Below are 143,355 nucleotides of genomic sequence, written 5' to 3'. Positions count from 1 at the left end.
AGATGACCCAAATACGCCGAGCAGCAGACTGGCTGACCCTGATCCAAAAGTAGTCTTTAGTTAAACCAAAACGTACTGAGGTCTCCTGAAACGTCACTTTTTTTTTCTTTTAACATAGTTTTATACTTAAAAAGGAAAGAAAAACGACAGCAGCATAGCTGCCATCACTTCAATCAGCTGGGATAAAACTAAAAAAACCAACAATTTTAATGATTCACATCAGCTGAAACATGAAATCTGCACAGATGAAACAACTCGGAAGAAAGGGTAGTAAGACTGTAAGAATGAAAGAAACAAATAAACGGTGTGTTTTATGGGGTACTTTTCTGAAAGGAAAAGTTAACTAAACACACGTGTGACAAAACTACTTTGTGTGTATGTGTGTGTGTGTGTGTGTGTGACAGAGCTGCTGTCTTCTCAGACTAGTTATACTCCTGACCTCTATTCTGAAAAGGCCTCTGTTCTCTGATCAATGCTTTTCTGCTGCTGCTCGCCCTTCTTTCTTTCTCCAAAGGCATCATCTTGCCGCTTGTGTGTAAATGATTCTTTACAATGTTGTCCTAAATTATTCTGTTTAGCCTTTTTTTTTTTAAAGTTTAGCCACACACCAAACTCTAATTTCAAGTTGCGTAACAAACTTTGAACAAGCTTTCGTTTTGTTAGGCACAACCCCTTTAAAAGCAGCCATCCGTATTGATAATGTGTACTCCCCATACATTTTCCTTTCATTTTAAACATCTGTTTTGGTTATTTTAACCTAACTTATAAGTTTTGTATAAACTGTGTGCAAAAAATCTTGTCTTTTGTCATTAATTAATTTCCTTATTTCTAACCAAAAGACGGTGCTTTTAACTCAAGAGTGTCATTTCCTGAAATTACCACTGCTGAGCACAGTCATACCAGCACTTCTTACCTATCAAGTGACTGAAGCTTGAAGTGAAATTCTTTCGGTTTCTTTTGAATCTTACAGGTGTTTATAGTGTGGCTTTGGTGGCAACATGTCAGAACAGACGTTAAACGTTTTTTCATGACTTCCTGAAAACCTCCCACACTCTTTCTCGCCTTTCTGCACTACAGGGTGAAGGTGCTAATTTTTTTGCATGATAGTATCAAAGAATGAAGACTGATCAAGTACAGCGCAAGTCTCTAAAGAATTCATTGAAAGTTTTGTTTTTTCCACCACTTCCTTCACTAGTTATGTTTGCTCTTTCTTTCATTTGGTCATGCAAATGTAAATTAAAGCCAAAAAAAATGCAACATACACGCAAAATAAAGAAATAGTCACAGTTCATTCCAACGGCAGTCTCAAAAGTCAGATAAAAATGCTTAGTCATCTGTTCAGTGTGTTGGACCGCAGGCTTATCTCTCTGACATGATGGGTCACAGCTCAGATAACCTAAAACAAAGAAAACGGTCAAACTTAAGTGGCTCCACATGGTCTGATGAAACCCAGCAAGCGGGATACTTCTATGCCTCTGTAATAACCATTGAAGTGATCATAGGGATTATGCTTCTCATTTTTCCCATCAATTACATTGTGTTTGGTCTTTATTGTGTCTGCTCTTAAACTCCCATTCCATCTTTTGATACATTTTCAAAGGGTTCACAGTTTTTTATTATTTTTTTTTTTTATGATGATGCGTTTTTTTAGCCAAAATCGAAAAACCTGTGTCGTTTTCAAGGACATAGTTTCTGCAGAGTGGCAGGAAGTCATTATTTACCTGTAACTCCCATCATCCCGCTGTTCAAACTCGGTAGTTTCCCATTGCAACAAAAATGGTGAGATATATTGGAGCTATCCAGCCGCTCAGTTTTAGACCAGATGCCAGCTCAGACGAGGAAAACAAAGACAAACATGGATCTGTTTGTTTGCCTGCCGATTGTAGTTTGCACCTCGCAAGTACGATATTTTTTAAACAGTATTTTTTTTTGTCTGCTCCAGATTCACAAAAAATGAAAGAATAAAGAAATACTCCGACATCCGGTTTTAATCTGAATTTTCTTTATATTTTTTCTCCTCCATCATAAGAAAAATGCTACAAGAACATGTTAAAAACACAAACACACACAAAATAAAAATTTCATGGGAGTGGCTCTTTAAAAACTGACATTTGAAGGCATTTCTCAACTTTTAATCTTTGAAAAGAACTAAACGAATTCCAGTCTTTATCTAGTTGAAACAAAAAATGAACTAAATACATTTAGCTGTGACATTTCACGTAGAGCCGGCCTGACATTATCACGGAGCGTGAATCAGCACTGTTATACCTTTAAATGACCCCTCCCTTCTCTGCTGCCTTTACTATCTGCGTTTGCGCGCCGGCGCTCATTGGCTGATAATCGGTCAACAACAGGGTCAGAGGGACACCCCGGGACACCGGACACGCGGGGCAGCATGTTTACAGCCACGCTCACCCAGAATTAGTTCCTCAAGACGATTCGCCCGTTTTATTTATTTATTTATTTCCCCCTCTCCGTCTGGAGACATTATCTCGTCCCGACGATGCTTCTGTGCCGCGCGGGCAGGCTGTCGTGTGCGGCTTTGGGTCCGGCTCGGACGGCTCCGGGCTTTCTCCTGCTACACGGACCGGGACACGTCACTAGTCTGACAGCGCCCGTGGGCCGCCACCTCCACCGGTGCCGGTTCTTGTGCGGGTCCGTCGTGGAAACCCGAGCGCACCCGAACAGGCAAAAAGCAGAGCTGAAGTGGGGCACGCGGCTCGGTTTTGTAACCGCTGAGTGGAGACCGCTGAACCGAGCACGCACTGAGGCTGCGCGCCTGTCTGGGGGGGAATTTGACAGAGGACGCGCCACGGGGGGGCTGTTCACAGGTAACTGGGGGGTGTTTTGTCGACGTCCCTTCACAACCAGCATGCAGAGCAGATCCTCGTCCACGAAGCAGAGCGCGGAGCCGCTCGACAGCAGCAAAGTAAGTGCAGCCGTCAGAGTCCTCCAAAACCCGGAGCTAAAAAGCTCCACAGCATTAGCCCGCATTTCAGCGCTGTTGTTATACAACACACGCGGGCGGTGCGCGCGCGCGCCAGCACAGATGCTGGTTGCTCCATAGGACATAATAGTCATCATTGAATGTGAATCATTGAGGTCACAAATAAACTCCCAGCTGGAAAAGTTCTACTTTAACCGAAGCACGTGGTTGTTGGTGGTGGATAAACACAAGGGTGAAAGGGCAGGAGGGTAAACATGTGGGCAGCAGGGGCGGTTCTGGGGCCTCAGCTTTAGGGGGACCCAGGAGCTTGTGAGAGCTATACTTTCCCTTTCCCACAAGTCAGGGGTCTGCAACCTTTAACACCAAGACTTCTTTTGGTCCAGCTTCTTACTGACCAGAACCCAGCGAGAACCACAAAGGTCTTAGATATAGCTTTAAACATAAAAAATAATTGAATTATAAAAGTTGTATTTTTTTCTTTTTAAGATTTCTAGTTTTATTTAAGACTGCAGTACATACAAGTTCCTTTCAAAATAAAAGACACCCTGTGTCAAATAAGATCCTCTTGCTGCTGCAGTCAAATATGACATTTTCTGCCACTAGTTCGTTTTCATCATTTGACTCCTTTTTAAAAATATTTTGTAGAAAATCTATACATTTAAATGCAGTTGTATATAGTACTCTAAGAACTTTTCCTCTAAACAGCAACTGGACACTGTTGTCCAGCATAAGGTACTATTTAAGTTTACTCAAATAACCCAGCATTCTGATGGTGAATTTAAACCCTTTCACTTTGCTCAGTTATCTGACATCATCATTTAAATCATTACCATCTATCCTCAAAGCCAAAGAGCCACAAGGTTGCAGACCCCTGCACTACGTTGTCCCTCTGTTTCTTTAACCTATTGATCAAAAAGATAAAGTCTCAAAGACCTTATTTAGTTCTTAATTGAATTTAAACCAGCAACTAAAGGTCAGCTAATAAAAAGAATGTATACTATCATTCATGGACAATGATAATTGCATTAAAGTCCCACTCTGATCACCTTTTGATCTATTTTGAAAGCATTCCCAGTGGTCTTTTAATTAGGACTATGCCATTTTTAGCCAAAATCGAAAAAGGTTGTATCGTTTTCTAGGACATAGTTTCTGCAAAACAGCAGTAGTTCATTAGAAGTTCACCTCTAAGTTGTGGACAGGACAGCTGGTGCAGAGTAAGCCTGCCCCCACTTCTCGTCATCTACTGTATCTGTATACACTCTCTCCCCCCTAGCTTACAGCCCCTCACACCCCAACCAAACATTAGCGGTGCAACAGAAATGGTGAGCAATATTGGAGCTATGCAGCCCCGCAGTTTAGATCCAGATATCGGCTCAGATGAGGAAAACGAAGACATACATGGACCTATTTGTCTACAATCTTTCAGAATAGGACAAAGCAGGGGTTTGTGGGGTGCCTTTCATATAATATAATCTTTTTCTGGCGGTATCTTTTGTCTGCTTCTGATTGACAACAATTTGAATAAAGAAATACTCAGAAATGCAATTTCAGCTTAATTTTCTTTATATTCTGGTATGTCCTCCTTCATGAGAAAATGCCACAGGAACATGCTAAAAGCACAATTGTAATTGGAGTTGGTCTTTAACATTAAACTCAAGCAACTTAACTGTGTAATGAAGGCAACCTTTATGAGCAAATACCCAATGAGAAACCCCAATAAACACTATTTTTACTTCAAATTCACTTGTTAGGTTTAGGTACATGTGATTTCACGGTGCAGAGGTAGAGTTTTCAACCTCTGATCAGAAGGTCGCAGGTCTGCTTCCACCCTGCCTGCTCATGAGTAAAAGTTTCCTTGGGATAGACCCTGAACCCCAAATTGCTCCTGCTGGTTATAATCACATTTTCAGAAGTCTCTTGACTTAGGGGTGCTTAAACTCTCCCATGATACACAGCATACTAGTATATTTCTCATCTGTGGAAAATCTGACACATTACTTAATTGTATTAAAGTGTAAAAACACATAAATTACAGAATGACATAATGTCTGACAGGCAGCAGCAAAGCTAACAAAAAGTCAAGGCTACTCTTAGGATGAAGGGTTGGAGATGTATTTGTTCAGTCAACATTTTTAGCTCATTAAAAAAAAGTTAACTTCTGAAAGTGTCAGCAGAACATTACTAATGACGATCATTAAAAGTATTATCGCTCACTGTTTGACACACTTACCCATAACAACACCACCCTCCTGTGTGAGCTGTACTTTGCTGCTGTAGATGATTAACCTTAACAGCCTCTACAAGAAAAACTAAAACCTTGTCTTCATGTTTTCATGCCTAAAGAGCAGTATGTTGAAGCAGATCGGACTTAAATGTTTAGCAAATGTAAAGTCTTTGTTAAAACACCTTATTATTTTAAATCAGTCTACTTCTTATGCTGAATTGACACATGATGCAATTCGGGGATCTGCTGCCTCTCTTTTGACTCCCGTCAAATTTACTGCTCAACTGCCAACGTTTTTGAGCGATTGTTGAGCGAGTAGCTTGGGCTTAAATGTTTCAGAGAGCTCTACAGAGGCACCGGCCGCTATGACGGCACCTGCTCTCTGTCTGCCGGGGCAGCCAACCGCCTGCAGGCCAGCATAGTGAGCACCTCAGGGTCTGAATTCCTGAGGAGCCTTATTGAGAGGTTATTGTTTTGCGAAGGTGGGGTACATCCTAGACAGGTCCTCAGGCTGTGCATTGACTTAACATTGAAACTCGACACCCCTGATGCCCCAATTGTGTCCAGTGTGAATGCACCTTTAAACCAAAACAATGCCTTAGTCACAACTGCCCTTTAGGGCGGATACGGGCTGTATGTGGGCGAAAAATGGGCAAACCTGTGTAGGGCACAGAGTTGGCCCGCACAAAATCTTAAGATTGTAGACCACTTAGTTAACACCTACAGCAAAAACGTTCATCCACATTATTGGCTACGGGTATACTGCAGGTGACAAGTCATACAGAACACTTAAACAACACATAAGGGTAGGTAAGGATGCAGTAGGTGAGATGCAGATGAGTTGTACGTTTTCTTTTTAACTCCCTGCGCACTGTGCAGGAAGCCCGTTAGTGTAGAAATTAGAAAATTAGACAGAGTGTAGTTTGTGTGGGTATCCCACAGGCATCTTAAAGCAGCTAAATCCCCTGCACATCCCGTGTGCATGCAGCATTTGTGCTGGAGTGTGGGGTAAGGGCTCTGTACCACAGCATCACCCAAACGTGCGTGTCCTTACAAATACTTCACGATACATGTACCACAAGCAGGCTAATGGTGCGGTCCATTTTCATGACCTTCCCTAAGGTGGCAGAACAAGCCACAACGGAACCTCAAGACACACCTGTACTCCCTGAAAAGTTCAACAAACTCACAATTTTTTAAAAGTAACGACAATTAACCAGTTTATTGCAACGGACAGCTTGTGCTTCAGTCTAACTTCCTATTTGCTTCAGTCACTGGCCTGGTGTGTGGGAGTGGCCATTTCACCATTTCCCTCCTGCTCTGTGTCTGTTTGTGTACATAATGAGTAAGGCTTTGTCTCAGCCTGCATGCTTCTGTGACTTGGCATGTGTTTTAATGGCTCTGAAAAGCTGGTATCTGACACAGCAGTCCCACTGTCCCCCTCCCATACAGTCCCGCTGGCACGACTCCCATCAGCTGCACCGCTCACACGACCCTCCCACAGGGCTGCCCGCCTTCACTTTGAGTTTGGCCTGTCTTCCTTCCAAAAGCAAAGGCCTGCCCCGTCACCCACTCTGGACCCTTCTATTGTCTATTGATGGCAACTCTGCGAATGTTGTGGCCAAGGCTGCGGCTCCAGGAGGCTTTGGCCAAAACGAAGCAAGACAAATGGAAGCCAAGAAAAAGGATCCGTTTTTTTCTTTAGCATCATTTCTCTTCCCCCATTTAATGGCCTGACTCCGTTCCCACAAAGGAGACAATCAGCCGTGTCAGTACAGCAAAAAAACCAAAAAAGAAGCCCTGATGACTAACCGTTATTTGAGCTGTCTCAACTGGCATCATACTGGTAATATTACATAAACACAAAACAAGTTATAAAATACAATAGATGATGGCTAAACTAAACTAAAATGGGCATCCTTGCCCTTAAACCCTCCTTCTCAATATGGAAAAAGTCCTAAAAAAAAACGATTCTGGGGAAAAAAAAGAAGAAACCACAGGAATGTCCACATCAAGGGTGTGCACATTGTAATATTTATCAAATCCTAATGTTTCATACATGATTATCTAACACATGAACGGAAAACAAATGTATTTTCTGTAAACACTAGGGCCGCACGATAGAAGGAAAACACGCGATTTGTTATATTAGTGATTAATATTGCGATGATGATATAACTTGCAATACATGAACAAAAAACAAAACGACTAAATACATCATTTCCATCTCACTGCAGCAGTTTAATTTAAAGAAGAGTCAACAGAAATGATACTCCAAATGACCCTCGTCTACATAGGAGGCGGGCATCTAACATAAAAAGGCTCTTTCCGATTGGTCAAATGCATAAAGGGATCTAATTGGTTCGTTAAATACTTCAAGCTGCCAGAAGATTGTTGTAGCACATTTAAGGTTTATTGCATATTTGGCCGACATTTGCTATATGCGTATTTCACAGTTTGATATCGTGATAATGACATATTTGCGATTTATTGTGCAGGTCTAGTAAACACAAATAAATTATTTTTGAGCACTAACTTCTAAATGTAAGTAAAAAAAACAAGTAAAGTTAATTGTTTATAAAGAGTTTTGTTAAGCATAAAATGTAAAAGTTGTCTGGATGGTGTCGCTGCAGTTCGTAAAAGGACTGCAATCAGTGAGCTGTTTTGGTTCTGTAAACATACCATCAATAGTTTTAGGCTAAAAATGTCCCTCAGGTTTTTCCTGTTTGCTCCGAGGCAGATTAGTTCCTGGTCATGGAGGTTAAAGTAGAGCTTTAGAGCTGCTCAATGTGTGATTACTAGATGACAACTTGCCAAATTATTTACAGCATTTCGATGACAATTGTTTGACCTCAGTTTTAAAAACAAACTGCAGACTTTTCTAAGAAAGCTTAACCTGAAAAAGTTTGAACAATCATTGCCATCAACGTAGAAGTTCTGGATCTTTTGTTTTGAGCGCGCCTGACAGGTTGGCTTTAAAAATTGATTAAGAGGTTGTTAGTAAAAAAAAGCAAAATCAATTTTTTAATCAATAAATCAATTTTACTTGTAGTAATTTCTCTAAATTTCCAGGTAAAAACAGCTTTTCTGTTAGTTTTTATTATAAGAATCCATATTTTCTCACGAAAGTGCTACTTTTGTTTAGTTATGTTTTATTAATTATCAAACAAAATCAATTTTAGATGGAACTCTGATAGATTCATACATTTTCAATCCAATTGTATTCAAACTAAATTGTGTTCTTATGAAGCTAAATCAAATGATGCAGTAGTTCTACAATAAAATGCAGCTTCAAATTCTATCAAGGCAGCAAATTCTTCTTTCTCTTTCGGCTTTTCCCATCAGGGGTCGCCACAGCGAATCATCCTTTTCCACCTCACTCTATCATGAACATCTTCTACCCTAACGTTAGCCAACTTCATGTCCTCTGTTAAGACATCCATGTATCTCCTCTTTGGCGTCCTCTTGCCCTCCTGCCAGGCAGCTCCATCTCCAACATCCTTCTACCAATATATCCACTATCCCTCCTCTGAACATGTCCAAACCATCTCAGTCTGGCTTCTCTGACTTTGTCGCTAACACAGGCAACATGAGCCGTCCCTCTGATGTACTCGTTCCTTATCCTGTCTAACCTGGTCACTCCTAAGGAGAACCTCAACATCTTCATCTCTGCTACCTCCATCTCAGCCTCTTGTCTCTGTCTCACTGCTACCGTCTCTAACCCATAGAGCAGAGCTGGTCTCACCACTGTCTTGTACACCTTTCCTTTGAGTCTTGCTGGCACTTTTCTGTCACACAACACTCCTGACACTTTCCTCCAACCGCTCCAACCTGCCTGCACTCGCCTTTTCACCTCTTTTCCACAATCCCCATCACACTGAACTGTTGACCCCAAGTACTTAAAATCCTGCACCTTCTTCACCTCAGTCCCCTGTAACCTAACGCTTCTACCTTGATCCCTCTCGTTCAGACACATGTATTCTGTCTTACTACGACTGACCTTCATACCTCTTCTTTCCAGAGCAAACCTCCACCTCTCTAGCTGTTCCTCCACCTGCTCTCTACTCTCACTGCAAATTACAATGTCATCCGCAAACATCATTGTCCAGGGAGATTCCTGTCTTACCTCGTCTGTCAGCCTGTCCATCAGCATAGCAAACAAAAAAGGACTCAAAGCTGATCCTTGGTGTAGTCCCACCTCCACCTTGAACTCCTCTGTCTGACCTACAGCACATCTCACCACCGTCATACTTCTCTCATACATGTCCTGAACTACTCTGACATACTTCTCTGCCACTCCAGACGACCTCATACAGTACCACAGCTCCTCCCTCGGCACCCTGTCATACGCCTTCTCTAAATCTACGAACACACAATGCAGCTCCTTCTGACCTTCTCTGTACTTTTCCATCAACATTCTCAAAGCAAAAATGGCATCAGTGGTGCTCTTACGGGGCATGAAACCATACTGCTGCTCACAGATCTCCACCTTCTTCCTAAGCCTGGCTTCCACTACTCTTTCCCACAGCTTCATTGTGTGGCTCATCAACTTTATTCCTCTATAGTTGCTGCAGTTCTGCATGTCACCCTTGTTTTTAAAGATCGGGACCAGAACGCTTCTCCTCCATTCCTCAGGCATCTTCTCACTCTCTAAAATCCTATTGAACAACCTTGTTAGAAATTCCACTGCTGCCTCTCCTAAGCACTTCCATACCTCCACAGGAACGTCATCAGGACCAACGGCCTTTCCGCTCTTCATCCTTTTCAGAGCCTTCCTAACCTCATCCTTTCCAATCTCTGCTACTTCCTGCTCCACAACAACCACATCTTCCTCCCTTCTTTCCCTGTCATTTTCCTCGTTCATCAGCTCCTCAAAATACTCCTTCCATCTTTTCTGTACACTCTCCTGGGTTGTTAGCACCTTTCCATCTCTGTCCTTAATCACCCTTATCTGTTGCACGTCCTTCCCATCTCTGTCTCTCTGTCTGGCTAGCCTGTACAAGTCCTTCTCTCCTTCCTTTGTGTCTAACCTGTCATAAAGCTCATCGTAAGCTTTCTGTTTGGCCTTTGCCACCTCTCTCTTCACTCTACGCTGCGCTTCCTTGTACTCCTGTCTACCTTCCTCAGTCCTTTCTACATCCCACTTCCTTTTAGCCAACCTCTTCCTCTGGACGCATTCCTGTACTTCCTCATTCCACCACCAAGTCTCTTTACCGTCTTTCCTCTTTCCAGATGACACACCTAGCACCTTCCTACCTGTTTCCCTGATAATCTCTGCTGTAGTTTCCCAGTCCTCTGGAAGCTCATCCTGACCACCCAGGACCTGCCTCAACTTCTGCCTAAATTCCTCACAAGTTTCTTCATTCTGTAGCTTCCACCACTTGGTCTTCTTTTCTGTTTTCCCTATCTTCTTCTTCCTGACCTCCAGAGTCATCTTACACACCACCATGCGGTGCTGTCTGGCTACACTCTCTCCTACCACCACTTTGCAGTCATTAACCTCTCTCAAATAACCTCGTCTACATAGGATGTAGTCCACCTGAGTACTCCTACCTCCACTTCTGTATGTCACTCTATGTTCCTCTTTCTTCTGGAAGTAAGTGTTGACTACAGCCATTTCCATCCTCTTCGCAAAGTCCACCACCATCTGTCCCTCCAGATTCCTTTCCTTCACACCAAACCTGCCCATCACCTCCTCATCACCTCTGTTGCCCTCACCAACATGCCCATTAAAGTCTGCTCCAATAACAACTCTCTCTCCTCTGGGAAAACTCTCTATGACCTCATCCAACTCACTCCAGAATCTCTCCTTCACTTCTAACTCACAGCCAACCTGTGGCGCATACCCACTGACTACATTCACCATCACCCCTTCAATTTCTAACTTTAGGCTCATCATCCTGTCTGAGACTCTTTTCACTTCTAGAACACTGTTTACAAACTCCCCCTTCAGAATCACTCCTACCCCGTTTCTCTTCCCATCAACACCATGATAGAACAGTTTGTATCCTCCTCCAATACTACGTGCCTTGCTGCCCTTCCACCTTGTCTCCTGCACACACAGTACATCTACCTTCCTTCTCTCCGTCATGTCTGCCAGCTCTCTGCCTTTCCCTCTCATTGTGCCAACGTTAAGAGTCCCTATTCTCAAACCTATGTTCCTGCCTTTTCCCTTCTCTCTCTGGCCACGGACCCTTCTGCCTCCCCTCTTTCTTCCACCAACAGTAGTCAAATTTCCACCGACACCCTGTAGGTTAACAGCATCGGTGGCGGTCGTTGTTAACCCGGGCCTCGACCGATCCGGTATGTCTAAAGTGTTGTGGATGATTCGCATGGTTATTTTGGCAATTTTTACGCCGGATGCCCTTCCTGACGCAACCCTCTCTATTTATCCGGGCTTGGGACCGGCACAGAAGTTACTGGCTTGCAACCCCTGTGGCTAGATTATCAAGGCAGCAAATTATCATCTAAAATTTGGACTGTACTCTTATTGTCTTCATCTTTACACACGGTTTGTTGCAGAAACAACACATTTTTGTTAATATCTGTTTTCAGCTGTCTCCATCAGTTCTCTGTTACCGTCTGTGTTCCCTCATTTGCTTCAGACATTCTCTCAAGCGACCTGCCTCTTTGTCGTACGGCTGCAGTGTGTGGTGCGTGTTCACTTTCTGCAGTGAAGGGTCAGCAGACCACACAAACACCAAACCTGTGTGTTTGTGTTCTTATGAGAGGCTCTGTGTGTGCATGGAGGACTGTGACTGGCTTCTTTTATGAGCGAGTCAGGGTGAGTGAAAACGGGAATTAGCTAAACCATAGAAGTCACTTTTAATCAGCTGACTGGTGATCCATGAAGAGTAGAAGGTCAGAAAAGGGTAGAATTTGTTTACCAACATTAATAACCCACAATCTCTGCACACTTCATAAACCTACACGCAGCTGAGCTGCAATAGACATCAGCTGTTCAGCGTTCAGGACATTTTTGGCAACAGAATATTTTGCAACACATTTTTTGTCACAATATTTTCTTCTACACATTTTTTTGTTCTTTTTTCCTATAGAAAGACACGTCTACCTCAACCCCCGAGAAGAGTCCAGAGGAGATGCCAGAGTCTGAGGAGCCAAAACCTAACAAGACCCAGCAGCTTAAGAAGGTTTTCAAGGAGTATGGAGCCGTGGGAGTTTCCTTTCACATTGGAATGTCACTAATGTCTCTGGGAATGTTTTACCTCCTTGTATCAAGGTAGCATTTGTCCACGTGCAAACTACTAATCTGAAATCTGAATCTGAAATCTGAAATATATTATATATATATATATATATATATATATATATATATATATATATATATATATATATATATATATATATATATATATATATATATATATATAATTACAATTTTTTGGATTTTGAAATTCATTTTGCATACTTTCAAAACCTTTCAGTCTGGGATTCCCAGACAAAACATGGTTTACTATGTGAAATTTGTTCAAAAAGTACATTTTTACTCCAAGATGATTAAATCTAATGCATTTAGGTCTCTTGAAACAACTAAAAATGGTTTTAATTTGAAATGGAATCTGTGTTGACTTCCCATAGCCGGGTCCTTCCTCACATAAGGTCTGCTGTACAGTTATATTTATATTTTTAAGATAATCTGACACTTTTAGGTAACTTTAAGCACAGAAATTCACAGACATAATATGAAATTAGAAATAGTAATAAAAAGAAGATGATCTTCGTCATTACATTCCATTCAGAGAAGTAAATCTTTTTTGTGCAGGACAAGGTTTGTATTTCTATTAAGAAGATGAAATGGTGGATAGTTTAAGTTGCTATAGTTCCTGGCTTATTGTGGAGACATAGTTGATATTTTATGTTAAAACATAGGACAAACCTCACTGCCTTTGCCTGAAAACCTTAAATATGATGTATTTTAGCTTCTTTTTTTTTAAATCCTGGCAATGCTATATTTATTGTAAAGCAATGCTTCTCAGAATGCTGATGAACAAAACCACAGTACTCCTGTTTTTAGCCATATGTCTTAAAATTAATACTAAAATCTGAAATGTTCATTCATAAGAAAAAGAAGATAGTTCAGATGGAAAAAAAAAGAAAAAAAGTTTAAAAATGTCTGTTTTTAATAGCAGAGAAACACGAGAAAAGTTACCTCTTTTATTCACAAACTATTAACTCAAAATGCACATTTTCTACAGTTATTTCTAAGTATTTGAAGAAAAACAACTTGCATTCATGAAACTTTTCTTCTGTCCTTAGAAACTGTAAAACAAAGTCAAACCTGAAGGAAAATGTGACTGAAGTTAATGTGACTGAATTGAAGTCTCTTTTCATTTCCCACACTTTGATTGACGGTATAAAGGCCAAGCGGCTCACCGTGCCCTTGGCTTACATCCAGCAGTCCCCTCTGTGCTGCTGCATACCACACAGTCTTGGCAGTTTCCTCCTATAGCTGATAATGATTCTTGGACTGAACGCTGCATGTGCAGCCAGTAACCATCGAGTATTATGGTTGTGCGACCGTGGAGCTTAGGGCATGTGGCCAGCTTGAACTTATGTGTGCTGAGAAAACAGCTGTCGGGGTGTAAATGGGTAATTATATTGAACCGGTTTAAGTTTGTGTTGTGCAGTGGAGCTGTTAATGTGGGAGCAAGACTGTTATTGACTGAAACAAATCTACTATTAGAGCTTTCCTTGTTATTTATTTCCCTGTACGGATGACTAAGCAATGCTAATAGATTTGTTAACACAGCTCCTCCTGGTGGACATTGAGAGAATTACAATTAACTGCTAAATAAATATTCTATTTTTTTTATTAAATCATATTTTTGAACTAATTTCATTATAAAAGCATCTAAAAAAATGTAAGAGAACCGTATATGTTAACTATGTGCTAATCTCTTTCTTTGCTCTCTAGCGGGATCGACATGGCCGCCATTCTGTGTAAAGTGGGCTTCAGCGAGGCTGTGGTTCAGTCCAAAATGGCGGCCGGAACCAGCACTTTTGTCCTGGCCTACGCCATCCACAAGCTCTTCGCCCCTGTTCGCATCAGCATCACTCTGGTGTCGGTGCCTCTCATCGTGCGCTACCTCAGAAAGACTGGACTCTTTAAACCACCCACACCCGCGCCCTGATGACTCCCCTCCGCCCTCCGGCTGCCTCATTAGGCATCCTGAAGGGCCCCTTATAAAACCCTTGTATATATTCTTACCTGTTTGTTTTCTGCTGGGTACATTTCATCAGTTAGTGCTTATTTGTGAATCCAGGGAAATACTTCAACATTAGCAGACAATTTTTTTTGTGAGGTTAAAATCTAAGGTATAATGGGATAAGCTTAAAACATTTATTTGGTCCCTTCTTACATTTTAAGGAGAGAGAAATAACACTAATCCTTAGAATGAATATGCATTCATATTCAGGGATTTTATGTCTCAGTTGTGAGCCTTTTTGGCGGCTGTCAGGGGTTTTGAAAAAGAGTGCTGTCTGCCTCAGCTGTTCTTTCTCCTGACATTTTTTCTCTCTGTTTCCCTTCTGATGCTCTTCTGCATTTTTTAATGTTCTTCCAAATCATTGCATCATTTGAAATGTGAGGAAAGGGTTCTTTGATATAAATTTATTTTACTGCTAACTTTCCGTCAACAGTCTTGTTGTTCCTGAATCTTTTATTTATTTGTGATTTTCTTTGTCCAGTTGTCACCTCACTGTTTTCATTGGTAAGTATTAAACAATGGAGCAGATGAATGCAGACTCAACAGTTCATTCTTAAGGCAAAAATGTCCTTTTCTACCCCTGGTTTGTGCTGTATGGCCTCCGTTGGTTCAGACCAACTGTTATTGATGTGGTATTCAGACTCAACATGCTGATAAATTACTGCTACTGCCCTGCTTTGCTTAAAATACAAATTGTGTTTTGTATTTTTTGTAAGATCATGGAATAGAACATCAGTATATTAAGCATGGTTGCTATAGATTTTAATGTTTAAATACAGAAGAAAGGTGTTACACTAAAAAGTGACATAACAAGGATTATCTGACAAATGTTTTGTGGGGGGGAAGTTGAAGGTTAGTTTAGGTCCGTCTAGAGGTAACACAAAAACACCAACTGATGTATAAAAAATAGGAATGGAGCCACGGCTGACACCTTAATGCTCAGCTGCAACACGGATCTGTCTATAATGCAGCCTTCTGCGCAGCTGTAGAGAACAACATGAACGGGCCAGTTACAGCTTCTGCATCTGTTCTTCAATTTTATTCCGTTAATAAATCTGTTTTAGAAAAGTTTTTAGACAATAAAATTTGCTAAAATAATACCACCCTTATTTTCCACCACTTTACCCACTCTAACCTCAAGGCTTGGCTCAGAAAACCCTGAAGGCGTCGCAGGAGACCCGTCTGCTTAAGGAGAGGGAAGCTGGCATCAGCAAAATAGTAAAACAGCAGCCTCCATGTTGGAGAAAGATCACACTAAAGACCGACTGGATAAAGGAAAAGAAAAGAAATAGTCTTACTGATCAAAAATAAAGTCGTTACATTCTCTGCAGCCCTCAGGCTGTTTAACCCTTGTGCTATCCTAGGCTCTTTAACATTGGGAGTTGGGTCATCTAGACCCACTAGACAGTGCTCTGAACCTTTTTTCTTCAATGATTTGTGATCTTCACTGGTGTTCATGGATTACATGAAATCTTTCCACCTTTATCCGCCTTTGTCATTGTAGGAATAACATGTCAAAGTAAGGGTGGGGTCATCTGGACCCCATAAGATACCACTAGGGTTAAGAGGCTGATGGCATAGAAGGTGCTGGAATAACACCTCACCTTAGGTTTTAACTCATTGAGCACGCAAAAGACCATGGCTGGAGGACCTCATGGAAAACGAAGGTTTGTAAGAGAATCAAAAAGGAATAAAACATTAAAAACCTAAATTGTCCTTGAAATCTGTCTTAAAACACAAAGAACCAAAGAAGAGATTCCACTCCACCTCATCAACATGATTGGCTGAATACCCCTTGTGCTATCCTATGCATTTTAACATTGAGAGTTGGGTCATCTAGACAGTGCGCTGAACCTTTTTTCTTCAATGATTTGTGATCTTCACTGGTGTCCATGGATTACATGAAATCTTTCCACCTTTATCCACCTTCGTCATGGTAGGGAGAACACGTTAATGTAAGGGAGGGGTCATCTAAGATAGCACAAGGGTTAATGCAGTAACTGAAGGTTTTAACCCTTGTGCTATCCTATGGGGTCCAGATGACCTGATCCTTACATTGACGTGTTATGGTTGGATGGTTAAAAACCATTACAGTGAGGTTCAGATGTAATAAAAATCTATAAGGGCGGGGCCTGTCCACGCACACACCCAAATGCCACAAACATACCTGTTGGCTCCAAAAATGTTCACCTGTCAACATGTACACAATACAAAAATGTTCCTATATGCATACCTATACATTCAAGCCAACTAGTGTAAAATATTTCATTCAATCACGCAAAGTATTAGTGCAAAGGTGAGCTAACACCTGTGCTCGAGTGAGTGTTTATGTTCTTCTAGAATGGATGATGGAATGTAGAAAGAAGGAGGGAGAGCGGCCAGTCATCCCCACATCAAAACCCCCGCCCCAGCGGCAACCAGAACCCCCCAACACCCGCACGGCAGCGGATAGAGAGCAACCCCCCCCCGGGCGATCACATCCGCCACCCAGGCCAGGGCCAACAGGACCACCATGGGGCCCCCAGAGTCAGAGAGCAGGGAGGCATGGGGGGACAAAGAGTGCAAGCTCCAGCTTAACCAGGAGAGCAGCCCCCCTGCCGCGCTGGGACCACGACCCAGAAGAGCGCCCACAGCCCCAGACGAGCACCTTATCACCACCCAGGAGTTCTGGTCATCCCCAACCCCAGGTACGAGTCAGGACCCCCCAAGGGAGACCCGCCCCGCGCTCCAGATAGCTACCCACCCGGCCCACGGTTGGTCCAGGAGCGAGCGAGACAGGGGCCAGCCGTCCCCGCCCAGGAGGAGGAGACCCAGGAGAAGAGGGGATCCACAGGAAATATTGTAAACATGGCCCGACCGGGCTCGCCCACAGTTGGAAATTTGGCGAGGTCCAGCGCTCAGGGGCAAGGACCAGAACCCACACCACAGGGACTCGGACACCCCCAGGCTCAGATTTAATGTGATCCCTGGCTCTTGGTCTTGCCAGAGAGATCAGGGATCCCTCTCCTTGCGTGGAAAGTCGGCCGCCAGGCCAAAGAACCCAGTACCCAGGGAACACGGCCGCTGTTGCCAAGGGCCCAGTACCCCCAACCAGGGGCCCGAGGTCCCACCTTCCTTGTGAATTGGATGTGTGTGTGTTTGTGAGGGTGTGTGTGTGCATGTATGTGTGTTTGCATTGGAATGTATATTTTGAGGGTTAAAGGGTGTGTGTACTAAGGGGGTGCAGTTAAAATGGCGGGTAGAGTACTGAGGGGACATCTGCTGATTATAAAACCTCTAGTTTCATTTAGTCGAGCTGCAAATGTTTCATCATCACAGTTGTGAAGGTTGATGCTTATTCTTTTAATCCTTGTTCTATCTTAGATGACTCCACCCTTACATTGACGTGTTCTCCCTACCATGACAAAGGTGGATAAAGGTGAAGAGGATTTAATGTAATCCATGGACACCAGTGAAGATCGCAAATCATTGAAGAAAAAATGTTCAGCGCACTGTCTATTGGGTCTAGATGACCCAACTCCCAATGTTAAAGTGCCAAGGACAGCAGAAGGGTTGTGCAAAAATGAAAATTCAGAACTGCTTTTGTCTGGGATTAATAACTTAAATAATTTCACCATTATAAACAGGGATAATTGGAACATTACCCCTTGACGCCAATTGGTGAAAATAAGCACCAAACCATTAATATTACGGTAACTTTATTTAGCATTTACGTAAAAGAAAAAAAAAACACACAGTAAGTTAATCTTTTTTTCATAGCTGGAAATAAATTCAGGCATCAAGGGGTTAATTTAATTTCTTTCCTACATAAAAAAAGTCACTTTTTCTTCTCTTTTTTTGTATATGTAAAGTATTTCATATATATGCTTCATGGGATAATTGGGGACTCTAACTTGTTCCTTGGTGAGTGTGTGTGTGTGTGTGTGTGTGGCCCTGCAACAAGCTATTGACCTGGGATAGGCCACAGCAGCCTCAAATTCAGCGGGTTCAGGAAATGAATGGATTGTTTTTTCCTAATTTTTAGGTATAATACAAAAAAAATGTAGATTACCTGTGAATTACCTGCAATTCCCATGTTTGAACACATCGAGGAGCTCCTGAACTACAAATCCATTTCTGTTTAACCTTCTTTTCTCTGGTGGGACCATGCTGTACAGTTCCCATCCTTCATCAGATTATTCCTACTTATATTCTGGGCCACTTTTATATTTACAGCAGCGCAGAAGCATCCCACGTGTTTTTTATATTTTATTTTTTTTAAATGAAAGGTTTTGTGTAACAGCTAGGATCAGACTGAACACAAACTGAACACTTGAATTTGATCCTTTCCTGTTAAGGGTCAGTGTGGTTTTGCCTTTACATAAAAGCTGCACATTATCAGAGCAGACTACACACCATCGCTGCTCTCTTTGCCTCTTTTCCGGGATGCTTGAATGTGCCAGAAATCCACAGTGGTTTTGAAAAGTAGGAGCTTTGACAGCACTCTGACACAACTTCTACAAACCAAAACGCACACACACGTGCACACAGACATACACAGAAGAAATGAGAAGCCGAGCCCTCATTAGCCATGATGAGGACAGGGAACTGCCACTGCCTCTCTATCCCCTCCATGTCCCCCATGGCTAGGAACAAATTGGTGACAGCGCTTCCAGCCACTCTGTCGGGCTACCTGCAATGTGCTGGACTTGCTCCTCTCTCCTTGCTGCTGTGCATCGTATATTAGAGTGTGTGCATGTCAGGAAAGCAAGACACCCAAGAGAACTGTTGGCTGGAAGATCAACTCTTTAGTTGCGCTTCCTGTCACCTGTTCCTGTGCCCCAAAAACTGAGTCATTAGGAGTGATCACTTTGTCTGCAACGGCTCTGAACTTTGAAGGTGCAAATCCCTGCCTCAGCTCCTGACTCGTGCACCTTTTCTTAGAGTCAGAAACACAGTGAGTGTTACCACTGCCTCGGCAGCACACAATGAATCCATTAAGGTGGTATATTCGAGCCCAGGGTGCCTTCCTGACACGGAAGATGGGCATATGGCTGCTCCAAAGTGCTTATGTATGCAGCGACATCTAAACATATGGGAACGTGCCTATCCCCTGCCTGTCTCGTGCACACGCTCAAACCTACTTCTTGTCAAGCCAGCTTTTTTTTTCTTTCCTTTCACCTTTTATTTAATTTCTTCATTCTTATTATGCCTTCCCAGCCCCTCCATCTATTTCTGCACTTGCTCATTATCTCTCCTTATTACTTTGCCTCTGCTGCCTCCCCATCTCCTGACCTGTTCGGTAAACTTGTTAGCCCTTCAGAGTGTCAGCGTCTAGACGCACCCACAGGCACCCATTCCGTCAGCCTCTCAGGTTCAAAGATATCCTGTGAATTTATCCACAGACGGAGCTGGAGTAAAGTTTCACAGAGCACGCAGACCCCCACATAAACACACATCTGCTTTTCCTCACTATACTTTCTTAACATCACAACCCTCTACCCCTTTTTTTGGCCACTTATCATTTTCTCCCACCGTCGCCTGCACGGGTTATCCTGTGTCTTTTTTTTCTCTAACTCTCGCATCTTCCCATCTTGGAGATAAGTTTAGCAGATGCACCTGATAGCAGCACCATCCTGAAGCACCTGTCAGCTGTCTGCCTTCATCACGGCTCCTTTGCTGCCATTGAGGCCACAGGGAAGAAAACCTGGAGACAGTCGCAAACTATCAACATCTGCATCTTATTATTTTAAACACCGGTGCCAGTCAGTTTCCACCAGAGATGTGTGCATTTATTAATTTAAATATATATTTGCGCACGCTTTCATGTTGCTCCTCAGGATTTGGAAGCTCAGCTGTTAAATGTTTGCAATTATAATTGCGAAGAGACAGCGGCAGAGAGTTTATCTGGTCTGTGACAGAGAGGAAGAGGAGGGAGAGGAGGCAGCAGGCAGAAGTTGTCAAAATATATTTGGCAGTTCAGATTATGTTGCTGACTGTTACTGAAACCTACTTACTGCCTGTCAGTCGTGGAAACAGCAGCTCGGTCATTCACCCTCAGCTTTGTTAAAGCCTCACTTCAGAGCAGCAGAGGAAGAATGCAGGAAATGATGCTCTGATGTTCCATCTTTCCTCAGATAGACTCTCTTGCTTGCGTTTCATGGATTTGCATTAAACTCACAGTAAAAATTAGACATGAAATATGGAATGTGAACATTTAAAATACTTGTCCATTTGAAAGGCAAACTGAAACCCCAACAGATTTTTTTCCCGAGTTCCCCTTAAATGGCAAAAAGAGAAGGCTGAATCAAGTACAAGTCAATTTATGAGTCAAATAAATACTTTTAGCCACTCATGCAATTTTATTAAGATAAAAAATTAAAGCTCTTCACAAAAATAATGTGATGTGAAGTTACATATGCATTCTTAATTTGTTGGTGTGTTAAAATTAGATAAAGTTTTATGTCTTAGTGTGAGAATGTGTGATGCTGATTGAGAAGTTAAAGAACAACTCTAATGAAAAATGTGTTTTTGGTGTTTTATCATGTCCTTGTGTCATTTTTATAATGATGCAGGCCATATGCTAAGAAAATAAACCTCAAAATTGCATTTCAGAAGCAGATTAAATAAAATACAGTTAAAAAAAGCTTGTATCAGTGACTTACGTGCTACAATCTGCGGTTTGCAAGCTCCCCGCTCCTCTCCATTCTGATGCATCCACATGTAGACAAATGGATACAAGTAAGTCTTTATTTTCCTCGTCTGAGCTGACATCTGGTTCAAAACTGTATGACTGGATAGCTCTAATAATACTCGCTATTTTTGTTGCACCGTTAAAGTAAGGTTGTGGTTATGAGGGGCGGTAAGCTAGTGGGAGAGAGTGTAAACACATAGATGAAGGGAAATGGGGGTGGGCTTACTCCACGCCAACAGTCTTGCCCACAACTTATAGGTGAATTTCCAATGAACTACTGCTGCTCTGCAGAAACTATGTCCTAGAAAACGACAGATGTTTTTGGCTCAAAACGGCATCATCATTATTACAAGTCCACTGGGAATGCTTTTAAAATAAATCAAAAATGAATCTGAGTGGGACTTTAAGTGTTAAATATATATAAAATAAGCATGTTTTAGTCTGAGAATGTGTGATGCTGGCCGGACGTGCCTCACAGAGGTCAGGTCCACTAACAGAGTCTTGGGGACGTCCTGATCCTACACAGTACCATGGCGGTTCCTGCTTGGCTCCTCTGAACCGAGATCCAGATGTTGTTTCTTGGATTTGCTGAAGCCACTCTTCCAGTTTGTTTACAACTGCTCCAAGTGCTCCTAATTACCACGGGGACCACTATTGCCTTCATGCACTGCATTGTTTCCACCTCCTTCATCAATCTGCCACATTTCCTATGCTTATCTTATTCATTTCAGTATTGCAAAGACTTGGGTTTGCTACATCAGCATAACTTTCCACAGCTATCTGCATTTCACTGCAATGTCTGGTTGGTTGGATATCAGCACCTCATATCTGAGAGTCTAACAGAATCATTTAATGATTTATTTGAACAAAATCTGGCTTCCACTTTTACCATGGTCTTGGGACTTCCATCCCATACCTAAATAGATGTTTCTGTGGAACATTCCAGCCACTTACAGTGGTTACCACAGTTTATGCATGCCTTTGCTGTCAGTCTGTCACAGCTGCTGTTATGTGCTGTAATATCTCATAAGGGCTTTTTGACCCTTGTGCTGTCTTAGATGACCCCACCCTTACATTGACGTGTTCTCCCTACCATGACAAAGGTGGATAAAGGTGGAAAGATTTCATGTAATCCATGGACACCAGTGAAGATCACAAATCATTGAAGAAAAAAAGTTCAGAGCACTGTCTAGTGGGTCTAGACCAGTGTTTTTCAACCAGTGTGCCGCGGCACACTAGTGTGCCGTGGGAGGTGGTCAAGTGTGCCGTGGGAAATTGCCCTCATTACCTGATTTAACAACATTTTCCATCTCCAGGATTTCAGCTCTTTGTTCATCCAAACAGGCCCTGATAAAACACTTAGAAATTAGCTATATGAAAGATCATAAAATATTTTTTTTTCTTTGTGTTTATTTGATTCTATTAAAAACATTTTGATAAGAATGACTGGTACCGCGATTTGGCTGCAGCTAAAGCCGTTTGCGGCAAAGTCCCGCCCCTTTAACTGTCTCCGCCAATCATTCTTGGATTCTTAATCACATGTCATCAGTCTGACCAATCAGAAGTGGTTAACATCTTCACTTCCTTGGTCTGAATTCTGCTGATAAAGTCGCTCAGTTCTAACAAAAATACCAGCTAAAGCTCGTATTTAGCGGTGTAACTTTCCACAGAATCCGGTGTCAGACCGTGGAACAAGTGAACAAAACAATGAAGCTCGGAGACGCTGGTCTTTCTGCGTTCGGCGGATAATTAACTACATCTCCCATGATGCATTGGGTTAAAAATGACAGCGTGAGCGTCTTGGCGCACAACGAGTCTCTCTTCTTAACGTCTTGAAACAGCGAACACAAATCAAAAAGTTTTTAAATCTTCTAACTTAGCTTTTATTACATTTATTAGAAAAAACAGCTGCAACTTACAGCTTTTAGTGCCACAATTATCACAAAAATGCATGTGAGATCATGGAGGGACTGTGGATCAATACAGACTGTTTTTATCCTTTTTTTTCCTCTTTTTTTTTTGAATACTGGTGTGCCGCGGGATTTTTATCAAGGTTAAAGTGTGCCGTCGCTCAAAAAAGGTTGAAAAACACTGGTCTAGACAATCCCAACGTTAAAGTGCCTAGGATAGCACAAGGGTTAAAACAATCTGCACTAATAATTCTGTCTGGTGAGGGAGATCCCAGTCTTTATTGATCTTGTACTCAGGGCCTTTTCCTGTGCAGCCATGGTCAGTCCTCCATGATCAATTTTCAAATTAGGGCCTTCTGTATTTTGAAAAATTACGCTATCCATATGTCACTACCAAAATCGGAGTCCCTGATTGGCTAAAATGCAACCTGTTTTAACTTTCAATGCATTTTCTATGGAGCAATGGAGCAATAGAGCCCAAAAATGCTCATAGAAACTTGCATAGCGATTTGTCAAAAGGAACGTTTCGAATGTAGAAGCCCGAAATGCACTCTTACATGTGTTCACATCAACCTGTCATTAGAAGTGTCAGATTAAAAGTGTTTACAGAGGGTGGAGTGAACGTAGCTTCAGTCTTGTCACAATGCTTGGTTCCATCCATGTCCTTGGTTGCGCCATTACTCATTATTTTCTTTAACGTTTTCCATGCACAGTGTGTGCTAGTATCTGACTGGGGAGGTTCAGGCCTGCTGAATATTAGCGGGGATGAGGCTTCCTTGATAAATAACATATTTATAGGTGACTTCAATTGGTTTAAAGCTGGCCTCCACGGCTGTCTTTCGGCTTCATTTAGTTATGATGAGGGAATTCTGCCCACGTTTTAGGACTGAGGCATAGTGTCACAATCCATGTGCTACGTCCATGTCGTCTGTCCGTCCTTAGAGTCACAAGGGACTGCTCTGTTGACAAGAAACTGTTGCTTTGATTCCACTATTCTCAACAAATCATGCCAGGGTATCCTGGCTCCAGACCCTGGTCCTCAAGAGGTGCATTCAGGTCAAGAAATTGAGTTTCATCAAGCGTCAGTGTTGACATGGATGTCATTTAGTACCAACTGCTGCCTTAGTCCTGTGGTGATGACTAAAGATTGACGAAACCATTATAGGCTTGTCCATCCATTTTAAACTCAGGTTTGTCACAGCAAAGACCCTCTTATTACAATCAATCAGAAGATTGCTTTCACGACAATTTTACACTCACAGCCTGAATATAAACATAACCGCTGTATTTATTCAGAAACCTCCCTCCAACAGTCACTTCTGTGTTTTGAAAACAACCAGCATAGCAACTTGAACATAGTAAATGGTCAAAATTTCCAGCAACATTGACAAAAGTAATGGAAAATGTCAAAATATTTGATCAGAACCAAATCAAGTGTGTGACCTTGAGTGTGTGCTGGTTCTTTCACCGACTGCAGCAGATCAAATGGGTCAATAGTTTTACAAGCAAAATGTGTAATTTAAGTTGTCAACATGAATACTAAAATCCCCCACCATCAATGTTTAAAGTCTATCAAAATGACATTTGATAGACTGTACCACATTTGAACCGTACCGTAATGATAAACAACCAGTAAACCTGTCTGCTCTATGCTGCTTCATGGTCTTACCCCCCTTCCCCTCCTATTATCACCCTCCTACCCCCCCCCCTCTCTCTAACGTCCCTCTCTCTTTTTACCCTCTTTCCTTTTCCGTCCGGTCCAACACCAAAGATTTTCAAACATGATTGCAATTAATAAAGTTTAGCCTCAATTACAAAAGGGGTTTATTCAGACATACCTTTGGTTTGTCTGAAGATTAATAACCTCTCTTGTTAAAATAAAATATGTCCAACACAAGAGGCCCTCAGCTCTCATCTGTTTGCCTAGCTGTTGGACAGGACAAGTTAAAAAAAAAAGAAATGACACAAAGCAGCTCAGAGAGGTGGTCCAGAAAATGACCAGGAGGGATTGGATGCATGTAAAAATCAGCAATAATTACTTTGGTTTGCTCTTTAACTCAAAACATAGATACTAAAAAAAGTCAAATATCCCACATAGCAACACTTTCCACTGGAATGAATCTTTAAATATAGACCTACACCCCCAGCTTTCAGATTGGAAAACAATAAAAAGTCTGGAGGCTCTGATTTAATGAGAACAGGTGAGCTCCTGCTACCGTTCAAGCATGTTCCAAATTCAATTCATTTCAATTCAATTTCATTTGTATAGCCCAAATTCACAAAAGTCGTCTCAATGGGCTTCGTACCGGTAATTGTAAGGTAAAAATACAATCAAAAAGGATCATAAATGCATAGAATTCAATAGGATAATACTAAACTTTAACTAAACAGACTATATTAAACTGGTATCCCTGCCCTTAGACCCTCCTTCATGGTAAGGAAAAACTTCTAAAAAAAACAGATTCCGGGAAAAACAAAGAAACCTCAGGGGTGTCCACATGAAGGAGGGATCCTCCCCAAGGACGGACAGGCGATGTACCAGAACTCATAGGGAAGAATTAACTTATCTAACTCTACAATTACATGTTTAAAGTCCAGCAAATGATCTTCATCCAGATGAAAATGGGGGACGGCTGGGGGTGCAAGACGAGCCGGAGACAGGATCCACAGCCAGGTGTAGGAGCAGTAGTAGAGGCAAGCCAGAGACGAGGTACACGGTCAGGTACAGGAGCACGGATGAGCCAACTGGAATCTGGAAGCACTGGGACAGTACATGAATCGCACTGCACCAAACAGAGGCGTGGAGAACTAAATGATAAATAAATTATCAAGAATAGAGGAGAGAAGGAGAGTAGAAGTAGGCGAGACAGAACCTCAGTGCACCATAGTTACCCTAGCTTCAAACTTCTAGCAGCCTACTAACAACTTTATTGTTATTGTTGAGTTTAATTTTTTTATTTAATGGTAAGGTAAATATTCTCTGAATACTAGCTAGTCTGACAATAAGCCTGTCTAAAGAGGAATGTTTCAAGTCTAACTTTGAATGTGGAAACTGAGTCGGCCTCTCTTACATGAGCTGGAAACGTATTTCATAAAACAGGGGCTTGGTGGCTAAACGTTCTACCTCCAACTGTGCTTTTACTAATTCTCGGAACCACAAGCAGTCCTGCATTGTGCGAACTAAGTGTCCTGTTTGGTTGGTAAGGCACTATGAGGTCTGCAATGTAGGACAGGGCCAGTCCATGCAAGGCCTTATAGGTTAACAAGAGGATCTTGAACTTGATTCTAGAATCAACTGGGAGCCAGGAGTGATGTGATCTCTTCTGCTAGTTCCTGCTAACAATCTAGCTGCTGCGTTCTGAAAAAACTGGAGACTTCTTAAGGAACTCTTAGGACACGCTGCTAAGAAAAGAGTTACAGTAATCCAGCCTAGATGTAACAAATGCATGGATGAGTTTTTCTGCATCACTCTTAGAAAGTATATTTCTGATCTCAGCAATATTCCGCAGGTGAAAAAAGGCAGTTCTACACGCTTGAGATATGTGAGCCTTAAATGATAAATCCTGGTCAAATAAAACCCCAAGGTTTCTAACTGTGGAATTGGGGGCTATACTTATGCCATCCAAATGAATCATTAAATGCATCAAATTCTGATTTTGGGCAGTGATGAGTGAATTGACATGGCTAGCTTTGAATGACACTGATAATGGAAAACCAACTCAGGTGTCTTGTGGTAGAGTGTCCAGCATGATACTGAAAGGTTCAAATTTGCAATCAAGTCAGACGAAGACTCTACAAATGGGACCCAAAGCCTCCCTGCCTTGCACTCAGCATTAAGGGGTTAGATTGAGGGGTTGAACCACCAAATGGTTTCCGTGTGTAGTTGTGTGAAAACTAATAGGACTTAGACCTATCTTTACAGTAGATATTCGGAAGTTGTTGAACAATTATCACAGACTTATAGTGGTGTTTTATCTTCATTGGGTCTTGCTTTGTGCTGGGAGCGAAAATATGAGTTGGTATCCTTGAAACCTTTAGTCTAAACATGTTAGCAGAATTTGTTTTTGATTCGTTCATGTATGATCCATCTGACCTGAATAGTTGTCCTCTGTTCTGAAAAAGGACAGTATCAAAGTTTTCCATTCTACTGAAGGCCATTTGTCAAAAGCCCACAAACTCCTGAATCTCTCATTCCGCCTTCTTGCTGGGGTAAGGGGCCACTGATAAACACCTCATCATCTCCAGAGGTTTCTTCAGAACCTTTAACTATTGTTTTCAGATGAGATTGGCCCTGACTTGCATAACAATTTTTTCTATCATTCGGGGTTCAGTTAGGATTTTTGGAAGTCATTCTCTCAGCTTAGAGGCTGTGTCCTTGGGAAAAAATTTTATTTACAGATTTAAAGGCCAAATCATCCAGAATTCAAGTTTCAGCCCCAGTTAGATTACGTCATGACACGTTCACTGTCATGTTTACTCTCAAGAGAAGTGAAAAACTTAATCCCTTAGGGTAAAGCCGGCCAGATTGTAGCATCCGAGATGACGAGATGGGCTGCAGTCACTCTTTGACCTCCTTTTCTCCGGGGATCTTTTGATTTGCACCGAGAAAGTTCTACAGTGAAATCACCGATTTATGGTGGGTCAGAAAACCCTCCTGTGTCCTCTTTGCAGAACATCAGTGTGTTTTTGTAAAGAAAAAATCAGGGGGGTTGGGTGGTGTCAGATCATTTTATTCCCAATTTATTTTTGGGACATTCATTCTTGATTCAATTGTTGTGATCGTCTGGAAAAGTTTGAGAACGTCTTCCGGAGAACAGTAAAGTACTGAGTCGCTAAAAATAGCGACTCAGTATAATCAGTAAGTTTTTCTTTTTATAAAGTAAGAGCAAAAACTAAATGAACAAAAATTCAACACAGTCTGAGTTTAAAACTCTGGTCAGGCGATGAAAACTTTGCAAAACAGCTGAACAGGAATTAAGATAAAGAAAGAAAAGCGTCAAATGCAGAAGAGACGGAGCGGGGAGAGATGCATTTACATTCCTCAGAAGACCATTTCTAATGTTTACGTTCTGACATTACTTGATTCTCTCCAGTTAAATCTATATAATTATGCATAGTTACCATGTCGTACTTTTGCCATTATTGCATATTTTCACAAATATTATTTTTTAATTTTCTGCATTAACAACAAAGGATGAAATGCTGTCATCTCCTCATAGCCAACAAACCATCACATTTTTGCTTTTTCACTGAGCTTAACCCTTGTGCTATCCTAGGCACTTTAACGTTGGGAGTTGGGTCATCTAGACCCACTAGACAGTGCTCTGAACCTTTTTTCTTCAATGATTTGTGATCTTCACTGGTGTCCATGGATTACATGAAATCGTTCCACCTTTATCCACCTTTGTCATGGTAGGGATAACACATCAATGTAAGGGTGGGGTCATCTAAGATAGCACAAGGGTTAATGAAAAGCTACCATAGGTTGTAAATTGAATCGGTTAGTTCAAAAGGGGCCCAAGTCCAAGAGGTTTGTTTTTCCATGAAATGATTGTAATTGCATATAGCTTAAAGGGAGGCTACACCAAATGATTAATACTTTACCCAGATTTAGCACCAGTTCATAGCTTACAAATGCTATAATATGAAGCACCTCACTTTTATAAATTTCAGAGGACCAGCAAACTAAAGTCTCTGGACTTGGGCCCTTCTTGAATTTAGGAGGGGCGCTGCCAAATTGGATAACTAGTGCTGCCATCTATGGGATAAAGCTAAACCCATGCAAGAGAGGTCCAAGTCATGGAATTTTGCACGTAACCCTTGTGCTATCCTAGGCACTTTGACATTGGGAGTTGGGTCATTTAGACCCACTAGACAGTGCTCTGAACCTTTTTTCTTCAATGATTTGTGATCTTCACTGGTGTCCATGGATTACATGAAATCTTTCCACCTTCATCCACCTTTGTCATGGTAGGGAGAACACGTCAGGTAACCCCACCCTTACGTCCCTTACATTAAGATAGCACAAGGGTTCATGCATTTTAAATGTCAAGCACAGTCAATACATTACAACAGACTTGGGACTTTTTTGCACATAATCAGATAGCTCTTCCCTTGAAGACCATAGAACTTATAATATCTCTATTTTGAAAAACTGTGGACTTGGGTCCTTTTTGAACTAACCAATTCAATTCCATTGCAAAAACTATGAATCTATCAAGTGTAAAGGTAATAGATAAAGTTTTACCTTCCTCAGCCTGACTTCTACATCACCAATCATCTTGGAATAACTTTGGCGCTTCATTCAAACAAACTTAAGTATCAGGGCATAATCAGTCATAGTCACCGTTAGTGGTCAATACATACATACATACATAAATAAATAAATAAATAAATAAATAAATAAATAAATAAATAAATAAATAAATAAATAAATAAATAAATAAATAAATAAATAAATAAATAAAACTACAATATGCATAGACTTAGTGGTAAACAATTTCAAAGTTGCCATTACTTGTTGGAATCACTTTACCTCCAGGCGCTTCCTAATGGCTACAGCTCATAAATCCTTCCTAAACGATTCATCCTAGAATGATTCCTACAGCCCGAACTGTCTGCTCAGTGGAGGGCGCTCATGGATCAAACCATTAGCAGGGAACCAGGCTGGGGGCTGGGACAAGCAGAAGGCAAAAAGCTCAATCCCCAAATCATCACCCCCCTCCCCGACACTTTCTCCACTAACCAAGTGCAAGGCGAACAGACAGAGAATTTCTTTCAATTAGCCCAAGCTTGCCAGTCCAATAAATTTTAGTTTGTTCTTTAAGACATAAGAGCCCTGTTGCATGTCCTCCTGAAATGAAGACTAATGGTGTATTGTGGAGCTGCTGAGTGCTTGATTTCTTGCCTCTACACCATCGCCATTCGCCGCTCCACACCCCCACCTTGCCCGTCCTTTTCTCTTCACCAAAGTAGTGCTGACCAGGCACAACACAAATCCTTAATACATTTATTCAACACCTGCACTCATTCAGTTTTAAACATTATTCCTGAGGAGTTAGGCAAAGTCATTCATCTCAGCCTGACAACAGCTCTGAGCTTTGCTTATCGTTCAGTCTCTGTCTTCTGAACGGATGCTGGTGAACGGACTCATATCCACCTGTACTGTTGAAAGGGCGGATAAGTTTGCAAGTGACAGAAAATGAAGAAGTGCAGCCAGGATGGAGGTAGGACCAAGCCAAGTGCATGCACTCTACAGGCCACACAAGTGTACACATGGTCAAAGTTTCATACATGTTTAGTGGCATGTTTAGTGGGGGGTGCCTTGGCCTCTCTGATTCACATGCTAAACTTAAAGCACCCATGCAGAAGCGTTTGCTCTGCCACTACATTTTTTATAACAAAGATGTTAATTATTGCAGCCCTGTCATGTCTGCTCAAACTGTGTTAATGAACACCACAGTAGCTGTTGCTGCATTTTTTTAAAGGCTCAGCAGAAACCATAAAGACGCTAAATGCATTGAAAAGATCTTTTTGTCTTGTTATTTTTTGGTTTTTAATGAGCAAACCCTGTGCAGCATCTGAAAACGTGCCAGCTTCACCAGAAGAAGAATTCAGCAAATCCTCATCAGTTCCAGCACAGTTCCATGTTGGTTTATGAGCAGCTTTAAAGTTGCTTGCCCACCTGTTGCAGCTTCCTGCTGCCAAGCAGACGGAACAGGGATGCCAGAAGAAGTGGTGGTGTGAGTCAGGGGTGAAATTCTGAGCATTTAACATTTTTGTCGAGCTTTAATTAGAATAATTGGCTTGAAAAAAGTAATAAAAACATAAAAATTCAAGCAGTGAGATGTTTTTTTAATATCTACTATCTAAATTGCAAAAGTTATTTTACTTAAAAGTCACACAGGGGAGTAAAAAAGTATTTTAAATTATAAAAATTAGGATGGGGCCCAGGGGAAGACCAAGGACATACTGGAGAGATTCGTCTCTCGGCTGGCCTGGGAACGCCTGGGGGTCCCCTAAGAGGAGCTGGGGGAAGTGGCTGGGGATAGGGAAGCTTAGACTGCTGACCCCGTGACCCGGTCCGGGTTGAGAGGAAGAAGATGGAGGGATGGATGAAAAATTACATTACAGATGTAGTTTTAATAGTCAGATGGAGACCACACTGTAGGGGGGCAGAGGGTTGTGTTTGAGTTGTTGATCGAGCAGATGTGTGGATTTTCGTCCAGACGTCAGACTAGAGAGGAAATCCAACTCCAAAGTTTTTGAACAAGAACAACACAGACTCATTTTCTATTCAGGATGCATACATATGTGATCTAGAGGGTGTTTAATCCTGATTTTGTCATAAGATTGTTGGTCCAGCCCGACAATCCAGTGTGTTCACTCCAAGGGTCTTAGAGCTTGTATGTAAAACATGTGATTCAATTCAATTCAATTCAATTTTATTTATATAGCCGAAATTCACAACAACAATTGTCTCAATGGGCTTCGTACCGGTAATTGTAAGGTAATTCCTGTCATTAATGGAACAGACAATAAAAAAAAAAAGAGTTCAGTCAAACTATAAAGTTTAGTGTTGTGTATCTCTCCCTCTCACACGATTTGATACGTATCTCAAGACATCATCCACAAATCCATTCACAAAAGATTCAACGAACTTTGTGGTGATATACAGTCCAAGTCTTTGACGTGAATCAGGGGTGTTCAAAGTTTTTGAAAAGAGGCTCAGATTTGGTGAGGTGAAATTGTGTGAGGGTCAACCATTTGGCCTGAATTCTTTGAACTATTTTATTAACATTAAATGGAAACAAACTATTTAATGAATATTTTACTACAGTGTCATACTTTTAATTTTTTTGACATAGAAAACAAATAAACGTAATTACTCTTCCACCAAAAATACTGTCAGTTTGTCCATTTTTACACCACTCATTCCCAGTTAGTTGGACGTAGTTAGCATGTCTTGTCTGGTAGTCCCTATTGATATTGAACTTCTTGAGAACAGCCTCAGTCTCTTGACATATTGGGCAGACATAGTTGTTTTATATTTCGCTGGAAAAAAAAGCCAATTTCCACCTGTCCTGGAAGTGGTGGCCCTCAATGAGCTAGAGAGGCAAAGTAAGGTCTCATGACAGGGTTGCCACAGGTTTACTACGACTTAGAATTTAATTTATCCAACCACACAGTGTGAGAAAAAAAAGGCTTTTTTCCAAATATTGACTTTATGAAAGAAGCCAGTGAGCTGGTTTGGACCATGAGCCAGACTTTGGACATGTCTAAGTCAAATATATACAATCTAAATATACAAATTATTCATTTCAAACTAAAAAAGGAAAATGGCGTTCAAAACTTTTTGTTTTTCTTTTTTTTGAACTTTTTTTTAAGCAACAAAAACAAAATGTGTTTGACATAATAGCTACAAACATAAAAACCTGGCCTTTGGGGTCTTTTTGACTGTTTTGTTCTCTAGGGTTAAAAAAATGGTCATTTTTATTTATTCGGGTATTGTTTTCGGTGCTATGAAGGAAAATGATGTCATTAGCGCTCTTGCCTTGCAGCAAAAAGGCCCGTGGTTCAAGTCCCGGCTGAAACAGAAATTCAATGGGGGACTTTTCTGTGTGGAGTGTGTGTATGCGTGGGTTTTCTCCGGTGACTCCGGCTTCCTCCCACCGTCCAAAAACATGCTTCATATAGGTTCATTGGTTACTCTACATTGTCCCTAGGTGTGAACGTGAGAGTGCAGGGGTGTGTGATTGTGGCCCTTGGACAAACTGGCGACCTGTCCATGATGTCCCCAGCCTTTGCTCATAAGTCGCTGGGATAGGCTCTGGCAACCCCATGGGATAAAAGAGATAAAACGGATTAGAAGATGAATAAATGAATGAATGAATGAATGAATGAATGAATGAATGAATGAATGGATGAATGAATGAATGAATGAATGAATGTTTAGTCCACGCAACACACATCCCTCGCTGTGGTTCACCTGCAGCCTTAACAATTGACCCGACTTGGTGGAAGCAAGCTTGTGATTGGACGTCTTTTTGTTTGCATCACATGCGCATAAGACGGTAAAGACAGTTGAGAGCAGAACAGGAAGAGAAACTGACAAAGTTAGCCAGAAATAAATTATTTACTTTCTGATCGATTTTATAGCCAACATTATCCTGTGGGTTGTCAATCAATACTACTGTTCTTTGATATATATATATTTTTTATACTTATGTGTTTCCTTTAGATCCCTTATAACATCTGAAGTAATGCTTCTAACAACAGATCATTTTTGTACATTTACAATGAAGCATGTATCCTTAGGCTGAAACTAATTGATGAGTAAATAAACTAAGTTGCTTTGACACTGAAAAAATGTCAGAAAGTGTAGTGCGGGGCAAAAAAACATGGATTTTTCATTTCTCTCCATGGACAACAACACTGGTGGGACAAGGCTGTACAGCTTTTAAACCAAAGGTCAGAGGTGTACATCTTACCGCTGACAGAATGGAACAAAGATGTACAACACAGGTTAAACACAGTTCAGTACTGGAATGAAGCCACATGACTTGTAATAAAAGGTTGATAAGCCTGAAGAGATGGAGAGCAACAAGAGCAGAAGAAGTGGAAACAGTGAGAAGTGGAAAATTCACACAGACAAGGAAAAAAACAGAAAATATAAATTATACATAAAAAAAGAAACATCTAGTTGAAATTTTATTGTATATATGTGCTTTGAGGGCATGGAAATGAGAGCCCTGTGTTCAAAGCCATCAATACAACACTGCAAAAAACCATGCATTTCCCTCTACTTCCCGAAGATTCCCAATCAGATCTTATGCCTCCCTGCAGGCGTTTATGCCAGCCACAAATTGTGTGACTGCCAGGCTGACAAACAGGCAATCAGTCAGAGTGGAGGGAAAAAAATAATAATACAACCTCTCACACTCCGCCTCCAATCACAATGGCTCTTTTAATAAGCCTGTGAAAAAAGAGCAAGTAATCCTTTGTAATGATTTCATTAAACGCCCTCATCACACCTGGAGATAATTCCATTATGATTGTGTCAGTAAAATTAGATTTTCATCAAGACCTGCAGACAGGGAAGGAAAAGCCATTATTCCCCACACATTCGGTGATGACATTGCCTACAATATTATAATATTAGGCTATTTGGCAGAATCTATGATGCTTATGTCCCTCTGTTAACTGGTGGGGAGTTTTTTGAAGAACAAAACCCAAACCCTACTGTGTAAGAAAATGTTTTGAGCTTTTTAAGTCATATGAGAAAAATAAACCACTTTTATCATCTTAGAACCGAATGCACTAAAGTCTGTCAATGTGAAGTAAAAAAAAAAAAAAACCAGAGAGAATCCGCACTTATTCTCTGTAATTTGCATTTTGACTTGTCTTTTTCACCTGTGATTAGAGGAGATTTTTGCCTTTAAAACAGGTGTTAAACTCGTGCCGGAGCTGAAATCTCACACAACCTCCTCCCTGTGAAGTGATTTAAAAAAAAGAGGGCAGTGATACGTTTCTATATTTAAAGTTGTGTGTATTTTGCAGCTGTGTTTCAGTGCAAGAAGTTGCTCCTGTACAAAGATGTACAGAATAAAATGGAGGGAAATCATTCATGTTGCTGGTAAGCTTCAAATTTATAAATGCTTTGATCCAAGTTTTCATGCTAAAACATAAGGGTCAGTACAAGACAAATCTCATTATGAACCTCTTACTTTCATATGTTCTCACTCATACATTCTAACTTTCCCTTCCATATACTCACTCTCAACAAGACAATCTTCCTCTAAGCAGTGAGTGATTTACAATAAAGCCATATTGACTTATTTTGAATAAATAACCAATAAGAAGAGACCTGATCTTGGTGGGATGAGCAAACTCTGGCACTGTTTCAGACGAGAAAGGTACCAAAAAACCAAAGACATCTAGTGCAATGTGTCCTTGCAGATGCTTTCAAATATGATAAAACTGGCTTCTTCCAGGTATTGATAGGCTAAAAGGGATAAAATGGAGCATTATACAATACTTCCTATGTGGAACTCTCTGTTTTCTTTGTTGGGTCTTGGTGAGTCCTGTGCTGTAAATGTAAGTTCTCAAAGCACAGATGAAAAACAGTTCTAAAAGATCATGATCTGTGACAAAAAGCCACATTTTATCCTGGATTTAGACATCTTGGTTACCAGGTTGTGTCATTATTTAGGGATAGGGATGAAAATGTGTTTCCAGAATTACAATGGAAGGAGAACTTCAAAGGGCTGATGACTGAGGAAAATGTTGGAAAGCACAGAGAAGAGGAAGTGGCTTTTGTGCAGCAGGAAGATCAGTAAGGATGAGCAAAGATAATCCTTACTCATCTTTGCTCATCCTTACTGACACTAGAGCAGTGTTTTTCAACCAGTGTGCCGCGGCACACTAGTGTGCCGTGGGAGATGGTCAAGTGTGCCGTGTGAAATTGCCCTCATTAACTGATCTAAAAACATTTCCCATCTCCAGGATTTCAGCTCTGTGTTCATCCAAACAGGCCCTGATAAAACACTGAGGAGTTAGGAATATAAAAGATCGTAAAATACTTTTTCTTTGCGTTTATTTTATTTTATTAAAGACATTTTGATAAGAATGACGGCAGCGCGATTCAGCTGCAGCTCCGGCTGTATTTAGGAAAAGTCCCGCCCCTTTACCTGTCTCCACCAATCATTCTTGAAGGCTTAATCACATGTCATCAGTCTGCCCAATCAGAAGTGGTTAAAGTCTTCACTTCCTTGTCTCGATTTAGCTCGTAAAGTCGCTCAGTTCTAACAAAAATACCAGCTAAAGGTCGTCTTTAGCGCTGTAGCTTTCCACAGAATCCGGTATCAGACCGTGGAACAAGAGAACAAAACCATGAAGCTCCGAAAAGCAATCTCCGGCCGTTTTTATGCACTACATCTCCCATGATGCATTGGGTTGTGAGAGTGACAGCGTAAACGGAGTTCTGTTGTTAAACGTCTTGAAAACAACGAACACACTTCAAACTTTTTTTAAATCTTCTAACTTAACTTTTATTGCATCTTTTAGAAAAACACCTGCAGCTTCCAGCTTTTTCTGCAATAATTATCTCAAAAATGCATGTGAGATTGCGGAGGGGCTGTAGATCAATACAGACTATGAGTTTCTCCTTTTTTTTTCATTTTTGGATGCTGGTGTGCCGCGGGATTTTTTTTAAGATTAAAGTGTGCCGCGGCTCAGAAAAGGTTGAAAAACACTGGTCTAGAGGATGTAGAGTAAAAAAGGCAGTTGGTCCTGACAGCTCCTGTGGAGGTATGGAAGTGTTCAGGGGATGTGGAAATAGAGATTCTGGGTGGGCTCTTTATCAAGATACTAGAGAAAGAGAGGGTGCCTATAGAATGAGGGAAAAAGTCTTCTGTTGAGTATTTTTAAGAACAATGGAGGAGTGCAGAGTTGTGGAAGCTACAGAGGAAAACAGGTGATGAGTCACACAAGGAAATTATGAGAAAGAGTAGTGGAAGCTAAACTTAAGGTCAGAAATGAGCATTTGTGAGCAAAAGTATGGTTTCATGCCAAATCAAATCAAATCAAATCAAACTTTATTTATAAAGCACTTTTCATATAAAAATATAACACAAAGTGCTTTACATTAAAACAACAAAATATAAAAACAAGCAAGCATTAATAAATAAAGAAAGAAAGAAAGAAAGAAAGAAAGAAAGAAAGAAAGAAAGAGAACCTTAAATGCAATATTTGCCTTGAGTGTGCTTCTGGAGCAGAACCATGATTGTGTCTTTAGATCTAGAGAAAGACCGTGACAGAGTACAGAGAGACGAACTATGGAGTGACAGTGAACAACATTGGAGTTGTTCAGGACATGTATGAGAGCAGGAAGACAGTGGTGACATGAACTGTAGGTGTTACAGAGGAAATTCGAGGAGGAGGAGGTGTATGGAGTTAATTTAGTCTCAATAATCAGAAGTGGACACTAACTGTTTCACAAATAACACACACTCTGATTCACAAATATATATTTATGTAAACTTGTAATATAAATTCAGAAATCTACATGGTGTGTTTCACAAATACACACAAACTGGAATATAAGCTCACAGATCATACGAATTACAGAATGTGTATTTACTGATCGCCTCTCAATTGAGAATCCCTCTGAATTTGTGTGGTGAATATTGAGCCTCTTCTAACGTGCCATGTCAACGAATGTCGTCATTGGCTAATGAATCTGTCAATCAAATTCATCAGCCAACCAGGCGTGTTTGCTTTCAGCCATTTGTATAAATCTGTGTATTATTCCTTTATCTGTTTTTCAAACTAAAATCAACAATGAAAAAAAAAGACTGCTTAAGTTAATTTTTAAGTTCCGGGTGAGAAAAGAAAAACAGAAAAACAAATATCGGATTTTATTTTTATTTTCACATTTACGTGTATTTATTTACAGTCACCTGGAAGTTGTTTAGTGGATGTCTGAGCTGAAGCAAGGCAGGCTAAGCTAAGTGATTTCAGTAAAGTTAAAGATATTCTTATGATAAACGTTCAAATGTGACAGCAAGTTTCTTTATCATTTTTGTATATACAGTACACAGAGAGTAAAGTAAAAAATGCATTTCAAAAGAAAAAAAGATCTATTTTTTAGTGAGAAAAGATCTCTTTGAGCTGTTAATGTAGACACGCCTGCCAAGGGACCATCAAGAAAGTGCAAGTTTCAAAAAAAGACCATTCTGTAAAAATCAATAATCTCACAAAAACGAATAAATGTCTACATTTATATGAGCTGGTAATGAAAACTCGTCAGCATATTAATGCTGCAATAAATATTGTGTGAGAAAATCCAGCTTTATTTTAGTTTATTGTTTATATATTTTCAAATTTTGATAGAGAAATGAATCCTGATAAAGGTGCTCAATAGCTCTAAAGATACTGAAGCTATTGTCACCAAACTTTCTATGCTGACTAATCATATTTGGTGACAATGGCTTCAGTATATTCAGAGCTATTGAGCACCTTTATCTCTACTTTATGAAATAGATATAACTGGTGCAACAAATTTGGGGCTCAAAAAAGAAACAAGTGGTTACATTCGTGTAAGTTGTCTGAACAAGAGAGCCGCCTTTCTTTTTAGTATTCATGTCACATCCATTTTTAAAAATGCATCACAGCAATCTCAGTCCTCGTGGAACCACATTTAGGCAAACAAAGCCTTGACCACCATCCAACCTCTGTGGTGGAGATAGAAGGAAGCAGCTCCTCCAGTCACAAAAATAACACAGGAGCCTTCACTACTTCTCCATTAGAAGAGAGAATCTGCCTTTTATTTGCCATTTATGTTCTTGCGATTTCTGTGACAGTGGCCGATGAAACATGCTTGACTCTGAACATAATTTTGTCAGGTTTTTTTTTATACCTACTTGAAACAGATTGTGTTGTTTTTTATGCTTTTAGTCACACATGGCTATTAGCTGAAATGCCTTCTGCTTTTAAATCAACTCTTGTCTCCACCTTCTGCTCAAGGAAATGAGAAATAACAGTGTAACTATGACTTTCTTTCTCATGCACCCTTAGAAGCTAAAACGAGATCATGCACAGATGGATAATTCCCAACAGATGTCATACTCTTCACTCCTTTTCTGCTTTGCACAATTTTTGGCCAAGACTTCTATTAAAAAAGTTGATCTTTTGTGGTTAAAGAAACAAATCTCACGCTGTTACTTCTACAGCTCCAGTAGTGTTTTTTTTCTGCTTCGGTTCTTGTGTTTTCTGTGTTGACAAATCTATGAAGACTGCCAGGCACAAATAATAGTCTGTTCCTGAAAAGATGATTTCTGTTCTACAGAAACAAACTTTTTAAGCTGCTTTTTACAAGAATAAACGGGGTTGCTATGCCTGTTTTTTAAAGACCCACTCTGATGAACTTTGCAGTTTTTAACATGTATTTGTTGCATTTATTCTCGTGATGGAAGACATTTATAAAGGAAATTCTGAGTATTTTCAATTCAAGTTCATGGGGATTTAAAAAGCACACTACAAAAAGCAGTTGGAAAAAGCTTGTAGGTGTGACGTAGGCGCTACAACCGGCAGGCAACAAGCTCCCTGCTCCTCTCAATTCTGATGCATCTACTTATAGACGACTAGATCTGACTACATGGCATCAGGCTCAAAACCATATGGCTGGACAACTCCAATATTACTTGTCATTTTTGTTTCACAGTAATGCTAAGTTATGCTGTAAGCTTGTGGAAGCTCTAGATTGCCAACAGATAGGTGATGGTATTTGGGGTCAAGCTGACTCTGCACCAGTCCCGCCCACAACCCAGAGGTAAATTTCTAATGAAATACTGCAGAAACTATGTCCTAGATTACACAGGTTTTTGATTTTGGATAAAATAATAATAATCGTCATTAAAAGACCACTGGGAATGCTTAGATAAAATAGATAGAAACAGATAAATAGATTAAATAAAAGGATCAGAGTGGATATTTATCTTAAGTCAACGTACTTGGATCAGTATTAGTTTCCCATCCATCTATTCATTTTCTAAACCCACTCAATCTTTTTTGGAGTCACTATGATGCTGGAACTTATCCATGCCTCTGCAGGGTGAAGGTGCGGTACACCCTGGACAGTTCACCAGTCCGTCACAGGGCCTTACTTTTCCACATTTTGATTTTTCTTATGCAGATATGACTAATGCATGTTTTATCAGTGTTCTCGTGTTTCGTGTTTGTTTATTTTAAGACTAAACCTCACATTTTTCACGTTTTCTGAAGCAGGCTGTGAATGAATTTTTGTGCACTGAATGCCACTAAAAGGGTTGCACTTCACACGTGTGCACTATCCCTTACCACACAGATGCAGAAATCTCTGGGCTTTTTTTTTCACTTAATGTTCTTTTTCAGACACACCATTGCATCATTAAAGGGTGGGGTCAGGACTTGGGACAGGCGGATCATAATTTCCACAAAGAAAATCTCTCAGAAGCCCCCTTTCCACTGAGCTTCTAAAAAAAGAGATTTGAATATTGCTTTCTGTCTCACCTTTCAAACAATTGCTCTGCAAGCTCATCTGAAGAACAATGGAGCAGAAAAACGAGCGAGCGCATATTGACTTTTGCTCTCACCACTTTCATCTTAATGCTTCCCAAACCTCTAACCTTGAGCAGCTCTCCATCCCCATCAGCTATCAATCTCTTATCCTGGGTGAATAATGACACCCATTACATTTGTCAGGTGGTTTACAAAAATTGGATTCATTTTATTTACAGGGATCAGGTAAAACATACAGAACATACAGAAAATACAGCAGCAGGAAAGCGTCACAGCATAAATCACTTTCAAAGATTTAAAAATGTGTTTGCATTACAAACACTGGTGAGCCCAAATAAAAAGGTTCTTTATTTTATGGACTGAATGCACATATTTTGTTTACATCAGCAGAATTACAACCATCAAGACAATAAAGATACACACAAAAACTGAAAAGAAAATCTTGAAAGCAGAAAATATGAAAGAGCCTACTATAAAGGTACCATACTGCATCAATTAAGAATAAACTCTTTAAAAAAGGAAAGTCTTGGACTTTAAAGCAGAGAAACTGTCACGGTTTACATGGCAGATCACAGCAGCTTCAATCGCGATGATGCTCGGGTCCAAAACTGAAACCCAGAAGTAGACTTTGTACAATAAAAAAGGAAGATAAAACATGAGAAATTCAGAATAAAGTAAGTTATCTTTGACATATATATAAGTGACCTACTAAATTTCATCAATAAGGCCATGCATAGCTTATCTATGCTCAGTCTGTAGGTCTTTCAGCCAGTGATCTGCAACCTTTAATGCTAAAAGAGCCATTTGGTCCAGTTTCCCATTAACCAAAACCCAGTGAAAACCACAAAGTCGCAGTTTAGAAAAAATATACTTTATTTACGTGACCTTTTATGTATAAAATGTTTATTTGAAATTCTTACAATAATTGAATTGAATTTACAGTGGCCCTGAAGTGCAAATAATTGTCATTGTGAAAATTTTTATTTTACTTACTTACAAAATTTACTTATTTTACTTTTGACAGCAGCACATTCAAGTTCCCTTCAACATAAAATACATCATGTGAAAATCTGAGAAAGTCAAATCAAACCTGATGTTTTCTACATTTATGACAAGTGCTTTTTTTAAATAGCGACTCGTCGCATTTCGGGCAGATACTCTGCAGAATTACAGGTTACTCCCCTAGGGCGGGTCAGTCAATTAACTCACCTGCTTAGCGTCCTATTTAAGTCAGGTGAACAATTGTTCATTCTATCTTACCTTCAGCGCTCATTCTTCGCCCCTCCCTCCTCCCCGGCTTCCACCTGTGGGCTCCGTTACGGGGGTTTTTGTTACCCGAAAGTGTAAGGAAAAAGAATTATCTCAAGGAATTGAACGGAGCCTTATGCCAAACCGAAGTTGTGAATCTAATTGTGAATGCCAACCAAAAGATGTGAAAATCTAAAGATGTTGTGAAATAAATATTCTTCTGCAAGAGTTGTCTGACTGAAATCCTTTTTATTCTTTTACTGTTGACAATAAACATTTTGAACTTAGACGCAGAATACAATTTTTGAAATAAAATTATGTGCGTGTTAAACCACTAATAATAAACCACACTTACAATATATTTTTTTGTTACCCAACACGTACAAATTGTAAATTTATAAATGATATTATATAAATGATATAACTTATTAACTAAAAAGAATTAACTACAAATTGTTTAAATATTGTTATTGCTTGCATTCTTCTTAAAGCCAAAAAGCAACAGTGGAGGCATGAAGGAGACGCAAATGGCTCCAGAAGAACATTTTAAAGGAAATTTTAGCTTGGATCAGTACTCTGCATAGAAAAAAAAAGATCTGACACCAACAACTATGCGACATTCAAAGTCACTTAAATCACCTTTCTTCCCCATTCTGATGCTCGGTTTGAACTGTAGCAGGTTGTCTTGACCATGTGTACATACCTAAATGCATTGAGTTGCTGTCATGTGATTGGCTGATAAGAAAAAAGCAGTTGGACAGGAATGTCCAACAAAGTGTCCAGTGAGTGTTTGACACTGAATGATCAATACTTTGAAAGGGGAGAGGCTTGATTTAAAAAACATTACGTGTTTATTGTGTTTAAATAGAGCCTAATTATTGTCACATTCAAATTTTAATTGCGTTATTATTAACAATTTATAATTCAGTATTTTTGAATGACTCATTAATTTGTTAGTACTTTTTTCACTTGTTATTTTTAACTTAACATTTTGACTACAACTTTCAGTACTATATTATTTTGAAGTAAAAGTAGTCTGACTTGTTTTTTTTCTTCACCTGCGTCTGGTTCACCCATACATACTGCTCTCTTTTTGACTTTTTGGCATCTGGGGTGCAGGAATTCAAAAATTCCTATTTCTCTCTGGACCAAAGTGTTTAGCTGGATAAACAAGTAAGGTGACGGACATAAACATGGACGTAAGTGCTGCTACTTTGTCACGTCTGTAAAGCATGATAAATGGAGTGGAGCACAACAATTGTCTCTTGTAAAAAAATCCTAAAGTCTGTACTTTTGGATTTTAATTACATTAGCCTGCTGTTAAAGAACCCGAAAGGTCTGCAGCTGCAGCATCAGTGTCTAATCAATTGCCATTATGAACCAGTGACAAAGTCGACCGGAGGGATGTGTTTGATTTTGCAATCTCCTCTTCATGCTGCAAAAAAAAAAAACAACAGCACTTAACAACTGCTGAGTTGTGATTTTAAAGTTTTAGAGTAATGATTCCCCTCATTAAAAAGGCATTTTATTAATTATTCGAAGACCCCGGCACAATGGCTGCATTGAGGGTGTGAGTCTCAGTACAAGCTGTATTGATGTTGTGTAACAAAGCACTTTAGGACACAGAGAACATAGTGAGCCTCAGTGGAAACATACAGTGTCCTCAACAGATGTGATTATGAGGATTAGGGCTTTCCCTGACCCTCGCCATTAATCCACCGGGAGGCAGGCGGACTAACAACAGGTCTCTTTGCTCTTGTTGACAAACTGTACTTCAGTGAACAAATATCTCTAGATCTGCAGAGACCTTCTGTCACATGGACAGTGCCAGACTGTAGTGGTGAGTTTTTTTGTCTAATTTTTTTTTTTTTTGGGAAAGCATTTTTTGGATGAAAAATAAAGATGATTAAGACCATCATCCACCATGCCAAGAAACATCCAGGGGTAGGTTACATCCAACCTATGCATTTACCAACTTATATAAAAAACAACAACATCATTTTGTTTGATTAAATGTATTTCATTTTATCATTCTTATATAAGAAACATCTCTCAGAAGTCTTTTCTGCAGTGTAATTTGCATTTTTACTTTTTCCCTTAACTTTGAAAGCTAATTTTTCCAACGGAAAGTAAATTCTTAAGTGCTTAAAATTCAAATAAGGCATAGTGAAGTTAGATACAGTGATCTTGAGTCACACCAGTGACCATACTGTACTTATCTGTGGTTTGAAGGCAGAACTTTTGTGATATAGGGTGTTAACGTTGGGGTGAAATATTCAAATTGTGTAAAAGTAAAGAGCAACAAATGAAAATGAAAGTTTGGGCACTTAAATCTTTGATAATTAATACCTGAAGTATGCAGATGTTTTTCAAAAAGGCATCACAATATAATTTTCCCTTAAAGTCTTACTTAAATGACCAAAATGTTAATGGTCCACATTCATGAACAAGCAGGGTTTGCTTTGCCAAAAAATGTAATAGAGACAGCAACAGGGACTGCAAAAATATTTCTTATATTGGGCAGACAGGATGGAGAAAAGTGAATTAATCCCTCGTGTAACTTAGTCTTAAAATTTCAGCACCAGAAAGTGGACAGCTCCTAATCCACTTGTCTTCATTTTTTTATATTTCACATTCCATCCAATCTTTTTCTCTACTTCCAGTTCAGGGTCACAGAGATGCTTGAGCGTACCCAGCATCTCTGTGACCCTGATCTGGAATTGATGAGTAAAAAGGCAGCGTTCGCCCTGGACACCTCGACCATGAAATTTCCTGTCATTTTGTATATGTGCACATATATTATTTTGTACTTTTTGTGTTTTACTAATAGAAGCTGAAATGATAAAAAGCTGTAATCAATAAAACGGATGAAAATATTACATTGTTGGGCTGTCAGACTCTAGATGAAACCAGTAAACTAACTTCCTGTCAGCATGTTAAAATATTTCAAGAGAAACAATGACAGAAATATGTGATTTTCTAATACAAGCAGAATCTACAATGAGAACACAGTTCTGTAATGAGTTTGTGTTTCTGAGGGGATTCAACGTGTCTCTGAGGGACATTTATTTGCAAGTTTTGAGGTTGTAAACATCAAAGTTAGTGCTAGATATGTTCTCATCAACAAGGCGGCGAGTGGTGGCGCAATCAGACAGTAGACAGATGTCTAGATACAGCTGAGTAGAAACATCCTTCAGTTCAACCTGATCAAACTGTCAGCTCTCTAAAGCTTGACTGCATATGTGTGGGCTGAGAACAGCTGTTCACCAGTAGTGTGACTCCCCCTCTGCCTCATCCGGAATATCTCATGGTAAAGTAGATAAAAAAAAATGATGGGAGTGTGGTGTTGATGAACAGATATTGTGTGGTTTGAGTATTTTTGCACCAAAGCTGTAGGTGTTGCAGACAACACATCACATTGTCCCTCTGCCCCATTAGTGCAGCTCCTTTTATATTAGTCCCTGTTGTCACCATGTATATTCTCAATAGAATCTGCGCACACATACAGCCATTAATAATTGTAAGGGAGGTAGGCATGTTAAGTTGTGTGTTTGCTGAGGTGATGCGCATGAACACACAAACAGCAGCTCCTTCTTTAGCGGCGTCCTTGCCCGTTCAACCCACGCTGACAGACAGTAGACTCACGCACGGCCTGAGTCTCATGCATATGGAAGAGGTGGTGGAAAGGAGAAGCAGCAATGACGGCTTTTTGTGTGTATGTGTTTGTAAGTGTGTGTGCTGTCATGGACAGTCCTTGATAGAACATTATTACAATATTGGTTTTCTTCTTGCTCCTCTTTTCTACTCTTTAGTTAATCCCTCAGTTTTTCTTCGTAACTCTTGGAATCACAGGGGCCACTCTCTACCTGGTTCGACTAGCAAGAGGGCCTCACGTAACGTAAGTCACTCTGATACCGCTCTGTGATAAACATGTTCAAAGCTTTGATTATTGTATTTTTTGGTGTGTAAGTCACATTACTTTGCATTGTTTGGCAACTTATCTTTAGATGCAGTTTATAGTTAGAAAATATGGCAGTTTTGAATCGGTTAGTTCAAAAGGGGCCCAAGTCCAAGAGGTTTGTTTTTCCAGGAAATGATTTGACTTGATTTGAAAATGACTTTTTCACTGAGCTTAACCCTTGTGCTATCCTAGGCACTTTAACGTTTGGAGTTGGGTCATCTAGACCCACTAGACAGTGCTCTGAACCTTTTTTCTTCAATGATTTGTGATCTTCACTGGTGTCCATGGATTACATGAAATCGTTCCACCTTTATCCACCTTTGTCATGGTAGGGAGAACACGTCAAAGTAAGGGTGGGGTCATCTAAGATAGCACAAGGGTTAATGAAAAGCTACCATAGGTTGTAAATTGAATCGGTTAGTTCAAAAGGGGCCCAAGTCCAAGAGGTTTGTTTTTCCATGAAATGATTTTAATTGCATATAGCTTAAAGGGAGGCTACACCACATGATTAATACTTTACCCAGATTTAGGACCAGTTCATAGCTTACAAATGCTATAATATGAAGCACCTCACTTTTATAAATTTCAGAGGACCAGCAAACTAAAGTCTCTGGACTTGGGCCCTTCTTGAATTAAAGAGGGGCACTGCCATATTGGATAACTAGTGCTGCCATCTATGGGATAAAGCAAAACCCATGCAAGAGAGGCCCAAGTCCAGGAATTTTGCACTTAATGCATTTTAAATGTCAAGCATAGTCAATACATTACAATGGACTTGGGACTTTTTTGAACATAATCAAATAACTTTTCCCTTGAAGACCATAGAACATATAATATCTCTATTTTGAAAAATTGTGGACTTGGGCCCCTTTTGAATTAACCAATTCAATTTATTCTTGTATAGAATGTCTTTATCTTTCCCAAACAAACAAACAGATTTACGGAGAGATTCAGGGCGGATGTCAGTCATTTACCAATGAACATAGAGTGTTGAAATAGTATCACACTTTTGAAACCTTAGAGAAATGGTGGTGCAGTAGCAAATCCTTCTACTATCAGGTAAGAAACAACCTCCTAGTTCAAACTTAGACACATATTGCCGAATCTGAATTCGGCTTCTCCTATACCCCTCCAATTGTAGGGGCATTCGGAGGGGTAGGGTTTTCCAAAATGTAAGTAAGAACTTTTTATTAAAGCATGACCTTTTCAAAGTTAGAAAACCAATGTTGATATGTATTTCCGAGTGATAGCAGCTCTGCGCTAACATTCTGTAGCTGACCGGCGACTATTGATTACATCGAGTGGGAGTAACGTTCGAATTTGAAGACACTATTTTTCCATAACTCTCCATTTAGATGGATATATGTAGGGGGTAAGGGAAGAATTTGGATTCGGCCATATAGTTTTGATTCTTTGATCAAGCTAATAATTCAGTTTCCACACTTGCTAATAGAGCAATAACCTTAAAAAATGACAAAAGTTATTCTGTGATACTTCCTTCTACCTACTGTAATTTCATAGGTCACAGGAACCAAAAAAAGAAGACTTTTTTTTGTATAAGTTGCACTGGAGTATAAGACGTACTTTTGGGAGAAAAGTGGGATGCTTCTGAACAGCTCCACCAAGCCCAACATAATGCTGCAATCACAGTGAACAGGATTCTCGTGTCGAATTTGTGTCCGCAGCCTCTTTTTCGACATGCGTCAAAAAGCATAAACGCTACATGGAAGCACTGCCTGTCTCATTTACAATGCATGGGAGACATGGATGACGTTGAGAGATCACCTTTATTTATTTTGAAGAAAGAGCTCTACGAAAGTAAGAACGTCTCCATGTTTGGGTTCATAAGAACGTTCAGTCTTTTTTTTTTTTTTCAGTGGCAAAAGTTACTTTCTAAACTAAAGAGCTGTGTCTGCATAACGGCACTTTCCGCTTTACTTCCGTTTCTCTTTAACCCTTGTGCTCTCCTAGGCACTTTGGCATTGGGAGTTGGGTCATCAAGACCCACAAGACAGTGCCCTGAACCTTTTTTCTTCTATGATTTGTGAACCTCACTGGTGTCCATGGATTACATGAAATCTTTCCACATTTATCCACCTTTGTCATGATAGGGAGAATACGTCAATGTAAGGGTGGGGTCATCTAAGATAGCACAAGGGTTAACCCAGTTTGATCACTTGCTGTCCTGCATTAGTCTGGGGAGGGAAAAATAAAAACAAGAACATGTCACAACATGAACACAAATGTCTTGTTGCAAACAAGAAAAATATTTGAATGTGAAGAATCAGATTCCACGTATGTTTTGGATGGCACTGCTTCTGCATTACTGTCAGTAGCTAAACTGATACACACACCTACAGTATTCTGGCTGTTAATGATAAACAACCACTCAAGGGCAACTGGGGAACTATATGTATGTATATATTAGCCTATTTGGGTTTTAAAAAGCCCACTAATAAGTCACTTCTAAGTCTTAGTCACACCCCGTCCTAACTATGAAAAAAAAAACATGACTTATACTCTGGAAATTATGGTAACTATTCTTTGGAACCTCAGATCTTTTTTCTTGACAATTTCTTTAGCCTCACTGCCATTGTCACAGCTTTTCACTCCTATTAAGAAACATCATGACACAAATGGACGGGTCTCTCTTGACAGAAGGCCACATCAAATTTGTATAAACCAACTTCAAAAATTTTGGAATATAAAGCAGGAGCATTGCTTTTTTTAAGTATGTGGGTAAATATTTAAATGTTCATTGTGAAAGATGAAATTAGCAACCACAATTTCTGATACGAAGCAAACCATTGTTAAAACGAATCGTTATTAACACAGTCTTCATCCTTATATTTCTCCTTCCTTCACTTATACAACTTTCTTTTGTTTCTCTGCAAACCTTTGCACACTTACAGATTCTGGGACAAAAAGAACAATCCCGAGCCCTGGACCAGACTTGATCCAACCTACCAGTACAAGGTGACAACTCTTGTAAACAGAGCCAAGCATGGCATGACCGCTAACTCCAGCCATGTTTATCAGAAAACTACTCTATACATGTTATGAAGAGGAAAGGATGTCTTGAAGTTGAGTCTTTGGATCTGGATATGTTTTGGTTTCAAAAACATGTGAAGGCAGATGAGACCAGAAGTTTTATTCAACCAAAATTGTTGAAGCAATAACAAAAAATTACATGAAAAAATAAATAAATAAAAAATAAAAAAATAAATAAAAGAAACAGCTGGGATCCAAACAGACATGGAAGCTTTTTAGAGGAATGAAAGTTTTCCTGAAGATTTTGGATCTGGGGCACTTAGCAATGAAATAAAAGTTGGAGACAAAAGGTCAAAACTTGGGATGTTTAATTCTTGATGACAAGGCAAAGGTCTGGTATCAAAATTCCACCCAAGTACAAACAATAATTATGAGGAGAAAGACAAGACTGATGGAAGCGAAGAGGTGGAAAGGTGATGAATTTAATGGCACGCAAATAAAAATGCATACCTGCTATACGTCTTTATTCTTTTTAGAACCTAAAAGAACATTATGACAATATGTTGTTGCACAAAGGGGAGGAATCCGTCCATCATGGAGTCCAGAAGACAGAGTTTAATATAAGCAAAGCTGATTCAAATGAATTTCTTCATCTTTTCATAGTTTGTAGCTGTCAACACGGACTACAAGAGCCTAAAGAAAGACGGACCAGATTTCTAAAGATCCCCCATGCAACTTCAGAGGCACAGAGTGTGGCAGGACCTTCAGCTCTGACGCCATGGACATCAGACCTTCTCCTGGACACTTCCTGTGCCACCTTGGCTTTGATACAGCAGCTCCCAAAATAATTTAAGGAACAATTAAAGAGCATACATAAAAGGCAGTCAGTCTAAATTCTATTAGTTTTGTTTGCTTTTATTGGTAAGAGCCTTTAAAGATACATTTAAATTTGCCATTGATTGATACATGCATTTTGCATCGAGAAAGCTCATATTTTTATTAAATTCATTTAAACAGTGATGGTTATTTGTAATGAAGCTTAATTACACAGACTAAGAATAGAAATGTTTATTTCCTATTAATTGGATGATTACTGTAATTTGTTGGAAGCCTAATACTATTTAGCACATTCAAGAAGGCATTGAATGCATGTTTGGTGCATGGTGTTCACAAAAGCATGGAGGGGATTCTTCTTCTTTTTCTTTTTCTACTATTTGCTAGCACATGCCTGCCATGTACAGTTAGAGAAGGCTTGGTCAAAAATGTTGATGCGGTGCAAATCTTGCCCCTGGCTTTTTGTTATGTGAATAACTTGGTGTCATATAATTCCGGTAGAGCACAAACCGCAAATAATAATCAGCATGATCCATTTTCAAATTGTTGGCACTTCTGTGAGTTACAAGGGACGCCATCGATATGTCACTTATAAATCCAAGTCCCTGATTGGTTAAAGTCCGACCTGCTTTAACTTGCAATGCGCCTTCAATGGAAATATGTTTGGTACATGGCGCCTGAAAGCAACCGTGGAAACTTGCATAGCTACGCATGAACCCAAGAATTTTTAATGCAGAAGCCCAACTTGCAGAGAGCGGTGTGAACGTAGCTCCTGATTCAAATTCTTAGAAAATTTGAATATTGAAAAAAGTTAAAAATTAAAATGTTTCATTTTGATCATCAAAATTTTTCTGGGTCAGTTTGAGTAGAACATGCCAAACAATCAAGAGGAAAACCACAGGCTTCATGGTGTAACCCTTGTGCTATCCTAGGCACTTTAACGTTGGGAGTTGGGTCATCTAGACCCACTAGACAGTGCGCTGAACCTTTTTTCTCCAGTGATTTGTGAATCTCACTGGTGTCTATTGATTACATGAAATCTTTCCACCTTTATCCACCTTTGTCATGGTAGGGAGAACACGTCAATGTAAGGGTGGGGACATCTAAGATAGCACAAGGGTTAAAAAATGAAGGTACATTGGTGTCTTGCAAAAGAAGCTGGCTGTTCACAGAGTGCTGTATCTGAGATATCCACTTTCTAAATATTGTATTAGTACTCTACCTGAAAAAGCTTTGTCTACTTCATTTCTTGTTTTTTTTTTGTACATTTCTTTAGATACTGAGATTCATATTTTTTCAAAAACACACAGTAAAATGGGCGGTGCTGCACAGGTCAAAACCCCTATGGCATTATTGGGGAAAAACAAAAAACCTTACACTGTAAAAAAAAATGGTGTAACATCTGTTATTCCTTTAAACCTCACTTTACAGTAAGTCTTATAGCAATTTAGATTTAATCTTTTTAATGTTAAGTACAATAAACAAACATGTTGCCCATCAACTGCAAACATTTTGGGGAACTAAAAAGGGAACATCAGTGCTGGATTTGATATGTTTTTGCCAATAGTGCAAGTACTTTTCTCTGCAATATTAATTGCCATTTTGAGTTTTTGGTAGTAAGAAAAAAAAAACCTTATTTACAAAGATAATCACTTTCGAAACCTTTCATTGCTGTCACACATGAACACAAGCTGTAAGATGAAGCTGGAGATGAAATGAGACCGAAATAGAAATCCATCATGACAAAAGGATGTTGTTATGCAGGTCAGAGAAGACTTTTAAGCCTGTTTTTAGTTCCCAGCTCTGGAAGGATGCAATTCAAAAAGTGAGACAGAGAGGACATGAAGAAATCATTTCTGTTGGACTGTGAAGACAAAAACATTGTTTTCAATCAGGTGAGCTGCATAGAAATGACACTCAGCATTACTTTGTACAAATCTGCCTCATGCTGCTTTAATTCCCCCATCTGGGGGCATCCTTAAATATTTGCATGTGTGGCTTAGTCATCTCTGGACACCAGACAATAGAAGATCCTGTTCTAGTGGTAGAAAAACTGTCTTAATGTTGGGCCAACGCTGTGATACTAGATAGAGATGAACTACATACATCAATCTACATTCTCTAACTAGGGCATGATCACAAGGTCACAACCACCGACTGTATATGAGAGCTGGATTAAGTGAGTATGATGTATCGGTCTGAGTCATGCTTGTTGGAAAGCCATTACCCCTCCCACTTGAAAGTGGGCTTGGTAGAATCTGTCAATCAAAGATGTGAAACATTCAACAGGAGACCACATGCTTTAATTGAAGCATCTGATTGGCCAGTTTAGAACTTGAATAAATTGCAACAAAGGAAAAAAATATGAAAAAAAGGGATGAGAATGATAATTCTGAAAAACAGAATAACTGAATAATAGCTGTTTATTTCTCAATAGAAGTCTATGATTTTGGCTTATTGGAGCCAGCGGGTACTTCCTGTTTGGAACCCCAAGGGGGAGGGGCTACTCAGTCCAGTTATTATATATAGTCAATGGTCGCAAAGCACAGAGGGTAGACAGATGTCAACTGCTTTCTGAGTCATTGTTATCATGCTTCATAATATTGTGAAACTTAAGGGACAAATGAAGCTCAGCACCCAACATGTCCTTTATTTATAAACTAATGGAGGTGCTCACTCTGGATTGGGTGCATTGATGTCTGCTTTACAGAGGGATGCAAAGGAAAATGCCCAGCAGGCATGCTGCAATAGACACAGACCACAAACATCGACCTCAACACACGGCAGACCACAGCTTTGCTCCGACTGGCCTGGAGGCAGACTGTTCAAAATAGCCTTTTCCAGGGTGAAGAGTTTCTCTGCTGGTAATCACAGAAAAAGAGACAAATAAGAAGGTAGAGCCAGATCGTTTTGGCAGTTTGGAGGAAAAACATTCCAAAAATGACCAGTTGGACGGGACAGAGTACAGTGAGAGGCCTTTTGAGGTCCACTCAGCTGTAAGTCAAAAAACAGTAATTTAAGCTCTAGCAAAATCAAAACAACCGATTTTTAAAACTCACCTCCTTTGCTGTTGTCATGAGTAGAAAATAAAGTCATTGACCACAAAACGTACAAAGTCTAACTTTTTAAATTAGAAGTCAATACAACTCGGTTGCCTAGACACCTGTTTTTAAGTGTTTTTTTTTTAAGTAATTTGAACCTCCAGGTTTGCGCCAAAGTCAATAAAAGCAGGTAGAAAGTAAAACAAAAAACATATAAGAAAACAATGGAGGTCATTTATAGGTTGGTAAGTGAAGTGTCCTTCCATGTGATTGAGGCTTTTTCCACTTTTCCTCTAACAAAATGACATTATGAAACCCGAGAGTTTATTTGTGAGAGGAGTGGAAGAAGATGTCCTGTTTCTTGGTTACATCCTCTCCGATCAGCAAGAGCAGATATTTTTAGATGAGGATTAATTTTAATGGGTGAGATAAGAAGTTGTGGGTGGAGGAGGGACGAATAAATAAGTAGGACATGCCACAAAACAGGAGGCAACGGTGGGGGCATTAGCTCGGTGTTGTTGTGAGGCCCTGGGCAGATCCATTGATGTCGTGCAGAAAGTTGGGCCTTTCATCCTTTAGTGTGTTTTCCCGGAGCTGGAAAGTTAAAATAAAAGCGCAAACTAAAGTCTGTCCAAATCCATTCTTGGGTCTTTGGGGGTTAGTTTCTGGGCCTGGTGGTGCTTTCACTCATTCTTTAGTTCTGCATCTGACAAGAGTCATTGTGATTCAAGATATGAAAAAACAAACAACAACAAAAAAAAAGTAGTGTATCAGTATCATACTAAGCTGTACTGTGATACATATCATCATTAAAGACCCAATGAAAATAGTGGTTTTAAAATGTTTTTGTGGGATTTTTGTGATGATGGAGGAATCATCGTGAATCAGGAGCAGACAAAAAAAGTGTAAAGAAAAAGAGCTTCTTTGTGACATAGAAAATACGCTGGGTGGGCCCCAAGCTCCCTGCTTCGCTCCATTCTGATCTAGTCGTCTAACAAGTGGATGCATCTTAATCTGGCATCTGGCTCAAAACTGTATGGTTGGACAGCTCCAATATTGCTCGCCATTTTTGTTTTAACTGTAATGTTAAGTTAACCCTTGTGCTATCTTAGATGACCCACCCTTGCATTGACGTGTTCTCCCTGAAATGACAAAGGTGGATAAAGGAGGAAAGATTTCATGTAATCCACAGACACCAGTGAGGATCACAAATCATTGAAGAAAAAAGGTTCAGTGCACTGTCTAGTGGGTTTAGATGACCCAACTCCCGATGTTATCCCTTTAACTACCCCACCAAGAAAAAAGCTATCAAAAAATTATTTGTTTGCATTTCTTATTGCTTTAGGTAAGTAATGACCACAATCTGTTTAGTTTTTTTTAACTGACCTTTTAGTTTTTTAAATAATGTCCTCTACCAAACGGTTGAGATGTCCTTTAATGGTAAAAGTGCAAAATTTCATACAGATATAACAAATATTTGAAAAAATCATGTAAACCAATTCATTTAGACATTATTAATACTAAATATTAAGGGCATTTGTCTCCATTCTTTTTATCATGCCTCAAACTTTGAACTTTTTAAAACAAAGCAAATTTTGACCTATATTTCCTAGAAGTTGTTTGACACTACAACGATTTTGGATATTGACTCACTTTTGATGGTATTTCATAAATAGATTCTTGGTTTGGAATGAAACACAGAAAAAATTATATTTCTGACATTTTCTCCCAGCTTGTCAGAAGAAGAGGCGCTGTACCATGTTGTCGTAGTGCACACTGTTGTTTTGGTCGTGATGGTCTTGGTGTGTCGCCTTTCCACATCTGTGGTAGAGAGCTCAATGATAGTCAGCCAACTTTGGTTGCTTGCTTGTTGATCTTATTTAAACTGTGTGCAACAGCCAGGCAGAACCTTTTGAGTAACACTGTTTTTTGCTTCAGTAGGTCCCTCTTGTAGACCAGCCATGAATTAGTGACACACAAGTCAATGATGTATCCAAACAGGGGACTGTACCGTCACCTAGATTTAATTGTACAGGTCTTGTACAGGTGCACCAGCATATCAAAGAGATCTATTTAGCTTTGTAGATTTGTATCATAAGCAATATGCTCAATCATTTCATCAGTGAAAAGCATTTTTAAGTATTGGAAGGGTGTGTGTACATCCTCAGGAGGCTCAAATCTTGATTCTGGAACCTTGAATTCCTCAATGTCCTCATGCTTCCATATTCTTCTTATGGTTTTGCTTGGGTTAGAGGGGGATATTGAGTCAGGAGAATAGCCTGTCTCCTCCAACAGAATTGGAGGAGACAGGCTATTCTTGGTGGGGTAGAATGGCGTGTGTTTGCTTTTTCAGTTCTTCTTATGAGGTGGCAGTGTAGGTGATCTGCTGGTTGAAAGAGATTCTTCTTCATCCAGGGATTCAAAAGAACTGTCACCAATGCCCTTTGCATGTGTGGATTGATAATCAGGATCCTCTGTTGGGTCATCATCACTGTCATACAGATCTGCATCTGATTCATGTGGACTTTGTCGTGGTCTAGCACTGTAGAATGTTTTATTGTCTATCTACTAGTTGTAGAACAAAAGAAAATGATAGAAAACTTTTGTAAATGTTAATATTATTATTGCAGCTTTTTTTGTTTAGTTTTAAATGAATTGTTGTAATAGTCTTGATTTTTTTATTTATTTACACACCAGCTGATATAAACTCAAAAATAGACAAAACTATACAGTATTATGTATTTTAAATGATTATTTATGATGTGTTAATGAATATTTCTTTAGTAATGGATGATTTAGAAGGTTGTTTTAACTGATTTTATGACAAACAGTCCCTTTATTTAACATTGGCTTGATTTTGCTACTTATACCATAAAGTGACAAATCAACCGTTTGGTAGAGCATGTTTTTAAAAAATTATTACAAACAGAAATTTGTTTATTTTTGTTTATCTAAGAACATATTTCTGTTGATTAACGCCTTTACTAGTAATACCAAGTAAGAAAAATATTCCTACCTTTCAAATTTTCATAAAAAGGAAGAAAATGTGTATGATCATTTTCAAGTTGTGACTTGCTTGTCAGTCAAAGACGTTGGGCAAGTAACCACTGACTGACACAGTGCCATCTGTTGGTTTTTTTAGCTTTGCATGCTTCTACCAATTGGTTGAGATGGCTAAATCAGTTTGAATTAAGTTAGAAACTTCTCTAATAAAAATATGGTGACTCAAAGTTTGCTCAACCGTTTTGTTGACCAGGCAGTTAAAGGGTTAAAGTGCCTAGGATAGCACAAGGGTGAAGGGTGTAAACAGAGAGCTCTCAGTAACAGGGACTGGAAGGGGGTGTTGGGATTGCTTCACGCCAAAGACCCACCCACAACTCAGAGTTGAATTTCAAATGAACTACTTCCGCTCTGCAGTCACTATTCCTTAGAAAACCACTTAAAAACTGCATAATCATAATTAAAAGACCACTGGTGATGTTTTTACAATGTTATAACAGATGACCAACTTTAAGTTGAGTCAAATTTTTGCTTTCATGTCACAGTAATGTCCTTTTTTAATAAACACATTTAATAAAAAATAATATAGATAGCAACATTAGAAAAAAAAATGTGAGCATATTAGAAATAAAGTAACCTGGAGTTTGTGAAAGGAGGAGATTATGCTGCATAAGCAGTTCTGTTCCTAGAATATCTTATTGCTCCAAGAGTAGTTTTCAAAGAATGGGAGGTAAAAAAAAACACAAGGAAAAAAAATCTGTCAAAAGCAGCTGACTGCAGGGGGAGAGAAAAAAAATCAACATATGAATTCTGACTGAATAAAAAAAGTAACAAAATGACGCCAAAATTAGGTGTAAAGTTCCTTCAAATAACTCTTGGACCCAAATGCATTTCTTTCGTTAAAAAAACTTTGTGTTTACTTTACACGTAGATATGCCACAACAACTGATGAAGACAACTCTGAAATGATCAGGCTTGTTTGCTATAGTTGACTCAGCCATGTTTTAACAGCTTGAGAGCCAAACGGGTAAATCTTAATCTGTTATCACATTTTGATAGTTGCTTTCAGTTTTAGGGTCTCCGTCTTTGTGAAAGTTTAGGTAACTTAGATCACAAGTGAATCTGGAATACAAAACTGATTTCAGGCCAGAAAGTGTGAATAAAAAGCTGCTGCTTGTTTTAGTATAGATAGCTGTAGATGCAGCAGGGGCGGGATTAGGAGAGAAATCAGGATTATTGCAGGGAAAACCCACAAATCCTTAAATTCTATGAAGAACACTATCGTTCTATTATGATAATTACAGCATTTGAGTGAAAATTGAATTTCTAGATATGGATCATAGCTAAATCTGGACAGTCCACCCCCTTCTCTCTTGTATTGAGATTTTTTTTTAACACGGCCATGTCAGTTTCTGTCCAATTTCATTAGTACAAGCGATCAAATGACAAGTTACATTCATGCATATTGTATCTACACTTGCATAACGTCACAGAGATGTGATGAGCTGAAGATACACTTCTAATTAATTGCTGACAATGTCATTTATCCTTCTTCCCATTACGCCGACATGATTTATCGTCTGATCTGCTGCCAAGGGGAATTCGTTTGATCATCTTTTCATTTCGACTCTGCATGCTTTTACAACAGCAGAGGGCAGATCAGAGGGAAATTCAAGCCTGTGATAGATGACCAACATTATGGGGAAATGTAGCAGATGGGTAATACTGTGTACGATTATGACAATTACCTCTGAAGAGTGCTTTTTCATAGCACTTTTTCTGGCTTATAATGCTATTCATATTAAAGAGGGATTGTAAAATCCTCTCTCCTGTTTAAATTGTGTTGTTTAGAAGATGAACTAAAAAAATGGAGTATTTCAGATTAATTAAATCATTTGTTATCGTGTTTTAATTTTTTCTAAGCAACGTCATATTTTTTTTAGTCTTGAAGGTAATTACATTTTGAAATTACCATGTAAATACTGTTTTATGTTGGCTTTTTCCATGAGTATAAACTAAAAGTGTTGTCTTCTTAGACAAATAAGGGACTACTACCAATTTATTTTGAGAAATAGAGCATAAGATATGCTCCACATGATGGTGTTTGGCAGCTTTTTTAGCTTGTGTGGACCAGTTATGCTTTAGGATTATTTTATCACGGATCCATCAAAACAAAAAATAAGTCATTTATATGTTAATGAAAAAAAACTTTTCATATTTTAAATTTGTGGTTTGTTTGTCAAATGTGATGCATATAAGAAATCCTCAGAGCTTCTGTGCAAGTAATCAACTTTTATTAGAACAGTTAAAATAAAAGTAATTTCAAACTCTGTAAACTTTAGTTCAAAACTGCTTCCGTGTGCAATCACAGATCTTTTCACAGATGATAAAGGCAGTAAATTAAATAAAACTACAGCAAATACTGTGTTTTGGCAAAACCATGTTTGCCAAATAATGGTTAGGAAAATTATTGTGAAAACAACTAAAAAAAAAAGAGTTTTTGCTTGTGGTTTGTGCTTTGTAACATGTCACAGACTGATATGCTATCTTCAAGATATTGGCAGAAAAAAAAGAGAAACTGAACTCTTCATTTGAAATCAGAAAAGATGAAGTATAAATGTTTGTTTTTTTTGCATAACAAATCAGCAAGAAATATGTCAGTTACTAAAAAATACACAGAAAAATTAACACTTTTTGTGGAAATACTAAAAGTAGCAGGACATATTAAAAGGTGATAATTTGGTAGTTCCATTAGAATACCAACTTTTTGCAAAATACAAAGTTTCATAGAAGAATTTTCTGAAAGAAATTAATTACAGGAAATGTATGGAGTTATTTTTGAGCCTTTATACCAAGTGCAACACTCACTTTTTTAGCGTAAAACTTGAAATATCTAGTGTGGTCAAAAAAATAATTTGGACTTGAAACAGAAAAACAGACGTCTGTGATTGGCTGGCTTGGGTGGCACATTTGTAACGCGGTGTTCTGCTTTGTTTCGAGTGCAGAAGAGAGAGAATTTAGTTTGGATTGCACATATTTTTAAGTTTCAAGTGCAAACTTTTTGAGCACCCAAAATTTTTAATGTTTTACACTGAAAATAGTGAGGGATGCGCTGGAATAATAGCACAAAATATCCCTCCATAGAAATGTACCTATGGAGATTTGTGATGCAATATGACACTATCCCACATAAATTTAGATTAAAGTCAAGTTTGAAGTTCTAAACAATCTGAGAACAAACTGTAGTGTTATTTTATCAATCTGTACCATGTAAAATATATTTATTAGTTTATGTTTTGTATAGTCTTACTCTGAATGTTCTACTGTAGAAAGAATTGGCTCAAGTTCTTTCCAAATAAAAGCTCTTTTTACAAAAATAGTTTGAGTGGATATTTAAAAACCAGAACCCCTCCAACACTGACTGACTGTCGTTCTTCACTTCATGAAGCCTCTTTTCTGAATGGCTTCAAAACCAAAAAGAAAAAAGAAAAAAGAAAAAGGGGGATGGGAAACATACACGGGATGTTAGTTAAGACTCTTTACTGAATAAGACTGATATTTTACACTAACAAGGTGTTGGTCTCTGCTTGAACTGAGATGTTTGCTTTTTTCCCCTCAGTAGAACGGTGTGAAGATGGCTGGAAAAGATCAAAAACTGCTCATCTTCCTTTAATTATGTATTTACCTCATGATGCTAACTGTATGCAGAGATACTCTGATAGTGATAGAAAGTAAAAAAAAAAGGCTAAAAACGTCAGCAGAATGAACAGCATTTTTTTCTGATGGTGTTTCTTCGTGCCTGTCTACCAACTGTCAACCCCTTCAAATCAAGACTCCGCATGTGCTCGTCTAATGGTCGTGAAAGCCCGGCATGGGGAACGGCCTGGCGAAGGCTTCAACCCGGAGTCGCAGGTCTGCAATACGAGCCACCGTCTCTGGATCCTGAAGGAGGAAGCTCTTGAAATCTTGAAGCTTTCCTGCAGTTGAAAAACCACAATGAAACTTTTCATCCAAGGTCATTTCAGGCTATTTTAGGTAGAAAAAAAAAAAGCTGCAGCTACAACTGTCTCCTTCTTCAAAGCAGACTCACCAGTCTTCTTCTTGACATCCAAAGCGATTTTGAAACCCTCATCTAGAAACTCCACCACTTGAACAAAATCATCTTCTTTGAACTGTCGGGAGGTCAGAGCCGGAGCGCCTAAGACCAAGAAAATACAACATTCACGTCGCTGGATACCCAAAAAAAAAAGACTTTTAAAAATAAACATTAGTGAATATCATCGCTATGAAGATGAAGAAGTGAAGTGCAGCAGAGCGCTGCGGTGCAGGTAAGAGTCTTGCCTTAGGACAAAGACGAAGGCTGCTGCTTTAAATTTGGCTCTTGAACTTCCTGACAGATGATTAAAAAGCCAAACATGTTGAATAAATAACAAACTGCTTGTGGCTTAATTTGTAGCGGACCATTTCAATGTGCAGAGCTATGAAGAAGTGAAAAAGAAATCGTATGCAAAGAAGAAGACAAAAGAGAATCCAAAACTCTGAACAGCAAAGTGGGAAGATCCATATCTGTCAGATTATTTCCAGATTACCGTGCGCACGTGTCAAGTCCATTCAGCAATAAGCTGCTCCTTACCGAGCCGGAGGCCCCCGGGGGTCAGGGCGCTTTTGTCCCCTGGGCAGGTGTTTTTGTTGGCAGTAATGGATGCCAGCTCCAGCACCCTCTCAGCCCGGGCCCCATCAATGCCTTTGGGCCGCAGGTCCACCAGAACCAGATGATTGTCTGTCCCACCTGGAATATTCAACATTTAAATCAATGAAATCCATTCTAAATGAGGGAAAGGGAGGGGCAAAGAGGTATGTCAGTCATCTATTGTGCAAGTTATCCTACTCAAAAGACTAGAAGGCATGTAATGCTCATCATAGATTTATCAGGAAATCACATAGTTTGACTTTTAAGGTATTTCTTTGTATAGCGGTTCAGAAAATATGCATTTGGTCAATCAATACTTTCTAATGCAACTCTAATTTGCAATGACAGAGGTCAAAGGTTTCCTGGATTCACACTGTAGCTGCTATTTTGGTCAATGCTTCCGTGCAGATCTTTTCAAGAGCTGTGATGCTTTGGGGCTGTTGCTGGGCAACAAGGACTTTTAACGTCCTTTACAGATTCTCTATTGGATTGAAGTCCAGAGAACAGGGCTAGACCATTACATAACCCAGAACTGCTTTTTACATAGCCACTCTTTTGTTGTGTTTGGGATCATTGCCATTTTAGGAGATCCGGCCACATTTCCTCCTCAAAGCTCTCGCTGATGGAAGGAGGTTTTTGACCAAACTCTCATCATACATGGCCCCAGTCATCATTTCATTCGTACAGATCAGTTGTTCGGCCCCCTTTGCAGAAAAACTAACCCCTGTGCTTCAAAGTGGGTTTGGTGCTTTTGGGATGAAACTCAGTATTCAGTATCCTGTGGCCCAAGCTCTATGAAGGCCATTGACCAGATCCTATTATGTTCTGGTCTGTTTTCTCCCCGATCTCAAGATCATTTGCTCTCCACCAGGTTGAGATCTATCATGGAGCTCCAGGTGGAAGGAGATCGTCAATGATCTTGTATTTCTAATACCGGTAATTGCTCCAACAATTGATCTCTTCTCTCCAAACGGCTCGCTTATCAAAGATTGGTTTGTCCCAGTCTTGTTCAGGTTTTCAATCTTGTCCCTTGTGACCTTTGACAGCTCTTTGGTCTCGATGAGGAGGTTATAGTCTGACCATTTAAGGGCGTAGACAGAACATCGGTTCAAACATGTGACATTAATACAGGTAATCAGTGGATGATGAAAGAACTTCTAAAAGAAGAAGTAACAGGTCTGTGAGGAATAGAATTGTTGCTTGTTTATAGGAGGTGAATCCTTATATTTTGCACCTTCATACTTTTTTCCTTAAAAAGAAGAATGATGTAAACATACGAGGCAAATCTGATAACGTTAATAATAATTAGTTAACACCCCTCACATCTACAGCAGATCACGTAAGTCTATTGTAACCGAGGTGAATATAATCATGAAAAAATGTGTTTAAATTCTTTTTTGTTGTTTAAATAAAACACAAATAGTAGTAGGAAGTACAAACTGCAGAGTCTGTATATTTTAGAGCATCTTTTGAAGGCTATACATCAAAAAAGAGCTGATAGCTGCATATTTAGTGTTTAACAGGATTCAAATATATGCTTACCTCACAAAGATACCACTTTCATCACATTTATATTGTTGACTGACAAGCAAACAGTGTGTGCATTAGGGTCTGCAGCACATCATGAATTTGAATGAAACTCTCCTGTAAGTGAGTTTTTGAACATTTCATTTGAACTTTTATTCGTTTTTTTCTCTGCAGTGAATCCACCACCCGCTCTAATTAAAAACTGGGTAAAGATGCATAAATGTATGAAAAAAGGTGGATTACCTGAAACAAGTGTGTAGCCTTTGTTAAGAAGAGCGTCAGCCATGGCCCTGGCGTTCTTCAGTACTTGAACGATATACTCCCTGAACATGGGAGACTGAGCCTGCAGACGGTAATGAAAGACTGTTGAGCGCTTTTATTAGCAGAACAAGAACTAATGAAAATGTTAAGATCCCTTATTAGTACCCAACACCAACACGCTTCCATTACAACATAAAAAACACAAACTGCTGCACAAGCAACCCGTTTTTTATCAGAAAATATCAAGGCAGGGTGCTAAGCCATTATCTTTGCGGTGCAGCTGAGCTGACCTGTCTGAGGGCTACGGCCACACCAGCGATGGCGTGGTTATGAGGTCCGCCCTGCAGGGAGGGGAAAACGGAGAAGTTGACCCTGTCCTCCAGGTCGTACAGGATTTCCTTCCCTTTCTTGTTCACTGAGCGCACCCCTTTGCGGTAGAAGATGAGGCCAGCCCTGCAGAGAACAGCCACCAGCGAACAAAGACCTTTACCTTTAATGGCTGTACTCCGTTTGGGCTTTCGGGGTCACACACGCTCTACCTACCTCGCTCCTCTGAGGGACTTGTGTGTGGTGGAAGTGACCAGGTCGGCGTGGTCAAAGGGGGAGGGGACAGCTTTGGCTGCCACGAGGCCACTAATGTGAGCCATGTCAGCAAGCATGTAGGCGTTGATATCTGTGCAGAGCTGTTCCAAAAAAAGGTGTGGGAGGGGTTAAAAACTTCATATAAATAAGGAACTGCATAGACATCATTCAACTGTACAGCAAAAAGACATTTTAGCATGTTTCTTGGCATAAACTGTACATAAAAACACTAAATGTAACTAAAAATGATGTGTTTCACCTTCATTTAGTAAGAAAAATGCCAATAAATTCAGATTGATTTAGCAGATTAACATTTAAATGTATTACTCTGCACCTATTAGCCATCCATGTCCAGCAAAAGCAGAAGATACTTCAGAAGGATGAATTACACAGTGAGACAGACTGAAGAGCCCCAAATATTATGGCAATACGTCCATGCTTTTGCCTGCCAACATTTTCTGAGAGAGGAAACTAGCAATAAATAGCTTGTTAATATCCAAACTCTTGCTGGCAGATGACCAGAATAAGTCTTCACAACGTTCCAATCAACATGAATTATCACGAAATCCACAATTTCTCTCATTTTTAAAGAGGATCTGTTGATTTTATAGAATAAAACAGGAAAGGGGGGTAAAATAAAATAAAAATTATGCTATTTAACCAACGACTGTTCTTCTAATGTTAATAATAGATGAAACACGGCCACATGAAATAGCACAGCAAATGAATCAGTGGGTTCATCGTCTAACACTAGTGACAGGGAAGAGATGTGCGCCTGTTCCGATGCACAGAAAGCAAGCAAGGAGATTTAAACGGCTCTGTTTGTTTATGAGGTGTCTCCTTTCACCTTCTTGATGCGGGCATAGTCAATGAGGCGGGCATAGGCACTGGTGCCAGCGATGATCAGCTTGGGCCGAAACAGCTTGGCCGTCATCTCCATCTGGTCGTAGTCGATGAGTCCTGTTGCAGGCTGCAAAAAGGGAGACCAGAAGAACAGGAGAGGAATATGAGATTAGCGGAAGTGCAGGCATCAAGGAAGAAGGGAAGGTGAGAAGATGAAAAAGGATTGTTAGATATCTGAAGATCAAGAAGCATCTACACAGAAGTGATGTTTTTTTCCCATGTGAGGCTAATTTGAAGCAGCTGCACCTTAAGCACTCTGGGTGACTTTAAAGGGAAATGGGATCTATTTTAGGTATAAATTTACACCTATCATATTATGGAGAAAGATGGAGCAATTTCAGTAATGCACCCATACTTATCCCAATTCAACCTTTCAGGGGTCTGCTCGGCTACAGTAATGAGGCTGAACAGATCAGGCTGGTGTCAAGACTCCCTGCTCCTTTCAATAAACTGGGCAATTTGGGAAACATGTTAGTTAATCCATAACACTGACCACTAAGTCTCACGGAATACGTCTCATGTGCCACCCTCCTACATTTGAACCCTCCAAAACAGACAAAAACCACCAAGAATAAGGGCGTCAGAAACAAAGAAACGAGTAGAAAAAAAGAGGAAAAGCTTTATTTATACAATCTGATCATCTTTCATCCAGAGAGTACATCTATAGATGCCCCCTCGTTCCATCAACTTGCTCATTGTGAAGACAGGGCCAGTGTTGCTGGCCAGCGTGTCGATTTCCCATTATCTCTCTCGCAGAGGATTTCTGCCTGCCCATACATCAGCAGGTTTGGACATGCACGCTCCCCATGCCATCTGTCAGCTCCTACCATCGTCACCAAACTACTGTGAGAGCCTCAAATACAATGAATATACCATAAACCCATTTTGCTAACAAGGAGGTAACAATAAGGACAAATCTTTCAGCAAACTTATATTAAGCCTGGTTTACTGTAATAAAACAATAAATCCTTAAATTTCTTTAAGGATTTGGACAAAAACAAGCGGTGAACTTTTCTCTGAACTGATGCTTTATTTAACCCATCGGAAAGGTCCGCATATATATATCTATATATATATATTAGGGCTGCACGATATGAGGAAAACTCGCGATATGCGATATTGGTGATTAATATTGCGATGACGATATAATTTGCGGTATATAAACAACCAAAAACATAATTTCCATTTCAATGCAACAGTATAAAAATTATACTCCAAATGACCCTTGTCGACATAGGAGGCAAACATCAAACATAAAAGGGCTCATTTGATTGATCAACAGCGTAAACGGGTCCTTCCGATTGGTTAAATGCATAAAGGGATGTATTTCATTTATTCAATATTTCAAGCTGCCATGAGTTTGTTTTGGGACATTTAACCCTTGTGCTATCTTAGATGACCCCACCCTTCCATTGATGTGTTCTCCCTACCATGACAAAGGTGGATAAAGGTGGAAAGATTTCATGTAATCCATGGACACCAGTGAAGATCACAAATCACTGAAGGAAAAAGGTTCAGTGCACTGTCTAGTGGGTCTAGATGACCCCACTCCCAATGGTAAAGTGCCTAGGATAGCACAAGGGTCAAGGTAACCATTTATTGCGATTTTCGCCGTCTTTTGCGGTATGCATATTGCACAGCTTGATGTCGCGATAACGATAAATTTGCGGTATATTGTGCAGGCCTAATATATATATATATATATACATATCGCCAAATATTGACTGCAACTGCAGCGGTGGAGCGGCGCGATGTGGACTATGTATTACATGCTTCACCACGTAACAAATAGTTCGCTTTTTGTGAGAAAAGCGATCCAATTTGAAAAACAAAAACAAAAACAAGAATTAAGGACCAAAAACTGGTTAATGTTTATTTCTTTTGTAAGTGACCATGGTATAAGCGGGTTAATGGCCTTCGAAGTGTGCATTATTACTTTTTAACGCACTTCGCGGAAGCAAACTGAACCGTCCTCCGCAGTTCAGGCTTCCACGGTGTGCGTTAAAAAGTGATAATGCACACTTCGTCGGCCATTAACCCTTACGTAACTGTATGTGCACAGTATGTAAGTAGTAACTGTTGGACTGAAGTTTTAGATGTTTCAGGCATTCCATGGCAGGAGGGTTGGGCCCCTAAGGCCCCCACTTCCGACTGATGCTACACAAACCACACACCACTAGCACCTTTTGAGCTCTCCTGCAGGTGGTGGGCCCGTGGGAAGGACCCCGGCCACCGGGTGCTTGCTTGCAAGCCCCAACCCCAGGCCTGGCTCCAGGCATCTGTTTTTGGTACCTCATGAATGCCTCCCTAGAAAGGTGTCCCACCAGGAGATCCTGAGCAAGTCCCCGGACCCGTTAAAGAGACGACATCTCTTGGTTGGCATGAAAACGTCTTGGGACCCCTACCCCAGAGGAGCTGGAGGAGGTGGCCGTATGAGGACTGTCTGGGCATCTTTGCTTGGACTACTGCCCTCGCGACCCGGTCCCACATGTTAAATGGGTGTTACATGGATTTTGTGTTTGTGCATTTTCATCAAGTTACAAACTTGTCTTTTTATGCTAATTATACTATACTTATACTAAACGATGTTCCAGTTTTTATCTGTTTGTGACTCCAAGCAGTCCGAGTCTGGTTCCACTGGAGCTTTCTCAGTAGACTTCCCTCTCCACTGTCACGTTTGGGTTCTTCATTCCATTAACGTTTTCTTCAACTGACTTGTGTACAAAGTTACAGAGCTTTAGAAGTCAGCTATTAACGAGTAAATATATTTCTATAACATCAAAACAATGAAATTCCAAAACAAGAATTAAACATGAAAACAAAAAAGAGACGTTACTTACATTTAACTTGTAAGGCATGGACTCAAAATAGATGGATGTTGCAGAGATCCTCTTTACATCAGACATGTATCCATGGGTTAGACTGGGATGAAAAACCAAAACAGAAGTCAACAACGATGACATATTTTTAGTCAAATTTAAATATGAAATAAAACATACAAAGCTTTTCAGAATCTCCAGGACAAACAATGATGCTAACCACCAAAGAAACAGGAGCAGCTTTGAGTGAGAAGATACTAGAAAAAGGTGCTAGCATGACGAGAAAAAAGGAAAAAGAGAAATAACTGACTGTCCGCCGTCAGGAAGGTCCAGCCCCATGATGCGGTCGTGGGGGTTTAGAACGGCTGTGTAGGCTGCAAAGTTAGCTGGAGAACCAGAGTACGGCTGGACGTTGATGCCCCACTTTTCTGGGTCCAAGTCAAAGGCTTCCAGAGCTCGCTTTTGACAAAGAAGCTCAATTTGGTCAACCACCTCTGCTCCACCATAGTATCTAAAGGAAGGTTTGCAAAGAGATAAAAGGAAAAATAAAATAAAAAATCTAAAAGGAAATAAACAAAAGGTGGAACATTATTTATTTATTTCTTACATCCCTAAAGTCTTTTGTTTTCCTTGTCAGGGGTTTGCAGTAAAATTGTTTACACGGTCTTATGTGCCGATAACATAAGGATTAACTGGATGAAAACTGGATCCATTTATGCTCGGAATCTAAATGCAGTAGTGAGGGTTGTGGGTCTGCTCCCCCTGACTGTCCTGTCATGCTCCTACCATCAGCTCCACATGGGATTAGCCGTTTTTTAAATTGCTCTAGTTCTGTGTCTAGTTATGCATAGCAGCTCGGGTCCTTGGATAGACAACTTAACCAAAGGTGTTTACTTAGCAGAGGGAAAAAAGAGGTTTAAACAATCAAAGCTGTGAGTGAAGAACTAAAACACACTTTTCTTCACCTAATTAGCTGAAGAATTTGCTGCAAGCTACAACTAGAATGTATGACAAGACTATTCCTATTTAAAGTCGAAAGCAATAAATTAAACACAAAAAATTTTGGAGCTTCTTCATCATCTGCACAACAAAAGCAGAGATAGTTTACTGCTAGACATTTGGGTCAAATTGAATAAATGGCTGATTTTAAAACCCAAAACAGAGCAGTGTTTACCCCACAGTTAAACAGCAGGAATGGACCTTGATCATCGTTACTAAACAATGATAAAGGGACATTTTCAAAATAAAAGCAAAAAGTAGATATTTCTAACTCATGTAACTTGTTGGGCATTTTCTTTGGGAAAAAAAAAAGTATAAACTTGGTGGGAAGTTTAAAGTTTAGGCCATTGCTGTTCAGTTACGATGAAAAATGTTATGCTTAGTACATCTGTAGAGAATTTCTCAAGCACTACGTGTAAAAGCAGGATCTGTGAGCTGAAGTGTGTCAGAAAGAGGGCTGGCTCACCTTCTCCCCGGGTAACCTTCAGAGTATTTGTTGTTCAGACAGGAGCCTTGAGCTTCTAGAGCGGCTCGACTGCAGAAATTCTGCGATGAAAATTCACACACAAACAAATGCACACTTGGATCAATGACCAAGAAAGGACAAGGACAGCAAATTAAAGTGTGTTAATTGATGGTGAGAAATCCCTCCTTTAGCTTGAAGTAATCATTAAAGTATTGAACCTCTGGACTTGGATAGACTAACACAGCACTTCACAGTTCTTCCTGATCCACTGCTGGAGAATAAAACACAGTACACTCAATGTTTCTACATGTGTTTAGGTTAGATGCAGACTTTTGAAGAAAAGAACAGCCTGTTACAGTCACAACTTCCATCAGTTTTAGATCAGCATCAAACTTAACGGGTTTGCAGGGGGAAAAAAAAGACCTTTATCCTAAGAATTTCATTCAGTAAAGTTGTTTTTTTCATATCAGGTAAATGTGACAAAATCAGAACCCAGGGAGGATGTGTGTCCTTTTTTCTGACTCTTAACTTACTATTACTCACCCACAAGATCCATTATGAGAGCTTATACATTTCTCATAATGGATAAAGTTATAAAAAGTTATATACTCTGACCCATCATCACTTCTTAAGAAGATTTCAAAGTTTTCCGTGCATAGGTGAAAACAGCTCAGGCTTTTTTATTCCATGGCTACAACACTAATCATTTGCCACAGCCACCATAACAACCACCGTTTATGAATCCACTGATAAGAAGATCTAACAGAAATGTACACAGACAAACGTCTTCTTCACTCTCTCCTTCAGCTGCTCGGTGAGTGCGCCGTATCGGAGTGTTTATGCTAATGCTTCACCTCAGAGCAAAGGGGAGATCAAGGGAGATAACAGCTCCAGTGACAGCTTTCTTCTGCTTCTGTCTGTCATGCAGACAAGTGTGCATATATTAGGATGGAAGATGCACTTGCCTCACAGAGTGTGTGTGTGTGTGTGCGTAGATGTCATCATGCAGAAATGTCTGTGTTCTCATTCAAAGAGGGCCTACCCGACTGTCCTGTGATATTCCTTTAAAAGCGCGAGTTAAGGAGAAGGTAGAGTGAAGATATCAGTTAAATCTCACACTAAAGCAATGGGCCTGTGTGGAAGACGGACTGATATATACTAAAGACAACACAGGCGGAAAACAACAGCCAAGTACGAAACCTTTTCCTGCCTTCTGATGAGCAAAACTCATATTAACACAATGTAAAACAAAGGCACTTCTTTTGTTGAGTAAAAACAGGCATGAAATTCTTCACAGCACTTTTAACATTTTTAACATGCCATTTATTATATTAAAACTCATTGAGTACAAGTTAATATATTTCTAGGACAAAGCGGCCAAAAAAAACCTCAGTAAAACAAACAAAATAAAATGATCTGAATATCAACCTTAACCCCTCCACTGTGGATTTTTTACTTAATCTTGCATATGTTGGCCTTTTATAAGACTAACTAAATACAATGATACAATTAAAAAATATGTACATCAATTTTTCTCAACGTCTTTTCTTTTAAAAACTAAGAATTACAGCGAGGAAGTGAGCAAGATTAAATTTAATTGATTTGTAACCGTACAGCCGTAATGCTTTGATAAATATTTGTGACTTTTTTGGGGGGAAATCCTTTGGGCAGGACTTTTCTTTGTTTTGATAAAGTAAATAAACGTTTTTAAAATCCAACATCTACCAATTGCAATTGATTTTGTTGCCAGATTCTTGACTTTTTTAAAAGCCAATGCATAATTAGCAGAAAGAGTTTAAATCTGTAATTCTTTTAAACTTTGGATACATTTACTTCACACTAAAATAAAATAAAAATTGTTTTTGAGATTTAAAAATAAAAAAATCAACAAATTGAGTGCAGCATCTCTGTGGGTCACACAGTGGAAAAGTGGACTGCCTCTTTGTCATCTGGCTGTGTGACTACAAGCATCGTTTTCAATGCACTTCTTACTGTTCCCGTATCAGCTGAAAGGGTAACGTTTTAAAAAACAAAGAGAAGTCAGCTGAGGAGGAAGGTTATCTGAGCTGCAAAGGATGTCTAAGGAACGTGGCAGCAAATGGAGGCAGCACTTCTGTATCTTCCTTAAATTATCTTAAAATCTTGAATTTACTTTTGTTCAAGAAATGTTTGTAACAAGTGTCTACGATTATGATTCTTCTAAACTTCCCAGATTTCTTTGAAGTCTTTTCAATGCTTTGTTGATCTCCAGTTATTTTTTGTTTTCTAACACAGTGTATAAAAGGTTGTTCCTAATTTCCCAGATTATTCAATGCGCTAAATTCGCAAAAATAAAATAATAAAATGATATCCCCAAAAAAACCTGTCAAACCTAAGGCTAACATTTTTTTCTAAAGACTAGTTAGTTGCCAACAATTTTAAACATCCAATAGCTAACTGAAAGTAGCCGCGGTTACATGGGCAGAATATCTTGATCGGATCACTGGTCGGGTTAAAATTCACCCGTGCACATGGGCACAGAAAACCTTTTTCCGATGAGAACAAACGTTCTCATGGCTCACACTTTCGGTCGAAATGAATAATTTGGGCATGAGCAGTAGAGTAAAATCACTCGGATGAGTAAATAAGTCCAGTTTTAAAAAACCCGCTGCCACAGACAGACAGCATGTGCAGCAGCTCCGTAATACGAGACGATCTTGCAAACGTGCTTTTATTAATGTCATGAATATTATGAAGCGCCTGTTCGCTCATCGTTATATTTAATCCGTGTGGTCAGTGCTTTTTTGTGGAAGAACGAAGCTGGAGAAGGGTTAAGACAGGCTAACACGCTAACATCATTAGCCTTGATGGACAGAAAATCCAGGACCGTGCGAGAAACGCAGCAATCTGCAGCTTGGCTGCACGTAAATGTCTGGGAATAACATCAGCCTTTATTTTGTCGGGACACAACTGGAAACACAAATCCACGTGATTGAACAGTTTCTGTTTACTGTATTTCTGCTCTGAAAAGTTCACAAACCGCCCCAAAGCCACTCTGTGAGGTAGCGGCCCGAGCTCTGTTCGAACACGGTTCCTCCTGAGTCCTGCAGCCGCTAACCCAGAACGGCGGGACGGCTCGCAGTCTGAATTCTCCCACACATAACAAAACAACAAAACGCACACGTAAAAAAGCACCCCCCCCCCCCGACACAAAATTATTAATCCGGCTGCTCTGCTAATTCGGGTGCCAGTGGACCGAGTGAGTGCGGGGGGGCACGAAGCGCTCCTGCCCCGCATCTCCCTTGTGAGGGGTGTAAGAGAGGGGAGAGTCAGCGGGGCGAGAGCGGGGCGAGAGCGGGGCGAGAGCGGGGCGAGAGCGGAGCGGCGCTTTTCACGGGGCGTCCGCAGAGCAGCTGGTCGGTAATTTCTGAGCTGAAAGGCTTTCTCTCAGCGAAACACCGTCTATGCATGACGTAAACCAGAGCAGTAGTGACACACGATCGGAATGACCGTTTGCATGCCCCACGATCGGATAGACGACACCTATCTCGATGGGAAAAAAATTCTGATCCTGTCCAACACAAAAAGCCTTCAGCTCTAATCTGTTTGCTCAGCTGTTGGACAGAACAAGTTTAAAAAAAAAAAAAAAAAAGGAAAGAAATTCTGATCCGAACGAGTCTGACCGGGGCAGAGTATTCCGAACGGCGCGTTTACATGACGCATTTTCTTTCCGATCAGGCGTTCATTCCGATTACTTTTGCCCATGTAAAAGCGGCTACTGATACCTCATGTCTATCCTTTTTATTTTTGCCAAACTTGCAAAACGGAGGCGCCCTTAGCAACCTCACACGCCAAAAGACAACGGATGTACTGCCCATTTCTGCAGGATGAGCGGATCCTTACACTCTATGCATTTCATAGACTGGACATTGTGCTAAATGAACAAGAGTTTTACATCACACGATGGCTTGAGTGTTTAGAAAAAAACAGGAATTGGTTTAGAAAACCCTTGACATCCATTGTGCAGCTGCTGTACCTCAGAAGCAATGAGCTCCAAACCACGGCACTGCCGGTCCTTCTCCTTCAGCAGGAGAGCCCACATTTCAGGGTCATCCTCAGCCAGGCTCTCCTGACCGGTCCAGGAGCGATCTTCATCCGCAGTGCAGGTGGCAGCGTGGGATTGCTGCAGACGCACACTGAGGCGGACAGGGGCCCGCTGGCACAGGGGCTACAAAACAGCAAAAATAACAGTGAACAAAAAGGTGAACACAAGATGATTGGGGATCACATCAGGCAAATAGTTAAACCTTAAAATAAGCCAAAAACACATGAAACAGATCATTTCTCCAGAAGAAAACTATCGTATCACATTTGGCAACACCCAGATATGTTGTACTTGACTGAAGGGGGAACTTGAAGTCATCCTGAAAGCCTTTCTTTTCCTCTCTAACTCCAATATGTAGGGTGGTATAATTAGCAGCCAGTGTGTTTGCATGATACCAATAATCAGTTCTGCTCCATCAGCACTTCCACCAACTGGGGGACTGACTTCAACAGCCGAGGCATTGTAGAGAACAGATTCAGCATTTCTTGCTTATCTAATCTGTAATGGGGGCCGGTAAGTTCTGCTGCTGCAAACGCCTGATCACAAGAGCCCACAGTCAAAAAATTTTTACTGACTCTTTTGAAAATCTGAAATCCACACTGTGGTCAGTTCTGCTTCTCTCCCTCTCTGCTGGCAGTTAGAGAAGCTGCGTTTTCCAAGATAAAAGCACAAAGCGTCTCCATGCAAAGGAAAAGGTTCAACGAAGAGACCAAACAGACCAACTGCACTTAGGAAAACCCCGCCTCTTCCTAACTTTGAATGAACATTTATGATGAGTGAGACTTTGATCAGATCCCACCACTGGCTGTGGTTTTCATGTGTAAGGCACTGTGGCGTGAAGGACTGCTTTCCTTTAATGGGATCATTAAAAAGCAATTAAAACCAGACTTAGGACCAGGTGAGAACATCTATAAGGGGTAAAACACTTGCTCTTTAAAATATTGCATCTTCTCATCTGAAACACCGGTGGGTAGTTTCAGCCTGAAAAAGTGGTGTTAAGGGAATTCAACCATCATTAGGTCTCATGTGTTTTATCTAAGTAACCCCTCCCTGTTGGGTTACTGTAAAATGTGAGCAGTTAACAGGTTCTGCTAATTTTTATAAAGGTCTGTCATGACCATTGATGTGTATTACTGGATTGGCCGTCACGTGATATACGACGTGACACACGCGTGCCGTTACTATGCATCAAGTCTTCCAGAGTGAAGAACTGAGGAGGTCCGAACAAGTACGCAAAGAATCACAAAAGGGGGGACACCGTGTTTTCCAATCAACAGCAAAAACACTACCAACAAAATAATCAAACTGAGAGAAATCATCACAGGATAGTTATCACATTTTATTAGAGAGAAATCTGGCTGGGAAGCATGACGTCTGTGCTAAAGTGGGTGCTAGCGAGTAGCATGCTAGTTTGGTTCTTCGATGTATATTGTTTATTAATGTTATTAATGTTCAATGTTTTAATATTTTAAAACATAACTGATGTTATTCAAACGGATTTACGTGCCACTAGCACAAAAAGGGATGGAAGTTCATGTTGGCCCCGCATAATTTGTGCAGCAAAGATGCACATTGCTAGTGCATTGCACGCACATATTTTTAAGTGCGTACAAGGCAGAAAGAAACTATACGCAAGTAATTTTTGAAATAAGTGCGGCCAGTGTTGAATTTCTTTCTTTCTTGGCCTCACTCACCGAAGGAAGCTGTGCCCTGAAACTTTAACCTGACAATATATAGGCAATATCATTGTGTTTGGAATCTTAACAGTTACGTAGGTGTATTTGACGTTATGATACATGTTCTTAAGCATAACCTTTTTTTTTCTTGTTTCAGCCAAAGATGCCAGCTGAGAGGAGGAGGCTTATTTTTCACAAAGGACTATAAAATTGTCTATTTGAATGAAAATTTTAAAAGCAACTGACAGGTATTTTTTCCATGGAGGTAACACAAAATTAGTAAAAGATAATAAAAGTTGTAGTGTCAAACTGTTTTTTTTAATTAAAATCGATTTACAGATTAACCTTTAGAGATAATAATTTTTTAAACAAACCACGATATCCACACTTGAATTTGAGCTATGTTTTATGAAAATCAGTTCAGAAATAAGTAAGCTCGCCTCAATTTTGTGGTTCATGCCTCCTTGTCCCAAACTGGAACAGCAGGGCTCTGCTGACATGACTCAATGCATGGCAATGGCGCCTGCATGTGCACCACACTGATGGGGCTGAAGTTGGCGTCTGATTTCTCTGTTTCCACTTTGACAGTTATGGGTTAAGGGAAAATCTATTTCACATTTTAATGGTTCCTACACAAAACCTAGTTTACAAATAAAGCTTAAACCAGGTGCAGATATTTTACAGACTGGTCCATAAAAATATTGTCTGATATTAATCCAGTTCACGACCTGAAAAAGGTTGGGCACCACTGCTTTAGAGGATTTTCAGAGACAGCCTGGGAATGAGAAAACAAACCAATACCATCAATATTGAGGTATTTGACCTCTAAAATGAGCGCCATCAACTCTTCAAACCTGTGAAAACAAAAACGTTCTAAAGAAAAACACAGATAAATGGCATCCTGTATGTTCTCAGTAATGTAAATGAAGAAGTTCTAATATGGCCTGCCTGTTAAAATGCTTCCAGTGTGGCAGAGGGTACGGAGGTGACACACGCAGGGAAGCAACTTACACATAATTACATTTTCTAACAGTCTGCAGCCTGGCCTTATGTCACAGGTGGCAATAGTGAAGGTGGAAAAGGAAAGAGAAGCAGGGAATACAGGTCGAGTTGCCTCAGAGGACACCTTTGTTACCAAGAAATTAGATGGGTCATTAAAGCTTGACATGAACTGTCCTTCGCTGTCTGTGTTTCTGCTTGGGTAGATAAAAGCCAAGGAAAGGGACAGCCAAAAATATGCTGTTTTGGAACTATTCATAAAAGCAAAATGTGTACTGGTAGATTTCTTTTTTTAACGCCTCCACTTAAAGAATTTCCCCTTCCACCTCATTTGTTGCTTATGCATCTTAGAAAACACATCTTACTCAGTATGCCTGAACATGTAGAAACTTTTTTTTCAAATATCATATATATGGCTTCTAAATGGAAGAGTTCAAGCCTCCATCAAATAAAAGAGTCCTTGTTGCTCAGATCTGTATTTTCTGACTTCATTTACAATCTCTGATGATTACAGGAGATTAATTGATAAATACAAGTGAAAAGGTTCCAAGAAATATGAGACTCAAGATGAAAGCACCAAATATGTCACAGAAAAACTATTTTAAGATACAGATTACAGCTCTGTTTGAAGGTGAACTTCATAAAAAAAACACTCTGTTGTAAGAAAAAGGGAGCAGAAAAGGCCACATCAACTCACGTGCTGAGTGGGAAACAATAGCGAGGTAAGAGATGTGCAAAGATACATTATCTGGACGGCTCCCTCATTTCTGTCAAACCTCAACGCTCTCCAAACAACAACAGAGGAAAAGGAAATGGAAAAAGGAAATCATTTCATTAATTCCTGTTCTGTATCATTTTTGCCCATTTCCCAGCTAACTCCTGAGACGAGTTTTACAGATGACTGCCGTCCATCAGTGGCTGCGACACACAGCAATCATCACAGTAACACAAGACAAACAAACAAGACACGCGCCAAAAAAAAAAAAAAAGGGAAGAGAAGCATCAACAGACAGTAATCCATCAGGCTGACACTTGGATGTCCATTTGCTGTCACAGGCTAATGGCTGAACTGTCCATTACAAATGGGCCTAGTATTCACTCTAGGTGACAGTAGACTGAGAACAGTGGAGATCCAAAGTGACCCAAAAGGTCAAAACTGTCTGGGTCAAATCTTTGTCTTGGTGAAGTTCCTAAATGCTCACCAAGTCAGGGGGATGAATCTTGAATCCTGTGATCTTCTCACATTAAATATTGGATTATAATGCTACTTTCGCACCAGGCTTGATGATCACTTCCAATAAAAAGTCTATGTTAACTCAAGTATATGTGTGTTTTGGGCTGCCACATTCAAACTATTGCACTCATGCATCACTAAGCTGCATTTAAGTTGTTTTAATGGCTCGTGGTGGCTAGCTAAAGTATCTGAAATAACTGCTTGTTTCTTTTATCTCTATTTCTATTATTTATCTTTTTTATAGTTTTTTTGTTTTTTTCTGCCATTTACATTTACAATAAAAATGTCATTAAAAAGTAGAAGGTTTTCACAATTTTAAACATAAAAAACGAGTTTGACATTGAAATCATTGTTTTTGAGCTCTGTGCAGTTTCTTTACTTTTTCAGGATCAGAGTTTTGGTGCTTCCATAAAACAATAATACAATTGTTTTTGTTGGGCTTCAACCCTGGCCACTTCACTTAAAGAAGGCTAATACTTTCAGCTCAAACTTCATCACTCGCTTTTTAAATATGTAGGAAAAAGAAGCTCCTGGATAATAGGGAGCTTGTAAAGTTGCTTCGAGAAAAAGAATGCAATTGATCATTCTTTCACTTTCGCTGCTCCTAATCTTTGTGTTACAAATCATCGCTTACCCTACCTGAGCTTATTCAATTTTTTTAACCGTGTCTTTTTTCTAAATTAGTTTAAGTTTAGGAAACTGTCCAATTTTCTTACTCCAATGCGTCTTGTTGGCCTCAGTCTGCCAGGAAGACCTAAATTTAATAGAAGCAATAAAAAAGCAACAAAGTCAGTGAATCACACTAATCCAAATCCTGTGAGGACACATGCTTTTCATACTGATCCAAAACCGTCCCGTCTTGTGAGCACATCACAATATGTTTAACCACTTAGCAAAAACAAAACCACAGGAAAACCATGTGAAGTCTTTTTAACAGAAATCACACTAAAATCGTAGTCACATGCATTCTTACGAGTCAACCCACGTACGGGTGCTGCAGCTTTTTCCAGGCCTGTGGAGGGTCGTAGACAGGAGCGGCCACAGGTGTGTCTTGCAGTTCCCTTGAGGCTCCTGCAGCCGTCTCCAGGGATGTCGTAAAAATGGAACGTATGATTGAGGTGCATGTGGCAAATGAATCGTGAAGTATTCGTAAGGCGAATGCAAGTTGCTCATCCTTATCAAGAACAGGGGATGCTGTCAAACGGTTTCCTTGTGACGCACTCTAGTCATTCGTAAAGTGCTCGTAGTGGCCCCTTACTGACGGCGTGCAAATGCTAAAAAACCCAGGGTGTGCATGTGACAAGCTTGATAGTATACTCACACAAACTACACTAATATCGTAAATTCTAACAGTCAGGCTTTCTTATTTGAACAGCACAAACGAGCTCCTTGTACAGGATTTTTCCATGCACGTTGTGTGGAAACATCCGCACAACGTGCATGCATCTCACCTACCTCCTTGGGTGTTGTATAAGTCTACGCTACAACCACTCGTCCACAGCATGTCCATTGGTGCATAAACATTTTTGGCATGCAGGATAACCAAGCAATCTACAACTTTGAAATTTTCTGCAGGCCACCTGCATGCCCCGAACAGGTTTGCCCCTTTTTTGCCCACAGGCAGCTTGTATCCATTCGTTAGGGTAACTGTAACTAAGACTTTAGGAAGTGCATGGAAAAGTAATGACTACTAGGTCTGAGTTCTTGCAACATACTAAAAAAAATAAAAAAATAAAAAAAACTGTGTTCAAACTTGACACAGTCTTATCATATCGGAGAAAATCTGTAGAATTTACAACTCCTAAATGGGTCAAAAGACCAAAATAGAGCTGCTAATCAACCGACCTCTGTCTGACACCTAACTGATCCTGCAGCTGATCAGTTATGAACCTGTTAGCTGAATTTATAAAGGGTATGCACTGTGTATGAATATTTTGTCAAACTATGAAGTCCTTAAGTCTGCCTTTGCATGACAAAATCTTCTCAGATACAATTCAGCAGATTTGCTGGTACCGGTAAATATAACCTCTGGGAAGCTGTTGACGCAGGCAGAAGTATAAAAGCTGGTCCAATTTATCTACAGTATGACTTCCTCATGATAAGCTGTTAATATTCATCCTCGGGCTACTTGAGAACCTTTGAGGCTCATTCTGCACCTTGAACATATCTGGATAGAAATATTCTGAGTCATTGTTTTTTTAAAACATTTCACTGTCTCCATTTAGTGCAGAAAAAAAAGGGAAAGAAATAAGTTGAAGAAAATAAGAAGTTGAATACACTAACATCTTTATAATCAGTTCACTGATTACGTATAACAGGTGGGTAATAAACACAACATTCAAATGATTATAACAGCTAATTTCCCATTATAATTGCACTAATGAAACTCATTCTCACGACTACAGGAGGGATAACAGGATGCAAATTAGGTGTCAGTTCAGACATCAATGTAAAAAAAAACGTATTCTCACATATATCCGTGAATCTACAAACAGTTAGAGCACATATTAAACAGATGCAGCAAACATATTGTCACATTAATATGTTAACTCTCTTGCTTTTGAGGTTGAAGTTCAGCATAACTCTCATAAAGAGTAAAATAACCAGACAATCAATATCTAGCATGTAATAATAACTCTTTAATTCCATATATATTTGTATTTTCGTTCTAAACAAATAGGCTGTTAATTCTTCAAGAAGTTTTTTGTTTTATTTATTTTTACATGTGCTTCTAAAAATACCATTTATATACAGATTACATTATTAAAAAATAGCAAAATTGTCTATTTGGTGAAATTGTTTGTCGATTTGATTAACAAATGCTTTTTTCAAAAACACTTGGTGGAAACCAGACTGTTAGTTTACTCCAGTTTCCTCATGATGACACTGAGCGCTTAGTGTTGCATCATTGCATAAACACAGCACAGCAGCAGCTACATAACTTAACTAACACTCTAAGCTAGCCGGTAGCTTTTAAGCTAACATTCCTCATAGTGGAAAAAACAACAACAATGTAATGAAAAAAAAGAAGGGTCAACCAGTGGCGTATTAGTGCAAACCGTGTCCTTTAAATCACCACACAACGAATCGTTACGAGCCAATCATGTGGTTACTTACTTCGCTTCCATGACAAGTTAGCACGAATCCAAGCTAGTTCGCTCGTGCAGCAGCGCCGATAGTCACCAACACCGTAAAGACATTTATGGTTAAAGTTAAGTGTGCACTTACCCGCGTGAGTTGTCTCAGAGCAAAAGTCAGCATGTTTAGGGTTGCAGGATCACAGCAAGAAGCGGCACTCCAAACACACCAGGGACACGCACGGCAGGCTGCTTGACGTTACCGCTTACGTGATGTTACGTTCTCCTGCCGAAAGGGTCGATGGGAAGAGTAGGCCGTTCGTGTAACCAATGATTGCGTGTAACTCACTCAGTTAAGGAAGTGATGTTTTTTTTTATTTCAATTTAACTAATTTTGCCATCTTAAAACAGTTATCTTAAAATACAACAAAGGCAAACATTTTGAATAACTAAAGCACTGCCTGAATTTTTACTTCAGAAACGGACCCTTGCCATAACTGTAGCAATAGAAGTTAACATTTTTTATTATGTTTTTTTAAATCATATTTTTTATTCACCTATTTATTACATTTATTTCTTACAGTTTTTATTATATTTAGCTTTAATGTACAGTGCTTTGTTAAAGTTTTATTTGCGTTCTTTATTAATAAAGACGATAATGATGATATCTACATAAAATACGATTTAAAGAAATATTTAGAAACCAGGCTTGCACTAATTTCATACAATTCACAAAAGACAAAGGAAATAATTTAGAAAAATGTTTTGTAAATACTTGTCAATTGATCTTGTTATTTATAATATATATATTGCTGAACAGTGTTGTAGTTGTTAGCATGTGCTCTCAGTAAACAGGTTCTTGTTCCATTCCAATCTCAGCTGGGTCTTTTCATGTGAGCTTTGCATGTTCTAACTGTGCATGCATGGGGTTTCTTTAGGCACTCTGGCTGTGTCCCACAGACCAAAAACAGGCTTCATAAGTTGATTTGCTACTCCACATTGTCCTTGAAGTCGGGGTGGACCCATAATGGACTTGTGAACTGTTCGGGTATAGCCTGCAAATGCCTGTAGTAGCTGGGATAGGCTTCAGCATCCTCAGTGAGCCTGCACCGTTGGAATGAAAGATGCATGGATGGAATGCTAATAATAAAAAAAGACTGCCCATTCAGAGGCTGAATCAGGAAGCATGCAATACCTGAAACACATGCTTTTTTTTGCATTTTCTGGCACCTTGTCACTTTACAGCGTGGGATAAGTCACTTTACTGTATGTTGAAGGGCAGCATGTGGACAATTTTAACAATCTGTCAATTTTATATTTACTCCTGCGGGTTGTACAGCAACCATCTGGTTCCTGCATATGTAGGCTTATTTATTAAATTAACCTATTGTAATTTATTATCTATTCTATTTATGCTGTATTTTATTTTGCTTTTTACATTAATTTTTATGTTTAGATAGCACAGCTTTGTTGGCAATTTTAAACTTATATTATTCTTCCGCTCCTCGTCTCTCCTTCATATCTATTGTTTAAAAACCCTCCCCTACAATTTTACAAGTATTTTACAATACGTCATATTATATGTTTATGTATGTGACAAATAATATTTTAATGTGAGATAGATACAAATTCCCTTTGATACAACAGGCCCGAGGATTGATATGATCCAGGCATCTATATGTAAAGGGTTTCGGAAATAATGTTGACATCAAAACAAAACAAAAAGTCAGAATTAATCTAAGTTAATATTTGTGAGGGGAAAAAAACACATTCTAAGTACTTTTCAATTTAAAATAACTTTTTTTTTAGTCCCACTTTCATTTTTTGATCATCTTTAAGTGTGTTCAAGTGTCTGGTTTATTCTTTGTATCTCATCAGCTTGATTGGTTGTACTTTGTTAATGTTTAAAAATAATGTCATGTATATATTTTTTCAAACAGTCTGAAACAAGACCAAAACCAAACAAAAGATGCCTAAAGAAATGAAACATCAAAGATGGATGGATATCCTCCAACACTAAAAACTTGAAGTGGTTCCAAGTAACTTTGCATTAAATCTGAAGGATTACAGTTTTAACCCTTGAGATTTGTGTTAAGTATTATAAGTTAGTGTTTGTGCATGATCAGAAGAATGAGCATTCATACCTGGCTGCAAAATGTTTTTCCTTCCAAACTGAGGTTGTGTGAAACTGAAGGTCTCAGCATGCTCACAGTTCTTTTATGAGCCTGGCCTCTGGTCTTGGCCTGTCAAACTGCTGGCATATTCTTAGACTTTTCATAGTGGAAGATGAGCAGTGAAACCTTTTTTTTCTTTCTAAGTGCCAGTCAAATCTGTGTCACCTTTTCAGGAAATATTGACCCAACAGCTGCAGGTGTCATGGTAGAATTGTTAGATGAAATGTTGCCTTTCAGAAATCTAGAAACACCGACCATACATTTTTTTCTCAGTAGTTTAGAAAAACAGATGAATTTACCTTTGGTTATTAGGGACTTTGTCTGTGGTGGTTTCTTATTTTGAGGAGCAGTTACTACATTTTAAATCACTAAAGTGACTAAATTAAAAACTGTAACAAAAAACAAAATTTTTAGCTTTAAGTAATAGTAAAAAAATTAAATTAAAGGGGGAGGAAACTGTTTGTTTTCTAATAATCCAGATAAAGTATCCTTGAACATAGAAGCCAGTCAGATTATTTCAGACAAATTTTGCATTTTGTAGTACAAGTACAAGCCACATTGGGGGATCCACCTAATGTGGCTTGTACCTTAGGATCCCCTCTTTCAAAAATCACATTAGCCACGAGAAAATTCCAAAATGGCGGCCATTTGTTAAAATGGTGGCCATACACTCAGCTGTCACAAAAATTTTCAACAAGTCTCAACAATGTGGTCTGTTAACGCACAAAATGCTGTAGTAGCTTCTACGCCACAGCTAAAAGCTTTTTTCCAACACCACTTTTGTGTTTGCTCCTCATTCACAACAATTTAAGTAAGAAATACTCAGAAGTTCGATTTTAAGCCTAATTTCTCGTGCTGGTTTGCGGCGCCTTCCATCCGTGAAACCCGAGTTCGACTCCGGGCTGCTCCCTGTTCCCTTCTCTACCTCTGTGCCGGTTCCAAGCCCGGTTTGAGAAGGTTGCGTCAGGAAGGGCATCCGGCGTAAAACATTGCCAAATCTACCATGCGACTTGTTCGCTGTGGCGACCCCTGATGGGAGAAGCCGAAAGTGGAAGGAAAGGTTCTTTATGTAGGTCATCGAACATGAGAAAAAAAGTGCCACAATAACTTGTTTAAAACATCAAAAACGTGATTTTCATCTGAGTGGGTCTTTAACAACAGACTCCACTGAAATAGAAATGATATAGTGATATCAATCGAGAGTCTAACTCAAGGCGTTCAAGTGGGAAGGTTTGCTAAGAGAAAACTGCACTTGGGTTCTGCATTGAGATCTTAAATGTTGTGCAGGCTTGAGTGGCAGATTTTTTGTCAATGACATGTTCTAGACAGAATTTCAAATTCTGAGCATAAAAATAAAAAAATAAAATCTGATCATACACACTTAATTTAGTCAGCAAATTGGTTTCTAAAGCATTAAAACCCTTTATTTTTTAACTTTCGGCCAGTGCATTAGTAATTATTCTACTATTGGATTATGTAAAAAGTATTTCCCTTAAAAATGAGCGACACTATCATTTCTTTGTTTTTTACTGTAGGTTTTCTTATTAACTTTCAATCAGTATCAAGCTCTCCCTTAATGTGTTTTCCTAAAATATTATAACACATCTTCTCAGAACATTTGAATATGAATTTCCACCCAGAGGAAAATGTTGCTTAATTTAAATCTTTAAAGAGTTGGATGACATGCTGCAACAATGCTCCGAGCTCTGAAAGAAATCATTCACCCAATGAAAGACAGACGGTTAAAGAGATTTTAATGTGCTTGTTCATACAGGATCTTGTACGCATATCCATAACATTTCTTAAACAAATAACCCTCTTGTATCCATGGCTTGAAATGTAGCGCTGAGAAGATGATTAACAGTCAGTCTGTCTGCCACACAGCAATGGCAAAGAACAGCTGCCTCAGAGACTCATTCTGCACTTGAAAGGGAATAGTACCAACTTTGCTGGTTTTTAACTGAATTGTCCAACTGAAGAAAGTAATAACACAGAGAAACATATATCTAAAAACAATAAGTCTGCTGAGGTTGATTACATTATTTACAATAAACAAAACATAAAAACAGCACTTAACAAACACAAAGTTGGAAAAAACGGGGAAATCGGCCATATCGTAATGATCCGTGGTTCTGGTTATACATGAATAAATCCACGATTCACAGCAGTTCAGAGGCAGAAAAAACTGTCCCCTGCTTTTTCATAATAACCAATATTAGTACCATTTTCCATCATTATACTCTTTATAATTGTCATTAACATAGTCTCTTTTGTTTCTTGGTTTTCTTGAGTCTCATGTATTTATCCAAAGTAAGGGCGCTCATTTTGGAAGTTGTAGTCCGGACAAACTTTTTGCACCAGCTTGTAATCAATGCTTAAGAAAGAAATAAAGATGCAGATCACCTTGAAAGGTTTGGCACAGAGCCAGGCAGCTTGGGACTGGGTGTGCTCTGTGAAGCAGGTCTGAGATGGATCATACAGGCAAGGTCTGGACTTCTTGGACTTATCAGTTTTTTCATACTCCACCCTGCAATTTAGGGTCTTTCCCTCTTTGGGGTCAATGGTAGACTGCTTTGTGTCATGGATCTGAATGTCCTGCTGGGTGTGGGGATTCGGTTGTGGCTGTTGCAGAACCTCGAACTCCACGACTTTGGTCGGTGGTACAATGCTGACTGACACATTCCCCAGACTGGTTGAGTTGTGGCGGAAGTGCACAGTGAAAGTCCCGTTGATGTGGTCCACGATTTTCCCTGTCACCAGCAAGCTAAACTTTGCGGTCTTTACAGTGAAGTAGAAGTCTCCCCAGCCAAAGATCTTCTTCGTCTTCATGTTTGTCTTTAGCAAAGGCTTGCGCTTGGAGCGATATCCTGTCTGATCCAGAAACAGGGAGTGATTCCGGCCTGAGTCGTAGGGGTTGTAGAAACTGTAGGTAGGTGGTTTGGACTTCATTGGCGTCTGGTCGATCGATGTGGAGAAGATGCGAGTTTGGTACGGAGGCTTAGCAACTCCTCCTACTGTGCCACTACCCACGCCATATGGAAGAGTCTTCATGGCTGAGCCCACTTGGCCCAAATTTGAGAAGTCAACTTGCTTCTCCAGACCTTGGACCTAGAGAGTATAAAAAACAAACAGAAAGATATTATGAGAAATTGGCCAAAGTTTTAAAAATATGTTAAAAAGATCAAATAAAAAACAAAATTTATATAGCAAAACCAGAGAGTGATGTTGTTATAAGAGATGGATGTTAGGGAGGATGAGTCAGCAGATAATCAGAATGAACAGCAATTGTTGGCTGATGAGGGCTGTACTTCAGTGATCCTACATTTTTTACACAAAACAACATTTTAAACTTCAATATGAAAATCAGTGAAATGTTTGCAGCAAAATAGGTCTAATTAGGTAGAAAAGCCCATTTACTAGATGGCCAGTGTTTAAAAGAAAAAAAAAACTGAAATGGTGTATGCTTAATTGTACTTTTCTACCATAATAATAATCATCTTTAAGGCCCTCGGTGGTTTACAGTCACATAGACACAAAATGTTTTTAAAAAATCAATCCCATCAACTTTCCATGGGAAAGTCTTTATGTGGTTTGCTCCTGGAGTGTAAGAGTGGGAAAACTAAAGGTCAAAAGTGAAGTAAGAAGCCAAAGCAGAAATTGACAGAAAATTGCCTTAATTAGAATATTTACATCTTTGTCATTAAAAAAGGGGATACAATGCATAAAATAACAAATATAACCAATAACAATCGTATTATTAACATTAATAAATCAGGAATTATGCCGACATGCATATGTCTCTAACTACCATAGCAATACATGAATAATTTAAAGAATAACGTTTTCTTTTAAATCAAACCATCTTTCATTTTTTTTCCCAGAAAGATCTTGACCATTGCTATCACAACAGTCTCAAAAACAATTATCCTGTAATAAGTTCTGCTGGAGAGATGATGATAATTGTATTCTTGTTTTGCCAATCCTGCAGTTGTGGTTTAAATGAGACGAAACAGTAGATCAATCAAAAAAAATATCATTGGGATTTGGCAAAAAAAAAGAAAAGAAAATCAGTGTAGGAAATTTGGCAAATCCTCTTGACTTTACAAAATAAGAATTAAAAATGTTTTATCCTTCAAACTATTAATTCTTTATTCTACTGCATTTTGCACACAAATTTTCTCTGTCCCCCCATCCTACCCCAATAAGTTTATATCCTGAAGCATACTTGTCGTTAGATGTTGGTGTGTCTCGTCGCACAAACTCAAGACAAAATGTCTATTTTTGTCAACACACTTTCATTTTGTTGCCAGAGTATATTCGAAGAGCAAGACAAAACAACGGGAAGCGTGAGGTAATGGATGACAGTCTTTGTTTGCAGAGACAGCTCCTTGCCTTTAATCCACAGTCAGGGTGGTTATTCACATAGTTGATTGACTGCAAATTATGGTCTGCCCTCTTTCATGTCTCAAACACATCATTGCCACTTCCATCTATATGTACACATATCCACACACACACACAGACACGCACACGCACGTGCACACACCCACAAGAGCGCACACACATACAAAGATAAACAAACACAAGCACATGAGAACTTCTGAACACACATCTACTTGAAACTGGCGTAAAGAGCGACAAATTGTTGTTGTTTACCTTTTGGCTTATTTTTTTTTTTTAACGGGATCCCCCTTCTGAGACAACTCTGTATTTTATCTGAGCTGGATCTGCCCAAGGACCCACGCTGGATGAAGCTCATTGTACCCCATGTGCCTGTCCTACACTTAACCAACTGAGCAAACCAGTTAGCTTTGACATTTTGCACCAAGCCCCTTCCAGCTCTAGGTGGGGGCCATGGGCTAGTAAACAGCAGCAACTAACAAAGAAGAAGAATCCCCTCCCTGCTTGTCCATTGTGAACACCATGGGCTAAATGCGCATTCAAGAACACGCATCAAATGCCCAGTGTGTATGTAGCTTTAGAGTTACAGCTTATGTAACAAGGAGACTATTAGACACTCTGTTAGACTTAAATTTCCGCTTGTGGGGTTGATAAACTTGAATTGAATTGAATTTAATTGAATTTAATTGAATTGTATTGGATATTTTACCATTAAGATAGATCTGTGGTTATGATGCCAAAAATTGGACCCCCAGATACTGATGAATTTACCAGAGGAAGTCCTAACAAAGAAGCAAATACGAGCAGGTAGACACACATGAACGCAAACAGCATTTAACGTTAACTCCAGAAAAAACAGAAATCACGCAGTGACAGTTTCAATTTCCCACCATTCCTATATAGAACCATAAAATTGCCAGGTCTGTGGCACAGTGAGACTCAACATTTATTAAATGTGAAACCAAAGAACAAACAAATACATGATTTACTGAAATAATGTCAGTAGTCAACTTTATGCAAAAACATTATTTAACTAATTTAATTTATTTGATTAATTTTATCTGTTTTTACCTGTTTTAGTGTTTTGTTGACACGCTTTCACAACTGATTTCTAACTAAAGTGATTGAGGGAAAGTAGGCAAAACTTTATTGACTACTGCAGAAATGAACTAGTCAAAAGATGGAAGTGATAGATCACGTCTCCAGTGGATTTTAACTCAGGCCCAAGCAGAGGTCTTGCAATTTTAAGCAGGTGAGTGTCTGATTTGAACAGACTGTGGTTTTGACAGGTAAGAAAAGGCTTCAGTTGATAGCAGACAAACATCAAGATACACTGAGCAACAAACATTGTGCTCTGTGCATGCAGTATGGGGACTTCCTGTGAATGTGCTGTCAGCAGTGCTGTCAGCTCGCTCCATGTGTTGCCATCTGTCATGCTAATACTCTGCTGGTGCAGTCCAAATAATTTCTCTTGTGTATAGTACAAGGCTCAGACTAGCATGATCATCACAATACTTAAACATCTTTAGGATCAGCATCACAACAGGAACCTCAACCCAAACTTCAGGGTCAGCTGCACAGAGTTAAAAAGGTTCTGGAGTCTGAGGTAAAATTGAGTCAGACTAAAGGAGGATGGAGTGGACCTATTCACAGCCTGAAACTTGAACATTGATTGAGGGGGAAAAGATGAGCATGGAGGAACAGCCTCTTCATCTGTGGCACGAAAGTAATAAAATGCCTGGAAAAACCAATAAGCAGATGGACTTTCCATTAGCATAAATATATCATTTTTTGTGCTTGACAGTAAATCCATATAAAGGGTGAAGGTATGTTAGAAGAAATATCTGATATTTTCTCTTGACATTAAATCTATAGGCTATGGACTTTTTGAAACAACCAGCGTTTGTTATAAGGTCATTTCAGGCTGCAGCATTTTTGCAAAAGAGTGATGATTTGAAAAATAAAGCAGTTTATTCATTTTCAGGAGCTATTCATTTGAGATACAATAGATGTGAGGTAACTACAGCGTAAGCTAGAGGGGTAATGTCATGTGATGAAGAGGTGGTAAAGCTAGGCAGGTTTACCTCAACAGAACATATTTCACCAATAGACGGGTTCAGTTGGTAAATGTCGGCAAGCATTCACTAGGCAACTCAGTGCACTTAGGCATGTAGACATGGTCAAGAAGATCCACTGCAGTTTAAATGGATCATCAGAATGGGGAAGAAAGGTGAGTGAAGTGACTTTGAACGTGACATGGTTGATGCTAGACCAGCGGGTTTAAGGATTTCAGAAACTGCTGATCTAATGGCATTTTACCACGCAACCATCTCTGGCGTTTACAAAGAATCGTCGGAAAAGATTAGATGTCCAGTGAGCGTCAGTTCTGTGGCTGGAAATGCCTTATTGAAGCCAGAGGTCAGAGGAGAATGGCCAGACTGGTTTCAAGCTGATGAAAAGGCAACAGTAACTCAAATAACCACTGGTAACAACAGAGGTCTGCAGAGGAGCATCTCTGAAGGCACAACATATCCAACCTCGAAGCAGATGGGCTACAGCACCAGGCGACCACTCCAGGTGTCATACCTATCAGCTAAGAACAGGAAACTGAGGCTAAAATTCACACAGGCTCATCAAAATTGGTCAACAGAGGATTGAAAAAACATTGCCTGGTCTGATGAGTCTCCATTTCTGCTGCAAAATTCGGATGGTAGGGTCAGAATTTGGCCTTAACAACATAAAAGCATTGATCCATCGTGCTTTGTATCAAAGGTTCAGGCTGGTGGTGGTGGTGGGATAATGGTGTGGGGGATATTTTCTTGGCACACTTAGGGCCCTTCTAGTACCAGTTGATCATGGTTCCAATTCCACAGCCTACCCTGACTATTGCAGCTGACCATGTCCATACCTTTATGACCACAGTGTACCATATTCTGATTATCTAAACTCAATAGAGCACTTTTGGGATGTGGTGGGATGGGAGATTAGCATTATGGATGTGCAGCCGACAAGTAAGCAGCAACCGTCACGCTATCATGTCAATATGGTCCAAACTCTCTGGGGAAGGTTTCCAGTACCTTGTTGAATCTATGCCACCAAGGATCAAGGTGGTTCTGAAGGCAAAAGGGGTCCAACCCAGCACCAGCAAGGGGTACAAAATCAAAAGTCAGCAAACTACATTAAATGCATAATAGGCAGTTATGAGTAGTTCATTAGTTTTGTACAGTAAGACGTTACTTTTTCCCCCAGATCAAATTACTATAGAATCTTTTGAAATATTTTACTCAGCAAACAGTCAGACATATGTGTTACAAAAAAATAGTCACCTGGTGTTTGATGAGATGCATTGTTTAAAGCAACTAGATCATGAGGGCTTGGTTAATAAGAAAAATATCTTGTATTTTTTTCTGCTCAATGTGTCACCTTTGAGCTTTCTTTTTGTAATTGAGTCCAGTTTTTCTAAAATGCATCGTATACCAAAACACGTTTTGTAAGTTCTGTTGTTGCTTTGATAAAAATGTATATTTCAAAATAGAGATGCCTACTTTTAAACCACAATATAAAGGAATCCATTATATGTTGAAGTTTGAGAGTAACAACACTAAAATTAGATCCAACAATGGTCACATGACCCTGGAATAAACAGGCATCCTGTCCAGGGTGTACCCCACCTTCACTCAGCATTGGTTAGAATAGGCTCCAGCAACCATGTGACCCCCAAACAGGAATAACAGGTTTAGAAAATGGATTGATGAATTGATGGAATGGTCACACAGTGCCCTTTTCTCTCTCATGTGTCGTGTACTTGCATTCTATTATGTCCCAAGCAACATTTTTGCTTTTCGGACTTTACACTTTGATAGGAGCATCAATAACGGCATATCTAAGGCAAATTATTCACAAACCGATTCATTTATCTAAGGATACATCAAACTGTATATTAAATTTAAACCGGTGAAGATCTGTAGTTTTAATTAGCATTTTGTTAGACATGTAAACTAAAATTTAAACCCAAACATTTCAGTGTAAACAAAATTCCTTTTTACTATTTTTGAGCATGTTTTTGTGGATTTCAAGAGACAATTTCAAGACAATCCCATATTTGGAAGTCTGATGGCTGATTTCTTTAAAATGTACAGAATGTCAAACAAAGATTATTTATTTATCCTCGTTTCACTGTAACTGACCTTTTATTTTACATCCCCTATTTGGTTTACCATGAGCCTTACCTTCTAGGAACCTAAAGCAGAGTTTTGTTTTCAAATGACTAAATATTTGAACTTTGTAACTTCAAATTCCATTGAGGACCGTAAGCTCTTGAATCGTTTTGGACCTTGTCACAACTGCCCTTATGCGTGGATATGGGATGTGGATATGAGCTGACTGTGGGTGAAAAATGGGCAAATCTGCACAGGTCACGCAGGTCGCTTGCAGGATATATCAAAGTTGTAGACCACTCAGTGAGCTCGTAGAGCACAGGTCTTAAACTCCAGGCCTTGAGGACTAGTGTCCTACACATGGCCGGCCCTCCCTATACGCGAATTACGCAGCCGCGTAGGGCCCACGCCACCACCAGGGCCCCGGAGTGGCGAAAAAAATAAAACAAAGAAAGACCCAAATCTGGCAACCCATTTCATAGAATTTCCGTACCAACGTGTGCAAAAGAAAGTTGCCTGCACTTTTGTGACCCCCCCCTCCAACACACCTGAACCAATCTGGCAACCCAAATAATGACGTTACACCACTCAGCAACGATCGGTCAACATCATTGCATCTGATCCTGGCACAGTGTGCATTTACGAGCGCATTTTATTTCAATAAAGTTGGGAAAAAGAAAAAAAAACGAGCACATTTTGTCATGCTGATCAGAGCGACAACAAGAGAACTTCATGACAAAGATACTTTATCCATCAGGAGCTGAAAAAAGATGAAGAACTTCAACATCAATCACAAGGTAAGTTTGGAGGATGTTGGGGCCGTATTTTTACATTATCCAGCATTAGTGCAGCTGCGCAATTTACGTAAAATACTCAGCGATCCGAGGTGAAGATTACACACAAACGACCCCGTTTGTCGTAAATTTCCAATGGAAAACTCGAAAATAATTCTGATACAAGTTTCTAAGATGAGGTCAGACATGACCTTCCAAAACAGTGGAGAGCAGAGAAAAGTAGATGATGGCTGATAAATGTTTTAACTCACGTTGTCGTATTGTTTCATTGTTTTGCTAACACATTTAGTGCGTTCTGCATTTTCCGGTTTATGTAATTAAAAAAACTGCCGTTTTATATTATTGCAGGTCAGGTAGTCTGACTTTTTCAACATTGAATGTGTCTTAAATCTTGCATTGGCATGAAATATGGAGAATCAAAACTGCCAAATATAAATAGGAAATAAATGTTCTCATTTATAAATGATAAACAAAATAAATGTACTAATTTTAAAATCCTGAACGTACAAAATAATAATAAAGAAGAAGTGTATAAATGCTTATATTTCCATTTATACTCAAATTATTGTTCACATTTATGTTTTATAAATGGGTACATTTATTTCTTATTTGTATTTTGCAGTTTTGGTCCTACATGATGATGATTTTTTGCACAGTTCCGTCTCAGCCGACAGTTTCTTCTGCTCTCAAAAAGTATTGGAGGTGGTGCAGCGTCCACATCCCAAGATGTTCCTGACTTCACTGAGTATGCCATCTAAGGTAATTTTAATAGCATGTAAAGTAATTTAAAAAACAGTGTCTGCATAACCCCTTATGTTCATAAACAGCAGCTGAGGAGTATGGAGTCCCAAGTTGTTTATAATAAAAATGAATAAATATGACTGCATGCAAATATACAATCAAACAATAAATCTGTCATAAATATATAAAAAGACCATGAATTTGTGAAAAACCTGCACACAGATTTTAAATGAGCCACTAAACTATTAGTAGTTTTCTGCTTTAGATAATTTATTAGTTTTATCATTGATTATTGTATAATAATAATTCTTGTTTTTTAGATGCAGAAGAAACTGCTGTCACCACATCTACTGTTGAAAGGGAAACATTTGACTGTTTTACTTTTCACTGTTTGCTTTTGTTGATGTTCTGTATCTTATGTTCCAGAGGCTCCAAGAGAGGCGTGTATGGAAGGGAAGCCTACTGGATCCAAAATTCCACCTACCGGTACCTCAACTCCAGTTGGTCCAGCTGAATGACCAACCACACTTTCTGATCCAGTAAGAATGGATTTAGTGCAAAGAGGTACTTTTCAGACTGATAAAGACTGACTTTCTAAAATCCCCCTCATTGAGCTGTTGTTTTCTTTATGTTGGATTGTTTTATCGTTATCTGATTTGGTATTAAGTTGCTGTTTTTAATAAGTTGGAGTTTTGTGAATGTCATTTGTTGAGTGCCTAATGTTACATAAAAATATATATCTATATATCTATGTACATTTGTCATTCATATTTATTTCTTTGCATTTAAAATTTGTTTGGCACCACTAAATGTGCATCCAACATGCAGGCAATTAACTGTATTCAATTCTTTGGCAGCAACGATAAAACATTCACAAATGTATTAAGAGAGATCTCATTTATATTACAAGAACAGTTGCGTTTTTTTGGTGCTGCTGATCAGTTAGAGGGCCCACAACTTAAATTTCGCTTAGGGCCCCCAGAAGACCAGGGCCGGCCCTGGTCCTACATATTTAACCTGCCGCTGAAGCACCTTATTGGCCATTACACCTGATCCAGGTAATCAGCAGCAGATGAGGCAAGACTTCTTAAAAATTAGGACACCCCTACCGTAGAGGGAAAATGTTCATGTGCACTTTTTTCTGCTACTGGTGAAAGGTCGCAGCAAACACTTAAGCAATTCAATGTAATTCAGTTTTATTTATATAGCCCAATATTACAACATAGTTGTCTCAATAGGCTTCATTCTGGTAATTGTATAAAAATATGAAATCAGGCATAAAATACAATGGGTGTTTCATGCAGTAAGGAGTACGGAGCCAGTGCTCGCATTCTACCAATGATCAGAGTGCAGCATAAGGGCATTGTGTGACAGCATACCCTGTCTGTTTTAAGTTACAGCAACTTACATATCCTTACAAATACTTCATGATACAGCTACGACATGCACTAAAATGCTGCGTTTCATTCTCATGCCATTCCTTGAGGTGGCCATATGAGCCTCAAGGGACAAAATTTCACTCCCCATAAGTCTGGCCGCTCCTCCCTACTACCTTCCACAGGTCCAGACAACCCAAAAACCTGCAGCATACGTACGGGTCAACCCTCCGTAAGGGTGCATGCGACTGAGGCTTAAGGCCTGTTCACACCGGGACGAATTTCGCCCGCGATTTTCGCTGAGGTTTAGTTTAACGCCTCGTGACTAAACAAAGGGCACCAATGTGAGTGTGCACACCGACGCGAAAAAACGCCACGCGTCAAAGCGTCACTTTTTAAAAAACGCCTCGGGTTCGTTTTTTTGGTTCGACGCGTCGCGTCAAAATCTATTTGACCAATGAGAACGGCGCTTTTGCACACGTGTCTGGAGCCTCTGAAGTTACAGTAAAACACAACTTGGGGGCGCTCAAACACAAAACTGCCTTGCTGAGCACACATACCAGCGAAGAAGATAGACGCCAAGTTGCATCTACACAGCCGCGAAGAAATAATGACGGACATTCTAAAATATCCCCGAACCAAGGACCAGTTGGAGCAACTGGTGCTTGAAATATTCATGTTTTCTTTGTATGACTCTGACAAGCGCGTAAATACTTGCTCTCTTCTTCTGAGTGAAAAGCGGCTTTAAGAAGCGTAAAGTTGCGCAGCGCCACCTTGTGTACAGGAGTATTTCTGTTTTACATTAAGCGCCATCTAATGTCAGGGAATGAAATTGCATGTTCGCTCGGCTCATCGTCAGCGAAAATCGCCTGGGTGTGAACACAAAAAACGTGGCGAAAAACGCTGGCGAATAACGCCTGGCGAATATTCGTCCCGGTGTGTACGGGCCTTTAAATCGTGACTTCCATGTATGGAGAAAACGGAAGACATGGTGGGTTATTTTGTGATACAAATCAAAACCTTCCATGGATGGAAGCTTTTACAAGTGTTAACATAGAATCCGTGTAGAACCTCCCTTTGGTTGTATGTTAAAGGAAATAGCAGCAGAAGGTGAAATAAGTGCTGTAGAGGACTTATACATATGTATGATCCAGGCAACTCAATACCAGAAAAATCACAGGAGGAACAATCAGATTACAAAGCTTCAGAGAGAGGGGGATATAGAGAAGAAAATGTTATTAGTGAAGAAGTGAGAGGGAAAGAGAAGAGAGTAAAGACATCTTGTACATTTTCTAGGAAAGAGGAACATGAATCATCTTTTAACTTAATTTGGAGCTTCATATAAGCAAAAAGCACACTTAGTTGCTGCCTGAATGGAAGGCTATAACCAGCCAGGAAGTACATGCAAGAATGAAACGTCGGAATTGCTGAATGAGGAGATTACAAGTGGAGCTAAAATAGAGAGATGTGTCTCTCCACAGATATGGAATGGCTTAATGGGTGTAAAAATACTAATGAATTGGAGAGGGTCAAATGAACTCACCAGGCGGTTCAAACTTGATTGATCATGTAACAATTAAGGTGTTCTTTCCTCGATGAGGCTCTTGGAATTAATTGTTGCATTTCTATTTATGCTTTCTGCCTATAGTTGATCCCAGATCTGCGGTATCCCCCCTTACAATTTTTTTCCAGACATCCACACCTCCTTGATAGCAAAAGCACTCAGATTAAATGAACCTTGTCCACAGGTTCCCAAATCCCCCAGAGGACTCGTACAAAGAAGAGAGATACTTCTGCTTCCCCTTTTTTATCTGAGTTTTATTGGTGACAATCAATTAATTTCTATCCATGCTTTAGGCTGTATTGATCTCCTGTCACACAGAAGAATTAATTGTACACTTCCACTTGGATTTTTTTTTCTAGAGCTTCACTGCACTTTGGAGCAGTCAGAAAACATTTAGGGGGGGTTAGGTGTTGTGAAATCCAAGTAGCATCAATATTAATTTGAAGCTCTTCTCATCTTTAATGCCCTTTAACCACTTCCGAAAAAAGCATCCAAAAAAATAATATTAATAAATCTGTGCTGGAGGTAAAAGAAGCATTTTAAAGTAATGAAAGGCCTCTTATTAAAAGTGACAAGTGTGGAAAATAACTTGCAACTTTCAGCATTTGCTATGCAGTTTTAATGGGATATTTTAGTCTAAGAGATGTCAGGTTGTGCTGAGTTTTAAAAACAGTTTAAATTCTACATTTACATATCAGTTTGGGAAGTCTGTGGTGCCATAGAGGACAGGAATGTGGCTTGGTATGTTCTCCCATTAAACATGGCCTACTGTCTAATTTAAAAGAACAATTGTGGTGGGAAAATATTTGGTTTATCTGTTTCATTTGAATGTGAGGACAAAAAGGGCCTTTGAATTACTGGAGGTCCTCTGTGTGAAAGGAACATTTTGACCAAAATCCTCTCACGTCAGGCTAAGTGGAATTGTTCCAAAGCTAAACAGAGAATAATGAATTCAATACATTTAGAGATTTAAGGTGATATAAAGAGTTTAGTTGACTTGTTGGCATGTTCTTTATGTTTTCTTGATAAATGTTCATATGTTGCACTAATATACTAGATTCCTCCAATGTTTCATGAAGCTCGCTAGATAAGCATCGGTGTGGTACTGAGTCTTTTATTATTGTCTATTCTGTTATTATGATTTTCCTTTCAAGATGAAATTTCTGTTCTTGTTCCCATATTTTGTTAAATACATTTCTCCCAGAAGTGCAACTTAAATATGATTTTTCTTTAATATACCATTTTTGGCTGCTGCACCTTATATTCTGGAGCGACTTAAAGTAAAAAAAAAGGGTTGAATTCTGTTTCAGTAATTGGTTGTTTCACTAATAACTAATTCATCTTTGTCATGTGCTTTATCGATACCTTATGATTTTTAATTCTGTCTGATAAAAACTGGGAACCGGATATTGATAAATCATGTAATAAAATGGCTATAGTATAACGGGGTGGGATTATATAAATTCGCTTCCTTCCACTCCCTTTCAAGCAATATTTATTAATATGTCTAATTATCATACATTTGATTAGTTACTTTATGAATGTACAACTGATGATTATATTGCTTTGGTGTATTATTTCTACTTAATTGCTTGAAATAAACCATTTCAAATCAAATCAAATATCATCAGTAGTCCAGGGCCATTTTTAGCATTTTCTTTCCTACTTCACAATTTGCTCTAATAATTTACCTTTAAAACAGTTTTTGTGGCAATGCTTGATATTTGTCTTTTTAGTACAACCCCAGCTTTTTTTCTTTACTGATGCTTTTTCATCACACCACACAATAATTCCTCAATAAGCCTGAAACGTGCCAAAAAAAATTTTTTAAGTTGTAAATTTAGCCATTTTTTTTACTGCAAAAACCCCAAAAGTTGAGATGGCCATTTTTATGTTTCAAAACAAAGATCAGACAAAAAAAAAATATACATCCAAAAACAAAAAGAAGGTCAAATCAATGTGAGAAATGTATAAAAAAAACAGGTGAACCTCCACTTTATAAAGTGGTCCAAGATTATTTTCCAAGGGTTAATACAATCATGTGTCATGACTCTTTTTATGTTTGTTTTAAACCAACAATTTCAAAGCTACTGTATTTTCTATACAATAGTCTATTTTGGAACTTATGTCATGCACACGTGCAACAAAGTATTAGGCGCATTACCAACTTTAAAATAAAAAAAAACAACATTTATGCTATTAAGGATTTTAAAATAGGTCACCAAAAAGTGTTTTTCAAAGGAAATAGAATAAAGTCTTGTCACCTGAACTTCCCAATCATATCTAATCTTTTTTGGACAGCAGGCCAATCTTCTTAGTTCCAAGACTCTTAACATTTCAGGTCAGTGTTTTTCCATCTGCCTTTTTGTAACCCAGCTACCCTTAGTGCATGTGCAGTCCTCTCATCCGCTCTGCTGTGATATGGTGCCTCTGTCGGACTCCTCCCCCTCTCCTCTCCGCTTGGCTGCTGATTCTCCCCACCTGCGACCACTTACCTCATCATCTCATCCGCCTTCATAAGGAGCCACAGGATCATCAGTCTTCGCCAGTCCGTTGCCCCTGATGGTGCATAGTTGGTCTTCAAGTCAAGCTATTGTCTGTTTCGTTACGTCAAGTCTATGACTAAAAACTGTCTCTCTCTACTCACCTCCAGGAATCCAGTACCACGAGTGGTCGCCAGAATCAGTTTCCAGCCAGTCTCGCCAATCTGTCCTCTCCTGCGGTCCCACCACGAGCCTCTGCCTCTTCTAGTATCCCATCCTTCACCAGCATCTGCCTACGGAGAAATCCACCAGTGACGCCGCTAACTTCTGCCTCTAGTTTGGAACCGACATCCAGTCCTGCTCACGCTCTGTTTCCTGCTCCACGTATTAAACCTCTTACCTGCCACGCTTGCCTCCCGCTGTGTTTCTTCTGGGTTCCAGCATCTGGGTTCGAAAAGTGTTCTGTAGCCATGACAGAACGGACTGGCCATAATCCCGACCCAGCTGACCCAGAAGGACTCAGATTAGCCGTTTCCCAACAAGGCATTATGCTGGGACGTCAAGCGGACGCTCTGTCACAAATGGCTGCTGCCCAGCAGGATCTCTTTCATCGCCTAGATGGTATGACTCAGACCTTACATGAACTAACTAGCCAGTTTTCCCAGGTTTCGCCTGCCACAATCCATACTCCTGTCATCCCAGCTTCTTCTGCTTCCGGATCGCCGTCCGCACCCGAAAACATCCGACTCCAACCGGAACCTTTCTTCGGGGATGTGGAAGCCTGCGGAGGATTTTTGCTGCAGTGCCAGTTAATATGTCAACAAGCTCCCCGATTCTATCAGACCGACCACAGTAAGATCACACTCATCATCAATTCTCTACGAAGTAAAGCTCTCCAGTGGGCCCAAGCCTTTCTCTCTGCCAATCCCATCTCTCACCTGTCTTATGAGCGTTTCCTCGGCCAATTCCGCCTGATATCCGACCAACCTCGTAAACAGGAAGAGGCGACCCGGCGGCTGCTTGCACTCAAACAGCGGAACCGTCCTGTTAGCGATCACGTCATCGATTTCCGCATTCTAGCGGTTGAAGCTGGCTGGCCCGATCTGGCCCTCAAAGGTGTTTTCTACCAGTCCTTGAATGAACAAATTAAAGACAACCTTTGTTCTCAACCGGAAGCATGATCCTTTGAGGAGTTAGTTTCCGCCGCTCTCAGGTCGGCCGTTAGGATACGTGAACGCCAAAAAGAACGAAGTCATCCGCCTCCACGTCTCCCAACTAAGTCAGTCCACGCTCCACCGATCGATCCACGCTCCACCGATCGATCCCGGCCCGTATGCTGAGTGTCCTGTCCCCTCCAAGACTATGGATGAACCCATGCAGATCGGTCACTCAAGGCTGTCAGAAGAGGAGCGGCGCAAAAGACGCGAAGCTGGAGCCTGTTTCTACTGCGAGGCTAAAGGCCATTTAGTCTCAGGGTGCCCAGTACGTTTAAACTCCCAAGCCCCTAGCTAGACGACAGGCCACGAGGGGAGTTATCTGCCACAGATTCTGGTAAAGAATTTTTGTATTTACCTGTCAAGTTATGCCTCGATCTCCAAGTTCATGATCTAAGGGCCCTTGTAGATTCTGGGGCGGAACAGAGCCTTATTGACTTTCATGTAGTTAACCACTTGTCTATCCCCACAGAGCCCCTAGAAACCCCCATTGAAGCTTCTGGCCTCGGAGGACAACACCTGTCTCGTATCACCCACCGTACCAAGCCCATTCTACTCGTCACGTCAGGTAATCATAGGGAATCAGTTCAGTTTTACATCACCCAGTCCGCTCATACTCCCATAGTGTTAGGGTTCTCCTGGCTTAAATTGCACAATCCCCAATTTAACTGGGCTCAAGGATCTGTCACTCAATGGAGTTCGTACTGCCTCGCTAACTGTTTACTGTCCGCGGTTCCCCGTGTGTGCTCCATTGATACCGAGAGTCCCGTCTCGGTAGATCTTGCTTCCATTCCGTCGTGTTATCACGACTCAAAAGCGGTTTTCAGTAAAACTAAGGCTAGCGCCCTTCCCCCGCATAGACCTTACGATTGCGCTATTACCCTCCTTCCTGGTGCTCCTCTACCTAAGGGGCGGCTATTCAACCTGTCGGGCCCCGAAAGAAATGCCATGGAACAGTACATCTAGGAAGCGCTTTCGCTAGGGCACATACGACCCTCCTCCTCCCCTGTGGGGGCTGGATTTTTCTTCGTGGAGAAAAAAGATAAGACACTCAGGCCTTGCATCGATTACCGCGAACTTAATCAGATCACAGTCAAAGATAAATACTCCCTGCCACTAATCACATCCGTTTTTGACTCCGTTCAACAAGCTCGTATCTTCACTAAATTAGACCTCCGCAATGCGTACCATTTGGTTCGCATCAAAGAAGGCGACGAATGGAAGACTGCATTTAAAACCCCCTTAGGCCACTATGAATATTTGGTCATGCCTTTTGGCCTCACCAACGCCCCTGCAGTCTTCCAGAGGTTGGTTAACGACATACTCCGTGATTTCCTTAACCGGTTCGTCTTCGTATACCTAGATGACATTCTCATCTATTCTCATGATCAGGCCCAACATGAACATCACGTACGTATCGTGCTGGAGAGATTATTGGAAAACCAGCTTTATGTAAAATTTGAGAAATGCGAGTTTCATGTTTCAACCGTTCAGTTTCTCGGCTATATCATTGAGGGCGGTTGCATCCGACCTGATCCTGCTAAGTTAGAAGCCGTCACCAACTGGGCTCCTCCAGACACTCGGAAAAAACGTCAACAGTTTCTAGGCTTCGCCAATTTTTACAGGCGCTTTATCCGTAATTACAGCAGCATAGCTTCTCCCCTCACGCGCCTTACTTCTACTTCTCACCCCTTTGTCTGGTCCACTGAAGCCCAACAAGCCTTTGACAAATTGAAAGAACTGTTCGTATCCGCACCCATCCTCATCCAACCTGACCCATCTCGCCAATTCATCGTCGAGGTCGACGCTTCTGATACCGGGGTGGGGGCCGTCCTCTCCCAAAAGGAAGACTCAACGGGCAAAATGAAACCTTGTGCTTTTTTTTCTCGCAAATTATCACCGGCAGAACAGAACTACGATGTCGGCAACCGGGAACTACTTGCCATCAAGCTGGCATTGGAGGAATGGCGTCACTGGTTGGAGGGAGCAGAACAGCCATTCATCGTATGGACCGATCACAAGAACCTGGCCTATCTCTGCTCAGCCAAACGGATCAACTCCAGGCAAGCTCGTTGGTGTCTCTTTTTTGACCGCTTCAATTTTGTAATCACCTACAGACCCGGATCCCGAAATGTCAAGCCTGACGCCCTGTCCCGAAAGTACAGCCCTTCAGAACGCGCCCCAGCCACTATCCTTCCCTCCACCTGCGTCATCGGAGCCCTCACGTGGGACGTCGAAAACAAGGTACTCCAAGCCCTGAGAGACAATAATGACCACCCTCCTGTCCCCAGGGGTACCTTGTTCGTTCCTGCTGATCTCCGGTCCGAGGTCATCACCTGGGGGCATACATCCCGCTTGGCTTGCCATGGGGGAATTCACCGGACTCTTAACCTTATCCGCAAAAGGTTCCATTGGCCTGCCATGGAAAAGGACGTGCGGGAGTATGTAGCAGCCTGCTCCACGTGCGCCCGGTCAAAATCTTCATCCTCTGCTCCGGCAGGTCTGCTTCATCCACTCCCCACTCCCAATCGACCCTGGTCCCATTTTGCCATGGATTTCGTCACCGGTCTCCCCCCGTCACACGGTAACACAACTATCCTCACTGTTGTTGATCGTTTTTCGAAAATGGCTCACTTCATTCCCCTTCCTCAACTCCCCACGGCCACTGAAACTGCTGACCTAATGGTCAACCACGTTTTTCGCCACCATGGCATCCCTATGGACATTGTCTCCGACCGTGGCCCCCAATTCACGTCACAAGTGTGGAAGGCCTTCTGCTCGGCCTTGGGGGCCACGGTCAGTCTCTCGTCCGGCTATCATCCCCAGTCAAATGGCCAAGCGGAGAGAGCGAACCAGGAGCTGGAGGCAGCTCTCCGCTGTCTGGCGGCACAGAATGAAAAGGACTGGTCCACCTTCCTGGTATGGATAGAGTATGCCCATAAGACTCATCCTTCATCTGCCACCGGGATCTCTCCTTTTGAGGCCGCCCTTGGGTACTCACCACCTCTGTTTCCTTCCCAGGAGTTGGATCTGGCAGTGCCTTCCGTCCACCATCACATCCAGCGTTGTCAACGCGTCTGGACTCAGACGAAGGCCGTTCTCCTCCGCACCAAGGAGAGCAACTGCCGGATCGCCAACCGTCGCAGGGTGGTGGGACCCGACTATCAACCTGGTCAGAGGGTTTGGCTCTCCACTCGCAATATACCCATTCAGGCATCCTCCAAGAAACTGGCTCCACGATTCATCCGTCCTTACGTCATTGACAAACTCATCAACCCTACCTGTGTCCGTCTTCGTTTACCCAAAGCCCTGAAGGTCCACCCGTCGTTCCACATCTCTCAGATCAAGCCAGTCCAGGACAGTCCTCTGTGCCCGCCGTCCACTTCCCCACCGCCCGCCCGGGTCATCGACGGCGCTCCGGCCTATGACGTCAGCCGGATTTTGGATGTCCGTCGTAGGGGTCGTGGATTCCAGTTCCTGGTCGACTGGGTGGGCTACGGTCCGGAGGAGCGCTCCTGGATTCCCCGCTCGTTTATTTTGGACCCCTCGCTCGTTGAGGATTTCTTCCGTGCCCACCCTGATCGCCGCCCTTGACCGCCTGGAGGCGGTCGTTGAGGGGGGGGGTACTGATATGGTGCCTCTGTCGGACTCCTCCCCCTCTCCTCTCCGCTTGGCTGCTGATTCTCCCCACCTGCAACCACTTACCTCATCATCTCATCCGCCTTCATAAGGAGCCACAGGATCATCAGTCTTCGCCAGTCCGTTGCCCCTGATGGTGCATAGTTGGTCTTCAAGTCAAGCTATTGTCTGTTTCGTTACGTCAAGTCTATGACTAAAAACTGTCTCTCTCTACTCACCTCCAGGAATCCAGTACCACGAGTGGTCGCCAGAATCAGTTTCCAGCCAGTCTCGCCAATCTGTCCTCTCCTGCGGTCCCACCACGAGCCTCTGCCTCTTCTAGTATCCCATCCTTCACCAGCATCTGCCTACGGAGAAATCCACCAGTGACGCCGCTAACTTCTGCCTCTAGTTTGGAACCGACATCCAGTCCTGCTCACGCTCTGTTTCCTGCTCCACGTATTAAACCTCTTACCTGCCACGCTTGCTTCCCGCTGTGTTTCTTCTGGGTTCCAGCATCTGGGTTCGAAAAGTGTTCTGTAGCCATGACATGCTGCGTCTTATTATTAAGAATCAAAACAGATGTAATACAAATCTCTATATGGAGCATATTATGCATATCATACCACTGCCAGAATATCCAGCCTCAGTAAATAATGTTTGTGCTTTTCTCTGATACTCTGCAGTGAAATCAGAGCTCAGTGCTGTGTTGATCGGATTTTAAATTTAGAAGGAAAACAGCAAAAAGAAAAAATACTGTTTGTGTTTGGTGATCAGAACTATCAATTTGAGACAGCAGCTTGTTTGCAGTCTTGGCCAGAGCTCTTTACTTTTGTGTTTGTCTAATCCTGCATGCCGGCAGTGAAATTACCTTTTTTTAATAATATGCATCTTTGATATATCACAATGTTCTTTCGTCGTTCTGGCTCTGCATTTGTGCAGCAGCACATTTGTGTCCTTTATCTTTTGTTACTTGCCGGGATTCATCTTTTGAAAGCCCATATATCTAAGCATGTTTTATATTTCTCTGATTGGGTTGCGACTTGCATTTCAGAATGGTAAATAGACCTATAGTTTAACAAATGGGGTGAACTAACATAATAACAAAAATCAGATTTGTTTTGTCCAGATATAAAGTCATGAAGTCAAGGTCAGGCAGCGGAAATTCTTTTTCGAAATTTTAGTAAAAAGATAAGAGAAATAAACCAGAAATATCTGAAGAAGATGCATCCATTTCTGTTGCACTGTCTGTGTTCTTTTGGTATTATTCCCAAGATTGATGACATAAAATTAGGGATACAATTGCATTTCAGATAATTATTTTTCATTCAAATCATGGTAAATGAGGAGCAGACAAAAAAACTGAGTTGGAAAAGCTAGTTGCCACCTAAATCTACAACAGTCGGTCACAAGCCTTCTACTCTGCTTCATTCTGATGCATCCACTTGTAGACAACAAGATCCATTAATGTCTTCGTTTTTCAGTTTGTTGCAGTGAAAATGTTAGCTTGGGGTTGTGAGGGGCTGTAAGCTAATAGAAAAGAGTGTAAAAAAATGATGATGGGAAGTCAGGAAACTCTTTCTCGATGGTCCCGCCCACAATTCAGAGGTGAATTTCGATTGAACCACTGCTGCTCTGCAGAAGCTATGTCCCATGTCCTATGACACAGGTTTTTTGATTTTGACTAGAAATGGCATAATAATTATAAAAGACCACTGGAAACTCTTTTACAATAGATCAAACTGGAGTGGAACTTTAACATTTTTGTCCCTTATCGGCTTAAATAAATACAGTATTTAGACGATGACTACAAGTATTGTGAAAGAATATAAACTGAATATCACTGAGTTACAATATATTTGTATAGAAAGCGGTCAGCAGAAACTACAAACTGATTTGGTTTCAACAATCAGCTTTCTTCCCGGAGAATTTCTAAACTAGAAAATTGGGTTTCCTCATCTTTGCGATTCATGACCTTTAAAGGCAACAGAGTTCATGAAAACACTGGGATACAAGAGCTGAACTCAGCGATTTTACACAAAAAAATAAATAAAATAAAATAAAGACTTAAAGTTACTTAAGTTTGTTACTCAATTTTCATAAAAATGATTTTTATCACTTTCAACCCTTTTCACCTATTTATTTTAACAGGAAAAAGTTAGGGATGTTCATTCAGAACACAGCGTTTAATTACAAAAACTGAAATAAAGCCAGAAGGAAAAAAGATAAAGTTAAAGACAGCGGCAACGGGAAGAAGAAAAGGCAGAAAAGTGATTTTGCAGTCCAGTGGTGTTGCTGAATTATCATGAAAATGAAAGCTACTGACTGGGGGAGTATCATGGAGCAAGGAAATGGAGCTGAGACAGATAACACAGCAAGAAAGAAAAATAAAATGAATCAGAGAATGAATGTAGAGAAAGCAGAGGTCTGTAAGACAATATGAGGCGAAAGTGCAAAGAAAGAAAGAAAAGGTAAAAAGACAATATATATACGACACACAGCCAGATTATGTGCGCAATAAGGCAAAAATGAGACTCACTTCAGTCCAAAGAAAATAATCAGAGGTTTCTTTGAGAGAGTAATATCTGTAATATTGTTTCAAGAAGACCAGAACAGTTCTGAAATAATTTTTGCTGCTGAAAATGGATACTTTTTCCATGTGTTAAAAAGAAATCTAATACGTTTTTACGAGATAAAAGATAAATAAGAAAAGAACGACGTGGTACAAGTACTTTAAAGTCAATAAAAAAACAAGCCTGACCAATTTAGGGACATTCTTTGTTCATCAAGGGTAATTTAGGATTGCAAAGCAAGAATGTATAATGATTCAAAACACTTATAAAAAAGTAAAAAAAACAAAAACCTTTTGAATAAATCAATAAAACATTCGGAAGTTACTGTCACCAAGTACTTCAAATTCCTAAAATTTCACATCTTGTTAATAGTTTAAAGACAGATTTTATGTAACAAAATGTGACTAAAGGAAATGCATAAAAAAGCTACAGATGTATGTGTAAAACACAATATTATGTAACCATGCAGAGTTTGTCCCACTACCAAACAGATGTTTCACTCATAGACCATAAATGCCGGTATCTTGATGTGTTGCTTATACGATATGTGCGTTGGGGGAAAACGGAGTATCGTGGACCTGGCAGCCAATACTTAATTACAAACAAAAATGTGTTTTTGCAGTGTTTCTTGTACACTAGAAACTTCTTTGATTCATTAATTAGTGTCTTTGATCATTCCTCATTAAAATCTAGAGGCTTATATTTGACTCCAAATTGACTCTCTTTTTGCTTCATCATCAAAAGCAGTGACATCTGCTACTCTGAACTCCTCTAGGGTGCACTGTGCTTGTAGTCCGGTCACTCATGGAAGTAATGACCAAACACAGGGCTATGAGGAAGTTTATATGTTTTCTTTTTACCTCATTTTAGCCGTTGTATTCGTTCTGGACTAAATCAAGGCCGTATATAATGAAGATTTAATGCACTTAATAAAAATTGTTGCTGTTTTTGTTGTTGTTTTTGGTTTGTTTATTGTAAAATGTAGAGGGATTGTGGAGCTATGTATGTTATTAGCCCAGGAGACTGCACAGCTATCTGCGCCAAGAAGCCAAGAACATGTACAACACCAACAACATGTTGTTCTTTGAAGCCAAAAGTATGAGTGTGAGTTTTACCGCCATAGCTAAATCACTGAACAGTTCTGTTTTTCTTGTGGCCTTCTATTGGACATTAACTAAAAAAAGAAAAGAATCCTGCTTCAAGTGACTAATATTCAACTAATTAAAAAAATCACATCTATTTAAATTTGTGCAGATTTTGTCAGAGAGTGGAGGGGGACATGTTTATAAGGGAGGTGCATCCTCCAAATTATTTTGATTTAGTTTCTTTAATCTAGTTTTATTTTCACATTGAGAAAATTTTTTGAACAAGGTTGTAGATATTGACGGCAGGTATTCTGTTAAGTACTTTTACCATGAAGCTATGCTGTTATTTTATTAAAAATGGCATTAAAAGCTGTGGCTTCATGATCTGCAGAACTCTCCTCAGTGTTGCTGTTCACCTTTCAGTATTTCCCTTCAAGGGGTCACCACAGCGAACCAGTTTTCACAGAGTCACACAGAAAGTTTTGCACAACCCTGCATTTTCATCCAAGCTGGGGGCGGGCACAGGGAGACCCAGACTTGGGCCTCTTTGTGGATACATAGTTAGGTAGTAACGTGAGGGTCTTGCCCAAGTACCCACAATGGATGAAGCTCATTGTGCCACCTGGGAATGGACCCGAACGGGCGATGCAGGTTTATGGGTTGTCTCGGCCTGTAGAAGGTTGTAGAGAAGAGCAACTGCATCTTAACCCATAAGAACCCATGGTGACATCAGTGTAACAGATAAATATCAGAAATGGATTCTGTGGTCCACTTGGTTTGTGGTAAAATACACATAATTTTATTTTAAGAAAAAAATGGGTCTGGGTTCTAATGGGTCAAGGAAAAGCAGGTACGTCTTGCTGTTCCCTTGGGGCTCGTGCGTCAAACTCAAGGAAAGTCATGGAATGGAATGGAATGTACCATTGTTGTGTGAGTGGTAAGTGTATTATGAAATACAGTATTTGCAAAGATAATGTAAGTCACATGCACTTCTCATGTATGGGTCTAATGAATGCCTGGAATCCCTTCAAAGTGATAAAAGAGTTTTGAAATGTTCCAAAGCTTTAGATGGATTCTGTCAGTCTTCTGTCCTATAATACTCACTTTGTGGGAGGAGGGAGTAGAAAACCTCCCTGTGCTCTATTTTGACCGACTACTCCTTAACATTTATGCAACCCTTGTGCTATCCTCGGCACTTTAACATTGGGAGTTGGGTCATCTAGACCCACTAGACAGTGCTCTGAACCTTTTTTCTTTAATGATTTGTGAACCTCACTGGTGTCCATGGATTACATGAAATCGTTCCACCTTTATCCACCTTTGTTATGGTAGGGAGAACACGTCAATGTAAGGGTGGGGTCATCTAAGATAGCACAAGGGTTAAAGTGGCTATAATTTGTTTATTATTGTCTATTTGTTTGAATGTCCACACAGTCCAACATTTTTCAACCCTTTTGCTATGCGATGACTTTATGTTGTCATATGGTGCCCTTGTGACGTGTGCATACTGGCTTCTTACTGACCATGCGCAAGTGCTGGACACACGGGGTGTCCAGGTGATACATAACGAAGGACGCCTGTAGGATGCCCACACAAACTGCGTCTACATCTTTACAGTACATGCAGTTTACTCGAACAGACAAAGGCAAACTTTTTTTTGGTCTGTGAAGACTTAAGGGAGTGTTCCACACTATTGTAACCATAGATCTTTGTGTGGTTGTCTTCCCTTGCTTTTGCCATCTTCTCAATCACATTATGATCAGCATGCAGGGTTTGCTGGGTGGGCAGTCTCCCCTCGTGCCTCAGATGATGCCACCGTGACACCTGATCAATCACAAAGGCAAGTCTTTGGGGACCAGAAGATGAAGGGAGGGACTGTGAAGTGGGGCAGCATCAGTGGAGAGAGCCTGTCTCGTTTGCATGCAGGAGGCCAGGCAATGCATCAAAAGATGACAGCTTGCCCATTCTTCCTTAAATAAGAATGGTGAGGCTCTTGCTGCCTGTGCCTAAACTTTAATCATTTATCTAAATAACTGTTGCAAAAGTCTGCTACAGGAAGGGCCGCTGAGCCTGGCTGGCTGCCATGGGCATGGAGAATATAAGAAGTGACACTGCGCTCTTGGATTTCTCATTTGTAAATGTGTAAACACATATTTGACTTAGATTGCAAAAGCACAAAACTGTGTGTCCGTATACCAGCTCTCCCGCCCACTCCCTCACTCTTTCTACCCCCTCATAGGTAGATTTATGTGTTGGGGGAGCTGGAAATTCATCGAGGTTAGACCAAGCAGGGAAGGTTTTGCAGAGGGCTCTGTCAGCGTGAGCGACAAGTCGAGCAGACAAGTGACAGTGATTGATGCCCTCTGTGTTTCACAACTTATCAAGTGCGATGCGCACATTTCTGCAAACAGACAAACAGCACCAACATTTGAGGTAAATAAAGAATCAAATCAACATGAGGGATTGGCACAGAAAACAACAACCAAAAAAAAAAAAAATCTGCATAATGTTAAGGTGAGATGAAGGGAAAGCGAGACGAAGAGAGGCAGAGATTCCCAGTGGGTGAGACTGAATCCAGAAGACTTCAGCTGGGGAGTAAAACAGGGACACATAGACTGATGACGACCCAGACAAGTCACTGTGGTGGCAAAAAAAAACAAGCGTACTCGGATTTGATTCCAGTGCTCATCAGTAGGAGACCGGGAAGACGGATGGACTGGCACTGGGCTCAGTGCGAGCGTGTCAAAGTTACTTATCATAATAAAGACCTGCTCTTTTTAATTCCTTTGGCTTCACCTTTTTTTCCAACCACATGTGGTTCTGTAACCAATCTCATTTGATTTCAAACTGCCTTCTGTTGAATTTTGTATTCTAACCTTTCCTTCTCAGAATTTAGCATTTAATCATCCCATCCTTCATTTACAGATGAAACATTTTTCATTTGATTAACATCTTGTTCTTTTTTTGCAACAAAGTTATAAAGGATTCTAATAAATAGAAATTTATAAAATTTATTTATATATACATATAAAAAAGGAATTTAAGACAAAATGAATTTGCAAGTATTTCATGTACGGTGAAGTTTTCTCTTCAACTGCCTTTTAGATGCCTTTGCTGGTGTATAAATCATTTCAAGGGCACATCATCGGGACCCCTTGCTGGGATCCATCATATCTACCATCTGGATGCAGAAAACCAGTGTCCAGTGGCCCTGATCTCATTCTGTTCCTCTGGATAAACTGTAAAACAGTGAGGGAGGACTGTCTACTGTAGACAGAAAAGGCATGTGCCCTAGTCCTACAGTCTTGTTACCAAGACTGGGCTTCATTTCATATAAAATCCTATCTTGAGGCTTACAAGAGTGAAATATATTGAGTGTGAAGGCGACCATGAGGCTGACAAAGAGGCAGAAAGCTGTCATCCCTTCCAGAACATTTTCAAACATTCATGCACTCCCTTCCCTCTTCGCTCAGCCTTCTCAAGAGAAGACGGTCTTTTTATCATTTGACCTGATTTCACAAACAACTTAAAAATCAAAAATAAATGTCTAAAAAGAAAGGTAAAGTCTGTCCAGTTACTTGACTAAACAATAAGTAGGTCCTCCGGGCTACAAGATCACTGTCTTCTCTTTAGGTCAAATAAACTAACATTTCCATCTTGCAGGACTTCAGTTCTCTCAGCAGACCTAACAGTAGGGTTCGTCTGAGAGCTTTTCATTTGCGATGTGTTAACATGAACGTGGATGTCCCAACTGATCAAATATGCTGATTTGAACATACTTTGCATTCAAAAAATCCTTAAACACAACTATTATGTTTGTTTAAATTGCAACAAAGTAGGTCATGTCAGCAGTCACAGATAATAAAAATAAACGAACAGAAAGCATTTTAATAGATTTAAATAACAGAAGAAAGTACAGGATCTAATAAGAAATAAAAAAAATTTAAACTCTATTACTTATTAATTTAGTTTTACTTTTCTTTAGTCGTCATAAGCTGGATTTTAGGGTGGGAAACATTTGTTTACAGTCAGAGTTTTGGCACTTTTTTTTGAATAGGGATCAACTGTATATTCAATTTTTAGCTGAATGAAAACTTTCATGCAGTAGCCAATTTTTGTTACTTTAATAAATCTTATAAACAGCAATAAAAATAGATGAATAAAAAAAACCTGACCAAAAAAATAAACAAATAAATACGAGAAGAATACAGGATAAGAAGACCACAAAAAAGGTTTTAATAGTCTTGATTGTTGACTGCTGGAAATTGTCCCAGCATTTTTTGGCTAAAGAACAAGCTAAATCCTGTTTAGATTTTCAGCTTATCACAGAGACATTAAAAATATAACAGCGCAAACACATATAACATAACATTTTGTCTTGACTTTACATATACTTAAAAAAAAATTACAATATTGTATTAACTATATATATTACTTTTTAGTTAATGCTCACACTTTATTTTAAAATTTCTTGTACCTAAATTTGGAAATTACAGTTCATAGGTTGAATTTATGTTGAGTACTGTCCAGTCACTTTTTTTTAACTTTGTTGTATAATTTGAAAAAATTCCTGCTCTACCTTTAAATGATCTCATTAAGGCCAAATAATCTTTTTAAGTGCGTTAGCTAAATCCATTCTTACCACTCTGCCATTCGTCTGATCTTTAAACCAAATCAAACCAAAGTCAAATGGGACAATTAGAATAAAAAATAAATACTAACCTCATTTTGTCATTAACTGGAAATTCGCCTTTAACCAGATTTTGCATCAAAAGTAGCAAAATCACTCAAAGAAATCTGGTATTTAACAACAACTGCAACACTTACTTTGTGCAAACTTCTTTTTTTTTTCATTAAAAGAGAAAGGAAAGCCCAACATTTGTGTGAGGAAAAGCAGGGCATTGCCATCTGTGAGAGCTACATTTGTATTACTGACCTGTTTTCATTGGCACAGATTGTGTTGATTCAACAACAATAAAGGTTCTGGACAGAGCAAGATATGTGACTAATAGTCTGGTAGGATCTGTGGTTCAATTACTGTGAGGACCAGCTCTCCTTTGTCCTTGGGCGAGACACTGTAGCAGTGTAGCTAACACACAGACACACACCACAAACACACTGAAAAATGACCTCAACTACACAAACACACAACCTTAATAAATGTGATGTCACTGGCCAAGGGATAGCACTGATACATTTTTCGGGTTTCTTCCTTAAAGATATGTCCAAAAGAATGGTGTTTGAAGATTGGGTATTGGCACTATCTAAATGAATGTTTTTAGGCCCTCGGGACACAAACGCTCTCTTCACCATCTGGGCGTTTAAAAAAATCAGGGGACAGCAGATGAAAAGCTTGGCTGAAGTGGTTTACCCACAATGAATGGGAAAACACAGGAAATGAACAATGACCTACGCCGTCAATTCCAGCGCTCCCACAGCCGAGTGGGACGTGAATTCATCATTTCGTTCGGCCCATCTTGAAGGTTTTAATCTTAATATTCCACATCTTGATACTGGTGAGTATATTTCCACTGTAAGATTTCATTTTGAAGCAAAAGTGCTTAAAAAACGCACACATACAAAAAAGGCAGCTTGGCCTTGAAATTCACAGCTGCAAAAATGATAGATGCAGTTAAAGCATGACTTGAATTTTTTCAATGTTCCCCTGCTGGTCCAAGCAGTCAAATAATGACAGAACTAAAAGTGACTCAAACACACACACACACACAGACAAACACCCACATGGTGTAAACACAAGGCAGGTTTAAAGATCTGGCTACCTTCCAGAGCAGATGGGTGGGTTGGGTAGAGAAGTTGGGGTGAGGGGTGCAGGATAACATCAATCTGTCATTTCTAACAAGCCAGGAGACTTGGAGCCCAGGCAGGTCACAAACACACACTCTCACAGACACACACAGGGTCACACACGGCCGTCATCCTTGTGCAGGCGTCGCATTCCAACTGTGGCATTCTTGCTAATTAGAATACAAATTAATGATCCAAGCAAGTGAGACAGGCTGACTGTTCCTCCCTCTGTACAATATTTAGCCTTCTCCACAGTTTCGGTTTCCCCAGGACTGGTTTTGCTTTTGGTTTTGACTCAGGTCCCTGTGGTCTTAGCCTTTTGGTTTTTTTTTCTCCTTTGAGACAAATAAAAGAATCACAGAAAGGATGAGAAAAACAGCCTGCATGTTCATGCTCTGACAAGAGCAAGTCAGCAAAAGGCAATTTCTTATATAATGCTTTATTTAAACTTCAGGAATGTAAACAAATCTTAATAATTTTGGCACATCTACTTCAGACATCCAGGACATCAGATGTGGAACATCTAATTACCAAATGCCATTAAAAGAAAAATATACAATCTGAAACAATATCATTTTCAAGCGGACTTGAGTCTAGTTTTGTCACATGGCTCTGTAATGTTGCTCGCTACTGCAAAAAAAAGGCTTTTCCATTGGGTCCACGTAAAAGTATATTTCCTTTGATAAGGAAAAAAAAACTTCTCCTGAACTCTGGTGTAGATCAAACAAGATAACCCAGGTACATCTAAAACAAGGGTCTTAGCTGACTTGCAAATGAACCCTGATGTGGTTCACTCATTGATACTGTAGGAGAACTGGACTGAGTGACCCCTCCCCCTGGCGTTCCAAATAGGAAGTAGCTGCTGGCTCCAAGAAGCCAAAATCCCATAAGTTTCTTTTGAGAAATAACAATATGACTCAGTCATTCTATTTGTCAGAATAGCCATCCTTGCTCTGCTACCTTTTTTAACATGCTAATCCTGTTTTTTCATAGTATTTTTTTTTTTACTGCAAGTTATGCAAATCATAAACAGAGCAATCAGAAGCCTCGATAAAAGTATCCGGTGAATCCCAACTTGAACGTTTGAAACGTGTGATTTAGTTTTTCCTTTGCCTGTTTTCAGTGTGGACTTCCAACAGGTCAAATAATTGGCGAGAGTGGTTGCCATAGATACATTGAGTCAGACCGACTCGGATAATCGCTGCTTACTGACGTCATCTCGCTCCAACATGGCGACGTCTGTAATGAGAAAAAATGGCGGCTGAATTGACTTCATTTGGGTGGAGCCAAAAGTACCGGTAAGCCATTTTCCATGGCTGATGTCACACTCACTTTTTGTTTTTTCATTTTTCTGGTTGGTCAGTGCTGGTTTGAGAGAATCCTGCCTCCAAAGAAGCTGTTAAGTACATTTTCTGGAGGTTTGGTACCACAGATGTGTAATCAATTCCAACCAAATGAACGAGTTTCATGGACTTTCTTTGTCAAAGGGCTGACAAAAGACACCAAAGGTTTGAAGACTTGGTGGATCAGTGCCCACAATGTTTAAAACAATGACATTTTGGTCCAGCTATAGTTTCTTATATTTTTATAGTATAAAGGAGAAGTACATTTTTTTGTCAACTGGACAAAAACTTTTCTACATAGAAGTTATATAGAGACAGAACATAGTGGTCTAATAGCAAAAATATTCATCCTGGCTTGTTCACATAAAAAAATAGAGGCCCTATTATCCAGCACATCCCCACAGGTTAGAAAATTGATATGATTTCTACTGTTTTTTAGTGTTTGCACACATTTTATCAGTGAAAGTTTTAAGAATGAACAATATCTTTGAAATAATAAACTAAAAAATAAAAAACAAATGTATCCCAAATTTTCAGTGTGAAATGTACAAAGACCACAATACGATTGCTACCAGCAGATGAATTGTCATTATATGAAAAAAGAACCAGAGAGTTTAGAAATAGTAATTTCTAAACTGTACAGTACGATCCATAACTTCCTTGGTAAAGCAGTTGTACAATGCAGATAGTCTACTTTTTTCAGTAGAACTGCTCAACTGGGTATGTAATGCCCCATGGTTGTTTTATTTTTGTTTCCTTCAGAAAGATTGGTGACATATTCTGGGGCACGTCACAGATAACAACACAAGCAAGAAATTCAACCTGGCAGTGCACCTCAGTATCCAGGACACACTGCCAACAATACCCTCACTGTGGGGCTGACCTTGACAGCAAGGTATTAAGGTTAGAAAGGATGATTAGTGCTGTTTTCCCATTGCAAGGCTGACAATAGGAACACAGACACAATAAGTCACTCTCTGTCTCCACATTTCTTCTCTTATTTTGTGTTTTGCTTTATATATGAGAACACAACTTACAACTTATAATCAGTTTGTGAGGCTATCGTGATATCCCAGCTGGAAAAATATTTTTTAATAATATTTTAGTTGGATATCGTTATTTATGAAATCAACTGAAAGCAAATCTCTTTTACTTACATTAACTTTTTACTTTGTGATCTTTTTCATTTCACTGTCAGAAAAAGATTGGGATTTTGTGATCATCTTATGTTGAAAAATTCTTCCAAGAATAGTTTTCCAATGTTGGTTTTTGCTTTGACTCATTAAAACATATAGATGCACTTCGCAAAGCAGAAGGAGAACATTTTTTTCTTTAAACAAATCACCAGCCCACACCTTCCATCTCTGCTTCTTTCAGTCCCCGTTGGTGCTTTTGCTCACAATCAATACCTTTCAAAGCAAAACCAATCTGCAATAAGAAAAGCAATAATAAAAGTATTACAAAAAGAGGAAAAAAAGAATCTTAAATCCTATTAAACATAGAAGAGACTTTCTTCTCATCCTTGTCTTCTTGTTTATCGTTGTCTAGGTGATGAACCAGCTTTGTGATCTCCATCATTTGCATGATCTCCAAATCTTCTGGAGCTATCAACAGGCTAAGGATCAGGGCCTACATTGTGGGTTACAGGTAAAGCTTGCAGCTTAGTATTGTTCTCAGCATTCCATCCAGCCATGCATATTTCACACAATTGTCTTTTATATTCAGTGTGTGGCTCAGTGCAGCACTCATCTTTATTTCAGTTTGTGGTCTTCTTTTTTTTTTGTTGAAATTTTAGCTCGGTTTCCTTTTTTTCCCCATTGCACTGCCTGCAACTCCTTTCCTCCATACTTCCTGACAACCCCCTCTGCCAACTGAATCAGTAATAAAATTAAGCATCTTGCACTCTGAAGCTTTCAGCGAACAAACGCTAATTTCTGGCAATTAGATTTACTCTGACTGCACCGAGCCTGGGAAAGGGTGGAACTGACATTGTGGATATTCGCGAGAGCATTTTGCTTTCCCGTAATCTTTGTTGCAGCTCTGTCACTGTAATGCACAGAAGCTAATGAGGGTTTGTTTGAAATGAAAATGACATTTTAGTCTTTCTGATACACTGGACTATGAATTGCTTCATTTAAAAAACACAATCAGGATGAGGATACTTGGCTCAAACATGCCCCAAACAAATGGAAATGACACATAAATGTGTTACTTACAGAAGATGTCCCTTACATTCAAAGAAAATAAAAACAAAAGAGAAACTGAGTGCATTTCAAACTGGAAAATGTACATTTTATAGAGATAAGCAAAGAAAAAAAAAATTAATGAAAGTTTTATGCGGTTGTTTAGTTACGGTAATTCAGCAATGCAACAAACAATGTTGTAAAACTGTTAAATAAAACTGTATTGTTCTCCTCCTTCAAATCTGAGTTTCTAGATGCCAGAGGAAATCTTCATTTCCTCCTTCAACTGTAGACATTGACCTGTCTTGTACAATTCTGTAATTATAGCTTATTCCAGGAGCCTTTGAGCATTCAAAGATTTTCTGTTCCCTTCAATACAGTTAGTTTGGTGCTAAGAGGGAAATTAATCCATAAACACACCAGTTTAACTATCTCTGTTCGATTCGCCAATATTATCTCCAGTCAATCCAGCCAGCAGAAACACTTCTTACTCAGAACTGGGTGCACATTTGTGGGTTGTCTTTTAAATAGTGCCGAGTTTCCACACAGGAACAATCTAGTTCAATGAAAATTAACAGACTGAACCCATCTTGGGCCATTTTGGTGCAACAAGTCTTATTAAAGGAATCCAGATCAAATCAATTCATCATGCAATGAATGTGATCTGAAGTTAGCACAAAGGCTGTTCGAACAAATCTATTGTAACAGACTTGAACAACAAAACATGTTATTGGATTTCCATAACTATTGATAATTGGGCTTTTTTATGCGTTAGTAAAGTAATCATGTAGATTTCACAGAGCAAATCACATTTATTTATTTTAACAGCTTACATCATAAATCTACAGGAAAATCTAAGTAATGTATGAATTTCTCCACAACCTCATTGTGTGTGGGTCAAAACTGGTGGTAAAAAGGTTATTTGAGAAAATTACATATAACAACGAGGCCAAATTTCCTACATGTAATGTCGGTAGGAGAAAATCACTTTTACACTGTAAATTGCATTGTGACATTTTTGTTGTTCTAATGTATTATTGTAATTCAACTGAACTAGCTCTTGGTCATGCTGTTCATGTTACTTAAAAATTTAAGTCCAATACATCTCACCTAAACAAAACTTAATATGACATTTTACGTTCTGTTGATTTAACATTATAAGTACAATCTTCTTTTGGTCCTTCCGATTTGCAACCCTTAGATGGCGCTAAGCGGGAAAATGCTTGCTTTTTGTTCAGAAGACGAAGTGTCACGTAGCCTTTGTAAATTTAGACTCCGTGGGCTGCACGGTAGGACAGTGGATAGCACTCTTACCTTACAGTGAGAAGGTTCAAATCCCAGCCAAGACCTGCGTTTCCTCCTACACTCCAAAAACATGATTCAAAAGTTTACTCTGAATTGCCCCTTGGTTTGTGTGTGCGATTACAAACTTGTGACTTGTCCAGGGTGTACCCTGCCTTTACCGAACAGTGACCAGGTTAGGGTAAGAGAATGGATGGAGGAATCTTATTGTTCAACTGTTGTAGTTCAAATTTTTAATTTTTTATAGTCCTATTTAGGTCTAGTCAAATAAATATGAGTTGTTTTTTTTTAATTATATTTGCAACTAAATTTGATTGACACCCCATGCATAGTTTAAGATTTTAAATGAGTTGAGGAAAAAATTTAGAATAGAAGTCTCTGCAAAGAAACCAGTGTGCATAGATTCTCACTAGATTGGGGAGGATAGACCACAATACATTGCGTTTGAACCATTTTTCCTGTTTACAATAAGTATTTTACTTTATTTTTTATAAACCATCCAAGATTTCATCATTAGAACACTGTGGATTCATAATTAGTCTTTGTAAAATGTTAATTTTCATCAGGTTTTTACTTTTGGAAATTGGTAATTTATTGTTTTACTGAGCAGGGCATCCAAGTTGCTTTTTAAATCCAGGGCAGTGTCGACAGTATCCAGAGTCGCACTATATAGTTTCGTAGTAATTAAGGAGTAGCGAGGGAATTCGGACACAGCAATCGACAGTGTTGTGATTTGTTTATCTGTCTGCAGAGTTAAAAACAGAAGAATGGAAATCATGTGACAGGAACACAAAAACCCACAAACCCTGGAAATTTAAAGGACTGGCACGTTTTAAATTATTTGCCAACAGTCTGCAGGGCACTGAAAACGTGAATGGAAAGAAGACATCGAGGTTTGATATCTCAGCGAGAAACAAGAATGAATTCATTAACTGCCCCATTTATTTGGCAACAAAATCCAATCTTTGCCACATCAGATGAGGTGAATGAAAATGGGAGGGTGGGCTGATATCACCACAAAGAACATTCGTTATCGAAGATAGAAATCAATTTCTGGAAAAATGTAAACCATTGTGGAGACAATGCGCATTTTAAAGACATGAGGTGTTTGGGATCCAGCACGATGTACAACTTCTCTTATATAACTTGCTCTATAAAAGAACACATTCTCAATGTTAAAGCTTTTTGTGATGTAAACCTCAAGAAGATAACTAGAGCTTGCTGGTGTAAAAAATGTCAACAAATTAGATGGGCGCCGCAGAAAGAGTTACAAGAGGAAGCAAACTTGTAGATTAAAAACATTACAAACCATTTATCAGTTACATTATTCGTAAATCTCATTTTAATCTTGATTCAGTGCATGTGGCAATCCCTGCTTAAAGCACATCCGGTAAAACAGAAATTGCTTTGCCTGATGAGATTCTGTTAGACGTGATAAACATTGAGGCAAGCAATTATGCTGGAGCAAATTTTGTAGACATGTCATTTTTGATATCACTTTGAGGTAAGCCTTCAAGTCAATCACAAGAACGATATTTTGCTGGTGCATAAATTCAGTGTCCCGTCTGGAGAGAGACACGTATATGCATGTTTTTTGGGGGGAGTTATTCTGTTTTACAAGGCAACAGAGCAGTCAATCTCTCACAGATATCTTTTTAATCTCTTTTTCTGTCCTTGTGTGTTCATGTGTTTGATTTATGTGGCTTAGCAGGCCACAGGGACACAAACCTGTCCTCTCTATACTCTGCTGCCTGATGTAGCAAGATGTGGATCACCCCGCTCCCCTTATCTGGATTGCTCTAAAGTAGTCCACTACACAGCAAGACAGAGAAAAATGTAAGGGAAATGAATGCCTGGAAACCGCCAAAAGTTGGGACAATAAAGAAGAGCACTACAGACAAACACAGAGGGTAAAGCTAAAGCCTGGCTTTAACATATCCAGGCACATTTGCCCTTCTTTGTTGGGGAAAAAAAACACACTCTTTTTGTTTTTTTTTACAATCCTAACACCTTGCTAATGCGTCATATAAGATTTTACTGGGGCACCATTGATCAATGCTGCTCCAGTTACATCTGTCTCTTGTTAAGAATGTTTTTTTTTCAAAGAAATGGTTTTAAGTTTCAGATCAATTCTAATTCTTGCATGCTAGTAGAAACACTTAGAAGTAGATTATTTTAACAATTAACATTAATCTCGTGATGGAGGACATATGTAAAGAAATGTAAGCTCAAAATTGCATTTCTGAGTATTTGTTTATTCAAATCTTAGTGATCAAGGATCAGACAAAAAAAAATGCAGTTTCAAAAAGAGCTGACTTGTGACGTAGAAAATACTCTGGTCAGGGCAAGCTCTGAACTAGGGGAGCTCTCAGCAACAGGGAGGGGAACGGGGGGCCGGGGTTGCCAACAGTCCCGCTCATACCTCAGAGGTGAATTTTTAAATAAATCTGCCAGTCTGCAGAAAATGAGCGCTAGAAAACATAGATTTTTGCTAAAATCATCATAAATAAAAGATCACTGGGAACGCTTTTAACCAATAAGAACCTAGACCAATTTTTCCTTAAAAAACATTTTTTGTGAACTATTGGAGTGGATCATTAATAAAAGAAAAAAACTTTTAAAAATAAAATCTATACATGATCATCATTGTAAAATGATAATTATAGTAAATTTAATAAGATTAATCTTTGTTGTTTTGACTTTTCTAAAACATGTGTCCTAAAATTTGTTCTTTTCTTTTGCCTTTATCTTTTTTCATGAACAGTTTCATTAGACCAGCATGTTCACCAACAAAGATAAAGCAAAGTGTTGTAAAACTTCTTACAAAATAAAAACACACAAAAAACATAAAGAGTAATAGTACTAACTAATGTATCAAGAAAAGGAGGTGGGTTATTGGGTCAAAGAGCTCTCAAATAAATGTTCCCACAAGCAATCCATACCAATAAATCAAAAAAGTGTAGTTAAAGCAAGCTTCATGCAGCACATGTCTCAACAGTAGTCATGCAGAGAGTTTAATTTAAAGCTGTTGGCAGTTCCTCTGCTCTGAGTTATATGGAAAGAAAGAAGAATATGTTCTGAGCCCCTTGAATATCCTACTTTTTTAGCCGTCGGTCTCCATGTAGAAGCTACATTACATTATTCACACTTTTCTCAATTGAACGCATTGAAGCACAGCCCTATGGAGGCGGCCATCCTCTAACCGGTGGGAGATATGTAGTTGTTTCATCCCTATCTATCACCTTCCACCTCTCAGTCTCTGTCTGTCTGGCTCTCTAGGTGCCACATTATGTTACTGCCACTGACTGGTCATGTAGCTACATGCAGGTTGAGGTCTGGTCCAAGTCTTTACTGAGGGCAGGGTGACATCTGCTGAGCAGAACTTATTGGGACTCTAAGAATCCAACTATTTGGTATTCTTTCCTGGTAAAATAATTAATGTCTTGACTAAAGTTATATAAAAAACAAAACACAGGTGAAATGTAAGCAAAGTTTCTTGACCATGCATGTAAATACATTTATATAAAAATACTGAAAAATTGAAACATATTTACTTAAAGAGACAGAAAAAGTCACCTCTGAAGGGAAAAACACCTGCCATACTTTGCATGTTTTTATTGAAACTGAATTTCAATAGTGACACTATTGTGATAAAAAGCAATGAAAATGTCTACTTTCCGTCTGTGCACAGTCTCACTGATTCATTTTCAAGCCAGATTCTTCCTTTCCAGGTCAAGTAGGTCAGCTATTCCAGATGCCGTTAGGCAAGAAGCAATGCATAGCTTGGGCATGTCGCCAGTCATTGCAGGGTACTCTGAGACAAACCACGCCGTCTCACACACCTGTGTGGATCGCCAGTCATTATCACATGCATGTTTGCAGACAGAAGAGTACCAGGGGAAAACCCACGCATGTGTGGGAAGAACACAAAAACCCAGCATAAGAAAAAGCCCCAGCTGGGACTTGTTACAAGAAGTCAATGGTGCTGAAAGCCACATTACAGTGCATAAAACAAATATGGACACTGTAATATAAAAACAATTGTGTGGCACTGTCACAGAAACACATATAGAAAAATATGCTTGAACATTGGCTAGGTTTTTTTTATTGATTTTTAACCATTTAATTAAAAAAAACTTGAGTAGTCTCAGAAAACTTTTCTCTATTTATAATGTGAGGTAAGTTTGATTATAAAGCCAAACATTTTAACACATTTTGTTGTTTTTGTTCTGATTGCAGGTTTGAAATATTTGCTTGTGCAATGAAAGATACTTTGGAATTACCATTTACGAGTGTTTACGTGTGTTATGTTTTAAAAAATACATCAGTCAAGAAAAATGAAATTATGGAAGCATTTTAGCAGAAAAGAAACAAAAAAACATGGACATAAGACATTTTAGTGCTCCAGAAGAAAAAAACAGAAGCGCAGACTTGTGATCAATACTCTAACAGCCATTGGAGACATTGCGCAAGGGGAAAATAGGACAAAAATAGTAAAACAGGCATTGATTACAAAAAACGTTAGATACATTTTGTTAATACTGTTGAGTTGGTTAAGGACACAGATTAATATTGTGGGCAGCATTGGGTTGATAATCTAGCATGTAAAATTTACCAGTGCATTTGAGCAAAATTGTTTCCACTTTTGTCATTTTTGTGGAAAAGCATGGCAAGAATCATGCTTTGTACTCTTTCATTGTCAGAAGTAAAAAAACATCATGCAACTTATTTGCTTTAATGCTTTATCACCCAATCCGATCATCTATTGATCAATTTTAAAAGCGTTCCCTGTGGTCTTTTTAATTAAGATTATGCTGTTTTTAGCCAAAATCACAAAGCCTGTGTTGTTTTTCTAGGACATAGTTTCTGCAGAGCGACAGTAGTTCATCAGAAATTCACCTCTGAGTTGTGGGCGGGACTGTTGGCATGGAGTAAACCCATCTCCTTCCAATCATCCATCCATGGCGAGCAATATTGGAGCAATCCAGCCGTACAGTTTTGATCCAGATACCAGCTCAGATGAAGAAAATAAAGATGTAACTGGATCTATTTCTCTGCAAGTGGATGTATCAAAATTGAGCGGAGCAGGGAGCGTGTGGCTTGGACGTCACACTTACAAGATGTTTACAATGGCATTTTATTCGTTGCTGATTTACAACCGTTTGAATAAAGAAATACTCAGAAATACCGTTTTAAGCTTAAATGTCATAATATATGTCTTCCGAAACGATAATAATGCCACAAGAACATTAAAAAAATACCAAAGGTATTTTTTTAATGTTCTTGTGTTGTCTTTAAGGCACTTGATGTTGATGTGTTGGACACAGACTGTAATCAGATATGGAGGTAGCTAAACTGTTAGTTTCTTTTTTTCAGATCTCGCCTCCTGCCCACACAGTTTTAAGTTAGCTTTTCTGTCCACCCCTCTGCTTCCAGAACCCTGACCCCGACATTCTTCCCAACTGCCTCCTTTGCGCCAACTTGGACCCAGCTAAAGAAGGGAAAGTCTACTCTGTTCGTCTCCACACATACACTATGTCTTCCCCTTTGCCACGAGTCCACCCCCACTCCTGCTTCTGCACTAATTAACTAAAAACCAAGCAGAGATTGTATATAATTTAGCAGAAAGAACTGCCATGCCTCCCTTCAGAAACACCCAGGGAGAAACATGGTGACTGAAGCCAGGAAACACCAGGAGAGCAATAGAGAAAAAATAAAATCTCGTCTCCACAGCACAAATTATCAGATCACAAGGAGATGGAAGCAGAAACTGTGAAATTCTTCTCTGATATTTTTCTTCTTCAGGGCTATATTTTAATCAGACACACCGGTGAAATAGTGGCAGAACTAGGCATGACCAGAATCGAGGTGGGAAGTCTCGCATGAGGGGAAATGGGGCAATGGAATGAAAGATAGAGGCTTGATTGTGAAGATCCTGGTAGGCAGGTGGCAGGTGAGAGAGGTGTAAGATGAAAGCCAACCAGAAAGCAAGAATAGCAAAATAGACAGAGATGTGGAAGAGATCTGTGACCAAATGGTTCTGCTGAGTGCATGGGTCTCTGCTAAAAATCTTTTCACCACTCTCTATTGAACATGAATCCAGGTAACAATATAAAAACAAGTTTCAACTTTGGAAACTAACAAAAGACAGGGAAAGAGGCCAAAGGAAGAGGTTATTGAAGCATATTGCCAAAAATTCATTTGAATAATGAATCAAATCTGAAATCCTGCATGTCACAAAGTAAATGCAAATACCACTATATTACAAGATGCATTCTTTGGAACATTGTCTAATCCTGATGATTCCATGTCCAGTGGGTTTTTGACAGATGTTTTTAATGATTTTTTATTTATTTATCTGCAGTAAATCCTGAAGTTAAGAGAAAAGGATCAGTCCTGTAGCATCTCTTTTTTTCCTTCTCCTCATTCTGCAGTCATTGTCCATTAAACCCAATGCGTGTCTAAAGGAATGCATTACAAGCTGTGCTTGAGATATTAAAAAAAATGATAAAAACTAATCCCTTCTCCACACTGCCTTTCTAGGCAGGGTCCTCACACTCAGCTGACCCTGAACACTCCCTGGTATCTGCACCATGAGTTATGATATTAAGTGTTGCTGGATTACACTTTAATATATCATTACATGGACAAAATCCTGTCCTATATCTCCCCTGGGTGCGTCTATTAATCATGAGATGTTGTTAAACCTTAAGGCTACCTGATATCCGCAATGGCTACAGAACACACAAGCACCATGTGCATGATTGGAAAACAATAACATGAGAAACTATCAAATATACTGCATAATTGTAGATGGCCACGCATGTATTATGCTCATAAACCAACATAAACTAAAAGTCTTCTGTCAATTTTTTCACAGTGATGATTCAAATCCATGTCTCTCACACACGCAATGCACAATAGCATAAGTATGTAACACATCACGTGTTTTCTCCAGAGAGGCAGTCGGGATGAGGCAACGCACTGACCACAGGCAGTAGCGTTATGCCATAACTGTTGGCCCCCGCAGAGAGTCGAGATACTCATCATGCATGTATGAAACAAACATGGTGCCCATCATCGCGAGCCAAGGGTCCCCTCTGATGTGATCTATTTCCAAAGCTCGAATATGTTCCCTTACAGCCAGTAAAAGGAGACGGGCAGAGAGAGATTAATACACAGCTCACATCGCAAAGATGACAGGGGACCTCTCAAAGTGGAGCAACACGAGTGGACCAATCCAAAGTAGGACTGACCGCTTCACCTAAAACCTCCCTCTGCTGCTTGATTTCATTAAACTGCGTAAAAGAGGACAACAACTATCAAACCCTTTTAGGATTAGGCAATGGAACAGCAAATATTTCAAAGAAAAATAAGTTTAAAAAAACCCCACATACAAACAGCTGCCCATTTGACAAAAAAGAGATCAAACTAATTTATGCAATCCAAGTAAAGACTGACAACATAGAAACTAAAGTCAGAGTTATTATTTTGTGACTTTAAATGTATTGTGTCTAAAGAAAAATGAAAGGCAGAAAAGACAGAATGTAATTTGAATATCCAAGTTTTTAGTATCTCAGTTTTTCATTTGTTTGTTTATTGTTTTAATTTCTGTTAAAAAAAAATCCCAACTTTACACCTAAAATGACCTTAACACATTCAAAACAATGCCTATTCCTTTATTTATTTATTACATTTTTTTTAGTTGTTTTGATTTTATGTTAGCACAAATTTGCATTAATTTAGGGGCTCCGTTTTTTTGATTGGCAAGTGTGATGACCCATGGGAGAACCCAACAGAGCTACAAACACCGTTTCACAGAGCAATTGCAATTTGGAACCTTCTTGATGTGAACAACAAAAGACTAAGACTCCAATCAAAGTGGTCTTCCCACTTCAGGCTCCACTTTAGCCTTACAGAATCCAGTGATTGACTTTAGAGTTAATTAGTCCTTTGTTTGGCAATAACATCATTGCATAAGCTATGCTGCCATGGTACAGAGGTTTGATTGGAAGATTGCAGGTGTGGTTTCCGCCCTACCTGCCAACATATTCAAGTGTCCTTGGGCAAGACACTGAACCCCCACATTGCCTCTGGTTGTTATAAATTGGCGCCAGTGTTGGACAGCGGAGCCACCATCAGTGTGTGAATGTGTGAGTGCATTGGGGGAATGGGACTATAACTGTAAAGCACTTTGGGCTTTCAAAGGAGGTATAAAAGCGCTACAAGTAAACTGCATTTAACATTTTACAATATCTATCAATGAGCTTGCTGGGAAAAAAAAGGAAGTATTTTTTGTTTTTGTTTTACAAGAAAAACCTTCGAAAACGTCTCAGGCAAAAATGCCAGTAGGCTACAAATCTCATATTAAAGACCCTGTTAAATGGTGACACATTTAGTCACAGGTTCTTGCAGGAAAAAACTAATTTTGTGGCACTCTTAAGGAAAACTTTATTTCAGTTTTGAATTAAGTTTATGTTTTTGATTGCAACTATACCTTTAGATTGGTTTTCATGCGATAAAAATTCTAATTTACAAATATTTAAAATATACATCGTCTAAATCTCAATTTGCTGAGTACTGCTTTCACACTGAGCTGTTTGATCCACACCAAAGGTGATCCGGAATAATCCGGAAATTACGGTAGTTTTAAGATGGTTGAAGGACTAGCAGGGACCAGAGGTATTTGTGTAGTTTTTTGTTTTTGTTTGTTTGTTTCACAAAAAATAAACACAATGCTATAAGTTTTCTTTCCAGTTTTCTATTTTTTTGACTTTGTTTTCTTTCCTGGCCGGTGCTTCTGTGCTTGTTTTAGGCAGTACAGCTACGAGCTAGCAGCTGTTGCACAATATGCACTGTTGCCAGGCAGATTGTCCCAGTCTATGTGAAAGCTAGGCCCTGCGACAGACTGGCGACACGTCCAGGGTGTCCCCTGCCTTCGCTCACGAGTGACCGGGATAGACTCCAGCAGCTCCATGACCCCAAAAGGGACAAAACGGGTTAAACGGTGAATGAATGAATGTGAAAGCTCATCAAACTTCAAGTGAAGGGGGTAAAAAATCTTTAATATTTTCCCCCTATTTGACGCCAGTCTGCAGGACTCTCCTGGTGTTAGGAACATCCTAAGGCTGACTATATCCAGGGGATTTTTGTTACATCTTAATGAAGTCTCCTGCCCACGACTGTACTTTCAAACAAAGCAGTCTCACAAGGAGCTGAAGTCAACATTACTATGAGTTAATGAAGTGGCGGCGCATTCCCCGTCCCCACTGTCAGCTGAGGACTCTGCAATGATTGATGTTTGTCCTCTTGTTAGATTGCACAGGGCCACAGAAAAATACTGCTTCAGCGTGCCTCTATCAGCTTCAGCTAAGTGCTCATTTTCTCCTCTACATCAATGTACTTATTCAGTAATTGCTGTGTGATATATATAAACTCTTTGTCTAGCCCACCTTGGCCCTGACAAGACAAAACAATCACCAAGTTACTCCATGCATTCCCTCATTTTCTCTCTCGGCACTCAGCAGAACCATTTGGCCACATGCAAAACACTTGGGAATAATTAATTTCCTGACATATCCATGTAATACACGGACATGTGCGTCACACATTACCAAGAAACCTTTAGAAGTAACTGATTTTATTCTCCAGTGTTTTTGTCATCCCAGACGTTCCCTTTTTCATCCCCCACCAACTCCTCTCCGGGAGCAATTTTCCATAGTCATTCTATCAGATTAGGTGAGTCATACAGTACCATTGTAGTAATAGCAGTCCGAGCATTGGTGCAGGCAGGGATGCATTAAAATGCTGTGTGAGTTTTTGTTCTGCTTGGTGGGTAGAGCTCAGTTCAACAAAGATCAGATGTGCTTATCTTGACCTTGACCTCCATCTGTGCTGTGTCCTGATACTCCTTTTCTTTTGCGCGGTGGAGAAGAAAGCGAAGGAACAAATTGATGCAACAAAAAAAAGGTAAAGTCAAACAATGAAGGATAAAAAATGGGAAGCAATGAATGCAGAGCATTGTCAATAAAAATCAGGTTCTCCGTTTAGTTTTTATGTTAGATAACGAGTAGCTATTAGCATTTCCTCCTGCTCTTGAGGGGGCTGGGACTCAAAGATCTGTGTCGCAGGATGGTGAGTGGCTCAGGCCACGAGACATGAAACCTCAGTGGGACTGAGGCAACAGCTGTCCACAGGCCTTTTTTTTCCACATTACCCTGGCAGTTAAAGCTGGGTTGCTGGTCTGATGTGAAGCCCAGAGTTCTGCTTCTTGGTCTGAATACGTTTTTATAATTTTTTCTGGTTCAGTGTCAGTGTTGGAATGTTATTTTACTTAATTCCACTAAATAGATTTTTCAACACGATTGTTTTAACTATGTGCTACACTGGAAATCTATGTGTTAAATAGCGTTTCTGATCCAATGTTATCTATAGAGGTGGTGATGCCTTATTTTTTGCTAAATGAGAAGCCATAGCAATATCTATTATTCATTTTTTGCTATGACTCCTTGGAACATAAAATTTTGTGATTTTATCTCAAAAAAACACAGGCTATTAGACAGGATCCCTTTGAATGGCGCTTTACAAACCAAATGGTGCTCTGATCCTCCACCAAAAGCAGCACCAGTGGGACAAATAAAAGGGGGAGCCATACAAACAGATAATTAACTAAATCATAAAAAATAACAGCAAAACAACCAAAGGCCAGGATCACGGCTCATTTGGTTTTTCTTTTTAAACATCAATACTCTTTTTTTTTTTTTTTTTTTTGCACTTACATCTTTGTAAGAGCTGCTCTACATGTAAGAACCAAACTAAGCATCCTCTGTTTGTGTTTCAGATTCTACTTTGGGTTAAACTAAAAAGGTCTCTTAAAGAATACCCGTGGGTTCTGGAGGATTCACTGGATGAAAAAAAAAGGATAAATAGGAAGATATGTTGCTGTAGAGGTCCGTGTTGACAGACCTATAATTTGCTGCTCTCATAAAGTTTGTAGTAAAATCACCTACAAACTGTCATTCTACACTCAGATTTATAAGTGCTGGTGCAAACGTCTGAGCTCATCTTCTCTGTTGTGTCTCTTCTCTGACTAAATCCTGTTTGTTTTTGCATTTAGTTTTAGTTACTCTGAGCCTCCAGGGATGCCAGTGATTTCCTTATTTTGTCCATTGCCCTCTGTTTAAGAAACTGTTTAGAAAAACGTCACAGCACAAAATGTATATATACTAAAATGTAAAAAAAAAAGTCATTAAAATGACAATAAAAACAAAGAATAAATGAGATTCACTTGTTTTATTATTGGCAAAATACTCAAAGTGTGATTTCTTCTTTTAAGTCTTGTAAAAGTATTAGACCCAGTCAGACAGAAAGAACATTTTTGTTCCACTCCTACTTCAAGAATCATAATATGTGTTGGCACTTAAACCAGTGATATGTTGGAAGGTTCTCTGTAAAAAAATGAAGAAACAAAAATGATATGTTTAGAATTGTTTAACTGTCTTAACAGAAGCTTGGAAACTTCTTTTCAGATTTCAATGAAGCCTCTCACTTTATGTGTTTTTTTTCTTTTGGAGGTGCTGCTAAAACCAGGATCTGAAAATAAAATGCTGAAACTCAAAACTGTACTCATCATTCACACCTTCATGACACAACCTCTGGTTATTTGTGGTGGGGCTGGAGAGCATCCGAACAATGTGAGAAAAGACCTCCATGATAACACGGCGCAATCTTAGGACATAAACAGCACATACATTGCTGCAGTCTTCTGTATTCACAGCAAAAAACACAGAGCTGGGATTATTTGGCCACAGCAATTAGGTGTTTACATAAAACTACATAAAAAGTCATGGCTTGAAATGTTTCTGTTTACACTCTCTCCTGCTAGATAACATCCTTTAACACCCCCAACCTAACGTTAACGGTGCATCTAAAATGGCAAAGAATATTGGAGCTGTCCAGCCGTACAGTTCTGAAAAAAAAAAAAACAAGCTGAGACGAGGAAAATGAAGACATATGTGGATCCGTGTGTCTTCAAGTGGATTCAGCAGAATAGAGTGGAGCTCTAGAGTGGTTGCCATAGTAGCTTCTACGTAACAACTACAAGATTTTCCAAATGCTATTTTTTCGTCTCCAGATTCCCATCTAATTGAACACAGAAACACTCAGAAATGCTATTTTAAGCATAATTTTGTTTAACTATGTCTTCCATCATCAGAAAAATGCCACAAGAACATAGTAAAACACCCTTTTCATCAGAATGGCTCTTTAAAACAAAATTCTACTTATGATACAAAAAACACAAGCTGAATATTTGCCGAACACGTTTATTAACTGAACCTGAAGTATGGCTTTGTTGCTTTCTTGCACAGGGAAAAGAACCAAGCATTTGCAGCCGAGCTGTTCAGCTGCATCTCCAAGAACCTCTTAAGCTATCTGAGACACTACCTTATGAGAATAATACTACTGACTTAAGAGTGTAAGATCACGCCCAACTGAGAAGTCACTCAAAGAGAGGCCTTGTACCTTCCTCATAACTGAACGTTAATTACTTTCACAGCTTTCTTCTGCTGAGTTCTTCTCTGTGATTTTCTTAATTATAATTTAAAAAATGTAATATTCTTGAGCAAACCTTTAATGTTTGAATCCTATGTTCTCCTATATTAATATTTAGATTCTAACAGTCTATTTTTTGTAGAATAATAACGACACACGTGGAAGGCAGCAGCCACTAGCAGCTGAGATTTAAGGGAAACTATAAATGCCATAAGCCTCACAATGAGGTGGAACAAATTCTGTTAAGGGGGGTAAGAGACGTTTTTGGCATCTTTCCCCTTGTTCACTTGAGGTGAGCGCTGCAAGTCAAGGACCAAAGCTGTGTGAGGGATCACCTTTATCTTTTGATGTAACATTTGCGTCCTGTCGGGAAAAGTCCCGTCAGGGAGGGTGGCACTCCCACGCACAAGAGTCATGGACTGGTTTCAGGAGAACAAAAATGATGTGGCCTATCCAGCTCCCATGTCAGCCCAGACATTTCAGACCACCTTGGAAAAAAAAAAAAAAAAAACCATCTCCAATTTTCCACCTTGATGTGGGTTAAAATTCCTCTCCCTAAAGTGAATGTTATAAAAAAAAAAAATATCAGTCGTACTAAAAGAAATCACGATGTGGTTCACAAGTGTTGTTTGGTCATTAATGGGACACAAATTGAGAAATCCATTTAAAAAAAAAAAGTTACTCAACCTTAAGCAAACCATGTGAGAGATTCATTTAAATTTGCTTTAATCTGTGCCATTTTTTTAGGTTAAAAAGTCTTTGATCTGTGGGACCAATTTCAGAGACAATAGATACAACGGTAATGTGATTGCTGCTGTCATCATAATTCAAGAGATTACACATATAATAAGTGAACAGAGAATATAATTTCCACAGATTACAGAAGATGGATGCCCCTTGCTATCTGACAGAATCAAGTGAAGGGAAACCCACTAAACACCTGCTTTCATCTGTGATGAGAAACGATTTGATTCTGCTGTCCTGTGTTTTACAGTTCTTCTCCCCATAAGGCTTCATCTGAACATGTGGGCTTGAAAACGTGACTCTCCTTTACATGCACATTTTACCAAGACATGCAGGACGCACTGAAGTGCAAAGCCATGCCAAACATACTGTATGAAGCATGAAGAACGGCTAAATACAAAGAAACTGAAGTGACTCAGTTGCTGTGATATCCTCGGGGTATACAGCTACTTGCTTTATGAGGGAAGATAAGAGGATTTCGTCAGGTTGAGATGCTCCCTAATGCTATTGTTTTTTTGTAAACGCATAAAAGAGCAAAGCAGCTTTCACACATCTTTTCTTCTTCTGTAGTGCTGTTAAAGTAGATATCATTTCAAAACACCATGTGGAAAAAGAAAAAACACAATATGCAACATAAATGGGCGAAACTCATTTTTCTTTTTTTTTTTTACTTTTCTATACATTATAAAAAAAAACAATTATCCCAAAAGGACTTTCTTAATAAAAAAAAAAAACCTTTACAGAATAACATTTAAAATCTTTACACATTCCTAACATTTTGAAACCATAGATCTTGCTCTCCACGCACTTAAACACACATTAAACAGGCTTTTAAGTTACCTTTAAATGATCACAAGGGTGGGATTAGTTTGAAGAAATGATCAGATTATGTAAATTCAGACACTTTTCTTCTCCTCCCTTGCATCCTCTCTGTTTACCCAGTTTACTTCCTCCCTCTTTAATCCTTCAAGATAGTGAAGCTATAAGGAATGCATCTTGTCATATGATGTCAGTCAAACTCTGGTCTCATTTGCACTAAAGAGCATCAAAAAAACCAACACCTTCTGTGTTTCGAAGCCACTTCTTTTCATATTTATATTGTTGGTGAGAACCATTGTGGATGAATTCTAACACTGTGTGAATAGTAACACTTGAACCCAAGTTGCCCTCTCATGTGGAAGAGGTATTACAGTCACCCACGGAAGCAGTGATTTCCATCTTTTTTAAGAAAAAAGGGCATTGGTACGTGTCAGATAACTCCAATCTGCTTGCAGCAGTAATTTAAACATAAAAAATCTTAGTTGGTTATTTCCCTTTTTGGGGATTGACATTGGTCATGTTCCACCTGTTCAGTGATGCTCAGTCTATTGAACTCTGCAGCTTGAAATTATGATCAGCAGATGGAAAAAAAAACAATTTAGAAATAGGTTAAAAAAAATCTTTAAGTCTGTGATGGACAAAATGGATCAGGGTTAAAGGTCAGGATGATACAGAATAGAAAAATCTTGTGGAACATGAATATTTTTAGCTTTTTTTGATTAAAAAAAAAACATGTTTTAAACTTTTTTTGGGATGTTGTCTGTCACCATATAATGGTTTATGTAGGCTTTTGTCAAAAATAAATAAATAAATTAAATAAAACTTTAAATTTATGCGAAATTACGCGCATGACAGGAGCTGCACAAGGCGTTAAAACTCAGTCCTATCGATGCCGAGATAATAAAACAAGCCACGGGCGGGCTTCGCTTCTGAAGAAAAATTAGAGGAAGTTGCTCTGAGCGCAAAAGTAGATGAATGGATAAGAAGAGCCGCTTAACTACGAGTCAAAGAGAAACGCTCAGGCAGCAGAAATGAGCGAGTTTCAAAGTGCAGTCACTCATATTCTCCCTATTTATATCATATGGTTAGAAAAAAGGAGAAACATATTTTAGCAACACAAATAAAAACTGGCTAAATGCGCAAATTGTCAATCAAAATTTGGTCTTAACTCGATTTTATTCACATTTTGCTGATTGTGTTGGACGTTTTTTTTTATGACAATCTGAATCTGATGCGCGTGCTGTTTCTCAGGCAAGTGCTTCAAGGAAATCAAGCTTAAACGAAGCAGGTGTTTGTCCATAGGCGGCGCGTAAAATCCAAACACCAAGGACGTGTCTGCTGCTTTGCCTCCTTTCATAACAGCAACTTACCTTTTGTAAGAGCCATTGGAAGAGGAGAAGTAGTGTCCAGCCGACAACCTGCATGTCACCTTCCTAAAAGCGGATCACTCCAACAAACAAACAAAAAAACTACGCGTCTCCTGTGCTCAGCATACACAGACGCGTCGCCAAATCCGAGCAATCCCAAGTAACAGGCAGTGAGCGAAAAGTGTCAGAGAAGCTGAAAAACACGGGGAAAGTTGAGTGTTTGGTTTGGCAGGTCTCACTGGGGTCTCTGCGGACAAACTTTGAGCGGGGTTTGCAGTTTCTCCGGTCCGCCTCACGTGGCACATCCGCGGTCTTTGCCTCCGACAGGCATGCTGGAGGAGCGACGGCTGGAAGTTTGCGCGTAGACTATGTCAGCTTCAGAGGTGGGTCAGTTGAAGAGCACCTGCACTTCTTGCATTCTGGGATACAGCTACGTTGATTTTGAGGGGTCGCTCGCACCCCTTCTCTGTGTACCTCCCTCACCCTCCTCCCTCGCTGTCCAGGCGCGCGTCACGGCGCACAGCTGTTTTTCCTTGGACTGGAAGCGACACCAACCACAGCTGCGTGTGGATGAATGCGTCCAGCCTGTGATCGGATGATAAACTGTCATTTAACACTCGTCTGTACATAATTAGAGAGAGAGAGAGAGAAATGAGGAAGATTGCGATGATAATCAGTTCTCAGGTGGGTAAAAAAGAATGTGTTGTTTTAAGCTTTAATAAGAACCAATGAGTCGTTTTGAATGTATTTCTGAGGGACTACATAAAATAATTTTTCCATTTTATAAATCTTTCACAAAAGAATTTAAAATACTTTTTATCACCCATCCATCAGTTTAAAATCTGAGGTTTATTGGCTACACCTTAAATAAACATTTTAAGATAAGATTATTGATAATTGCAGTCAAACAGTTATTTTTGTTCTAAAAATTCAAAAATTTATAAAGAAGCTTTACCTGAACAAAAACAATAAAACCTTTATGGTTTTTTGAAAGGGTAAATAATTTCTCAGGTGCAGGAGAAATAAAATAGCTTGGAAACATGTGAAAGAGTTTCATATATATGACTTAATTTGATTAAATAGAAGTTTAAAAGAATCCAAAACACATAAAAGGACAATTACAGATTTTTTCACAGGAGGTTTTTCCAGGACATTTTACCAGCCAACAAGTTGCATTTCTGTTTGGCACCGGTTCCAGGAGAAAAGAAATCCCATTTTTAGTCTCCTAATTGTATCAAAGGGCAGTTCTAAAAATAGCTTTTTAAAGTTCAACCAACAAATTGTTTTTATTTGACCATGGTGCAGAGGTAGCGTGGTCGACTTCTGATTGGAAGATCACAAGTGTCGAAGTGTCCTTGGGCAAGACACACTAAACCCCACATTGCCCCTGATGGTTAAAGGTTGGCGCCAGTGTTCAGCAGTTGAACTACCACCACCAGTGTGTGAATGTAAAGTCCTTTGGGCTTTCACTGAAGGTAGTAAAGCACTATGTAAGTATAAGCCATTTTACCATTGAGAGGATTGTGAACTTTGGTTTGGTTTTTGTCAGTTATGGTTTTTGGTCATGTTCTGTCTTAAATTCAGTCACACCAGTTTCAGGTCTGTCATGATTCACAGCTGTCTTCATTTCAGAAAATCACCCTCAGTCGATTTAAGTGTCTGCTTTTTCAGTTCTGCTCTGTTCTGGCATTATTTTCCTTCTCCATGGGTTTTGTCTTTTTGCTTATTTAATAAATGTCTAAGTTTCCGTCACCAAACCTAGTTTCCTGCATTTTTGGTCCAAACCACCAGTCCCACCAGTCCTGTTTCATGTGTTCTATGCTATTGTGCTGCACTTAATTTTCTTTCACAAGCACAAAGTTTTGATTAATGTAATATATTCATTCATTCATTCATTCATTCATTCATTCATTCATTCATTCATTCATTCATTCATTCATTCATTCATTCATTCATTCATTCTTTTATCATTCATCTTCTAAACCCGCTTTGTCCTTTTTGGGGTCACAGGGCTGCCAGAGCCTATCTCGGCCACTCGTGGGTGAAGGTAGAGGACATCTTGGACAGGCTCATTTAATATACTTCCTTCCAAATGTTCAATATTTAGCTGATTAGAATAAATTCTTGGATGAGACAACTCCTTTTTTTATTTTTTACATGCAAACCAGTAAGTCATGCTATAATTATACCACGGTCCGGGTGAATACTCGATTCTGATTGGCTGCTGGGTGTGCATTAAAAAGTGATAAACCACAGTGATATATCACGCCTAAAAAAGTAGTTCCGGTCACATAACGTAAATGTTCTATATCACTGCGCTGGCTTCTCTAAAACAAACTTTAGCTACATCATCTGGACAAAAACAACTGGTAAGAGGTGAACTTTCTCTCTGAACTGATGCTTTATTTAACCCATCGGGATGATCAGCATATATATATGTATCGCTTTATATTGCCGAATCTTGACTGCAGCGGTGGTGCGGCGCCTTGTCATGTTACTGTGACAACGTGCTGCACCACGTAACAAATAGTCTACTTTTTGTGATCGGAATTAAAAAAAAAGGAATTAATTACTAAAAACTGGTTAATAATTATTTATTTTGTAAGTGACCATGGTACAAGCAGGTTAATGGCCTTCAAAGTGTGCATTATCAGGCTTCGCGTCGGACGGTTCAGGCTTCCACGACGTACGTTAAAAAGTGATAATGCACACTTTGTCGGCCATTAACCTTTACGTAAAAGACGAGGTACTTTTATGAGGTAAATATTCAACTTCAGCTTCTAATTAAAGGTTTTGCACAGAAACGGTCTCTTAACAATAGAAAAAAAAAATCATTGAGTTGCAGTTGATCTTTGTGACCCTTCTGATGTTTCATGCAAACACAGAGGCAAACAAAGAAAAAAAGCCTGAAAGGTTTTCTTTAAACTTATGAATGTAAAAAAAAAGAAAAGGAAGGTCTGCAGTGTTTTAAAATAAATTTAAATTCAATCTGTGATCTTTATCAGTACTTGAGGATCTGAGAGTTTCTGACTCTATAGAGACTTTTACATTTAAATCTTTTTAACTTGGAATTTGATGTCTAATTTAATATAACATATTTATTTGTTTGACTTTTAAGCATTTTGTGGCTTTTATGGTTTATCATTTGTACATTTTTATCCTTTCTATCTTTTATTGTATACATTGCCTCCCTAAAAGTATTGCGCTTTTCCCTTTTATTTTTGTGTTTTGGTTGTTGTTGCTTTTAATCTGATGGCTTTTTTTTGTTTTATGTTTACAAATGTATTTTATGTCTAGCAACCTGTGTTCTACAGCATGTTGATGAGAGGTGCTTTACAAATAAAGTGATTGATTCCTTTTTTGGAAGTGTTTTTTAAAAATTTTAACAGAAACAGGCACCATGACACTAAAATTCACACTAAAATTCTGATTCACACCTAAATACTCTTTATATTTTGAATTAGGGGACATCAAATACAGCTCAACAAATAGGGAAAAAAACATTCTTTCACTGATGCGGTTAAGAGACTTTGCATGATGTAGGCCACCAGTCCAAGCTACACAGACTGGAAATCGCCAGAAAAAACAAATTTGAAATATTAATGTTGCATGGATATATTGAGGCCCCACATCTCTCCCTCATGGGCAGTCCCAGCTGCTTACTGCCAGATCGTGCCGCCTTCAAAATGAAATGATCTGGGATGCGCAGCATTTTCTCGCCTGTCCTGCACATTTGCTGAGGGGAAAAAAAAGTGTGCGTGTTGGATTTTTAGTGTGTCCATCTGGGAAGCATGATTTTCAGTTTTACTGTGAGCGAATGCCTGTTTTCACATTCTGTCCACGCATGAACCGCTGAGTCCTTTCTTTGTTACCCGTCTAAAAGTGACTCACCGGTTTGTTTGTTTTTTTGTTTGTGTGAACACCTGTATCTTTATTCCATTTCTGTTCATGTTTTCAAATATTTAAATCAGACTGAACTGTGTTTTATCCACTGTGTGAATAGAGGCGGCATTATTTGGCCCACACCACGGTGACATTCCTCTGATTCATCCCTTTTCCACTCACTGCTGTGCTTCACTCAGACCTGACAAGGCCAGGCCCGGCCACTGCTGGCCAAAGTTCACACGGAGCCGACACAACCAGAAGTAAAGTGGCCGCTCTTCGGTCACAGATGAAGAGGAGTGTCCCTGGTAAAATGAGCAACTGTGTGATAATGTGAGAGCATTTATATTTCACATCAACAATCTGTTATCAGTATTTGGAAAACGGAGGCTTAGCTGTGTGGTGGGGGCTCTTATCAGCCCCCAAATGACACAGCACTGCCTCCATGCGAGCCAAAGACTCAGTGCACAGAGGAGACTCGGCCTCCGAGCGCCGTATTCTCACACGGGGAGGAAGACTTGCAGAAAGATGGAGGGAATCGTTTCAGCGGACAAAACTGACAAAACTCCGGAGAGCAAGCCGATGGAGCTATCTGAGCAAAATCTGCAGCCATGATGCGAGCCAAAACAATCATTTGGATCAATGTGACAAGAAGAAGAGGGAGAAAGAAGTCAGCTGGTTCCAGATAACATCTCCACAGGAAGTGACACAAAGAAGGGAACATGTGCAAATGCGCAGCAATGTATCTGTGTGACACTTGTGTGTGACAGACAATATGTCAGTTTGGATATTTAGCCAAAAACATTACCATAAACACATGCTTAGATTAAACATGGGATTAAAATTTTGTTTTTGTTAAACCTTTTTTGTTGAGAGACCATATTCTTTTTCTCTACATGTAATTCCTGATACTGCATTTATTTACTTTTTGTTCCATGTATTCCATTATTTTTAGCTAAATTTGGAGACATGGTGCTTTTGAACAGCACAAAATGAAAGATCTGATTTTAAAACAGGAAGATGAGTCCAACACCAGCCTCAAAATGATTTCCTTAAATAAACTGTACTATCTACATTAGATAACATTGAAAAACTAAATATATGGCATATACAACATAGCACGTCTTAGACTGTAAATCAAATCAAATCAAACTTTTAGAATATAGAACATATTGAACACAACACAAAGTGTTGGGCAAAGAGCTGTCTGCCTGCAAGATACACCACATAAAATGAACTGTTGTTGTTCACCTTCTGGAATATTCCCACAGCTCTAACCACAGTGAATGAGCTTTCACTGATTCGCACAGGTGGTTTGGCAGAGATTTTTACGCTGGATGCCCTTCCTGACGCAACCCTGTATTTTATCCGGGCTGGGGACTGGCACAGGGGGTCCCTGACTGTGTTTGTTTTAATAATGTTCTTCTTCTTCTGGACTCTATATACTGACTCACTAAAACCAGAAGAGGGACTTCAGCAAGAAAAGGTAGTGCACAATGAGCTCTGAAGCTACATTCACACCACCTTCAGCAACATAGGTTCGACCCCTTCCAATGAAAAGTCTATATAAATGAATGTATATGTGCGTTTCTGTCTTCCGCGTTATAAAACTCTTGCGTACTATGCAAGTTTTCACAACCATTTTTGGGCTCCACGTACAAAAACAGGCGGCCATTGAACATTGGTTGAAATTATACTAGGTTAAACTTTGACCAATCAGGGACTCGGATTTGTGTTCTAGTAAACAGTAGAAAAAGACGAAAACAGGGGAAAAAGTAGATGAAGCCCCTCCCTGCTTTTTCAGCGTGAACATCATATGCAGAAAGCTTGATCAGCATCTCAGTTATCTAAACCGCTTTTTTTTCAAGCCTACACGGTCCAAATAATCTCACTTCACCTATGAGGCACATCAGTCGTGATTGTGCTCTGTGTGTTAATAGGGATTATACCATGGTCCGGTTGAATACTCGATTCTGATTGGCTGCTGGGTATGCGTTAAAACCTGATAACCGCACGGTGAAAAAAGAAGTTCCGGTCGGCTAGCTTAAATGATTTGTATCACTGCGCCGGCTTCTGTAAAACAACCTTTTGCTTCATCATCTGGGCAAAAACAAGCGGTAAGCGATTAACTTTCCCTCTGAATTGATGCTTTATTCAACCCATCGGGACGATCAGCATATATATATATCGCCGAATCTTGACTGCAGCGGTGGTGCTGCGCGACGCGGACTATATGTTACGTGATGCGGCGCGATGCGCCGCATCACGTAACATATAGTCCGCTGTTTATGAGAAAAGTGATCCAAATCGAAAAAAAAAACAAGAACTAAGGACTAAAACCTGGTTAATATTGTTGGAAAAATATAATCTGTCGCTTTGAGATTACTTTCCTTTGTTGCATGTTCAATAAAGTCGAGAAGAAGAAAACCACGGGATTCGGCCGGATTAAGTTTAACAAATTTATTCCCTAACAATATTTCTAAAAACAGAGTAAAACAAAATAAAACAGATCGATCTGGGTGTCCAAAATCAAGGCCTGCAATACGCAAGAGGTTACATTCCGAATTCACATGCAGCTTGTCTGGAGACACAGGAAAATTCCTTGAGTTCAGACTTTTAAGCATGTGGGCAGAACATCCTCCCCCGGGAGCAAATGGCCGCCGAATCTCCGCCTCTGGTCGCTAGAGATTGGCTGACAGAGGAGCCCGCCTTCTTCCTTCAGCCCATCCTTAGAATCACAGCATCTGGTCTCTGGGGGCGAACCTCACAGATAGACACGGTACGGAATCCCCATGGGTGGCAGGAACTGTCACCGCAGGAAGTCGATCCTAGAGCTTTGTTCTTCACACGGGAGCAGATGCCTGTGGCGGTTCCCAGGGATTGAGATGATTGATTCATGATCCAAGTCAGACCTACAACCAAATGGCCTCAGAAGATCAAAGACCATTTTCTCCTGAAGGGGGTTGGAGGTTGGAGCTGCATTCCTGAAACCTCTTTACCTATGCAATTATCAGGAAGTCCCTTTTAATTGAAATTACTGAAACCCACACACAGTAAACCAGAAAGAAAACCTTCAATGAAATAAAGATAAGATAAAAACCTAGGAGAAATGAGAACCACAAAAAATAAATTCCTTCAATATGTATTGCTTTTGTAAGTGACCATGGTATAAGCGGGTTAATGGCCTTCGAAGTGTGCGGTTACTACTTTTTAACGCACTTCGCGGAAGCAACCGTCCTCCGCTTCGCGTCGGACGGTTCAGGCTTCCACGGCGTGCGTTAAAAAGTAGTAACCGCACACTTCGTCGGCCATTAACCCTTACGGGACAGGATGGGAAAACCAGAATGAACGCAGAAATTTTAGCCTTTGTGCACGCAGTGTGAACCCAGTTTTTCACTGTTCCAACTTTGTTCTGATTTCAGGTTGTGGTCCCCTGTTGGGCAAAGAGTTGTCTGCCTGCAAGATACACCAGTCAATGTATTCTAAACATAGCACAGAAATGTTGATTTTTGTGGGCTGCAAAAAATAAATGCTGCTTCTGACCTCAATAACAGCACTACATCTCCACATGGTTGTACCCCTCTCTGAAATGAAGAACATAGGACAGGTGGAGCTCCTTCTGCTTTTCGGTTTCCAATCAAATGATCAAGAAGCAAAGGAATTAAATAAAGGAAATAGATTATTTCTTTTCCATAAACAAAGTTTTCATTTTGGCCAGACCTGAAAAAATTCCATCTTTCAGCTACTGTCAACCTGTTGTTCCATTTTTGATGTTCCATCAAACCCAAAGGGTCTCAAAGAATGTGACCATTTACTATGTCCATCACTGCTCTCTATTCAATCTACTATCTCTGATTTGTATGACCACAGCGTGTTCTGTCCTGCTGGTTCCCCTATTTTTTTCCCTCCTACTGCTGCAGAGAGGTTGCCGGTGTGAGCGCAATTTCTGATCAACATTGAAAGTGGCAGGTGAATTTCGCCCAGCTGCTCCCCGTCTCTGTTCCACTTTGCAGCGACACTCCTATCCAGTCATTCAGTCGCTGCGTGGTTATCCCAAATGAATGAACATGCTCAGAACGAGAGCCGAATGCATCTACTTCTACAAATATCATCCTCGCATCATTATTTCTCATGTGTCACCCAAAATTTCAGGAAAAAAGTTTTTTTTTTTTTAATCAGACCGCACACTTTGAGGCAAATCTGTGTTTGCAAACAAATGGACAAAATGTGTCATTAGGGACACCAAGGTGCACATATTTAAGCATTAGTCCTCTTTGATGGATTTATCTAAGAGCTGGTGGAGAAGAGAGAGAAGGTGGTGAAAAAAAGGATAAAGGGGAGGACAATCAGTGGAGCAAGGAGGAGGAATAGGAGGGTTAGGAATGAAGGTGCGGGAAGTCGAAATGATTTGGCCAAGAGAAAAAGGCGTTTGTTTGTAAAAGACAAACCGCAAAGAGGAGAAGCAGGTCAGACAGAAAGCAATGGAAAGGATGAAGGCAAAGACAGTTCTTAAAATCGAAACATGAAATCTTGGAACAATTTTTTAGTTAAGTAGAAAATATACAAAGAAAAGTGGATCCTTTATACCTCAAATCATCCCTCATACCCTTTACATTTTAAATTACATGGGGAGAGTCCTCATCATTGAAAGATGGTAGCAGACAAGGCTTTTCATCCTGGAAAGTTGTAAAATATTTTGTTTTGGGGAAGCTGTCATGAAGTGGGGTCAGGTGGAAGACAAACAAAGCAGAGGACATGACACACAGACAGGACACCTGGTTCCTGTTTAAATATCACCTCCAGGCACGTTCACAATATATATTTAAAAATACATTAACGACAGCATTCAAATGTAGTCATTTGTAGATGCAAAAAGAAGAAATAAATATCAAATTAACTTGAAATGTTACAAATAGATGAATAATATTAGCAAAGTCAGTAAAGATGTCAAATGTTCCTTGGTGGCATAGATACAACAAGGTACTAGAAACATTCCTCAGAAAGTTTGGTCCATATTGACATGATAGCATCACACAGTTGCTGCAGATCTATCAGCTGCACATCAATGATGCCAATCTCCTTCTCACGTCCCAAAGGTTCTCTATTGGGTTGAGATCTGGTGACTGTGGAGGTCATTTGAGTGCAGTGAACTCATTGTCATATTTAATATACCAGTCTGAGATGATTTCAACTGCTGGGAGGTAGCCATCAGGAGATGGTACACATTAGCTACACCATAACACCACAACAGCTCGGTTGGTAGGGTAAAGGGCTACAACGCTGGAATCCAGGGTTCAATTCCCAGAGGGGAATGAACAATGGTACTGGGAGCAATTACCACATCAAGCGAGCATTAACATCACCCAGTGGGGGTTCTTGGGGAAGACCCTTAACGCTACTGCCTCCCGGGCGTGGCTCATCTGCAGCTCACTGCTCCCCCAGGGGATGGGTCAAATGCAGAGAAAATATTTTGCACACCTAGGTGTGACAGACAGTAGCTCTTTCTTTTTTTCTATCCTGTTCTTAGCTGACAGGAGTGGCACCCGGAGTGGTTGCCCACTGCTGTAGCCCATCTGCTTCAAGGTTGGACGTATTGTGCGTTCAGAGATGCTCCTCTGTTGTTACCAGTGGTTATTTGAGTTCCTGTTGCCTTTTCATCAGCTTGAAACCAGTCTGGCCATTCTCCTCTGACCTCTGGCTTCAATAAGGCATTTCCGGCAACAGAACTGCCGCTCACTGGATGTTTCATCTTTTCTGACGATTCTCTGTAAACCCCAGAGATGGTTGTGTGGGAAAATCCCTGTAGATCAGCAGTTTCTGAAAAACCAGCCCGTCTGGCACCAACAACCAACAATCTTTCTTCCCCTTTATGGCACTCAGTTTGAACTGCAGCATATCGTCTTGACCATGTCTACGTGCCTAAATGCACTAAGTTGCTGCCATGTGATTGGCTGATTAGAAATTTGCGTTAACGAGCAGTTGGACAGTTGAGCCTACTAAAGTGACTGGTGAGTGTAGAATCTTGTTAGCGGTTCAGTGCCAGAATACAAACTAGAACATCAACAAAAAAAGGAGATAACAAATGTATCATCATCTCCAACACTGTAAAGCTGATGATGAATACAAAAAAGAACACAGACTAAAAAAAAAAAAAAAAAACAGCATCAGAAACAGCACTACCTGTCAGAGCCGTAACATGATGCCAAATTGGTGCAGTGTGATGCTTTAAAAAAAAACAAAAAAAGGAAAGGAAAAAACTAACACAAGGTTTATGATCTGAAATCTTAGTTTCTGTGACAGTTAGATGGTGTGAAAAACACTGCGTAATGTCAACCCCCTATGGATGGTGTTAAAAAAAAAACAAGGCCTTCACTGTAGCTAAAAAGCAGTATGATTAAACTTTACTAATGAACATGAAAACAAGAATGTCGTGAGCCAACTCAAATCCAGCTGAACACCTTTGGGATACGTTTAATAAAATGTGGAGCAGCAAAACCCCTCCAGCTAAGAGCATCTGATATGATTGTCTCTGATAGCGAAATATCTGCACAACAACAAAGGAGTTTTTTTTTATTCTGATTATTAGTTGGCTTCTTGCTTAGCAGCACAGATGAGATGCAAAACCACATCAGAATCAAAATATGATTTATTGCCACATATATGTGGATGTAAAGAGAAATGTGGTTTGGCTTTATGGAAGGAAAAAACCATCAAAGCAAATGAAGGAGGAAATAGTGTGGAGGGACAACATGACTAAACTAAAAATTTCTGATAATCATAGAAAGACAGTAAAGGAAAATAGGGAAATTAAAACCCATAAAACCATGAGAACTGTGAAAAATAACTTTAAAATTTAAAGAAAATATTACATTAAACCCATAGAGATTGGTACATACATAAAAAAAACATATATTTTAATATCTGATGTGTAATATGGAAACTATCCAACAACAAAAATATACATTTGCTGAGAAATAAGGATAGTAATACACATTTTAATTCATTAAATCAAGTCTAATCAGACTTTATTAAAAAGCACTTGTCATATGATTGTGACACAAAGTGATTTACACAACAACATTTTCAAACCTAAAACTGGAAATGCAAAAGGGGGATGTGGAATTGCAGGACTCATGACGTTTGGCAGAGATGAAAGGGAGTGTGCCAATAACACAAGGTTGACACACAACCCGCAATATTTCAAGAGGTCAAAGACTTTTAGCAAGAACACAATACTGTGCAAGAAGGCTAGAGAACATGTAGCTTCAAATGCAAATAATAGAAATCACTGCATGTTTCAAAACATTTTTAAAACTTCTGTTGTTGTAACAAACTAAAGCACAATGCTATTTTAAAAAAAACATTAAAGTATTCATGTATGAAAATGTGAAAATATTTTTTTTTAATGAATCTACAATCAATGTATTGGATTATCAATGACTGCCAAATGTGGACGACTGTTAATTATTCCTTTTCTTAACTTTTGAACTCAGTAAACCCAATTAACCACCAAGCACAATGAATGTGATTTTATTAAATCTGTATTTTAACAGCTATAAAACCTTTTTAAAGTACATGTTTATCAAAACATGTTTTTTAAGTATAGTTATACAATTCTCTTCATTAAAGAAGTTGAAATTATTCAGGGAGATCATTAAAGTTTTCTTTTTTTCACAAAGTGCCACCAAACACAAACAATGAAACCTCTTTTTAAATACTACACTATTTTTTCATACAAGCTTCAGTCTGTACAGGGTCACAGGAGATGGCTCAATTCAAGGTGAAAAGGCGGTGCAGACCCAGAATAGGTCACCAGTCTATCGCAAAGCAACAAATAAAAACAACCACAGATGCTCCGACTCACACATGACAGCAGTTCTAAAACGCACACGAATCAGAGATGGATGTGTTTAAAATGCGAAGGAAGCTAAAATTCACAGAGATCCTTTAAGCCACTGTGTTGCTGCTGTTTTGACTAAATTTAATCGGACAAAATCTTGTTTCACTGCCTTAATTTCAGTTTGGGTTCAGCTTTATTTAAAAGACTTTTGAGGTTAATTATTTTTGTCTTAAAATAACTTTCTGTTTCACAGTAATGTCCCATTGGTAGGTTACTTGTTTGTTCTGCAGAAAGCTCATCATGGCTCTAAACAAAAATGAAGAGATCACAAATCTTTAGGTCAAAGTCATTTATTTTCTTCAGAAACCCTAGTCTTTTAGACCCACCCTGATTAAAACAATGTTTTTTGTGTTTATAACATGTTCTTGTAGCATTTCTCTCATGATGGTGGACATAAATAAATTCAATTAAGTGTGAAATTGCATTTCTAAGTATTTCCTAATTGTAATCTCGAATCAGGAGAAGACAAAAAAAATGCAGTTGGAAAAAACGTACAAGCTGCTAAGCCACATGTAGACGACTAGATCCATGTACGTCTTTGTCTTACTTGTTTGACTCAAAACTGGATTGCCCCAATATTACCCCATTTTTATTCCACCGCTAAAGTCAGTTTTGAAAAATTTCTGATGAATACCTGCCGCTCTGCAGAAAATCTGTCCTGGACAGAAAAAAACATAGGTTTTTTGATTTTGCCCAAAATGGCAAATTCATAACTAAAACACCCCTATGAACGCTTTTACAAAAATTCAAAAGATGATCAGAGTGGGACTTTTACAGTCCTTGTTTAAGATTAACAAGTTCAAGCAGCACGTCAGCAGGACAGGTGCATAAATACATTTAGATGTTG

General features: G+C 39.6%; 4 protein-coding genes and 2 long non-coding RNA genes across 6 annotated transcripts; 4 read left to right on the top strand and 2 right to left on the bottom strand.

Moving 5' to 3' along the window:
- The first annotated feature begins 2,284 nt into the window (after positions 1-2,284).
- On the top strand, positions 2,285-14,930 carry mims2 (mitochondrial inner membrane scaffold 2). The gene is made up of 3 exons (XM_004068692.5): positions 2,285-2,929; positions 12,230-12,411; positions 14,107-14,930. Exons 1-3 carry the CDS (start codon positions 2,504-2,506, stop codon positions 14,321-14,323), a joined length of 825 nt encoding a protein of 274 aa, XP_004068740.1. The 5' UTR covers positions 2,285-2,503; the 3' UTR covers positions 14,324-14,930.
- A 28,105-nt stretch (positions 14,931-43,035) lies between these two features.
- Positions 43,036-51,447, top strand: LOC101164638 (cytochrome c oxidase subunit NDUFA4). The gene is made up of 4 exons (XM_004068691.5): positions 43,036-43,231; positions 45,100-45,185; positions 48,161-48,224; positions 48,903-51,447. The coding sequence occupies exons 1-4, from the start codon at positions 43,190-43,192 to the stop codon at positions 48,957-48,959; spliced, it is 249 nt and encodes an 82-aa protein (XP_004068739.1). The 5' UTR covers positions 43,036-43,189; the 3' UTR covers positions 48,960-51,447.
- A 5,939-nt stretch (positions 51,448-57,386) lies between these two features.
- On the bottom strand, positions 57,387-78,938 carry shmt2 (serine hydroxymethyltransferase 2 (mitochondrial)). Its single transcript, XM_004068690.5, has 12 exons — positions 78,583-78,938; positions 71,377-71,568; positions 67,362-67,441; positions 66,207-66,407; positions 65,918-65,999; positions 63,022-63,144; positions 62,136-62,275; positions 61,883-62,045; positions 61,575-61,674; positions 59,748-59,903; positions 59,205-59,312; positions 57,387-59,091 (listed from the first exon to the last, which is right to left on the bottom strand). Exons 1-12 carry the CDS (start codon positions 78,613-78,615, stop codon positions 58,964-58,966), a joined length of 1,506 nt encoding a protein of 501 aa, XP_004068738.1. The 5' UTR covers positions 78,616-78,938; the 3' UTR covers positions 57,387-58,963.
- A 3,404-nt stretch (positions 78,939-82,342) lies between these two features.
- Positions 82,343-131,299, bottom strand: LOC101163483 (neurexophilin-4). Its single transcript, XM_011474898.4, has 2 exons — positions 130,730-131,299; positions 82,343-83,713 (listed from the first exon to the last, which is right to left on the bottom strand). The coding sequence occupies exons 1-2, from the start codon at positions 130,781-130,783 to the stop codon at positions 82,907-82,909; spliced, it is 861 nt and encodes a 286-aa protein (XP_011473200.1). The 5' UTR covers positions 130,784-131,299; the 3' UTR covers positions 82,343-82,906.
- On the top strand, positions 89,750-91,289 carry LOC144992298 (uncharacterized). The gene is made up of 3 exons (XR_013656168.1): positions 89,750-89,960; positions 90,580-90,716; positions 91,125-91,289. It is a non-coding gene; the product is annotated as an uncharacterized LOC144992298 (long non-coding RNA).
- On the top strand, positions 96,079-96,527 carry LOC144992299 (uncharacterized). The gene is made up of 2 exons (XR_013656169.1): positions 96,079-96,203; positions 96,292-96,527. It is a non-coding gene; the product is annotated as an uncharacterized LOC144992299 (long non-coding RNA).
- Positions 131,300-143,355: the final 12,056 nt, after the last annotated feature.

This window comes from Oryzias latipes, chromosome 5, assembly GCF_053564925.1.
Source record: "Oryzias latipes strain Hd-rR chromosome 5, Olatipes_Hd-rR_3.1".
Classification (NCBI taxonomy): Eukaryota; Metazoa; Chordata; class Actinopteri; order Beloniformes; family Adrianichthyidae; genus Oryzias; species Oryzias latipes.
Note: the sequence above shows the minus strand (reverse complement) of the source record. Positions and strands in the feature narration are given on the sequence as shown.

Coding starts and splice junctions, on each gene's coding strand:
- mims2 (XM_004068692.5), top strand. CDS start 2,504: ATGCTTCTGTGCCGCGCGGGCAGGCTGTCGTGTGCGGCTTTGGGTCCG. Junction 2,930..12,229: donor AGCCGCTCGACAGCAGCAAA/GTAAGTGCAGCC, acceptor TTTTTCCTATAG/AAAGACACGTCTACCTCAAC. Junction 12,412..14,106: donor TTTTACCTCCTTGTATCAAG/GTAGCATTTGTC, acceptor TTTGCTCTCTAG/CGGGATCGACATGGCCGCCA.
- LOC101164638 (XM_004068691.5), top strand. CDS start 43,190: ATGATTAAGACCATCATCCACCATGCCAAGAAACATCCAGGG. Junction 43,232..45,099: donor ATGCCAAGAAACATCCAGGG/GTAGGTTACATC, acceptor TCTACTCTTTAG/TTAATCCCTCAGTTTTTCTT. Junction 45,186..48,160: donor GCAAGAGGGCCTCACGTAAC/GTAAGTCACTCT, acceptor GCACACTTACAG/ATTCTGGGACAAAAAGAACA.
- shmt2 (XM_004068690.5), bottom strand. CDS start 78,615: ATGCTGACTTTTGCTCTGAGACAACTCACGCGG. Junction 59,904..61,574: donor AGGCTACACACTTGTTTCAG/GTAATCCACCTT, acceptor TGAATATTCCAG/GTGGGACAGACAATCATCTG. Junction 59,092..59,204: donor GGATGTCAAGAAGAAGACTG/GTGAGTCTGCTT, acceptor TTTCAACTGCAG/GAAAGCTTCAAGATTTCAAG.
- LOC101163483 (XM_011474898.4), bottom strand. CDS start 130,783: ATGCAGGTTGTCGGCTGGACACTACTTCTCCTCTTCCAATGGCTCTTA. Junction 83,714..130,729: donor TCCAATGGCTCTTACAAAAG/GTAAGTTGCTGT, acceptor TATACTCTCTAG/GTCCAAGGTCTGGAGAAGCA.